General features: G+C 43.0%; 2 protein-coding genes across 2 annotated transcripts; one reads left to right on the forward strand and one right to left on the reverse strand.

Annotated features, from left to right (window-relative positions):
• Positions 1-23,249: 23,249 nt before the first annotated feature.
• Positions 23,250-93,272, forward strand: B4GALT6 (beta-1,4-galactosyltransferase 6). Its single transcript, XM_043889469.1, has 9 exons — positions 23,250-23,672; positions 44,920-45,036; positions 53,274-53,387; positions 71,095-71,219; positions 76,678-76,794; positions 85,333-85,520; positions 88,221-88,343; positions 88,625-88,726; positions 89,587-93,272. Exons 1-9 carry the CDS (start codon positions 23,558-23,560, stop codon positions 89,732-89,734), a joined length of 1,149 nt encoding a protein of 382 aa, XP_043745404.1. The 5' UTR covers positions 23,250-23,557; the 3' UTR covers positions 89,735-93,272.
• Positions 93,273-106,848: 13,576 nt separating this feature from the next.
• Positions 106,849-115,672, reverse strand: TTR (transthyretin). The gene is made up of 4 exons (XM_043889526.1): positions 115,430-115,672; positions 113,996-114,126; positions 110,593-110,728; positions 106,849-107,099 (listed from the first exon to the last, which is right to left on the reverse strand). The coding sequence occupies exons 1-4, from the start codon at positions 115,496-115,498 to the stop codon at positions 106,992-106,994; spliced, it is 444 nt and encodes a 147-aa protein (XP_043745461.1). The 5' UTR covers positions 115,499-115,672; the 3' UTR covers positions 106,849-106,991.
• Between the last annotated feature and the right edge of the window lie 28,507 nt (positions 115,673-144,179).

A 144,179-nucleotide genomic window follows, 5' to 3' on the forward strand; every position in this document is an offset into this window, starting at 1 on the left:
GATGCAATCCATCATCACTCTTAGAAAATTAAGTCCAAATACTTGATTTTATCCAATTTTATATATTTGGGAAAAGGCATGTAAAAAACTTCAGTAAGGAAGGATGCAGGCCTTTTTTGATATGAAAAAGCTCTTTTATGCCCCTTTATAAGATATCTTGATTTTGCTCACCCAGTTCTATTTTTTCTATGTATCTTAAAGTCCTCTAAGTTCTACAGATTATTAATTAATTATAAAATTATTATTAATGTTTTGTATTTGTATTTGATGTTCTGATTTATCATTTACTGCAAAACTTGTAGGGCTAGTTTTTCACATTCAGTTTTTGTTGTTGTCATTAACATCATCATTTTGGTGGAAAATAGAGATAACAGAGGATTAAAGTCCTAGGGCCTGGGTACATGATTTATTATGACAGAAAAGTTTTGGTAGTTAGTTATCTTGAGTCATGAGGCACTGACTCTCAACTCCCAGAATAATATTTAAACCTCTTAACCCCACTGCTACGCAAAAAAAAAAAAGTGTGTTAGTCACTCGGTTGTGTCTGACTCTTTGTGACCCCATGGACTGTAGCCCAGCAGGCTCCACTGTCTGTGGAATTCTCTAGGCAAGAATACTGGAGTGGGGTGGCCATTCCCTTCTCCAGGGGACTCTTCCCAACCCAGGGATCAAACTCAGGTCTCCTGCATTGCAAGTGGATTCTTTACAGTCTGAGCCACCAGGGAAGCCCGATATGAAAAAGAGCCAGTGCAAATTAGCTGCTCAGAGCTTTACATATTTCTCCATATGGATTCTTAGACATTTACGGAATATACCCGAGTCAGGTCTGTCCTTGAATACACTTATTTGGCTCTCATCTGATTCTATTTATATCATACAGCTTCCCCAGGTGTTCTCAGAGCTCCAGCTATGGCTCCCTCTTTTCTCAATACTGGTGTGATCTCTGACCTTAAATGTGATACTGATGAAAACTTTATAGGGGCTTATGCTTTTCAAAGTCTCGCCCTATATCTGGTTTAGGATGAAATTTGTTTTTAATGTCTGGCCATCTGTAACTCTTTTTCACTCTTATCCTAAAGCAGCTGGAACAACAAACAGAATTACCATTCCTTTACCCTCCCATCTACCCTATCCACATAGCATAAACACAAGGTTTTTCTGAAGGATTGGGGTAACACAAAATGGCGTGTACAGATCCCGTTCTTCAATTCTGGTTCATCCTGGTCTTCCTTCTCCTCGGGCTCAGCCACCCAGCATTTTCTGGACCCCTGTATTTCTCCTCAATTTTTTCACTTCTCCCTATTGTCTACCTATTCTTGGATTCCCTTGCCCTCTCCAAATGATTCTTATTTTGTTATGCAAATAATTTTTCTTTTATTTTTAGTTCTTTGTCTTTCTTTTTTGCTTTCCTGATACCCTTTTCTTCAACCAGGATAACCTACACATTTATATTATCAAGGGTGAAACAGATCACCATACATGTACACATGTATGTGTATATATACACATATGTATATATGTATATACACATGTGTACATTTACATATACATGTATACATGTTCTCTAGTTGTGGAGCGAGGATTTCTCATTGCAGTGGCTTCTCTTGTTTCGGAGAACAGGTTCTAGGATGTGCAGGCTTAGTTGCTCCTTGGCATGTGGGATCTTCCCTGACCAGGGATCAAACCTGTTCTCCTGCATTGGCAGGTGCATTCTTAACCACTGGACCTCCAAGGAAGTCCAAAGACTCTTATTTTTACATGATTCTCTTTCTCAAAGGCCCCTCATGCCAGATTTTTGGGTGCTTAAGTATGTGTATAACTCTGCTTTCCATAAAACAGAGCTCTGTGTATCTCCCATTTCCCCCTCCAGATCTACTCTGTACTTTTCATGCCCTCATTAGAGCTCTGTGATGGATTCATCTTCAGACTTCCTCACCTCTGGCTTCAGGCTGAAAGATCTAAGTGGGAGAAGAGAGAGATGGGGCTTTGGCCTGGCTTCCTAAGGTCCCCTGGTGGCTCTCTCCAACCACTCTCTCCTTCCAGTTCCCATAACTGGGTCTTTCCTTCCCTCTTCAGGCCTATTTTGTGGTTATACTGTGCCTTATAGTACTATCTCTAGGGATTTCTAGAGAAACCCCCATCCAGAATGTATAAGCAGTTTCCTTTGAAAACTCCTTAGATATTGAGTGTTGCCTGCTAGAATCCTAAAGTTGTAAATGGGAGCGCCAGATGCATGAGTTTTAGGAGCTTTGATGTCAGGCTGTACTGACTCATACAAAATTGATCTTAGGCCTTTACAAGGATGATTTTCAATTGCATTGATATAATTTGTCCACCCTATCTGTTATTGATGGCAGTTAGGTTATTTCCAGTCTTCCTGTGCTTATAACATAGCTGCAAACATATATTCTTTGCACGTAGGAACAAGTAGGATTGGAGAATACTTATAGTTGCTGTACCAAAAACTATATGCATTTCAGACATTAATATAATGCTGACATTTGCCCCTGTAGAGGTTCGTACTAGTTTATACTGCCACTTGCTAATACGGTTGATTCTTTCTCAAACCAGTAAGTGGAATATGATATCTCATTGCCATTTTAATTTGCATTTTTAAAATTTTGAGTAGAAGACAACAACTTTCTGGTTATTTAAAACTTTTTTTTCCCGTGAGAACTTCCTTTCCTTATATCTCTTATTGATATGTAAGTGATTTTTTTAACATACTAATTAATACTTTGTCTCTTTTATGTGTTTCAAATATTTATTTTCAGATTGTCCTTGATTTTTAAAAATTCTTTATTTCATTTATTTCTTTTTGGCTGTGCCAGGTCTTCGTTATTACTGTGAGCAAGGGCTACTCTCTAGTTGCGGTGTGCGGGCTTCTCCTTGCAGTGGCTTCTCTTGTTGCAGAGCACAGGCTCTGGGGCTCGTGGGCTTCAATAGTTGCGGCACATGAGCTCAGTCATTGCAGCTCCAGGGCTCCACAGCACACAGGCTCAATAGTTGTGGTACACAGGCTCAGTTGCTCTGAGGCATGTGGGATCTTCTCAGATTGGGGATCAAACCCATGTCTCCTGAATTGGCAGGTGAGTTCTTTACCACTGAGCCACCAGGAAAGCCCTGTCCTTGATTTTTATCTTTGCTTAAGGGACATTTGAAATTTTGTTGAGTAACATTTCTTAATCATTTCTTTTAATGTCTTAGAAAGACCTTGCTCATTCTATAACAAAAGATTCACCTTTCTTTCTTCCAGTATTTTTTACCATTTCACTTTTTATATTTTTGTGTTTAAAACTTTAAACTCTCTGGGTATAAAATTAGTGCATGGTATTTTCTTTCCCTGGTGACTTCTGAAAATTATTGAAGAAGTCAGTGTCCCTGTGGAGAAGCCTGGAGTCATTCTTTGAGCCCTTATATCTTTCTCTATTTATATTCCAGATGTGTGTATGAACATGCTTTTTAATTTAAAAAAAATCTATACTGATCTCATTCATCGTATAATCTTTGATGATATAATCTTTCACACTCCTGTTTTTTTTTCCCCTCCTGTTTTTCTTGTGTTTTCTGCTGGCCACTTCTTGATCAATCCTCTTTTGTCTGGAGTTACTCCCAGTCTGCGGAAAGCATGGCAACGCATTCTAGTAGTCTTTCCTGGAGAGTCCCATGGACAGAGGAGCCTCGTGGGTTACAGTCCATAGGGCTGCAGAGAGCAGGACATGACTGAAGTGACTTAACAGGCACACACGCACTCCCAGCCTAGTGGGGGTGAGGGTCAAGGAGTGCACTTGATGAGGATCTACGTGACCAGGTGTTCCCTACAAAAACTTTCATGAGGCATTTTGCCCTATGGCATGATTATAACCCAGATTAGGAGATGTTGCACTGCTTTTTCATGAATTTCCATATAATCTAAGTTCCCAGTATGCTAATGTGTGGCTTAGCTTTCACCACTCTTCAGATTGCCTTTGACTTTGACTGTGTGGATCACAAAAAACTGTGGAAAATTCTTCAAGAAATGAGAATACCAGACCACCTTACCTGCCTCCTGAGAAATCTGTATGCAGGTCAAGAAGCAACAGATAGAACTGGATATGGAACAACAGACTGGTTCCAAATCGGGAAAGGAGTATGTCAAGGTTGTATATTGTCACTCTGCTTATTTAACTTATATGTAGACTGTATCATGTGAAATGCTGGGCTGGATGAAGCACAAGCTGGAATCAAGATTGCCAGGAGAAATATCAATAACCTCAGATATGCAGATGACACCACCCTAATGGCAGAAAGTGAAGAAGAACTAAAGAGCCTCTTGATGAAAGTGAAAGAGGAGAGTGAAAAAGTTGGCTTAAAACTCAGCATTCAGAAAATGAAGATCATGGCATCTGGTCCCATCACTTCATGGCAAATAGATGGGGAAACAATGGAAACAGTGACAGATTTTATTTTTTTGGGCTCCAAAATCACTGCAGATGGTGACTGCAGCCATGAAATTAAAAGAGGCTTGCGCCTTGGAAGAAAAGCTATGACCAACCGAGACAGCATATTAAAAAGCAGAGACATTACTTTGCCAACAAATGTCCATCTAGTCAAAGCTATGGTTTTTCCAGTAGTCATGTATGGATGTAAGAGTTGAGCTATAAAGAAAGCTGAACGCCGAAGAATTGATGCTTTTGAACTGTGGTGTTGGAGAAGACTCTTGAGAGTCCCGTGGACTGCAAGGTGATCAAACCAGTGAATCCTAAAGGAAATCAGTCCTGAATATTCATTGGAAGGACTGATGCTGAAGCTGAAGCTCCAATACTTTGGCCACCTGATGTGAAGAACTGACTCATTAGAAAAGACCCTGATGCTGGGAAAGATTGAAGGCAGGAAGAGAAGGGAATGACAGAGGATGAGATGGTTGGATGGTATCACCGATTTGATGGACATGAGTTTGAGTAGGCTCTGGGAGTTGGTGATGGACAGGGAAGCCTGGCGTGCTGCAGTCCATGGGGTCACAAAGAGTCGGACACGACTGAGCAACTGAACTGAACTGAACTGAACTCTTCAGGTTATAAAATATTAGCAGCTTAGGACGACGAGTCATCCAAGGTTTTGTCTCGGCAAAACATACCGACAGCCTGCTTCTTAGAGAAATGGTGTGGCTGTACTTTGCTGTTGAATGCTTCCCCTGCCATGTTGTAAGAGGAGGTCAGAGAGGCTGTCTCTGCATCCTGGCACCACTTTGCCCTCCACGGACGCAGTGTTGGTTTTGCCTCTCAGGGCTCCAAGCCTCAGAGAACTTGGAGCTCTGACACCTCTATCTCAAATGTTCCGAGCAGGAAGCCTTTGCCAGCATTCTCTCTGATGGGGGATCGTCTTCCCAGACTTTCTTCCTATAGGCTTGTTCAGAGTTTTAGGTGTTTTCCAGCATCATTGAAGATTTTTCTTGTACTCCTTGTTATTTTTGGTTGATTTCAGGCAGGAGAGGTGGCAGACTGTTTTCATTTTATTGGTTTACACTGGAAACTTCTTTCTGCCAGCCTGGCCTTTAATAACAAGCTTTCTTTCGGCTACATGTATAATATTTTTATTGCTTCAGCCCCTTTTCTCTGTGGCAGTGGAGGAGAGTTGACCAGAATTTTTTCTTAAAGATAGGAAAAAAGTCAAGGCCATCTCATTTTAATGAAATTTAAATTTCATGGTATTACTATTCCCCCTCCATATATTGCACGGTTCTTGAGACTTGCCATACATGATAAAGGCTCCTAGGGGATTTTAATGTTATTTTAAATAGGATTGAGTCAGGAATTCAATGAGAGTGTTTAAATTAAATGTCTATTTATTAGCGGCCATGAAATTCATATTGATAAAATTCTTCTACCATTTACAATTTAAAGATACATGAGGTGTGGGGATGCCTGGGTGTGAAATGTGGACAGGTACATTTCAGTTGTTTCATTTCATACTATCAGTTTCACAGTTCTGCATATTATTGTGGTAATGTGGGATTTGGGGTTAAGCCAAAAGAGGGAGTTTTTCTTTCCACTGAAATAAGTTATTCTAAAAAAAAGTTGTATCAGGACCAGAACCTAAATCAACAATAACTCAGTAATAATGGCCGGTTGTTGTGAATATCCATGTGAACAAAAACCCTACAGATGGTGACTTCCCTGGCAGTCCAACGGTTAAGACTTTGCCTTCCAATGCAGGGGGTGCAGGTTTGATCCCTGGTCAGGGAACTAAGATCCCACATGCCTCATGGCTGAAAAAACAAAACATAAAACAGAAGCTACATGGCAACAAATTCAATAAAGACTTTAAAAATGGGTCCACATCAAAAATATCTTAAAAAACAAACAAACAAAAAACCAACCCTATGGATGCTTATCACTTGACTAGGGAAGATCTTACAGTAAAGAACTCTGAACTCACTTAGGTTCACTCCTTGGTACTTTGTCTCTTTTAACCCACTGGAAATGAGAAATCATTCTCTATCCTCTAGCCTCCTGAAGAGGTCGATGTGTTTTAAAGATGTCAAGTCTTACTGGGGATGTATCTGTGCTCTGGGTAATGAGCAAAGGGGTATTATGTTTAGTGTAAGCAATAATGCTTCCACCTAGGAAGGCAAAGTGTTTACAAGTGCTGACCTTCTCCATCTCAGACACCTAAGTTGATTAACTGGGAAGTGCTCCCTCTTCACCTTACATCTTCCTGAAGGAGTGACTCCACTTATTTAGAGATATATCAATTATCTTTCTCACCCTCACAATAACCATATCTTTCCTGTCTTGTCAGATGAACAATACAAGAAACATAATTGGTAGTGATTATGAATATTGTTGGGCTTCCCGGGTGGCGCTAGTGGTAAAAAACCCACCTACCAATGTAGGAGACAGAAGAGATGTGGGTTCAATCCCTGGGTCAGGAAGATCCCATGGAGGAGGGCATAGCAACCCACTCCAGTATTCTTGCCTGGAGAATCCCATGGACAGAGGATTCTGGTGGGCTGCAGTCCATGGGATTGCAAATAGTCGGACATGACTGAAGCAGTTTAGCACACACGCATGCATGCATGAATACTGTTACATTACATCTTGAGAGTTGTCTCTTGATTTGGAGGCCTGCTTATTTCTGTGTGTCCTGTTTTAAAGCATCTATTTTGGGAGAAGTGACTGTAACTCTCTAACCTGGTCATTCTCTAACATTCATCATTGCATTTAAGGAGAATCCATATCTTTATCATATTGAATTTCCCACCCTTTCCTTTTTCAAGCCTTCTATTTGATCTTCATTTGGGGGTAAGTGGCAACCCACTCCAGTATTCTTGCCTGGAAAATCCCATGGACAGAGGAGTCCGGTAGACTACAGTCCATGGGGTCGCAAAGAGTTGGACACGACTGAGTGACTTCACTTCAAATTAACTTTTTAAAAAACCTGATTTTCAACATGAATTAAATTTATTTTTACTTCTTTGGCTGTGTCGCTTTTTAGCTGTAGCACGTGGGATCTTTGACCTTCGTTGCAGCATGTGGGATCTAGTTCCCTGATCAGGGATCCCCTGCATTAGAAGTTCAAAGTCTCAGCCACGGGACCACCAGGGAAGTCCCTAAACTGATTTTTAAATTGGTCCTTTATTTTAAGAGATTGGCTTTTTAAAAATTGTTTTTTAAGTGCAGATTCAGGATTGCAGACAAATTGAGAGGAAGATACAGAGATTTCTCCATGTACTCTCAGCTTTCACTTATTCATATCCCCCAAACCCCTCCCATCATCAACATCCTTCACCAGAAGTGGTGCATTTGCTACAATCAATGAACCTCTAATGACACATCATTATCACCCAAAGTCCATCGTTTATATTAGGGTTTACTCTTGGTGTTGTATAGTCTACTGGTTTGAACAAATGTATAATGACATGTGGGCTTCCCAGATGGCGCTAGTAGTAAAGAACCCACTTGCCAATGCAGCAGACATAAAGAGACCTGGGTTCAATTCCTGGGTTGGGAAGATCCCCTGGAGAAGGGCATGGCAACCCACTCCAGTATCTTGCCTGAAGAATCCCATGGATGGAGGAGACTGGTGGGCTACAGTCCTTAGGGTTGCAAAGAGTGGGACACGACTGAAGTAACTTAGCATGCACGTGTAGTAACATGTAATCATAGTTACTGGAGAAGGAAATGGCAACCCAGTCCAGTATTCTTGTCTGGGAAATCCCATGGACAGAGGATTTGAGTGGGCTGCAGTCCACAGGGTTCCAAGGAGTTGGGCATGACTGAGCGAGCATGCGCACACACACTCATTCATCACTGCAGTATAATAGAGTATTTTTCACTGCCCTAAAAACTGTCAGTGCTCTGCCTATTCATTCTTTCATCTCTCTTCAACCCTGGCAAGCACTGGGCTTTTCACTGTCTTCACAGTTTTGGAATTATACAGTATGTAGCTTTTTCAGATTGACTTCTTTCATCTAGTAATATGCACTTAAGCTTCTACCATGCCTTTTCATGGTCTGATAACTCACTTCCTTTTAGCCTAGAATAATATTCTATTTTCTGGATGGATCACAGCTTATGTATCCATTCACCTACCGAAGGATATCTTGGTTGCCTCTAAGTTTTGACAGTTACAAATATAAAGCTGCTGTAAATAGCTGTGTGCTCATTTTTGTGTTGACATAAGTTTTCAGCTTTGGGTAAATATTGAGGAGTATGATTGCTAGGTCATATGGTTAAAGTGTGTTTAGTTTTGCAAGAAACTGCCCAACTGTCTTCCAAAGTGGCTGTACCATTTTGCATTCTCGCCAACAGTGAATTTGAGTTCTGGTTGCTCCATATCTTCATCAGCTTTTGGCATTGTCAGTGTTTGGAAATTCTTATAGGTTTGTAGTAGTATCTCGTTACTTTTTTTTTTTCAATTTGCATTTCCTAATGATACATGACGTGAAGCATCTTTGCATATCCTTATTTACTATCTATAATCTTTGGAAAGATGTCCATTAAGTTCTTTGCCCTATTTTTAATTGAGTTGTTTGTTTTCTTAATATTGAGTTTCAAGAGGCCCTTGTATATTCTGTTTTGTTTTCTTGGCTGCACTGTGTCTTTGTTGCCCTGAGGCATGTGGGATCTTAGTTCCCTGACTAGGGATCAAACCTGTGTCCTCTGCATTGGAAATTGGATTCTCAGTCAATGGACCACCAGGTAAGCGCCAAGTGTTCCTTGCATATTTTGTATAACAGTCATTATACATCTGATAGATGTATTTTTGCCAAATATTTCCTCACAGACTGTGGCTTGTTTCCTCATCTTCTTAACATTATCTTTTGCAGAGAAGATTTTTTTTTTAAGTCTAGCTTATTATATCTCTTATGGATCATACTTTTGTTGTTGTATCTAAAAAGTCATCACCAAATTCAAGGGATTCTAGTTTTTCTCATATGTTATCTTCTATGAGTTTCATAGTTTTGCATATTACATTTAGGTCTCTGGTCCATTTTGAGTTAATTTTTGTGAAGAGTATAAGCTTAATTTTTTTTTTCATGTGGATGTCTAGTTATCCCAGAATCATTTGTTGAAAAGACTATCTTTGCTTTATTTTATTGCTTTGCTCCTTTGTCAAATATCAGTTGATTAACTTTATGTGAGCCTACTTGTCTGTTCTTTGGCAATTTCAAACTAGCTTGATTATGACAGCTTTATAATAAGTCTTGAAGTTGGGAAGTATCAGTTCTCCAACTTTGTTCTTCTCCTTCCATATTGTGTTGGCGATTCTGGGTCTTTTGCCTTTTCATTGAAGTCAGTTTGTTGATATCTACAAAAAAACTTGCTGGGATTTTAGTTGGTGTTACGTTGAGTCTGTATGTCAATTTGGGAATAACTGACATCTTAACGATATTGAGTTTTCCAATCCATGAAGAAGAAATATCACTCCATTTAGCTTTTATATTTCATTCATCAGTGTTTTGTAGTTTTCCTCATATAGACCTTGTACATTGTTTGTTAAATTTTATACCTAAATATTTAAATTTTTGAGATTCTAATGTAAATGGTATTAGGTATGTAATTGCAAATCGCACTTGTTCATTGTTGATAAACAGGAAAGTAATTGATTTTTAAAAAGAATTTATTTTTATTTTTGGTTGTGTGAGTCTGTTGCTGTGCATGGACTTTCTCTAGTTGCGGTGAGTGAGGGTTATTCTTCGCTGTGGTGCATGGGCTTTTCATTGTGGTGGCTTCTCTTGTAGCAGAGCACAGGCCCTTGGCACACGGGCTCAGTAGTTGTGGCTCACAGGTTTTAGTTGCTCCATGGCAAGTGGAATCTTCCCGGAGCAGGGATCTAACCTGTGTCCTTCATTGGCAGGCAGATTTACCACCAGGGAAGTCCAGTAATTGGCTTTTTTATATGAACCCTGTATCCCACAAAGGTGTTATAATTGCTGATTAGTTTCAAATTTTTGTTTTGTTTGCTTTTTGTAGATTCATTTGGAATTTTTTCCATTGATCATGTCATCTGTAAAAGACTGTTGTATTTCTTCCTTCCCAATCTGTATACCATTTAAATCCCACCCCCCCCCCCCTTTTTTTTTGCCTTGTTGCATTAGTTAGAACTTCCAGTATGATGTTGAAAATGGGTGGTAAGAGGGAACACCTTTGCCTTGTTCCTGATCTTAGTGGGAAAGCTTTGAGTTTCTCACCATTAAATGTGATGATGAATGTAGGGTTTTTTGGGTTTTTTTTTTTTTCATAGCTAGCCTTTATCAAGTTGAGGAAGTTTTCCTCTATTCTTAGTTTACTGAGAAGTTTTTTTTTTTTAATTTTTATCATTAGTGGGTTTTAGTGTTGGATTTTGTCAAATGTTTTTCTGTATCTATTGGTATAATCTGTAATTTTTATTTTTTAGCCTGTTGATGTGATGGATTACATTAGTTTTAAATATTGAACTAGTTTTGCATACCTGGGATAAATCCATCTTGGTCATAGCACATGTTTCTTTTTAGACATTGTTAGATTTGATTTGGTAATACTTTGTTGAGGATTTTTGCATCTATGGACATGAAAGATATTGGTCTGTAATATTCTTGTCTTGTAATGTCTTTGGTTTTTGTGTTAGTAAAATGCTGGCCACATTGTATGGATTAAGAAGTATTTCCTCTGCTTCTACCTCTTGGAAGAAAATGTATAAAATTGGAGCAATTTCTCCCTTGAAAGTTTGGTATAATTCACCAGTGAACCTATCTGGGCCTCATACTTTTTGTTTTGGAAGGTTATTAATTATTGATTTAATTAGATATAAGCTTATTCAGATGCTCTATTTCTTCTTGTGTGCATTTTGGTAGCTAGTATCTTTCCAGAAATACATCACTCCACTCTCTTCTTGATTTCTGAGCAGAAATCAAACATGATTCTTATCTTTGTTCATCTATAGGTAAGGTATTTTTTCCCTCTGGCTTTTTAAAGAATTTTTTTCTTTGATTTTCTGCAGTTTGAAAATGATATCTCTAGGTGTAGTTTCCTTTGGCGTTTATCTTGCTTGGTGTTCTCGGAGCTTCCTGGATCTGTGGTTTGATGTCTGGCATTAATTTGGGAGAAATTCTCAGGCATTATTGTTTCAAATATTTCTTCTTCTTTTCCTGGTTTTCTCCTTATGTGTATGCTGCCCCACAGTCCTTGGATATTCTGTTTTTGTTTTGTTTTTTTCTCAGTCTTAGTTTTCTTCACTTTTCAGTTTGGGGGGAAGGGTTTCTATTGATATATTTTCAAGACTATAGATTCTTTCCTCAGCTGTGTCCATTGTAGCAAAAAGCCCATGAGAGACTTTCTTCATTTTTCTCAAAGTATTTTTTGTCACTAGCATTTCCTTTTGCTTACTTCTTAGGATTTGCATTTCCTGTTTGTTCATGCATGTTGTCTACTTTATTAATTAGAGCCCTTAGCATATTAATTATAGTTATTTTAAATTCCCTCTCTGATTATTCCAATATCCTGCCATGTCTGGTTGTGATGCTTGTTCTCTCTCTTCAAGTTACATTTTTTACTTTTTAATATGCCTAGTGATTTTTTCTTGATAGTTAGACATGATATATTACATAAAAGGAACTACGATAAACAGGTCTGTAATAATGCAGTGGTGTGGGGGAAGGGAAAGTGTTCTGTAGCCCTATGGTTAGGTCTCCGTCTTTTAGGGAGTCTACGCCTCTGGGCTGTGAACTTCACAAGTGTTTCTCAGCGTTTTTCCTCCCCCTTAGGTGGGACCAGATGACTAGAGCTGATTGGAGTTGGACAGTTCCCTTCCCCAGGACAGTTAGGCTCTGATAATGCCTCAATCAGTCAGACTCTGGTTAGCTAGTTTCTCCTAGGGGCATACTTTGTTAAGAACATAATGCTCTCCTGGAATCGTGAGGAGATTTTTTTGCCGATATCTATTATGGGAACATGTTTGAGCCCCTGGAGACAACAGTCACAAAAGTGTGGGGTCCTCCATGACTGGGTCCCCTAGAGGTTTTAACCCTCAGGTTTGTTCACACTGAGCCTGTGTTTCTGTGTGTGTGTGAGCTAGTTGCTCAGTCCTGTCTGACTCTTTGCGACCCCATGGATTGTAGCCCATTGTCAGGCTCCTCTGTCCATGGAATTCTCCAGGCAAGAATCCTGGAGTTAGTAGCCTTTCCCTTCTCCAGAGGATCTTCCTGACCCAGGGATTGAACCCAGGTCTCCTGCATTGCAGGCAGATTCTTTACCATCTGAGCCACCAGGCAAGCCCACAGAGCTGCTTGCAATTTGTTATTAATAGTTACTGGTCAGGTTTTCTACACCAGCACTGATTCCCTAGGTGGTTTCTGCTTATCACTTTCTGCCCCCGGAAGTCCTAACTCCCTGTATTTGCTTGTTTCTCCCAACTTGTGGATAGCAGCTTGGCGTGTATCCTCATCTCTCTTAAGAATCCAAGAAAAGTTGTTGATTTTTTTTCAGTGTGTTCAGTGTTTTGCTCGTTGATGGGACAGAATAGTGATTTCCAAGCTCCTTAAGTCTAGGCTCCATTTTTTTTCCCTTCATGTTACTTTTATGCATTTCCTTTCCAGTTTATTCATAAGTATTGTGTGTGTATGTGTGTTAGTTGCTCAGTCATGTCTGACTCTTTGCAACCCCATGGACTGTAGCCCGCCAGGCTCCTCTGTCCATGGAATATTCCAGGCAAGAATACTGGAGTGGGTTGCCAGTTCCTTCTTCAGGGGATCTTCCTGACCCAGGGGTCAAACCCAGGTCTCCTGCATTACAGGTGGATTCTTTACCACCTGAGCCACCAGGGAAGTCCATTTATAAATATTACTTACATGTATTTGCTGCTGTTCATGAGTTCTTTTTGTTGTGGTGTGTTTATTATATAATTTCAAAGGTTAATGTTTGTGCCAGGTAATTTGATTCAATTTTATCTAGTTTTGTAATATAATCAGGTACTTTATAGCTTCCATTTGCTATTCATCTTTAAAAGCATGTTATACATATGCTATATATATATATACATAAACAATGCATTTAGATATAGAATAATCTATCATATCATCCTGTTACTAAGGCTTTCTCTATGCTCTGAGTGCCATCATATGTTAGCCCTATGAGGTACCAGTGGAATACACTGCTCCTAAACAGAAACAGTGAGGAATGTCCTAGCCATCTTGAGATGAATAATTCTATCATATATGTTGTTTTCTCTGCTCTGTCTTCTCCAGGGATTTATTTTGAGTTCTGGTAAATAATTCTGACACAGATTGACTTCCAAAGTTATGGGACCGCAGTACTCTACCTACTAAAAAGGAAAAGGGTGAAGGACTAGGCACCAGGTTAGAAACATAAATTTTGTGGCAACTTGTGATGATTTAAGGAAATGCTACAGGAAGCAGAGGATAAAGAGAATTAGGAGATTGGTAGAAATCTTTTGACATTTTGAAGGACATCCTAAACAAGCAAAGCTGAGGTGACTGGGCAATTGCTTAAATATAATGCTTAAAATACTTCTCCATAGGAACTACGGGACTCTGTATAATCAAGCCCAGTTAGAGCTCTAATTGTTAGGGATGTATCCCCATGCTGAACTATGTGTGTGTGTATATATATATTTGAGTCGCTGTTTATTTTTTCCACTGTATTTATTTTTTTTTAATTTTTAAAGTTTATCTTTAAACGGAGGATAATTGTTTTACAATATTGTGTGGGTTTCTGTTGCACAACAGTGGGAATCAGCCATAGGTATACACATATATCCTCTCCCTCTTGAGCCCCCTCCTACCCCGCCATGTCGCCCCTCTAAGCCACCACGAAGCGCCAAGCTGGGCTCCGTGTTATATGGCAGCTTCCCCCTAGCTCCCTGTTTCACACATGGCAGTGTACATATGTCAGTCCTACTCTCCCCATTTGTCCCACCCTCTCCCTCCCCTGCCATGTCCAAAGTCTGTTCTCTATGTCTGTATCGCTATTCTAGCCCTGCAAATGGGTTTATCAGTACCATTTTTCTAGATTCCATACATATGCATTAATATATGATATTTGTTTTTCTCCTTCTGACTTACTTCTTGAGTGGCTCTTTAATTAATCTCTAATAGATCTAATATATTTTCTAGTTAATGCTTTTTATGGTAATCATAAACCTATAAATAATTTTTCTTATCACATCCTATTTTTAGCACTTAATTTTATTATCCAAGCGTACTGGCTAGTTCTTTCCAATCCAAATCTTTTTGTGACTTGAATGAGTATGAGTCTACATTAATCATACTGATGCAATTGGTTTGCAATTGCTCTTTACAAAATAGAACATACCTTCATCCTTATTTTATGAAGAGTTTCAACATCAGAAATTGTTTCATTGTATCAAATGCTTTTCAAGCCTCAGGAGACACTGTACGTCAATAAATTTATGAAAAATTGTTCAATCCCACTAACCCTCAGGAAAAGTGCAAATTAAAACCAAAATGAGACACTCATCACATTCTACCTGAAATGCTAATGTTAGTAGGGTTGACTATACTAAGTGTTGATGAGGTGAGAAACTTGAACTCAAATGCTGCTGATGAGATTGTGAACTGGTGTAATCATCTTGGGAAACTGTCTGCCATTGTCTCTGAAATCTGATCATTCACATATCGAAAAATCTATAATTTTGACTACTAGGTATATAACCAAAATGAAATGCATAGTATGTGTATATGTTAATATATTTTTATTCATAATTGAGTCAAACTGAAAAGCCACGTCCTTTAACAAGTAATAGCTTTCCCTGGTAGCTCAGATGGTAAAGAATCTGCAATGCAGGAAACCCAGGTTTTATCCCTGGGTCAGAAAGATCCCCTGGAGAAGGAAATGGCAACCCACTCCAGTATTCTTGCCTGGAGAATTCCATGGACAGAAGAGACTGGCAGGCTACAGTCCACGGGGTCACAAAGAGTTGGACACAACTAAGTGACTAACACACAGAGGTAGGTAAATAAATTGTGCTATATTTATACATTCACCTATTGAAAAAAGACACTGTATTTTTTTTCCTCTAACCTGTCAATAATTTGCTTAATGTTGCCAGGTTGTTGCGTTTCGGACACTTTCCTTATTGGTCATGGTAAGTAGGTATTATTCATACTTTTTAGGATGAATATATTTTGGTTTCTTTCTTTTAGTTAGCTCTGGTGTATCTGAAGTTCTTAATTTTTTACATGTCTTGTTACAATAACTTACATCAAGCTTGTGAATATGAACTCAGGGATTTCAGCATGCCAGGACCTCAGTTTTCCAAAATTCCCTTTCCAGACACAGGCATTGAAACCCTTTATTGAATTTACCTGAGACCTATTTCTCACTTCAACATTTACCCAGTTAAGCTCTGAAACCAGTATTTTTCCCAGAATGATTTAGTCACAGACTGAGAAAATCCTGTGAGGCATATGTTAAACATGAAAATAAATGGATAGAAAGTGGCCTATCACTGTCCTTCATTAAAAGCTATTCTGTATCATAATTTCATTTCTTAAAAAGCTTTTGTCTCCCACAGCTATTAAGATTCTTGATGTGATAGAACACTTTCATACCATGCATCTTTCACCTATTTTATCCTCTACTTTTCTGAGTCATTCACCTATAAAGATGGCTCTTTTGATAAAAAACCTCTGGAAGAGCCAAGGTGAACTAACTTGTATTCCTTGTTATAACTGAAAAGAATATACATAACTGTGTAAAAGTTAAGACTGTGTTAATTAATTCATTCACTAATTATCTACTGCCTTGCTTTTGTACTGAGTCCTGGGAAATAACTATAAATCATCAAAATAGAATCGTGTTCAGGAAATGACTTCTTAAAAAAATCAAGTGACTGAGAGTAGGCTCTTTTGACTCTAAGGAGCAGATTCTTTTAACTGCATCAAGCAATGGGCACTGTTTTTTCCTTCTTTATATTATGAAGTGAAGTGAAAGTCACATAGCTGTGTCCGACTCTTTGCGACCCCATGGACTATACAGTCCATGGAATTCTCCAGGCCAGAATACTGGAGTGGGCAGCTGTTCCCTTCTCCAAGGGATCTTCCCAGCCCAGGGACTGAACCCAGGTCTCCTGCATTGCAGGCAGATTTTTTTTGTTTGTTTGTTTTCATTTATTTTTATTAGTTGGAGGCTAATTACTTTACAATATTGTAGTGGTTTTTGCCATACATTGACATGAATCAGCCATGGATTTACATGTGTTCCCCATCCCGATCCCCCCTCCCGCTCCATCCCATCCCTTTGGGTCTTCCCAGCGCACCAGCCCTGAGCACTTGTCTCATGCATCCAACCTGGGCTGGTGATCTGTTTTCCAGGCAGATTCTTTACCAGCTGAGCCACCAGGGAAGCCTTTATATTATGGATATGTATATTCACAAGAAAGGTCTTTCTCAGAGTTACCCGGGACTAAGTGCTGCCTCTTGAGAAACCTGCATGCAGGTCAGGAAGCAACAGTTAGAACTGGACATGGAACAACAGGCTGGTTCCAAATAGGAAAAGGAGTACGTCAAGGCTGTATATTGTCACCCTGCTGATTTAACTTATATGCAGAGTACATCATGAGAAACGTTGGGCTGGAAGAAGCATAAGCTGGAATCAAGATTTCGGGAGAAATATCAATAACCTCAGATATGCAGATAACACCACCCTTATGGCAGAGAGTGAAGAGGAACTAAAAAGCCTCTTGATGAAAGTGAAAGAGGAGAGTGAAAAAGTTGGCTTAAAGCTCAACATTCAGAAAACTAAGATCATGGTATCTGGTCCCATCACCTCCCATCCACTCAGTGGAAACAGTGTCAGACTTTATTTTTGGGGGCTCCAAAATCACTGCAGATGGTGACTGCAGCCATGAAATTAAAAGATGCTTACTCCTTGGAAGGAAAGTTATGACCAACCTAGATAGCATATTAAAAAGCAGAGACATTACTTTGCCAACAAAGGTCCATATGGTCAAGGCTATGGTTTTTCCACTGGTCACGTATGGATGTGAGAGTTGGACTGTGAAGAAAGCTGAGCACCAAAGAATTGATGCTTTTGAACTGTGGTGTTGGAGAAGACTCTTGAGAGTCCCTTGGACTGCAAGGAGATCCAACCAGTCCATTCTAAAGGAGATCAGTCCTGGGTGTTCATTGGAAGGACTGATGCTGAGGCTGAAACTCCAATACTTTGGCTATCTCATGCGAAGAGCTGACTCATTGGAAAAGACCGTGATGCTGGGAGGGATTGGGGGCAGGAGGAGAAGGGGACACAGGATGAGATGGTTGGATGGCATCACCGACTCGATGGGCATGAATTTGAGCAAACTCCGGGAGTTTGTGATGGACAGGGAGGCCTGGTGTGCTGCGATTCATGGGGTTGCAAAGAGTCGGACACGACTGAGCGACTGAACTGAAGTGCTGTTCAGAATTCTAGGCTGCCCAAGGAATGTGTATATTTGTTTGTCTGTTTGGTAGCCAAGTTTATGGGTCTTCTCTCTAGGGCTGAGTTGCCCAGCTGGTGTACACAGCACTGGAGGTGCCTGTGTATCTGGGTTACACATATGCTAGGACTCTGATTTTCCTCAGCTTTCAGAGGAAGCCTCAAGCAGGTCCGGAGACAGCCTCTGTGTTTACCCTGGAAGAAGCCAGAATAGTGCCCTCTCCACGTAAGGCACAGGGCACTACCTGGTATGTGACTTGCCTACTTTTTCAATCTCCTATCTTTGCTTTTTGTTGTCTGTAGTCTGTCTCTATCCTCCAAGTTTTCCAAACAGATTCTAATTCCATCGCCATTGGTAGGCTTCTTTTTCAGGGGCAAATAAGTGGCTGCTCAGATTCCCTTTGAGGCAAAACAAGCCATCTGTGGACTAAACCTAGCATTAAACTAAGAAGAAGAATGGATGGAGCAAACATGATCAATTCATTTTCCCATTCTGACTTAATAACTGATGATAGGCAAGAACTAAACAATTGGGCCCTAACTTTATGCACCATTCTGTTGTGCTCAGACGCTCAGCTGTGTCTGACTCTTTGAGACCCCATGGACAGTAGCCCCCCAGACTGCTCTGTCCATGGATTCTCTTGGCAAGAATACTACAGTGGGTTCCAATCCAACGAATGCTGCTGCTGCGTCGCTTCAGTTGTGTCTGACTCTGTGGGACCCCATAGATGGCAGCCCACAGACTCCCCCGTCCCTGGGATTCTCCAGGCAAGAGTACTGGAGTGGGTTGCCATTGCCTTCTCCGAAAATCCAATGAATATAGTTCCTGAAACAGATGTCTGAGACAAAATTGGTAGAGAAAGTTTGAAAAAAATGGATTGCATATATTCATTTCTAGAAGAATTGAAAATATACACCAAATCAAACATTTGCCCAGATAGGCAAAGAAATATGTGTGAAAATAAAAGCTAGTGTAGTTTGTGGAAAGGGCACTGAATGAAGCTGTTAACATTCTGGCTCTCTCCTCAGTTCGGTTACTACTGATCACCATGTGACCCAAGGCCAGACATTGTACCTCACTGAGCTTTAGTTTTTGCACGCCCAAATGACATACTAACAGTACCCCAAAGGGATGTTATGAAAATGATAGGAAAGTGATTTGATACTTGAAAATGCTACAGGGCATTTTTATGATGTGGAAGAATGATCTTGGATTCAGGATGAAAAGATTAAGGCAATGTAAGATGAGTATGAAATTTGGGTCAACTGCTGAATTAGGGATTGTTGCCACCATGGTGGTTTTCTTTTTCAAATTTAAGTATAATATAGTAATATAATTATATATACAACTTTAAAATTTTGGCTTTAAGGGGATTATGTTTGATCTCAGATGTAAGATAACTTAAAGGTAGGGACTAATTTTTTTTTTTTTCTCAGCAGAACTCTGACTATATTTATAATGGAAATCAGTGGGAAGATGGACTTTATTTAAGGGAAGTTTCTGTAATAATATTTTGGACCATGTACTCCATTTTATAAATCAAGCCAATATCTAACTCATACAATCTACATTCCAATTATGTAAGTAAAAAAATTCAACTATCTAAGCACAATTTATCAACCTAACAATTTTCTTGAACTGAATCTCAGATGCTGAGACCATGTACTTAAACATATAAAATTACTATATTTAATCAGTGATTGTAATATGGAGGTCTAAACCGTAAGCAATCATAGAAGTGAGATTCTATGTGCTCTTTCATTCTCTTTTTCCCCCCAATTCACAAGGAAAAAAACTTACTGATTTTTATTTAACCAAGGTTATGAGCAAGGCCAAAACACTCAATGGGTATTATTAATCCTAGCACAAACCAAGTGAAATGTCATCCATCTCATTAAACAAGTACATTTTTCCTTTTTTCATGGTAATTACAATCTCAATAATATAGTTTTGATTAATATAAATAGAAAACCATTAGTTGTAACTTAATTAAGTTGGTTCTCCTCAGCTCCATGGCTCAGCTGGTAAAGAATCTGCCTGCAATGCAGGAGACCCCAGTTCAATTTCTGGGTCAGGAAGATCTGCTGGAGAAGGGACAGGCTACGCACTCCAATATTCTTGGGCTTCCCTGGTGGCTCAGCTGGTAAAGAAGCCGCCTGCAATGCAGGAGACCTGGGTTTGATCCCTGGGTTGGGAAGATCTACTGGAGAAGGGAACAGCTACCCACTCCAGAATTCTGGCCTGGAGAATTTCAAGGACTGTATAGTCCATGGGGTTGCAAAGAGTCAGACATGACTGAGTGACTTGCACTTCACTTCAGCTCAAAACAGCTAACATGAAATGTACTGGGTCTTGCTACTATGTCTTACCACCTTAAGTTTAAGGTCTTTTTGGTATCATAAAATGAACCTGAGTAGGTCACCCTTCTGCTGTGGGCCTTACCGGGCTCCTGAGAAAGGATCAGGTGATAATCTGGGCTGAAAATATTTGGTTCCGAGTATTTCATTGCGTTTTGCTTTATATATAAGCTGAGACCTTGAGGCATACTTCAGACTATTAGACTGAGACTTCAAGGCTGACTCAGTAGGTGTTTTTAAACAGGAATAGACCAGCACAACTTGTTACTGTTGGCAGAGAGTGATCTAAAGGAAAGATTTTAAAACAATTTTTAAAACAAATATTCAAATAGTGCTTACTAGGTACCAGGTTCTCCCAAGCTTTTTAAAGCACTGACTCACTCAATTTAATCCTCACGATGATCCTAACAGGTACTATGGTTATTTTCTTTAGCTGATGAGAAAGTGGAAGCACAGGGAGTTTTAATTAACCTTTGAGGTCATTTGACCAGAATGCCTGAGATTCAACCCCAGGCTGCTTGGCAAGAGGCATGGTTACCTCTCTGTGTGGCTGGTGACCAATGGTGCTAAAGAGCACACCGACTAAACTGGTTTTTTAGTACTTGCTCAAATCCGGGGAAGAACTAATCAGTTCTAACAAGTACTGTGGTGAACCTGGGAGAGAGAGCAATGACAGTCGTCTATGCCAGCCAAGCCCATCTATACAGAGACTTCAGAGTTCTTAAAATAAGATTAATCATTAATTTCTAAGATGTTAATCTTCTCATTCAGTTTTATGGTAAACTTTCCTTTCAAAAACCCAGTCTTCCCTGAGAGTTATCCATTACCAAGCCAGCAATGGTATTAGTGGTATTAAGCACTGTAAACAATAGTTGATCTGGTGAAAATAAAGACAGATAAAAGTCAGCAGGGTGAGAGAAGGAAACAAGACAATTTTGCTTTCTCACCATTCATGGATTTCTTCACTTGTATAGGTTATTTTTTTTTACAAGAGATTTTTTATCTCTTATTTTATATATTGCTCAATTTTGTATTTCAGATGTTACAAAATGTTACAAAACTGTCACAAAACTGTCATTTACTTTTACATTAAATATCAAATTAGCCAAAGAGGTCGAGTAACTTGTAACTACTCCAAAAAGCAAAATGAAGATGAATTTGCTGATTCTACCCAGTCGACCCTCTAAAGAGATGTAAGGAAACCCCTTAGGTGCCAGAACTCATGTTTAGCTTTTTGCACAGTTATCAGGTTTAATCCCATATCCTGCAAGGTATCACACCCACCATTTGAAGACTGAGAAGAGAGGCTTGGAGAGGGTAGTGGCTTGGCATAAGTTTCACAGTTAATAAAAGGCCTTGGCAGAATTATAAACTCAGGTGTTTCGGGCTCCACAGAGCATAGTGCTATATCAGAGTCGATGGAAGGCATGGGTCTCTTGCTAAGAAGGTACTAAATCTGCCGGCAATCAAGTGGTAATTCAATACCACTGCATCTAGAAATACTGAGCAAGCAATGGCAGCGGGGGGGCATCCAGCCACCTCCTACGTGACTAGTTGCAAAAGAAACACCCACAAACACACTTTGGAAAAATGTGATATAGCTAAGGACGAGCTAGGAGGAAAAAAGTAGCTTTTGAACAAAGGGTAGACCACGACCTTGGAGGTGCAGTAAAGCAATTTGCCCATTGAAACCGGCTGGTGCTGCAGCATTTAAGGGCCCATTGGTTGCACTGAAGTCTTTTCTGTGCCGCCTGTACGGATACAGCTAAAGCCGGGTTACCCAGGGCTCACCTTCAGAGCTGAAGGCAAGTTCTATTATGAGATATACGTAGATTGTTATCACATCCCGATGGAAATATTTCTATAGTTAGTGCGGGATGGGAGGTTTCATTAATCCAGGATCAGAAAACACCTTGTTTCCGGAGAGTATATTTCGGGAGGAACGCACATCACTGAAGCCTCCTCGTTGAGATACAAGCACAGCATCGTTCATTATCGATCCCCAGGGTGGAACGTATCCGAAGCTCAAGAGCGGTCCCTCAGCCCCCCGGAGCGCAGCGAGCGCCCGGGTCCCCGCGCGGGCGGGGGCCGCGGTGACGCAGGACGCGGTCGGGGCGCGGGTCCTCGCGCGGGGAGCGGGGGTGGCGGCGCGGGCCAATCAGGAGGCGCGGTGTTTCGGGCGAGGGGAGGGGAACGGTGGGCGGGGGCCGCCAGGTTTCCTCGCGGCCGGCGCAGCGCCGCCTGCAGTTCCGAGCGAGCGCGCGGAGCCCTCGGGGGTCTCCGGCCGCGTCGCCGGCCCGTGTTCTTCCGCGGCTCCCCCCGCCCTCTGGAGTTCGCCTCTTCAGCGACCCGGACGCGGCTCCGACGGCTCCGGGCCGCCCCCTCTTTGGGCTCCTCGGCCCTGCCCGCAGCGCTAGGCGCCCCGCGGCTCTCCGCCTGGTGTCCGCGGGCCGTGCGGGGGCGGCGCCGGCGGGGGCGCTTCACCCCGGGCCGGCGGCGGTAATGCTGCTGCGGTTGCCGCCCTTGCGGCCGGGCGGACAGCGGGCGGAGGCAGGAGCCGGAGCCGGAGCGCGCTCGCCGCTGGCCGGGACGCCGCCCTCGCCTGCGTTCGGCTCCCGCGGCCGCCGGGGGACGCCGGGGCCCCGCGCGGCATGAGGAGGAGGCTGTGCGCCGGCGAGCGCCCAACTCCTCGGCCCCCAGGGCCCCTGCGGGCCCCCGCGCCTCGCGCGCGCCGGCTGCGGCCCCGGCGCCCACGCTAGCCCCGCGCAGGCACGAGACGCCGCGGCCCCGAGGAGGAGGAGGAGGCGGCGCAGGCCTGCCTGGCGCTGGCGGCCCGGACCCCGAGCGCGGGGGTTTCGCGACCTGGACCCCGGCGGGCGTGGGCAGCCGGAGCCGCGCGTGCTGCAGTCGGCCGCCCTCTCCGCAGGGGCGCCGCGGCGCGCAGCCGGCGCCTCTCCCCACCTGCAGCCCCTCCTCCCGCCGCCACCGGGCGCGTCGAACGCCGCTCCTCGCCCTTCCACGGCCTCCTCGAGTCCTTTGGTCCTCGGACCCGGGCCCCGCGTCCGCTCTCCCCGCCCCGCATCCTCCCGGCCTCTCATTCATTCCGTCCGCTCCTTCCTCTCTCCTCCTTCCCGCTTCCCCAGAGCCTCCCCGCGCGGCCCCGCTGCAGTCTCGGGGTGGTGGTGTTTTTTTTTTTTAGCACATTCATGGAAGTTTAGGGCCTGGACGGTGCCCCCAAGTCCGGCCTGAGAGCGCAGCCCGAGCTGCCGGCCGGGAAGAGGAAGATGTCTGTGCTTAAGCGGATGATGCGGGTCTCCAATCGCTCGCTCCTCGCCTTCATCTTCTTCTTCTCCCTGTCCTCGTCTTGCCTCTACTTCATCTATGTGGCTCCGGGCATCGGTAAGCACCGAGGCACACCCTCCCTTCCCACCGTAGCGTGAAGGAAGTGTAGCATGTTACTTAGGGGATTGGGAAGCTGCATGGTATGTACCGGGGCCCGGCAGAAAGCATTTTATTTCAAATGAGACGCGTCACATAACCCGCTTCGGGGCATGGTTTTGGCACGTGAGTTTTGTTAATGAACGTTTAACTTAAAAGACTGCGTTAACTGGACAGAACAAAATGAGGTATGATGGACCTGAGGTACCCCTGGACACTTTCATGAGTATTCCTGAAACTTTTATCCATTTAATATTAAGTTTTTAAGCTTAAACTTAGTGCTTAATTGTAATTTTATTCAAATACCCTCAGCTGTGTTAACTGGTTGTAAAAAATATGAAGAAACCCACAGTAAGGAATGTGATTGAGTTCAAGAATGTACTAGTGTAGTGTTCCAGGTCACTTTTTTAGAATGGGGTCAATTAACATTTGTGCCTCACTTCAGGAATTTTTAGGCGATGAGTTGTCTTTTAAAAACAATGGTCCTAAACAACAACAACAACAACAACAATGCTCCTTTATTTCGTCTGCTTGGGTTGTTTTTCAAGCGTAGGTAACTTCTGCTACCTGTCAGGATGAATTCTGAAATACAGTAATAAAAGAACAATTATGCAAAATAGCTTAAAATGTTAACTATTTAGTTTTTTGTTTTTGTTTGTTTCTGGTCGAAAACACACTTTCGTATAATCTGCTTGAATTAGCCTCTTTATTAAATATCCTAGTTTCTCAGCACCTTTGATTGAAAAGGTACCAGTGTGGCATTCTCATGATGGAAAAACTGGAACTTCATAGGGATGTTAGGAAGTTGTTTTTACAGAACACGTTGTTGTTACAGAACTTCTCTGAGTTTTTCCTGGTTAGTATGTATTTAATGTTAAATTAGTAACATTGTGCATCGCCTATCATTTCTTTTTAGACACTAGTAATATTTTGAGGCAGTACCATTTCTCCCCTGAGTGAGCTAAAAATGTTCACTCTTACAGAGTGAAAACACCTGCAGAATTTTAAGGTGGAATTATTACCAGGACATTGTCTCACACGGTAATAGATTATTGTAATGAATTGCAGGGGGAAAGGAAGAAACAGAAACAGATCATCACCAGACCTCATCAGGACTGTTGAATTTCCTAAAAATCTCTGTGACATTTCTTGATTAAATTTTCAGGTTCAAGTAAGATGTATAGGCTCAGAATGACACTTGAGAAGGCATAAATTGTTGAAACCTTGATAACCCAAAGCAGAAGTTTGAGGTTAAAACTTTGGGGAAAAAAATGTGAATATTTTAACACAGTATTTTCTTCTAATGCATTTTTTTTTTTCTTTAGGCTAAATCAGACACCTCCTGAAGCCTGTAGCAGAAATGACAGTGGTAGCTCAGTGGATTCCAGAGTTGTTAGCCAAAATACTCAGCAGGCTTTTTCTTAAGACCCTCTGCCATTTTGGAAATCTTATCAGTTAACTACTCATATTCTACAGCAGTTTTTTACTTGTAGCTCTTTAAAGATTGGACATCATTGGGGGATGTTAGTTTATCTGGTACTTCAACTTTGAGAGATTTTGGAGAAAAAGGCTTTTTTTGCACTGAGCTAACAGTTTGGTTACTTTCTTGGTATTTTGAGTAACATTACAATTACGTTACTCAGAAAGCTAACCAAAGGAACTCAGAATTCCATTTTTCACTTTATAATCAGCCTGTTCTTGTTATTGTATTACTGTACTGTGTATATATTCTTAAAGTTCTGTTGGTGTGAAATACTTAGACATTTTCCTTATTTGCATACTTAATGTTTACCATAGAACAGCCACTGATATGTCATAAAAATTTTGGCAGTTGTCTTCTACTAGGCAACTAGATTGCCATGAGTAAAATTATTCTTGTGGGTCTTCTAATTTATACTTAGAAAAATTGATTGAAACCAGTAAGAAGAATGAAAACCAAAACTTAGTGTTAAGGATTTGTTAAACTGAATCTGTTTCCCAAACCAGTATTAATTACTTAGCAGCAAAAAAAAAAAAAGCCTGCTTATCTTTTAATTAATTGAGAAGCAGTTTTCCAAAATTCAAATTTTTGTTTGAAAGCTCGGGTTTTGTCATTGGTAACACATACTGTCAGTTTTTCTGACAGAATGTCAAGCTCATTTTGCTTGCTTTTTGGGAAAGTGTAGGTCAAATACAGAAATCTAAATAACCATAGTTTTGCAGTTGTACCTTTTTTTTTTTTAAGTAATGTCACGTTAAATTTTTAAAAAAGATTTATTTTTGGATGTGTTGGATCTTCATTGCTCTTCTGGCTTTTCTCTATTTTTGAGGTGATTGGAGGCTGCTTTTCACTGTGATGCATGAGCTTCTGTTTGCGGTGGCTTCTCTTGTTTTGGAACACGGCTTCTAGGGTGTGTGGGTTTCGGTAATTGCGGTTCCTGGGCTCTAGAACACAGGTTCAATGGTTGTGACCCATGGGCTTAGTTGCTCCAAGACATGTGGGATCTTACTGAATGAGGGATCAAGCCCATGTCTCCTGCATTGAGAAGTGGATTCTTTACCACTGAGCCATCAGGGAAACTCTTCAGTTGTACCTTTAAGTAAAAATGATGTTCCATGAGAAAAATGTGGCTAGTTCAGCTCACAGTGCAGTGATCTATTACACGGTTTGATTTTCAAGATAACCATGGTCCTTTGGTATGCTGCTGAAATGCCTTACGCATGCCTCCCATTTCATCACAGATTTCTTTGTTTTTAATTAATTTTTATTAGAGTATAGTTGATTTACAATGTTGTGTTTCTGCTGTCCAGCAAAGTGCGTCAGTTACACGTATACATATATCCACTCTTTCTTAGATTCTTTTCCCATACAGATCATTACAGAGTATTGAGTTGAGTTTGCTGTGCTTCACAGTAGGTCCTTATTAGTTACCTATTTGATACTGGGTTGGCCAAAAAGTTCGTTCGGGAAAACCTGAAGGCAGTTTTTGGCCAATCCAACATATAGTCGTGTCTGTGTGTCAATCCCGATCTCCCAGTGTATCCCTCCCCCTTCGCTCTTGATAACCATAAGTTTGATTTCCTGCTTCTGCATCACAGATACCTTATTAATGAGATACACCCTAAACTAAGTAGTTTCTTATAGTTCGTTTACATTAGATGTCCATAGACTCTTTTGGAAATAATTCATATTTTAGCCTGGATTAACATCTTGGAGCAGAGTTTTCTTACCGCTAAAATACATGTTGTATAAGAGAGCATTTTCTAATTGGTCTCAAATGTTTCAAATCTCCTTTGTTAAAAAAAAAAAAAATCTGTATGAGCCCTATCCACATCACCCTATTTAGTAGCCATCAGTTGTATTTTCCTAACTTGTCTGCCCAGAGACCTATTTTTGTTGTGTGTCTTCCCCCAGACAGTCCTGTCAGTTTAGTGACTTGTTAGTCTCCATCCCCCGTGTTCCTCCCTCCCTCTCTAGTACCAGATAGTAGTACATGTGTGCTCATTTGCTCAGTCCTGTCCGACCCTTTGTGACTCCATGGACTGGAGCCCACCAGGCTACATAGTTCTGTCCATAGGATTTCCCAGGCAAAAATACTGGAGTGGGTTGCCATTTCCTTCTCCAGGGGATCTTCCTGTTCCAGGGATCTAACCCACATCTGCTGTGTTGACAGCGGATTCTTGACCACTGAGCCGCCTGGAAAGCGCCTTCTTCCTTTGTGATTGTGAAATGATGAGCACAGTTTCCCTCTAAGGTCTTGCCTTGGCTGAATTGAAACTGGAATTCCGTTTAGCATGGAACTGTTTCCAATATAACATAGTATTGTCATTTTTTTGCCGTCATATCAGAGGAGTAGGTGAAATGACTTACATTCATTCACCTAACACGAATAGAGCACCTTGGATGGGCTAGACTTTGTCTGAGGAAGACAGGTGACTAAGACAGGCCTCCTTCCCTCTCGTGATGGGGTGAGCACCATGCAAGGGCTGCAGCCAGTCCTCGGAAAGCACACAGTGGAGCGTGCGGGCTGGTGAAGGATTTCCCGAGGAGGTAACGGATGGGATGTATCTGGACTGAGCAGAGAGATTCTAGTCGGAGGGAACAGCAGGAACAAAGGTAGGTTCCAGAAAGTAGGAGTATTTACGTCTGGTACCACTTAGGGTTGTGGGGTGGTGGATGGGCCAGACTGGGAAGATGCGTGGGTCTCCCCTGCCCAGCCTGGTGTTCTGGCTCTTAGGTCCCTAAACTTCCTGGCCGAGAGTGACTGGCCTTGGTTCACACAGCTCTATGAAAGTGGTCTGTGATAAACAAAGAAGTTGATGTGCCTTGACTCAGTGGAGCAGTATCGTGGGGAAGATCGTGCAGCTGCCCTGGGAGTGGGGATTTCGCTGCCCATTTGACTCATCAGCCATCCTGACCTTTGCTTGACTTGCTGATAGGCTCTTTCATTCTCTGAGCAGAGGAAGAATATGGTTGGATCACTTTGGTGTGAATTCCTCTGGGCCCTTCTAGGAATTACCGGGCTGTGTGCCTCACTTTTTGGGTCTCAAGTGGGTGGATGCCTGGCTGGGACAGGTGGCGTTGCTGATGGGTGGGCCGGGCATGGAGGGGGTGTTGTGGGAGGGTGTGGCTTAGTAGGGCCTTGCTCATAGCCTCCTTGACATTTCTGACTGGTTCCTGTCACTTTGCTCAGAGAGTAGCTTGTTTGTTGCCCTGTAGCTTTCTCATCACAGCCTTTCACCCTTCTAGGGGTGAGCCTGATGGTGTTTTTTTTTCTTTTTTCTTTTTGAGCTGTTAAACTTTGCTTTGTATTTCAAAGTTCCTCTTAGTTATTTTCCTCGCCAAGTTCTGTGGTCACCGTGACCCCTTTTGAGGGTTCTTTTGGTTGGGCCACGTGTTGGGCATTTCTTTTTTGTGGACCTCTCTTAACAGTCAGGCTTCCCAGGCTAATGTTTTGGTCCTGTCAGTAGCAGGAGACATCAGACATTCTGAAACTAGGAATGCTGGAATCCTTTTGTTTTAGAGCAGTTCTTCTAGCCTGGAGTACAGGTTATACAGTACAGAGGTACCAGGTGGGAAGTTATTTCAGTGGCTCAGGCAATAGAAGATTTGAACCTGATCAAGGCAGACTTGAAGAATGTGGACAGCAGAACTGAAGGAAAGGGAGATGCTTTAAGACAATGCTTGTATTCTGGCCAAGCACTTGTATTCTAGTGGGAAAGGGGCTATAGAACAGCAACTGCCTTGAGGGGGCCATTTTGCTTTTAGAGAAATTGAGTTGGGATGCTTGTAGGATAGTGAGGAAGAACTTGTCAGCAGATGGACCTATGGAAAAAAAGGGCTTAGAGCCCACAGCAGAGGTCTAACAGGAGAGAGATGTCATCAACATACAAGTGAATGATATGTACCTGTTTTCCCCCTACACACCTGAGTTAATAAAACTAACTCACGCAAGTGACTCACTAAGTTAGTTACTCGTGAGTATGGAATGATAGGTGTTAAATGGGAGTATGATGGAGGCCCAAGTGTAGTTTGAGGGCTTCTCTGGTGGCTCAGCAGTAAAGAATCTGCCTGCGAAGCAGGAGACACAGGTCATCTGGAGGAGGAAGTGTCAACCACTCTAGTAGTCTTTCCTGGAAACTTACCTGGATAGAGGAGCCTGGCAGGCTACAGTCCATGGGGTCTTGAAAGAGTCGGACACAACTGAGTGATTAAACAAGTGTAGTTAGGGGGATTTCCCATGAGGCTTTGTTACCTTTTTCACTCCCCAGCCCCAAAAGGGGGCGGTGTGATCGACCCTGGAGAAGTTCAGGCGGCCACCCAAGGAGAGCTTGTGGAGGCTGAAGACAAGGTAGCCCCGGATGACATCCATCAGCCTAGGGCGAGTGAAGAAATAGAAACAGGAAAATGAAGGGAGAGAGGTACCATGAACGTGAAGAGAGTTGGAGGCCTTTGCAAAAATGAATCTGTCAGTAAGTAAAAATGATGATCAGCAAGACAGGCATTGCAGTGGGCTATAGTTCAGTAGGGTAAAGTCTGGAAGGAGAATCATGGATTTGGTAAGTAGGAACTCTGTGGTGGCTGCTAGGGGACCTGTTTCTGTGGTGTTAGAGGGCACCAGTAAGACTGCCTGAGGTTGGATAGTATTAATAAAGTCAGATGAAAATGGCTGATTTCCAGGAAAGTAGGATCAAAGGGATCTTAGAAGATGGGAAGACCTGAGCTTATGTGGATGTTCAGGGAGTGAGGACATGCTTTGAAGATTTGAAGAAGGGAACAAATTATGACGTGATCTTGTTCAGTCGCTCAGTTGTGTCTGACTCTTTGCTACCCCATGGACTGCAGCACACCAGAATTTCCTGTCTTTCAGTATCTCCTGGAGTTTGCTCAAAGTAATGGCCAGTAAGTTGGTGATACCATCCAATCCTCTCATTCTCTGTCATTGCCTTCTCCTGCCTTCAATCTTTCCCAGCCTCAGAGTCTTTTTTTCAGTGAGTTGGCTCTTTGCATCAGGTGGCTGAAGTATTGGAACTTCTGCTTCAGCATCAGTCCTTGGAGTGAATAGTCAGGGTTGGTTTCCTTTAGCATTGACTGATTTGATCTCCTTGCTGTCCAAGGGACTCTCAAGAGACTTCTCCAGCACCACAGTTTGAAGGCATCAATTTACTCTTCCATACATGTTTGTCTGGTTCTGCATTGAACAGGATCCACATGGTCCCTATTTTCATAGAGCTGAAGCATGCATGCTAAGTCGCTTCAGTCGTATCTGACTCTTTGCGACCCCATGGACTGTAGCCCGCCAAGCTCCTCTGTCCTTGGGATTCTCCAGGCAGGAGTACTGGAGTGGGTTGCCGTGCCTTTCTCCAGGGGATCTTCCCGACCCAAAAATCTAACCCGAGGCTCTTATGTCTCCTGCATTGGCAGGCAGTTCTTTACCATTAGTGCCACCTGGAAAGCCCCTCATAGAGCTCAAGGCCAGTGGGAAATTCACACAGTTGACAGAGTAACTATTCTAGGTGATCGTGTGAGTTTGCTGTGGAGGCACTGGTTGGGTGGATGAGTAGGGCACTAAACTAGTCTAGGCATCAGGGAGAACCTAAGGCCAGAAGCTTAGGTTAGGTAATTAAAGACTGGGGAAAAGTGCTTCAGGTAGGAATAGAATAGTTGAAGGTTAAGAGGTGGGAGAGAAATGAAAAGTTAAAAAAAATAACCAAAAAAGTAGAGGCTAAGGCATAAAAATTGGAGGGGAGCGTGGGCCAAAGCCAGAGACATAAATACAGATGCCTGTAAGCTCGATTTGAGAACTTGGGCTTTAGCCTGAGAACAATGTCAAACCATCGAGTTTAGATTTTCAGTAGGAGAGTGACATGATCAGGTTTGCATTTTATAGGAATACTAGTGCTTTATTGGTGTGGATGGATTAAGACAGCAGTTCTGGAATGAGGGAGGCCAGGTAGAGGGAGTAGGGTCAAGTGTATAAGGGGATTAATTTTAGAGGTGGGGAGTAGATAAAGATGCTTTTGATAATAAAAATTGGATGCATATGGAGAGGGAGGTTGAGGACATTCATATCTGATAAGGTGGGTGTCTGAGCTGCTTCGAGGGGCTCTGTTCTTGTGAACAGATCTTAGTATAGAGTAACGTGTTTGCTTGACCAGCTTCAGAGATTTGGTTTCTGCCTTGGCACATACTAGAGGCTTAGTGAAGAGCTGTTGAGTGACTGAGTCTTTCCAATTAATCACTTCTCCTGGTGTGGCTGCTCTAGTTCCTTCTCTCCCCAGCCCACCTATCAGTATCATCCTGGTGTTGGATATTAGACCCCTCGGGAGAATATGGAGGGGCTGGCAGGAGATGAGAAACAGTGAAGATGCCAGGGTCCTTCAGTGTGTTGTCTGTTGTCTGGTCGCTGTAAGTCATGTCTGACTCTTCTGTGACTCTGTGGAGGCTCATCTGTCCATGGGATTCTCCAGGAAAGAATACTGGAGTGAGTTTCCATTTCCTTCTCCCAGGAGATCTTCCCAACCCAGGGACTGAACCCACATCTCCTGAATTGGCAGGCGGATTCTTTACCACTGAGCCACCAGGGAATTACCTCCAAATTTAGGGGCTTAAAATAACAAACACGTGTTATCTCCTAGTTTCTGTGGCCAGGAATCTGGACATGATTTGGCTGGATGGCTCTGGTTCAAGGTCTCTTACTTGGCTACAGAGTGTAGGACAAGGCTGTGGTTGGAGGCTCCACTGGGGAAGAGTCCACTTCCAAGTTCAGCTGTGTGCATTCGGGCAGGATTCTGCCCCCTGAGGATTGTTGCACTGAGGACCTCAGTTCTTTGCAGGTAGCTGCTGGAGGCCTCACTCAGTTCCTTGCCCCAGAGCCTCTCCACTGGGTAGTTTACAACCCCATCACTTTCGCCATATTGTCTTTGTCAGAAAAGAGTCATCTTGGGCCAGTGCACAGTCATCGGCTAGGGAGCCATCTCAGAAATTGCTTACCTCCATCAGGTTGCCATTCTTTTATTTGTATTATTTTATTTTTACTTTATTTTCTGGCCAGCATTCTTGAGCCTATATGTTAATTCAGCTGTATTGTTCCAGCAGAAGTGAACCTCAATTCTATGACCTTGTGAGGAATCAGGTAGTTTTAAAGGGAAAATGAATTCATTGAAGTCTGACATGTTACTGTTTTATGAGTAAATTTCCTTTTGTAACTGGCGGATAATTGCTTTACAGTGTTGTGTTGGTTTCTGCCCTACAGCAGTGTGAATCAGCCATACGTGTACATACGGCCCCTCCGTCCTGAACCTCCCTCCCACCCCATCCCACCCGTCTTGGTTGTCACAGAGCCCCAGGCTGAGCTCCCGGTGTTACATAGCAGCTTTCCACTGCTGTCTGTTTCACATGTGGCAATGTGTTTGTTTCAGTGCTTCTCTTTCAATTCATCTCCTTCTTCTCTCCTTCCCCTGCTGTGTCCTTTTCTGAGAGATTATTCTAGAACTTGAATGTCGTAGGTCCTGTTTGGGCATTCCTGGCCAATGGAGAGCCCCGCAGACCTTGTCTATTTCCAGTGTTCTCCTTCTGGTCCGTTTTCCTCGCCACCTGAGACGAAACTGAGTGTCATCGCCACTGCTTGGGCTGCACCTGACCAGTTTCATCAGAGCAGCCTGCCCCCAGCTCTTTCTCCCTCTTCTTTTTCTTCTGAATCATTTTTTCCTTAATTCCCGAAAGACCGAGTGATTGAGTTTATAAAAGATCTTTCTGTTTCTGCCTTTTGTCAGGGTAATAACAGAGAGGATAATATATGGGTAATATTGTGATTAGAGTTGAAGATTGGGTCAGTTGAAGGTTAAAAGTAGGTTTTCTGAGAATACCTACAAGGCCATTAACGTGCCACTGGGGAATCAAGAGTTTTACTTCAGTTATTATTAGGTATTTTTTCCTCATGTCTTGGACCCATTGGAGAATTTCAGGTAGCATTCTAATTTTATTTTTCTCCAGCATGTATATCCTACATTGGGCTGACTTGATTTGTTGTATCATGGGCATACTTGTTTTTGGTTGTAGCAGAACTTGATGGTGTTTGGTTTAAGCCACAGCAAAAACCCTCCTCCGTTAAAGTAGGCAAGAAAGGACGTTTATCCTTGTTTGTTGGTTTGAAAGTATGCTTTGGCTGTGGAAATCTTTGAAATTCATTTTCCGTGCTGTGTCCCCTTCTCTCCTTGTTTTAGAGTCATTTTCCTCTCATGAATAGGTAAGTTGAAATTATGAGATGTTTTATTTTTGGCTGTGTAGCATGGCAAAATGTTTAGGAAAACATAACTTAGTGCTTTTAAATCTTGAAATTGTAATTAATTTTTTTTTCTCCAGAGGGGTAATAGATGTGACTTTTTGCTTGCATCTTGGTTTTCATGATTAAATAGTCAAGTTAGTAAAAGTCTTTGGCTCTTAACCCAGTCTTTATGTTGTATGTTCTTTAAGGATGAAACAGATTCTTCATTGTCTCAATGAATTGTGCATAAATTAGAAAGCTGTATAAAAGAGGATGTATTTATACAAGTTAAACTGTGAAAGGAGACTTCTATTTTTTTGCCTGTTACAAATGTTAGTGATGTTTAGAGAATTACTACAAGCAGTGGTTTTCAAACATGAAGGTGCTCAAGCCTTATTTAAGGCAACCCAGGTCTTATCATTAGAGAATCTAATTAGGATCCTGATTGATTTTTTAAAAAATTATTTATTTATTTATTTGACTGCATTAGGTCTTAATTGTGTGCAGTATCTTTTTTTTTGCATTAAAATTTTATTTTTAATTGGAGGATAATTACTTCACAATATTGTGTTGGTTTCTGCCATACATCAACATGAATCAGCCATAGGTATACGCATGTCCCTCCCTCCCTCCCACCTGAGTTTGATCCCTGGTCCAGGAACTAGGTCCCACATGCCATAACTAAGAGTTCACATGTGGCAAGTAAACAATCCTGCATGCTGGGAATAAAACTACCATGCAGAATCTTTAGTTATGGCATGTGCACTCTTAGTTATGGCGTGTGAAATCTAGTTCCTGGATCAGGGATCAAACCCTGGCCCACCCCCCACCCCTGCCTCTGTATAGGGAATATGGAGTGTTGGTCACTGGACCACCAGGGAAGTCCCTGATTGATTTTTTAATTAATCCTTCACTCTGGGAACTTTATTTCTGACACACACCCCAAACAGTTGGGAAATCCTTTAGTGTGAAATAGTTTTACATTTGAAATTGGTTATCTGATTTGATCTTTCATCTAACTAATCTTACCTGTTAAAAACCAGATTAATTTGTTTATAGCATTGTGTTTTACTGGAGAAAGAGCTTTCATGGTGAAGAATTTCTTTCCTCCAGAATAACAATGGCAGGATGTACAGATAACTTAAGGCAACCAGGATCATGTGTTTCTTTATGAACCCACTATGTGATTGAGTTATGGATTGATCCTGAATTTGTTATTTAATGTTTTTCATTATTAGATACATTGTAATTCACTTAATAGGATCAATATAAATAGTACATCATGAGAAACACTGGGCTGGATAAAGCACAAGCTGGAATAAAGATTGCTGGGAGAAATATCAATAACCTCAGATATGCAGATGACACCACCCTTATGGCAGAAAGTGAAGAAGAACTAAAGAGCCTCTTGATGAAAGTGAAAGAGGAGAGTGAAAAAGTTGGCTTAAAACTCAGCATTCAGAAAACTAAGATCATGGCATCTGGTCCCATCACTTCATGGCAAGTAGATGGGGAAACAGTGGAAACAGTGTCAGACTTTATTTTTGGGGGCTCCAAAATCACTTGCAGATGGTGGCTGCAGCCATGAAATTAAGACACTTGCTCCTTGGAAGAAAAGCTATGACCAACCTAGACAGCATATTAAAAAGCAGAGACAGTACTTTGCCAACAAATGTCCGTCTAGTCAAGGCTATGGTTTTTCCACTAGTCATGTATGAATGTGAGAGTTGGACTGTAAAGAAAGCTGAGTGCTGAAGAATTGATGCTTTTGAACTGTGGTGTTGGAGAAGACTCTTGGGGATCCCTTGGACTCATTGGAAAAGACCCTGATGCTGGGAAAGATTGAAGGTGGTAGGAGAAGGGGATGACAGGGTGAGATGGTTGGATGGCATCACCAACTCAATGGACATGAGTTTGAGTAGACTCCGTGAGTTGGTGATGGACGGGGAAGCCTGGCCTACTGCAGTCCATGGGGGTCACAAAGAGTTGGACACAACTGAGTGACTGAACTGAACTGATGGCCCTACATGTTAGCTAGCAGAAATAATTTCAAAACAAAAGACTTCTAAAAATCTCTTTATAACATGTTCATAGTTAAGCAACTCTGTGAAGCTTGTTATTGTACCATCACACCTTGATTGAAATATTATCTCTTTTTTTAAGTATTTGAGGCTTGCTAGTGTTAATAATTCTTAACTGAAATCATGTTTTATGTATTGCCTTCTTGGTAATTAAGTTAATGGCTCAGATATTATGACTTCTAATCATAGTGCAGTGTCCAGCTTGACTTGGAGGAAGAGAACTCTGACTCCATTTTCATTTGACTCAAGAGGACCAGTGGTAGAGAATTAAAAGATGTCTTGTTTTTTGATTTGAAAGTATACTCTGGCTTTGGAAATCATTGAAATTCATTTTCTATGCTGTGTCCCCTCTCTCCTGCTTGTTTTAGAGTCATTCTCTTTTCATGAATAAGTAAGTTGAAATTATGAATGGTATTTTAATTGTGAAAACACAGGGAAATCGGGGATAATTATAAAGCATATAGTTCACATAGGTCTCCCTTTTATGTCCTCTTATCATGGATAGCATTCTCAAGTGGGTAGAGGTTCATTTCATTCACTTGAAGTGCATTCTGAAGTCATTTATTTTCAGCAGATTTCCAGTGTTTCCTGAGTGTGTTTATTTATGACTTCATCCTTTATAATTTCATTAGGAAAGTTTCCTTACTGATTAGATTAAAAATGTAATTGCCTGCATTTTTCCTTTCCTGGTTCCCTCATTTCCTCCTGATTCTACTTTTCTCCAGTGTGGTTTATAACTCTTGACTCTTTAGGCTCCTGTCACGCTTTAAAGAAGCCGTATGTTTAAGTGAGTAACCATGAATTAACAAAGGACAGTGCTGCAAGCTGTCATGTGTTAGATCATGTGTTCAGAGTCTAGTTTTTAAATTTTCAGCTAAGTTTAAACCAGGCTGAGCTGGTCATCTGGTGGTTGTAGAAGTGATTCCAATGTTTCAGGCAGTTTACCCTTTCTTAGAATTCTGGTTTTTGCAGAGGAGACCCCCATGGCTCCTTAGTCGCTGATAACTGCTTGGCGGTTGGTGGTTATTTAACACATATTTATTGTGAATAAACACATGTCTCCACCTTGAACATCTTTAATAAGACTGTTAGAAAAGTCGTCCTCAAATAACTTAAAGCTGTTAAACTGCAGAGTGAAAGTGGTAAAAAACACCTGTCAGAAAGAATTTCTAGTTAATTTTTGGTGCCTACATCAGCAAAGCTTGAGATGTTGGCTAAGATCTGAAATAGATTTGTGCTGTATGTGATCAGTGTATTCATAATTGCTTGATAAAATGGGATTCTGAGCACAGAATTCTTTCATTCTACTTATTAGTCAGTCTGTGATTTACTGGAAGGATGGGGAGGAGGATATTATAGGCTAGCAATCACTTGCTCTGCAGATTTTCTTGAGCCCATACTTGACTTTGAATTATCATCACCATGGTAAAATAGTCTATTTAAATAGTGTTTTGACATAAAGGGAATCATTTGTTTTGTAGCCTGGCACAGCCTAGAAGTCTGTTATGTTTTGTTTTTAACTTAAGCAATGCTTTGGTTCTAGGCAGAGTATGAACTCTTTTTCATATGTCATATGGCCGCATCCTGGGGTTTATGGCATTATTATTAGAGATGATACATTTAGCTCTTACAGAATCAGATGAGTAATTTCTGGGAACTTGTTGAACAAGGGGCTAGATGTGGAAAGAAGAAAACTTACAGCCATGTGAAATAGATGTTTAAAAGGTTATTGTGAGTTCTTAGAAGTTCATAAAATACGTGATTCAAGTGTCTGTGGTTACTATCAAGGGATGTGTATATGCAGCTGGGCTCTAAAGGCTGAGCGCCAGAGAATTGATGCTTTCAAATTGTGGTGCTGGAGAAGACTCTTGAGAGTCTCTTGGACAACAAGGAGATCAAACCAATCAATCCTAAGGGAAATCAACCCTGAATATTCATTGGAAGGACTGATGCTTAAGTTCCAATGCTTTGGCTACTTGATGTGAAGAGTCGACTCACCAGAAGAAACCTTGATGCTGGGAAAGATCGAAGGCAAAAGGAGAGGAGGGTAGTAGAGGATGAGATGGTTAGACAGCATCTTCGACTCAACAGACATGAATTTGAGCAAACATGGGGAGATAGTGAAGAATGGGGAGTGTGGTGGGCTGCAGTCCATGGGTTCCCCAAGAGTTGAACACCACTTAGCGACTGAACAACAGCAAAGATATGAAGTGGTTTGCTTTTTTCCATGTTGTTTATTTCATTACATGTTCTGTAGATTATATGGGAAAGCATTTTCTCTCCTGTGACTTTGAAGTACTACTTCTGATATCCTCCTCTCATTGGCTGCAATCTGTTAATCCCCTCTGTTGTCACTTCCCTCATAACTTTTTGCATTGAAGAGTTTTCTTTTTCTTAGTCTCTCTCTCCTGTAGGACTTCCAGTCATTGCTTATCCCAGATTGCTGCCTCTCAGAGTCATTTAGAGCAGTCCTTGAATCTTGAGTTTTTAAAATTCTACCTGTGTAACTTCTGAGTTTGTTTTTTGATCTCAATATTTATTTGCTTGCATCAGGTCTTAGTTCAATATGTGGGATCTTTGCATCATGTGAGATCTTTCATTGCAGCGCACCAATTCTCTGATTGTGCTGAAAGTGAAGTCGCTTAGTCCTCTCCAACTCTCTGCGACCCCGTGGACTGTAGCCCACCAGGTTCCTCCGTCCATGGAATTTTCCAGGCAAGAGTACTGGAGTGGGTTGCCATTTCCTTCTCCAGGTATCTTCCCAGCCCAGGGATCGAGCCCGGGTCTCCCACATTGCAGGCAGACGCTTTACTGTCTGAGCCGCTTGTGGTGCAATTCAGTAGTCGCGGGATGCGGGCTCAGTGGTCCTGGTGCCCGGGCTTAGTTACTCTGAGGCATGTGGGATCTTCCCAGACCAGGGATTGAACCCATGTCCCTGCATTGAAAGGTGAATTCTTAACCACTTGACCACCAGGGAAGTCAGTTTTCTGGTCTTACAATGAGGAAAGTTGTGCCTGTATCCTGAGATGGTATATTTGTTTCCTAGGGCTGCTATACAAATTACCGCAGTCTGAGAGGCTTAAAGCAGGAACGCATTCCTTCACAGTTGCATTGGCCAGAAGTTCAAAATCAAGGACTCGGCAGTGCTGTGAAGCCTCTGAAGGCTCTGAAAGACCCTCCCTTGTCTCTAGCTTTGGGTCCCTGCTGGCATTCCTTGGCTTCCTAGGCTGGTGACCAGTCACTCTAATCTGCCTTCATCCTCACTGTACTTTTTGTGCGTGCGTGTGTGTGTATGGAAGTCTCACTCTGCTTTTCTCTTGTCTGTGCACTTTCATTGGATTTAGGGCCAACACAGATAATCCAGGATGATCTCCTCATCTCGAGATCCTTAACTTAATTACATCTACAAAGACTCCTTTTTCAAATAAGATAACATTTGCAGGTTCTGGGAATTAGAATGTGCACACATCTTTTGGGTGGTCTCCGTTCAACCTGCTCCAGAAGAATTAAATGAAATGTAACACGTGGCATTTAGCTCATTGCCTGATGAATGGAGGTACTCAATTCATGTTAATTCATTTCCCTTCTCTTTAGAAACCCACGCCCTCCAACATTCCACATCCTGGGATGATTTCTGAGTTATGCTCAATTCAGAGCCTTCCTGCTGCACCCTGTCCCCCTTCTCTCCAGACCATAATCTTCCTAACCGTCTACATCTGGCACTTTTCTCACCTTCATTAATGTTACTACTACTACTTGTTTTAATGTTGAGAATGACCTAGTTAACTGGTCATAGGGAAGTACTTTAAAAACATTATTTTAGTTGTTGCATGTGAACTCTTGGTTGTGGCATGTAGGAATTAGTTCCCTGACCGGGGATCGAACCCAGGTCCTCTGCGTTGGAAATGTAGTCTTAGCCACTGGCCCACCAGGGAAATCCCCATTAATGTTACTTATCATCTTCACAGTGGCCCCCAAGTCCTCTCCTCGCCTTTCTGTTTCTTGACACCATTTACCTACTGGGACTGTTAGAACTTACTGTCCATTGCTGCCGGTGCTCCTCAGGTTGGATGGCTCCTCCCCGAGTGTCCTCCGCAGCTATGCCGTCCCATTGGTGGAGATGTTCTTCTCCCTCTTTCCTCCTACTCACTTAGAGCCTTCACTTGAGACTTCTTTCCTTGCTCTCCTCAGGTCATGCTGAGGCCCCTCCTGCCCAAGAACACTTCCCTTGACCTGGCTCTCACTTACCTGTTCCGACACCAGACTGCTTTCACTTGTCCACTCAACTCTCTACTAATTTCTTTTTTCCCCCATTATTTGGGTGAAACTGCTCTCTTGAAGGTTGACCGGGATCTAATAGCACTTTTATTTATTTGTTATAAAAAAAATATTTGTTTATTTGGCTGCATCAGGTCTTAGTTGCGGCATTTGGGATCTTCGATCTTTGTTGTAGCCTGTAGGAGCTAGTTCCTTAACCAGGGATTGAATACAGGTGCCCCTGCATTGGGAGAGCAGAATCTTAGTACTGGACCACCAGGGAAGTCCCTCTAATATTATTTTAAAAGGCTGATTGGGATGGTGATGAAGAGTTGGGTTGCTGAAGCTGACTGCTGGGGGTGAATCGTAGCTCCACCACTTGCTAATAAATTACTGTGTGGCCTTGAGCAAATCACTTAATTCCACTTTCCTTATCTGTAAAATGGGAATGTTCGTACCTACCTTATAGAGTTGTCGATTAGTTTATATAAAGAACTTCTAAGGATGCCCAGTAGAGTAAGTGCTAGGTATTAGCTTTTCATTTTTTAAGCTTTTTTCTTTTTTCCTTATTGTCTGTCCATCTTCTCCTCTGTATTGACATTTGTCATGGTTGACCATTTTCTCTTTCTTCTGTCCAATGGTGGCTTCACCATGTTTCAGCTCAGATTAATTCATCTTGAGGTCTTTTAGTTTTATATCTTCTATTTGCGGTCTGAACTCCACCTTCTTATCTCCTTTCTAGATAATTTTTCCTGTGGTAATTCATCACCATGGTTTCCACTTTTACTTTTGTATGAATGTTTCTCCCATTTGTATTTGTACCCCACTCTTCTTAGCTCCACCACTGTGTTTATAATTGCATGTGAGAATGTCTAACAACACCATCTCCCCCTCAGAATCAGCTGTGCAGTTGACTTCTGGTTTGTTAAAGGACCTGGAGATTGTGGCAGTCAGGAACAAGGATGTTGAGATCAGAGGGATGTTGTGTTTGAAAGTCCTTCAAAGCCTAGGAAGCCTTTGCCAGATCACTGCAGACTACAGAGCTCCTTGACTTGAATCTTTTCTGTGCTTTGAAGGAGCAAAGCTGCGTATGCAAAGGGGTGTGGAGACACAGCTTTACAGCAAACACATTCTCTAGTTTTCTCAAGTGGAGAATGAAGCACGTTCATAAATCTCTTTCCTCATAAACCTAGGGTAACATGCCTACGAGCTATTGTAAACTGTTGATATTTGAAGTTTTTTCCCCTTAGGTTATAGTTTCCCCCCCAACCCCTGGAAAACAGACTAGGTAAATAAGTGAAATTTATGTCTCACAATGCAGAAGCAAATTGCAAATGAACTAAATTAGAGAACGTAGCATCATCTTAATGAAGCAGTGCTGGTTTTTAGTGTTCTTCTGAGTCGTCTTGAGACCAGTGGGAAAGATTTCCCTATTTTCTGAAATGTAGTCACTTGTAAGAAGGAATAGAAATCTCTCTCTCTTTTTTTTTTTTAACTATTTTTTGCAGCATTTGGGCTTCTTAATTCCCCTACTGGGGATCCAACCCATAGTTCCCTGAAGTGGAAGCATGGAGTCTTCACTACTGGACCACCAGGGTAGTCCCTGGAATAGAAATTTTAGACAAGGATTTCTTGGCTTGCTAATAAAACATTCTATTTTACAATAATGATGATTAGCAGGCATGTAGAATTACCTGAGTGTGGGTTACTGTAGTTTTATGATGTTTGGTGGTCAGTCTGGATTATTCCATGCTGGTTTCTTATGCCTTGGAAACACTTTGACACATGGCCTTTCTTCTGTTAACAGTGCCTCTATTTAAATACAGCTTCATTCCTTAATGGGTTTTGATCTTTAGGGATTAAACCCATGAGGACCATTAACCTAAGGAATGTAACTCAATTAGCTGTGAATGATTTAAAATAAACTAATAGATTTTCCGTTTGGAGAGCTTGGCATCTCACCTTTTTCTCCATCTGTCTAATGCATAGTAAATACTTGCTTTTGGTAAATAATTCACCCTTGTCACAGGTGCCATCAGTAATCATTTTTTTTCTTAACAGTTTGGTTACCTTCTATTTTGAAAGTTTTTAGGAAAATTTGACTTTGTCCTTTTCTATGCTGGTTATTGTCCTTGTTTCTTAAATTTGACTTGGTTTCAAGATTTGGATTTGATTCCTGGGTGGGGAAGATCCCCTGGAGGAAGGCATGGCAACCCACTCCAGTATTCTTGCCTGGAGAATCCCATGGACAGAGGAGCCTGGTGGGCTACAGTCCATGGGGTTGCAAAGAGTTGGACACAAATGAGCGACTAAGCGCACAAGATTCAAGCAGTTTTCTCTATTAGAGTAGGTATGTTAATTAAAAGAAAAAGCTGTGTAGTTTGTGAAAATTCTGTTTCCAGGACACACGTGTTCTTACCTTGTGTGTCCTTGTTTGGGGCAGTATTGTTTCTCCCAGTACTGGTCTTGGCCTAATAACTCTTGACTCAGTCCTCCTTCTCCAGGTCTTCCCCCCCTCCCCAGCTTGGTGCATAACAAATATAGGCTATTTACACCACTGATGACAAATTTCATATATAATTTTAGGATTAAATGATCCAAGATAATTTTAAATCAGTAGGTACTCGTAATCCACTTCATTTTTTTTCTCTGCGTCATTTCAGTTGAAATCTTGGTTTAGGTAGAATTGCTAATGTTACTTTGGCTTTTCTTGAACATTTTCCCACATTTTTGGTTGGCTGTTGTCTTTACTTTCATTTTTCACTTTGTCTCACCTGTCTTTGAAAGTCCACTGAAGAAACAAAAATGTACTAAAAACGTGTGGGGTTTGTAAGCCTGGCTTAATAAATTCAAGCCTAAACAAGTTAGATCTAATTATAGGACTGATTTCCAGAGAGGATGTGGTGAGTGCGTGCTAAGTTGCTCAGTCATGTCCGACTCTTTGCAACCCTATGAACTGTCTGTCCATGGGATTCTCCAGGCAAGAAAACTGCAGTGGGTTGCCATGACCTTCTCCATGAGATCTTCCTGACCCAGGGATTGAACCCATGTCTCTTACATTTCCTGCATTGGCAGGTGGGTTCCGGACAGGTGCCTAAAAATGATTGAGCTGGAGCTTATGTAAAACCTGCGTTTCTCTTTTATGAGTTAAAGGTGAAAAAAAAAAAGTGTTATTTTACTCCACTTCTCTGTTCTATTTATTCTGTCCTCACTGGTACTTCGAGCAAGTTCAGATTTCAGTAAAAGGAGAAAGGAGGTGGCAAACATTTTGCTCACCTCCCTGTACCATCTCAAAGAAGCAGAACTGGGCCCAGAAAATGAGTTGGCATTTTTGATCTTTTCATTCAGCATTCATTTTTCAAGAGTGCCATTAGTGTGTTGAGAGACAGCTTATCTTAAAATTGAGTCATTAACCAGGCCTTGCAGTTTCTTGGTTTTTCTGTGAAAATGAGCCTCCTCCTCTTGTCTGAATGGAGCTTATGATTTTTAGCTTTATGCCTGGAGCATTTAGCGTAGAAGGGGCTTCCGAGAAACCTGGTGTAGTACTGCTATTTTTAGGCGAGAGAACTGAGATCTGGTGAGCTGTCCAAAGTTATGCCCAGCACTAGCAGAATCAGGACCAAGAAAGAAAGGGTCTTCTTTCGACTTCTGTGCTTTTCTGAGGAGGCTTGGCATCTCAAAAGGCAATGACTTTTGTAATCTTTGTCCAATTACCAGTTTCTCCCAGAGGAAAAAAATACAAATTATTCTTGAAGCACTTACCTTGGAGATTGAAATTAACAACTTGAAAATGCCACGTTGATTTTTTTAAATTCAAATGAGACCACTAATGATGTATTTACAAAAATTTTTTTTCTATTGAAAGACAGTTGCTTTAGTGTTGTGGAGGTCTCTGCTGTACATGACTGTGAATCAGTCATGATTATGTATGTATCATCCCACCCCTCTCCGTCATCACAGAGCACCAGGCTTTTTATCTGTTTTACACATGATGATGTATACATGTCAATGCTACTTTCTCCATTTGTCTCACCTCTCCTTCTCCCACTGTGTCCACAGTCCATTCTCTACGTCTGTGTCTCCATTTTTTCTCTGTAAATAGGTTCATCAGTACTATTTCTAGATTCCATGCTGATGTGCTCAATTGTGGCCAGCTCTTTGTGACCCCATGGATTGTAGCCCTCCAGGTTCCTCTGTCCATGGAATTTTCCAGACAAGAATACTGGAGTGGGTTGCCATTTCCTTCTCCACTAGAGTCCATATGTATGCTTTAATAGATGATATTATAGATGATAATAGATGATTTGTTTCTCTGACTTCACTGTGTAGTGAGGTTCATCCACCTCACTACAGCTGACTCACATTTGTTCCTTTTGATGGTTGAGTTATTGTATACAGGTACCATATCTGCTTTACCATTCCTCTGTCATCGGACATCTAGGTTGCTTCCGTGTTCTGGCTATTGCAAGTAGTGATGCCATGTCGATTTTGATTTTGTCTGCTTTTACAATCCTGGCAGGTAGACTTGTGATTGAGAGTGTAAAATTTCAAGTAATCAAGAGAAATTGCCAAAAGAGATTGTGATTCTAGATCATCCTACGTGTGCCTCCCCCAACACTGAGAATATGAAAGATCTGTATCCAGATTAGACATGGTGATTTGTGACATATGTTTGATTCATGAGGGAATTCTTACCTCTGTGGAGTCCTTGGTTTGAGGGAATTAATATAGAATTAGAGAAAGTGAATTTTAGGATTATGTGGTTGAATGTGGTAAAGAATTATGTGGTAAAGAATGCCTTCCTGAAATTCCTGAGTATATTTTATAGTAGAAAATCATATGTGGATAAAGGAATTATGATTTTTGGATAGTTCATTTAGTCTCATTCTAGTTGATGAATGGATATTACTACTATAATTTTTCATTTTATTGTTTTTTAAAAGGAGTTTGTTTTTGTGAGTTTTCGATAATGGGAAATAGTAATTTTATATTTGTTTTCCCATTTGATGTACTAATTGAATCAGTTCTGGTCTATTGAGCAGTTCCTCAATTCTGAATATTATTTTTTAATGTAAAAAACCTAATTGAGTCATGTCATTCTCTCTTTTTTTTTTTCTTTTATAGCCAACACATATCTCTTTATGGTTCAAGCTCGAGGAATAATGTTAAGAGAAAATGTGAAAACAATAGGACACATGATCAGGCTGTACACAAATAAAAACACTACTCTCAATGGCACAGGTAAGACAGCTTCCTGTTTTAATTTTGCTTTACTTCTGCTTCTTAGCCTTGTCATCATAAGTTAGTAAAGCAGATCTCTTCATCTTTGTCCTGCCTGCAAGTAACTTCCTGTTAAAGAGGAAGGTCTACTAAGTGCACCGGGAGGGTCTTTCACTGTCAGGACTGTCATGTATTCTAGGACGTAAAAGGTGTGATCACCGAGGTGATGGGGTTTTGTATAAAGATACTTATCTTAATTCTTGAAAGCATAAGCAAAATATGAAAAATAACTTGTATTTTTCAATTTGCCTTCCATATTAAAGACAAATTAACCACAAAGAGTCATTTATGCATCTTAGCTGTGCTGCCATCTTTCTTCATGCCCATTTTAATTTCAAGATGATTTGCCAACTTTGTCTAGAAAATACTTGTTTCAGTTACAGAGGAGTGTTAATAATTGTATGGCCTTTTTAGGAGAGAAAGGAAGAAATCATGTAACATTGGAAATCAGTAGCTGCTCTTACCTTCTTAAAATATAACTTAGAAGAAGAATCTCCATCAGAATCACAGGAAGTTAAAGCCTAAGTAATAGGCCCAACTCATGATTTAATGATGGTAGAGCTAGTGTGAGTAGATTCAACTGTTGTGGAAGAATGCATGTGTTCCTTTGTAGCAGTGTTTTCCACATTGTCTCTGGAAGCTGTATTAGATGTTATTTTAAGGGTTCAGCGGCTGATTGTCAGTTGTTGCATCCACTGTATTCTTATTTTAAGCCTTAAATTTGAAGATTTAACTTACATCACCAGTTCTTCATACATTGTGTCACTATAAATCACACATATACACACCCAACTTGCTAATAGGAAGTTCCTGTCCCCCCCCAGTCATAGGTGCATTTTCTTAAAATGTATGTTAAGGTGGGTAATAGTTTTAGACCCTTCTCCCATCTCAAGACTTTTGCATATTGATTCTTAATTTCAGTGTCACACATGCTTCTACAAAATCTGTTCTAGTCATTTGCCTAATTTGTGTTATGATGCCACCAATCAATGTTTTTTAATCACTCATAATTTTCTTCTTCCTTTTAACTTTAAAGAAATTTCCTCCAGAAGGATGGTCTCATCTGAGTTGGTATTTTAATAGTACAGTAAAAGTCTCATGAACTGGTCTTCTGCCTGAATTAGTCTTCTGAATAATAGGTCAATTTGAGAGAAGTTGAAACATTTTAAAAGCTTCACTGGGACTTGTCCTGGTTGAATAGGTTGGTTGTGAAAGTGTTCATTAAAAGTTCATTCAACTGAACAGAAGTATTAAGCATCTTCAGGTTACTGTATTTGTGTAAGTGAGTGCTTATAAAATCTGTGTATAATCAGGTTCTTTTCCCAGGGTGTGAATAAGTTATATGTGTGAATATTGTGCTTTACTAGGAGAATTAGTTATTTGGGCAAGATCAACCCCACCTCCAACCCCAACCGGAGTACTTCACAACTGAAAAGAAATTCCCTCCTCCCCTCACTAAGTCACAGTTTCAGTGAAGACCAAACAACCAATGCATCCTTTGATTAGTTTGCTTTTTATGAACCTTTGGAAGCCTTTCAGTTGGTTCCTTTACTGATGGTGCAGCTCTTCTCAGGAGATTGTCGTTGTCAGTTAGGAACTGGGTTTGGTTGTAAGAGAAAGCTGACTGCAGTGGCTTAAACACATGAGGCTTATGTTCTTGTATAAATGAAGTCTGGAGGTTGGATAACTTCCTTTTGTTGAGAAACTCTTCACACACTTTCCCGCTTCTGCTCTGTCTTATAGTTTCACAGGCTAAGACACTGTGGGTCTCCAGGCTTCCTGTTTGCTCTTGGGTCATTAGAAGGAGCAGTGGAAGAAAGGGAAAAGAACCAGAGTTCCCCCTTTGTAAAGGTCCTTCCCAGAAGTCCCGCATGGTAATTCCTCGTCTCGTTGTTGTTGTTCAGTTGCTAAGTTGTGTCTGACTCTTTCTGACCCCATGGACTGCAGCATGCCAGGCTTCCCTGTCCTCCACCGTCTCCTGGAATTTGCTCAGATTCATGTCCATTGAGTCAGTGATGCTATCTAACCGTATCATCCTCTGCCTCCCTCTTCTCCTCTTGCCTTCAGTCTTTCCCAGCATTAGAGTCTTTTCCAGTGAATTGGCTCTTCGAATCAGGTAGCCTAAGTATTAGAGCACCGGCATCAGTCCTTCCAGTGAATATTCAGGGTTGATTTCCTTTAGGATTGACTGGTCTGATCTTCTTGCAGTCCAAGCAAGAGACTCTCAAGAATCTTCTCCAACACCACAATTCAAAAGCATCGAGTCTTCAGCGCCAGCCTTCTTGATGGTCCAGCTCTCACATCCGTACCTGACTACTGGAATAAACCATAGTTTTGACTATACAGACCTTTGTCAGCAAAGTGACATACTTAATTGTGTGGGCAACCAGGAATGATAGTCTTTGAGCTGGGCTCCTGGTGCTCTGAATGAAATTGGGATTCTGTCCCTCATGGCTCAGACGGTAAAGAATCTACCTGCAATGCAGGAGACGTGGGTTGGGAAGATCCCTTGGAGAAGGGAATGGCAACCCAGTCTAGTATACTTACCTGGAGAATTCCATGGACAGAGGAGCCTGGCGGTCTACAGTCCATGGAATTACAAAGATTCAGACATAACTAAGTAACTAACCCTTTCACTTTACCTAGGAAGAAAGGGAAAATGGAGTTTGTATAGGTAACTATGAAGCACTGCCGTGTTCATTTATATTGAGCAGCTAGTATAGTTAATACTCAGCTAGATATTAGAGATACAACATGAAGAAAAACATCCTCTCAAAACTGTTTTCCAATAGCATGGTCTTTCTCCCACATTGCCACAGTACCTTTTTTAGGGAAAATAATCTTGAAACTTTAGAGCCATAAGGATCATTAGCGATTACTTGATTCAATCCCATTATTATTCATCTGGGACAACGGGCCCCAGACAAAGTGACTGACCCAGGGATGCACAGCTTGTAACAGGTCAACCAGGGCGAGAGCTTGTCTTCCCGATTGCTGATGTTCTCTGCTTTAAGGATCAAAAGATTCTGGATCTGGTACTTGTTCTTATACCAACTAGCTGGTGAATATTTAAAAGATTGTCTAAGTTTTTTGTGCCCAGCTTTTTCATTTACCTTGTTTCATAGAATTATTAGAATAAAATGAAAATTTGGCAGGTAGCATTCATTGTAAAAGGCAGATATTATTGTAAGTCACGTCCAACTCTTTTGCAACCCTGTGGACTGTAGCCTGCTAGGTTCCTCTGTCCTTGGGATCCTGGGCAAGATTCATGGATTGGGTTGCCGTTTCCTTCTCCCAGGGGTCTTCCTGACTCAGAGATTGAATCCAGATCTTTCTGAATTGGCATGGGGATTCTTTACCACTGAGCCACCAGGAAAGCCCAAAAGGCAGATAGCACAATTCAAAAATAAAGGATTCCTACCTCCTCCCACCCCCAAAAAAGAATAAAAGATCTTCCCTTTATGGAAGATCTCTAGGCTTTTGGGAGAGATGGAACCTGTAAATAGCTACTTATAATACAGTGATTTATTTCTGAACAGATGTGTACAGATAAAGTCTGCCCAAAAGGAGACAGTGGTCAGTAAGGTGTACAAAGGACTAATTGGGCTCCAGGGAAGAGTTGAGAAATATGTATTGACTCATTGAAAATTTATCACTTAGATCTTTAAAATTCTCATCACAAGAAAGAAATATGTAACCATGTGATGGATGTTAATTAATTAGCCTGGTGGTAATCATTTCACAATATATCCAAGTATCAAATCATTATGTGATACACCTTAAACTAATACAGTGTCATATGCCAATAAAACTAGTTAGTAAAAAGCAAAATTTTTAACACCTAGTGGCAAATTGTGATATTTCTAAGTACATTTCATTCCAAATAAGATTTTTTAACCACGTGTCTGACATTCTGAAGCATCCAGTGTAAAGAGATTTATATAAAATTTTTGTAAAGAAATCATATACTTTTATAATCATATGGTACCTTGCCTTGTAGCCCATGGAGTCAGTCAAATTAAGAAAACAAAATGTATTCAGTGGGCAGTTATCAAAACAGATGACAAAGGTCACGTGCTGTTAGAGCCAGTCGGCTTGTTAGAAATAACCCAGCACACTTCCTCATTCGGTGGGTGCGTGGTTGGAGGCCCTCGGACTTGGCCAGCCTGACACGGCAAGTGGTAAATAGACCAGAACACTGCCTGGGTTTCTGTTACCTGCTTTAAGCTGCAGGGGAGACAAAGCCCTGGAGAGGATTCATTTGGCCTGGTCTCCTCAGGTCCAGTGAGAGCCAAAGACGGGCTTGTCTAGCAGTTTTCATTCTGGGTTCCTTTTTTTTTCTGGTGTAGCTTTGAAAGAGAGGAAGAAGGCAGGGGCCCAGGTCTCACTGTGTTTTCATCCTTTCATTAGATGAAATAATGTCTACATTTTACAGTGGTTGTGGTAGATCGGCCTCTGGAGCATCTGTCATGCATCACCTTTTAAAGCTCCTGGGTTTTGAAGCTGGGGTTATGCTACATGGGCCTCAGCACTTTGGTAGGAATAACAATTTTGTGGGTTTATTACATCATAGTCTCCCAAAGTTTGAATCATTGTTGGCCGCATTATCAGTTGTGAAGTATTCACTTGTAGTAAGTGTCTTCTGTGTCGTAGGTGCTGTATTAGATGCTAGAAATCAAAGGCAATTTGATTTCAATTAAAAGAGATTTACAGACATATGAGCAAGGGGGTACATAGTTCTTATATACACAATACACTGGGATGATGTAACTACCTCTGGATGCATTACTGAAGGGTACAGACATTTTTAGTAGTCTTGACAATGAGTTGAGATCTTGTGATCATTTATAAGGATGTTGTCAAGAGTCACATGTTTTAGCTAAAAAACTTTGTATTTAAAGGATAAAATGTAATGATACTGCATGTCTCTGAGGGTTTTTTTAAATTGATTCTTTATAAACTGATAAAAGTGATCCGTGGTTTCTTTCATGACAAAGTGAGTCATTTTAGCATGAAAATAAAAAGTGAAAACAGTCTTCCAGCCCTCCTGTTGACACGAGACTCCCCAAAGGGAGCCCAGTTAACAGTCTGTTTTGCAGAGATGTCTGGAGAGCTTTACACCTCTGTGACTTGGATGTGGATTTTAGAGTCAGAGTCTGCGGCTAAGAGAAGGGGCCGGGGCTTTAATGACAAGAATTAATAAATTATGTATAGTAAGAAAATGCTCTTATTTAAATTTATATGGCATTAAGAAATTACTTTGGGATTGTGTGTTAATATTTATCTTCTTCGGGATTATAAGAAAATGGGCCTTTGGAACACAGAAAGGCAGTGGACTCCCAGGGACAAGCTTATTTATCTTCTATTTTCAGCTCCTACAAATGCACAGTATAGAGTAGATGCTTGGCAGGCGTAGTTTGAGTCCCCATAAAAGGAGAAAAGTTTTTTTTTTTTTTTTTAATTAGAAATTTGATACATATATCTAGATATATAGTTTTTAAAGGATTTTTAAAAAAAGAGCCTTATTGGACTTCCTGACACTTATTTCAGAACTTCCCAGGTGATGCTAGTGGTAGAGAACCCACCTGCCATTGCAGGAGATGAGGATTTGTTTGGGTTGGGAAGATCTACTGGAGAAGGAAATGGCAATCCACTCTTGTATTCTTGCCTGGAGAATCCCATGAACAGAGGGGGCTGGTAGGCTACAGTCCATGGGGTCACAAAAAGACACAGGATTGAAGTGCCTTGGCACGCACACTTATGTCATGTTTAGTATCTTTAAATCTTTCGGTATCTATGGATGAGATACAAGTGTGGCCTCCTAGAGGGGTTTGTTTCTGTGGTTTTTGTCTGTCCTTGCATGTATTGGCATAAAACTGCTAATGTCTGCTGAACCCCTCTGCCCTCTGTCTTGGAGGGCCTTCCTTACCAAACACACTACAGGCTTCCCTGGAGAAAGGCATGAGCTTGGGAGGACTTTGTTACTGGGACTTTCTCACTTTCCGATGGAAAAGGTCTTAGCCATTGTACCACCACTGGGCCCTATTTGTCATGTTGAGGTTTTCTGGTAACACACTTACCTTCAAACCTGACTGACAACTTGCCAAATTCATGAGGAGTTTCCACTTATTCATAAGGGGTTCTGGTCTGCAGGGCCCTTCCAGCAGGTAGGCCTGAAGGTGGGGTGTGTGTCTTTGCTCCAGAGTGTCTTCCTGGCTGCATTTCCATCTACTGTGTTTGTGTGTTTTTTAATGTCTTCAGTTTACTTTGTTATTTATTTATTGGTCACACCTGTGGCTTGCAGGATCTTTGTTCCCTTACCAGGGATTGAACCTGGGCCCCTGGCAGTGAAAGCAAGAAATCTTAACCACTGATCACCAGGTCATTCCCTTCATCTGTTGTATTTTGATGATGCATGAATGTTTATGTTAGGTCATGATATGGACCAGAGATGTTTAGGTTTCTTTGATTCTTCTCATGTGCTTCATATTTAATTTCCAGGAGTCTGCGGTGAGAAGGTTTAACTTTTGCAGTTCAGTAAGCCTGTGATTTTGACCCTCAGTCTTGTGCTTGCTGGTTACTGGCAGGCAGACCTCCCTTTTAAGTCATACGTCCATTTTCCCCTTTCCTAACTCTCTTCTTGCTGGCCAGTTCTTATAGGAATGCCTTTTTCATTAGAGCAGATTACTGAGGACTGAAATAAAGTCTTCACATTTTCCAAAGTGGCTGCTGGAACTTCATTTCCTGTGGGTACAGAGTTTGTGATCCAGAAGATAGACAGTGGTGTAATCAGCCGTTTCCATTTCTCGTCTCTTACTCACTGCTTGCTGGTCTCATCCTCTTAGACCAGCTTCCTCTTGCATAGCAGGAAGCTAGCAGGTCATGGTTCCCAGATTTGCTTCTCAGAACTTCTCAGAACTTTGTTCCAGAAAGGGACTGAGATAGAAAGGGACTGAGATGTCATCTCCTTGGTTCTAAGTTAAAAAATTCCTAAGGCTCTTGATTGTTCCAGGTTGAGGGGCTCATTTCTAAAGCAGTCACTCATAGCTGAAGTTCCTGGATATGCATATGGACTTGGGGTTGTTCTGAGCACTTTGTACGCTTATGTTTCTGAAATCTGAAAATGACAACACGAGGCAGGTGCAGAAGAGAAGCTTTTCTTCTCTTGCTTTGTACCACCAAGCTAGTGCTTGTTGGCGCAGGATTTGAACTCAGTACTTGATTTTGGCACTCTAAACCAGTACCTCTGTGTTCCATAATTTGCTGACTCTAAAAATAATAGACCTAATGCAATAATAGTTCCAGGGTGCTCCAGAAACTGCAGCCCACGGGTTGGGTATGACTAATTTAAGGCTTTTAATTGGGCTGTATTGCAGAAGTCAGTTGAGTGGGTAAATCTCAGTTTCTTAAGTGTGAGGCGGTGAGAAAACATTACTCCCACCGTCTGCTCCCTGTGGCTGCACATGCAGCGTGCTGTGGCCATGTGGGTGTCCAGAGCACCCTGGGCTGCCTGAGAGAGGAGATGATCCTCCTGCAGCACTTTCTTTATATATATATTAATATATATATATTACTGTATTTTATTTTTGGCCGTGCTGGGTCTTCATTGCTGCACGTGGGCTTTCTCTAGTTGTGGCAAGCAGGGGCTGCTCTTCGTGGCGGTGCTCGGGCTTCTCATTGTGGTGGCTCCTTTGGCCAGGGGGTTAAGAGTCTCCCTGCCAGTGCAGGGGACACCGGTTCGATGCCTGGTCGGGGAAGATCCCACATGCCGCAGGGCAGTAAGCCCATGCGCCACAACTGCTGAGCCCACGCTCTCAGACCCCTGCTATACTTTCACTCCCCCTTTGCATCTAGCTCGGCTGGGGGAGGGATGGGAGCAGGTGTTTTCTGCTGGTCGCAGATGAGTCTGCTGTGTGTGTGTGTACACGCACGGATCCGGCCGCTCCTCTCCCAGACGCGTCCCAGGGTCCCTGGGGAAATCATGCTGAGAGGTCCCTTCTGGCAGCCGTGAAGGGTGAACGGGAGAGCAGTCCCGGCAGGTGTACTTTGCTTTTCCATCGTTCTTTCTAGATAATCACCTCTTAAGTGCTGCTGCGGATCGCAGTGTAGTCTTTACACAGTGACGGCGACATATTTCATACTAGGAGCAAAGCAAAAGGCAATTTTTTGGTCGTAACTTTTTTCTCTCTCTCTCTAAGATTATCCTGAAGGCAATAATTCAAGTGATTATCTCGTTCAAACAACAACATATCTTCCGGAAAACTTCACATATTCACCATACCTCCCCTGCCCAGAAAAACTGCCTTACATGCGTAAGTTTCATCTCGTTTTCACTTCAACTGTGTGCTTGTATTATAATAACATAACAGAATTCACATGGTTTGAGCACACCACACTCAGGTCATTATCAGGGTGCTCATGTTCATATCGTGTAGCATGTCATTATATTTGACTTTTGGGGGGTGCAGAGCAATTTTTTGTAGGGGGGAGGAAGATTGAAAAACTGAAGAAAAGCTTTTCACTTGCGCAGAAATAACCTCTGTTGTGAGTTTCATGTGTATTCTTAAAATTACTCTTAGAGTGATTTTAATATCTTTTATATAGATAGAAAATGAGAGTATTTCAGAGGCTTTAAGAATTTATATAAATGGCTTTAAAATTGCATTTTTTTCCTCTAACTTGCTTTCTTAGTTATTTTTTGAGAACTGTCCATGTTGATACATAGAGATCTATTCATTGTCATTAACTATTGTACAGTATAAAAAAGTGAACTGTGTGTGTGTGTGTGCTCAGTCGTGTCCGACCGTTTGGACTGTAGCCCTTCAGGCTCCTCTGTCCATGGGATCTTTCAGGCAAGAGTACTGCAGTGGGTGGCCATGTCCTCCTCCAGTGGATCTTCCCGACCCCGGGATCAAACCTGCATCTCCTTGTGTCTTCTGCATTGCAGGTGGATTATTTACCACCGAGCCATTGGGGAAGCCCACGATATAGTTTATTTTTGAATAAATGTATGATATTTCATTTACCTTTCTCTCTGATAAAAATTTAGTTTGTTTCTAATATTTTGCTATCACAAAGCAGTGCTGTAAGGACATCAGGCATTTCTTTGTGCCTAGAAGCGTAATTGCTGGGCTGACTGGCGAGGTTGCACTCCACAGCAGTGATACCCGTTAATATCCCCAGGAGCAAACCACGAATGCATCACTCTGATACTGATGGACTTTTAAGATTTTTGCCTTTCTTTTTTTTTTTGAAATAATTATACGTTTATTATATGATTACAATGAATATAGTTACATAAATTCCCTATGGGGTCCTATTGAATTACATAGAATTTTTTTAACCAAAGCACTAAAAACATTAGAAGAGAATGATGGCTGTTTTATACACATAAATTCTGCTGAAGAAAACACTTTTTTTTTTTTTTTTAGATTTTAAGATTTTTGCCTTTTTTTTTTAAAGTTTTTTTTTTTAAATTTTTTTATTTTTGCCTTTCTTATGGATGAAACACTTTTTGCTATTATGGTAAATTTAAAAAGGTATCTTGTCTGAATTACTTTTCTTTATTACTAGTGGCCTTGAGTGAGTCTTCCTGTGTTTGTGAATAGTTTTGAATTTTCTCTCCTGTGACTCAGTCACTGCTTTATTGGTTGCTTATTGTTTAGTTAGGTTTTTGTATGGATCAGTGGGAGTTCTTTATGTATATTCTAGCAGTGTCCTACTGTCTGCTATTTGTATTGTAATTGGCTCATCTTTTCATTTTGTTTATGGAGTCATTTTATTTTAAAATTCTGTTTCTAAGTGTATCAATCACATTAAGGCTTTCACTTTTCTTGGTCTCAAGAAAGCTTTCCTTGTTACCCAAAAGCCATACAAATACTCTTATTTACTTCTAATAATTTTGTTTTATATTTTTGTGTATAATATGAGATAACGTCAAGATACTGTATTTTAAATATGTCTTTTTTTCAAAATTATGAAGATAATACATTATCAATTAGGAAAAAAAAAAGGCTCTATAATCACTCAGAAGCCACAGAGCTGTTAGTTGCAATTTTTCATTGTTTGTGTCTGCACGCCCCGCCCGCCCCCCCCGCCCCGATTTTAAGCATACTTCATACATATAAGTTAGTATCGTGATCTCTATATAGTTAAAATTTAAATAAACATTATTTTGAACAATATAAATAATCATTATTTTGAATTGCTTATTTTTAATGTCCTAAGTAAGTGTGTTTTTTATCTTTATATAACTTTTCTTTATTGAGGAAGTTGGCCTGTCTTCAGTGTATTTTTAATAGATGCTACATAACTATAAAAGTAAGATTCACCTTTTATTATCATCTAAGGCCATGGTTCTCACACTTTAGGGTGCATTAGAGTCTCTGGACTGTCTTGTAAACTGCATATTTCTGTGCCCAACCCTCAGTGTTTTGGTCGGTAGATGTGGAGTGGGGTCTGAGAAGTTTCATTTCTAGCAAGCTCCCAGGTCACATTGATGTTGATGATCCTTGGGCCACAGACCCACTGATCTGTAGCCTGGGGAGCTTTTATAATTCTTGGGCCCAACCCCTGAGTTTCTGATTTTTATTAATTGGCTATGGGGCCTCCGTTTTTTTTTTATTAACTTATTTATCTTTGGCTGTGCTGGGTTTTTGTCGCTGTGAGGGCTTTTCTCTGGTTGTGGTGAGCGGGGGCTGTCCTTGCTGCAGTGCTTGGGCTTCTCATTGCAGCGGCTTCTCTCACTGCAGAGCACAGACAGGCCCTGGGGTGCTGCGTGTGCGCTCAGTCACTGGGGCTCCTGGGCTCCAGAGCGCAGGCTCTGGGGTGCTGCGTGTGCACTCAGTCGTTGGGGCCCCTGGGCTCCAGAGCACAGGCTCTGGGGTCTGCGTGTATGCTCAGTCGTTGGGGCTCCTCTCACTGCAGAGCACAGACAGGCTCTGGGGTGCTGCGTGTGCGCTCAGTCACTGGGGCCCCTGGGCTCCAGAGCGCAGGCTCTGGGGTGCTGCGTGTGCGCTCAGTCACTGGGGCCCCTGGGCTCCAGAGCGCAGGTTCTGGGGTGCTGCGTGTGCACTCAGTCGTTGGGGCCCCGGGCTCCAGAGCACAGGCTCTGGGGTGCTGCGTGTGTGCTCAGTCATTGGGGCCCCTGGGCTCCAGAGCACAGGCTCTGGGGTGCTGCGTGTGTGCTCAGTCATTGGGGCTCCTCTCACTGCAGAGCACAGACAGGCTCTGGGGTGCTGCGTGTGCACTCAGTCACTGGGGCTCCTGGGCTCCAGAGCGCAGGCCCTGGGGTGCTGTGTGTGCACTCAGTCACTGGGGCTCCTGGGCTCCAGAGCGCAGGCCCTGGGATGCTGCGTGTGCACTCAGTCGTTGGGGCCCCTGGGCTCCAGAGCGCAGGCCCTGGGATGCTGCGTGTGCGCTCAGTCACTGGGGCCCCTGGGCTCCAGAGCGCAGGCTCTGGGGTGCTGCGTGTGCGCTCAGTCACTGGGGCTCCTGGGCTCCAGAGCGCAGGTTCTGGGGTGCTGCGTGTGCACTCAGTCATTGGGGCCCCTGGGCTCCAGAGCACAGGCTCTGGGGTGCTGCGTGTGCGCTCAGTCGTTGGGGCCCCTGGGCTCCAGAGCGCAGGCTCTGGGGTGCTGCGTGTGCACTCAGTCGTTGGGGCCCCGGGCTCCAGAGCACAGGCTCTGGGGTGCTGCATGTGCACTCAGTCACTGGGGCTCCTGGGCTCCAGAGCGCAGGTTCTGGGGTGCTGCGTGTGCACTCAGTCACTGGGGCCCCTGGGCTCCAGAGCACAGGCTCTGGGGTGCTGCGTGTGTGCTCAGTCGTTGGGGCTCCTCTCACTGCAGAGCACAGACAGGCTCTGGGGTGCTGCGTGTGCGCTCAGTTGTTGGGGCCCCTGGGCTCCAGAGCACGGGCTCTGGGGTGCTGCGTGTGCACTCAGTCATTGGGGCCCCTGGGCTCCAGAGCACAGGCTCTGGGGTGCTGCGTGTGCGCTCAGTCGTTGGGGCCCCTGGGCTCCAGAGCACAGGCTCTGGGGTGCTGCGTGTGCGCTCAGTCGTTGGGGCTCCTGGGCTCCAGAGCGCAGGCCCTGGGGTGCTGTGTGTGCGCTCAGTCACTGGGGCTCCTGGGCTCCAGAGCACAGGCCCTGGGGTGCTGCGTGTGCGCTCAGTCACTGGGGCTCCTGGGCTCCAGAGCGCAGGCTCTGGGGTGCTGCGTGTGCACTCAGTCGTTGGGGCCCCTGGGCTCCAGAGCGCAGGCTCTGGGGTGCTGCATGTGCGCTCAGTCGCTGGGGCTCCTGGGCTCCAGAGCGCAGGCTCTGGGGTGCTGCGTGTGCGCTCAGTCACTGGGGCCCCTGGGCTCCAGAGCACAGGCTCTGGGGTGCTGCGTGTGTGCTCAGTCGTTGGGGCTCCTCTCACTGCAGAGCACAGACAGGCCCTGGGGTGCTGCGTGTGCGCTCAGTCACTGGGGCCCCTGGGCTCCAGAGCACAGGCTCTGGGGTGCTGCGTGTGCGCTCAGTCACTGGGGCTCCTGGGCTCCAGAGCACAGGCTCTGGGGTGCTGCGTGTGCGCTCAGTCGTTGGGGCTCCTCTCACTGCAGAGCACAGACAGGCTCTGGGGTGCTGCGTGTGTGCTCAGTCGCTGGGGCTCCTCTCACTGCAGAGCACAGACAGGCTCTGGGGTGCTGCGTGTGCACTCAGTCACTGGGGCTCCTCTCACTGCAGAGCACAGACAGGCTCTGGGGTGCTGCGTGTGCACTCAGTCACTGGGGCTCCTCTCACTGCAGAGCACAGACAGGCTCTGGGGTGCTCCGTGTGCACTCAGTAGCTGGGGCTCCTCTCACTGCAGAGCACAGACAGGCTCTGGGGTGCTGCGTGTGCACTCAGTCACTGGGGCTCCTCTCACTGCAGAGCACAGACAGGCTCTGGGGTGCTCCGTGTGCACTCAGTAGCTGGGGCTCGGGGCCTCCAGAGCGCAGGCTCAGTCGTTGCGGCACACGGGCTTAGTTGCCTTCGACATGCAGGGTCTTCCTGGACCAGGGATCGAACTGGTGTCTCGTGCACTGGCAAGTGGATTCTTTACTGCCGAGCCATCAGGGAAGCCTGGGGCCTCAGTATTGGTTTTTTTCCTTAAATCTCAGTTGATTCTAGTATTGTAACCTCCTTTACTGTCCCATAATAGGGACTGAAGCTGTGGGTTTTGTCCCTGTATATTGTTCACTTTGTCATTGCAGTTTAGGCCTTCTAAAAATGAATGTTTCTGTCTGTGCAGTGCTGAAACTACTGGGTGATACTCTGTTGAAATATTGATTACAATAATTTCATTTTCATAATTTGCATATTCAGGACTTGACAGTTTGAGGAAGTCTTTCTGTTCTTGGTTTAGCTGCCACTTTCTTAATTAGTGCTTTGTGGGTGCTAATTCAAGTCCCATTTTGGAGTGCCTGCCGGCAAGGCCGTCCTGTCCCCCGTCCTCTCCCCTCCCCGTCCCCCAGCCCCGTAACTCGTGAACGCTCCTGTCACTGGCTTGAAAGATGGTGTCACGGCTGCACCTCCCTGCCTTTCGCGGAATGTCTTGGTGCACCTGCTCATTCCCTCTGCTTCCATCAGTCTTGCATTCTTTTGCAGAGGAGGATTCACATCAATTTATCCAGCCACCTTTTCACAGAAGAACTCCTCAGGGCTCTGCTGGCTTTGGGTCCAGCTCCAATCCCTTGTCCAGTTAGCTGTGGCCAGCATGATGGGACGTTTAATAGAAGATCTGGTCACATGCAGAAACTCTTGGGGAGGGGGCCATGGGCACAGCCACCACACATTGAGGCTTCTGCCAAGAGGGCTGGCGTGAGCCGCCCCGGAGACCCCCTTACGAGCCATGTGACCACTGCACAGCGGAGCCTCAGTTTGCCTGTCTGTAAAATCTGGAATCATATGTCAACTTCGTGAGGATAAAGAGAAGCACAGCACCTGAAGCTTGGCTATTGTAATTTGCTATTCCCTCTCCTTTTCCTCATTTCTTTGAATGATGGAGCCAGATTTTACAGTGATCAGGGGAGTAAGAAATGTGTAGAGAGAAATGTAGGAGAAATGTGTAGGAGAAATGTGTAGAGTGAAGGCATTTATTTTTACTTACCTATGCATCCTTAAATTTTTTTTTTAATTAGCAGAATTTTTTCCCATCAATGACAGAGAAAAGCATAATAAAATACCTAATTATAAATATCTTGTCATAATGTCACACAAAGTGATTGAATCCCATACCTCCCCAAATAATAGTTAAGGCAAGGCTATGTAAAAAGATGAGCTACTTAGATGAAAACCATTCAGGTAGGAATGATACTGAATTTCCCTGTAATCACTGAAAATAAGGTTAGAGCTTAAAATTGGAGTTTGATTATCTGGCTGTCTTTTTTGATTTTTACTGGCACTTGATTACCATAAAGATAAAGAGTGAACTTCTCCAGTTGGAATTCACGTACAGTTGACTGCATGGGTTTCAGCATTTATTTCACATTCAGTCAATTACATTATAAAATCTATTTTAGATGTTATTTATACAATATGAGTGAATACTTCTTTATTGTTAGGGTTTATAGATTCTCCAGAGGGCAAATCCACTTCCAGCTTTATTAAATTTGCGGGAGACTCTCCATACTAACCTGGAGAGGGAAATGGCAACACACTCCAGTGTTCTTGCCTGGAGAATTCAATGGAAAGGAGGGAGCCTGGCAGGCTCTAGTCCATGGGGTCGCATAGAGTCAGACACGACTGAGCGCCTGAGCAAGCACTCCGTACTAATAATATTCACTTTATCTGGAGCTGTAAAATAATGCTTAGTATGGATGTTTTGATTTTTCTGTGTGAGGTTAGTGATGGAAAATGTCAGCTGTGCACTCTGCATTAAAATGCAGACAGACTTACCTGTAGATTTCCTGTCATTCAATTTCTATTCAAGGAGAGTGCCTCTGTAGTGACCCCTTAATGCATTTTGTCCGTAGCATTTGTGGGATAGTTGCCTTTGTGGTTTAACATTGGTAGTTTCTATGGTTGCTAGCCTTAGGACCACAACAAAAGCCACAAGCACTTTTTGAGATGAGTTTAAATAGTTCAAATGAAAAATCAGCAGAGAGGGAAAAGATAAGCGAATAAACTTCAGACAAGCTCGAGTAATGCTTACGGTAACAAACCGTCGTGCCTGTGTTTATCGTGGACAGAAGCCCTGGGAGCCGCTGCAGTCGTGAGCCGCCTGCAGCAGGGCCTCTGTTGTTGAGCGGGGCTGGTGGGAGAAACACGGCTGAGTGCGCGCCTGCCAGCGGAGCAGGCGGCACCCAGAGAAGGGCTTCTGTAAGGAAAGAGACTTCAGAGAGAGGGGGCACGCTGCAAGTGGGGCTCGCAGGGTGGTTTAGCAGGTAGCTGAGGGGGCAGTTTGCGGGCACAGGAGGCTGTGTGTGCTGAGAGCGGGGAGTTGTCGGCTGTGACTGGGGTGGGTGTGTAGTGGGGCGTGTGAGAGGCGAGGCTGCCCGGCAAGGTGTAGTGGTCTCAGTAGTGTCAGGCGCTCAGCCGTGTCTGACTCTGCGACCCATGGACTGTGGCCCTCCAGGCTTCTCTGTCCATGGAATTCTCCAGGCAAGAATACTGGAGTGGGTTGCCATTCCCTTCTCCAGGGGATCTTCCCAACCCAGGGTCTTCTGCATTGCAGGCAGATTCTTTACCGTCTGAGCCACTGTGTAGAGGACTCACCAGTCCGAGGGCTGCCTGGGTCCCGTGAATCACGGGGCATCCACGAGGTGGGCGTCGGGGAAGCAGAGCCCTGAGCGTGTGTGCAGAGGGTTGACTTCCAGCCAGGAGTGCATCTCTAAGCGTGTGGGGTTTTCCAAGAGTCCAGGGACAGAAAAGGGTAAAACAAAGCAGAAAACAGTTCTTTTGGAAATGTAACCTTTACCTGCTTTCAGTCGATACATGGTGGGACTAGGACGGGACTTCGGAAAGATGCTTCTGATGAGCAGTTGAGAATGAATAAAGAGTGGGGAGGTGGCAGGGTCTGGAAGAGCCGCACGGAGCTCCCCGCATGGCCTGGAGGAGCGCCTGGGGTACGTGCTGGGTGGTGGTGCTGAAGAAAAGAGAGATACTTTTGGTCCGATACGGTGACCAGCTGAGGGATCAGGGTCGATTTCCAGGTTTTGGCTCAGTGGTGGTTAACTGAAAGGCGAATTGCAGGAGAAACCGCACACTTGGAGAACGGGGAAGTGAATGAGTTCGGTGTTGGGCTTGTTCTGTTGAAAGCTCAGGAGACTTTGTTTGGGCTCTGAGTTTTTTCAGAGATATCTGGGCTGGAGGTGGTAGCAAGTGAGCCTGGAAGAAGGCTCCATATGAGTGGGCCCTTGGAGAACATCAGAGTCCGAGGGTCAGCAAAGAAGGAAAAGAAGCCAGGGGCGGTGGCGGTGGGAGGGGGGCGGTCAGGGGACATGTCCCAAAGGACAAGGAGAGGGCTCCGCCTTGTCCCATACCTCGGAGCAGTAGAGGAGGGGTCTGTGAGAGGCTGGGCACATCTCACACTCACAGGACCACAGTCAGCATGATTTCAGTGGGGTGGTGACGTGAGAAGCCAGGTATCCTGTCCTGAGAAGGCCAGGTATCCTGACCCAGAAGTGTGTAAAAACTAGTTGGTTTAAAACAAGTTCAGGACTTCCCTGGCGGTCCAGTAGTTAGGACTCAGTGCTTCCATGCAGCGGGGTGCAAGTTCAACCCTTGGTCAGGGAACTAAGATCCTTACACGCCTCCGGTCACGACCAAAAAGAGCGAAGCAAACAAAGCAAAGCAGTTTTGTGGGAAGGGGAAGGAGACTCGGGGGAAGGAGTCTGTGGATGAGGTGGTGTTAAGGGAAGAAGGATTTAGGAAGAGATGGACTTAAGTGAGTTTTAAGCGCCGTGGGGGAGGACACTGTGGACAGACAGAGATGCGGAGTGCAGGGAGGAGAAGGGAGGTGTCCAGGGAGCCCGGATCCTGGAGAAAGTGACAGGAGACAGAGTGTGCTCCTGTGGAAGGACAGGGAGGGAGGTAGCAGGGACACCGCCTCCTGCAAGCAGGAGTGAGACCCACTTGGAGATGAGGGGAGAAATGTGGAGGGGGCTCAGCCCTGTTGCTTCTATGTTCCCAGCAGAGCAGAGACCGCATGCATATTGGGCGGGGGGGGGGGGGGGGGTGGGCACGAAGGACAGGCAGCTTGAACCGTGAGAAGTAAATATTTAAAAAGTAGTTGTAGGGAATGCAAAGTGCAGTCAATAAATCATACATTAAAAGATGCTGAACTTACCTGTTAACCAAGAGAGCCCTCCCCCCACAGGGGTGGTCAGAAGCTACAGATAATGTGACTCTTGTTTCTCTTGGAAGCTTATTCTGTTTAAGGCCGTCTGTTGGATACTGTCACCTCAATGATGAGTTTAATCTGTGTGCTTACTTGATTTTCTAGGGGGAAGAATTTGAGCATGGAAAATTGTTGATCAGGTGTGGCAGGTCAGGAAGGGAGGGAAAATAACAGTATCTGTGAGTGTCTGGGTGTGTCTTAGTCTGTTCGGGCTGCTAAAACCAAAATACCATAGACTGGGTGGCTTAAACAACAGATATTATTTCTCAAAGTTTTGGTGGGTGGACATCTGAGTTCAGGGTGTCAGCAGGTTTGATATCTGGTGAGAGCCTGATTGCGGGTTCATCGATGGCTGTCTTCTTGCTTGTTATCATGTGGTGGAAGGGCTGAGGGGTCTCTCTGGGGTCTGTTCTATAAGGGCACTAATCCCATTCATGAGGACCTCATCCTCATGATGTAATCACTCCCCAAAGGCCCCGCCTCCTAGTACCATCACATTTGGGGTTAGGATTTTGCCATGTGAATTTGAGGACAGGGGGACCACAAACATTCAGCCCATTTCTCTCAGGTGTGCCATGATCGGGTGAAACTCATGGAGCTGTGTTGCTCCGAGTGTGGTCCAGAGATGATCAGTGTGTGCCAGAAGCAGTGAGGAGGAGGGTTAAAAATGCAGGCCTCTAAGCCAGCAGTCCCCAACCTTTTTGGCACCAGGGGCCAGTTTTATGGAAGACAGTTTTTCCATGGAATGGTGGGGGGATGGTTTCAGCATGATTCAGGCACGTTACATTTATTGTGCACTTATTTCCATTATTACGTCTGCTCCACCTCAGATCATCAGGCATCAGATCCCAGAGGTTGGGGACCCCTGCTCTAAGCCAAAGCCCAGAGCCATAAAGAAAGGTTTCTGGGTTGCCAACCACAGGATGTAACTTGATTTGGTTTAAGAGGAAAGGGAATCCATAAAGAGGTATCAGGCAGCCCCGGAAAACCTGGGTGGCTGTGGAGTTCGGTTCAGAGGCTGAGCATCCAGAGCAAGGCCCAGGCCACTCTGGGAAGCATCTTCTACCGCCACTTAGCCGGGATCACAGTTCCTACCAGCCCTGCACAGGTCTGGGGACCAGAGGTACCACTCCTGGGGCCGTTGACACCAGAAGCTTCTGCCGTCACTGTGATGTCTGCTTCAGCATCACCATCAGGTACATCTCATCACTTGACTGCTTCTCTCTGCTGAGAGGTTGGGAGAGAGGTTCTAGCTTCTAATGGGAGGCGAGACTCAACAGTGGGCAGTTGTGCAAGCCCTGGAATGTGTGGAGGTGAAGCTGGATGCCCACAAACGTGGTCCACTTACTGACACAGGAGCTCTGAGGATGGGCCTGAGACCTTCATTCTCAACAGGCAGGCCTGGTGATCTTTAGCCACTCCACCAAAATTAGCAACTGCTTTTCTAGGAGACTGGGGAGACAGAAGAAATGGGGAGACAGCAGAGAGAATTAAAGCCAGGACTGGCTGCCTTTCAGCTCTGACGCTGCCAGTCATTCTAGGTGACAGTGGGGCTCAGGGTGTGAATTCAGAGCTGGGTATTACCAGGAGGATGTCCAGGGAAGGAAGTGAATGTCAGTGAATGTGGCTGCATTTTGGAAGGTAGTTTGGCTAAAAGCCAGAAACTTCAAAGGAGGTAAATTTATGAAAAAAAGAAAGTAATGATTTTTTTATGAAGTGTAGGTATAAATCTGCGGTGTACCTTCTTATTTGCCTCACCCCAACCTTGTGGATCTCAGACAGTAAGCAATGAGCACGGTTTGAGAAGAATAGTGTTTCACTTAAGATGAAGAGTAGGGGTGATGTTCTCAAAAAGACATTGAAGTACAGTATATGGGAAACTTCTCGGCCAGTGTAGGAAATGTGGGTTTAATCCCTGGGTCGGGAAGATCCCCTGGAGGAAGAAATGGCTCCCCACTCCAGTGTTCTTGCCTGGGAAAGCCCATGGACAGAGGAGCCTGGGGGACTGCCGTCCATGGGGTCTCAGAGTGGGACATGACTGAGGGGCTGACACCTCCGCTATGCTGTTCTCCGTAGTGATTATACCAGTTTACCTTCCCGCCAGTAGTGTCGGAGGGTGGAACACTCCTTGAGTGAAACCTGGAGGGGACACCTAGTAGGTAAGGAGATAAGAGTAGCCTTGGTGGGTGCCGAGGGAGGAAGGACGTGGGGTCCCGACCACAGCCTCCCCTCTCAGGTTCTTTCCCCCGAGGGTGGTTTGGAAACCCTGTCACCACTCGCTCACCTGCGCTGTGCTTCTTCCTGGCCACTCTCTCTGATATGTCCCTTTTCCTTTATTTTCTATGCACAGAAATAAGTATCTTTCTGATAGCACGTGTTGAGTAGGTGGGGCTGGTGTATGAAGTTAATAAGAGGCAGGTTATGACCTGTTTGAATAAAGGGTGGTTGGCAGGGAGCTCCCTCAGCATCTGAGCTTCTGCTCTGGGGAAGTGGCACCCACACGACTGTTGTGATTCAGGGTGCCGTTTCAGTACACCTCACATGGGCAGAAGAGTCACGGGGTTTATTACTCATGGATGCCAGAAACTGGCAGGGGCACGGAGAGCTGGTGGAAGGGTGGTCTGCCGTCCCAGGAGGGTAGAGAGCAGGTACCAGGGATCTGTTGCTTAAAAGGTGGTTGGGGCAGAGGTCACTGAGTCTTCTTGGCCTTAGTTCTAAGTGGTTGTTATTAAAGGGGCCTCTGGAAAAGCAAAGTGGGAGCTTTTTGGCAGGAATCCCAAACTCAACCCCTTATCTGAACGTCCAGACTCAGGATGTGAGCAGGGTTATCACACTGTGAAATGCTGAGGCAGCAGCTCGGGAAAACAAAGGTTGTTTTTCTCATCACAGTTGATCCCGTGATGCCTCAGCATTATTAATCTTCAGGGCAGATCACAGACACTGTGTGGACGGTGGAGATGTTAAAGGCCATTGGCAGGGTGTTGGTCACCCAGCACACGAAACATTTGAGCAAAGCAGAAATGCCATCGGCAGTATCAATAGACAGATGCCAATTTGCAGTCCCATCTGTAGCCACCCACTCCATTATTTGGGGTCCAGCCAAAAAAATAAAAGCCCTTGGATAACGTTAGGGTAGGTATTTGATTTAAAAACTCAGGCAAGACTGTGGAATACTAGTACCTGTTGGGCCATCTCTTGAACATTTGTCTGAAGTTTGTGTGGAATTATTGACATACACACAGAGGGGGTGCCCCTTGCAGCACGCACACACCTTCTTCCCGGGCCAGTGAGGACGCCGTTGGTGCTGAAGACTCTCGCCGCCGCCGCTGCCACCTGGAGGCTGGGCTTTGTGCCGTGTGCTCGGCCGGGGCGGCTCCCAGGTTGGGTTTTGCTGTAATGACGTGCTGTTTTGTGCCCAGAGCGGTGGCTCCTTGAGCCCCTGAGGGAGGTAGCTGACCTACTCCCAGTGTAATGGCATGAATGTCTCAGGCTTTGAGGTGAGGGGGCAGAAAAGGAATTGGGGATTTCTGTTCAGTGATGTGGGTGTTCCCAGGGAGACTGAAGGGCCCTGGTGTGAAAACAGGGGTGCAGGGAAGTGGAGGGAAGGAGGAGAAGTCAGGGGTCCTCCCCAGATGGCTGTACTGTGAGACCCAAGATGGCGGGGATTATACTCCTTGGGACCAGGTCTCGGTCCTAGGACTCCATGAGTGTGGTCAGGGCATCCATACCTGTGCCAGGAAAGGGCCACCACCAGGAGGTTGTTAAGAAGGATGGTTTCAGTAGTGACCTCTGTTGTCCTACTTGTTATGCCTCATAACAGGGAGCCGTTCACTTCTGTTTGGAGCGGTTCCAGGGAAGCAAAGCAATTTGGCCTCCAGTGTCAATGAGAACACCCCCCTGGATAATTAGAGAAAGGGTGATTGTCCCCCAGAGGAAGGGACAAGTTCAGGGACCTGCAGGGTCCCTAAGGCAGGGTCTTGGCGGCTGTCACTCTCAGAGATCAGGCGTGGGATCCTGGGTTCTGCTTCTGGGGGGTAGCACCGCAAGAGGTGACAGCAGCATTCTCTGGGATGGGACCAGCATCTCCTGAAGAGCACCTGGACAGAGGCATCTAACTTGTGTTCAGCTGTCCCGAGGTTAAGTCACCAGGGACCCCGACCTCCGGAGCTGCAGTACGGAGCCTGTCGCTCATCTCAAGAGGGAGGCTGAGCTTCTTGCTTCTGTCTCTATTGGCTTGGAAGGGTCTCTTTCTCTGTAAGTAGAGCTCAGAATCAGTTCCGAAGACTTCTGAGAGCCAATAGGTGCCCTTCTCCCTCTCCCTTTGAATAAATTTTCCTTAAAAAAAAAACAAAAACAAAAAAAAACTCTTGGCATTTCTATCATGATATAGCTTCTATCATGATATAGGTAGGTGTCTCCGTTCCTCGCTCACACTGGCCATTGCTGGACATTTTGGTATATGCTGCATGGTAGCAAGGAACGCCTGGGGCAGAGGTCGCCTCTTCCCCAACTTCTGTGCTGCCGCCTCCCATTCCAGGGGGTCCCAATCGACCACCAAGGGGTCGGGGCCCACCTCCACCAGTGCAGCATTAATAGACACATTTGGGAAAGCTCCAGGCACTGAGAATGTAGCCTTCACAACTTGGTATGTGCATACGCCACCAGTAATGCCCAGACCATGAGGATTTTACATGCTTCCAGTAGTTTTTTCTTTTTTTTTTTTTTAAATATTTATTTATTTGACTGTGCCAGGTGTTAGTTCTAGCATGTGGGATCTAGTTCCCTGACCAGGGATTGAACCCAGATCCTCTACATTGGGAGTGTGGAGTCTTAGCCTCTTGACCACCAGGGAAGTCCCTCTAGTGGTTTTTTCACCTCCTCTGGGGGCTTGGGAGGAGCTGGTACCCAGGGCTTGGGGCCCCACTTTCAGCAACACATGCCATGAAGGCCCTGGTAGAACTGCCCCCCTCAAGGGTTAGAGCAGCTCTCCAAGCTCAGCATCCAGTCCTGACCCAGCACCGGGGGCCCCGTAGCTGGCCTCCCGCTCTGGCTCCAGGGCGCTCTCCTTGGCTCCTAGAGCCTCAGAGCCCATGCCTCCGCCCCTGCCCAGGAGAGAGAGAGAGGCAGAGGCCTACATCCAGCGCCCAGACCTCCACAGGTGGTTGTAGCCGATCACCTCCACACCCGACGCCAGGTGGGGTCTCGTTCAGAGAGTAGGGGGATGAAGAGGTGCTTCAGCCTGGGGGCTGCTGGCCGGCTCTGCGGGGGAATCGGACCCGGCACGGCACCAGCGGTTCGGCAGGGGTGGGGGGCCTTCTCTGCCAAGCCTGGCAGCAGCGACACACGGCGACCCAGAGCTCCGGAGCCGACCTCCGGCCAGCAGTGGTTCCTTCCCCGAGAGGCTGAGCAACCTGGAGGAGGAAGTTAGCCGTTTGCAGCTCCTGGGCATCTAGGAGTATGGGGCCCCAACCGTACCCACCATCCCATCCTCCTTTTCAGGTGTATTGAGCAGCTGGAGCTGGTGTATTAAGAACATGCAGATGATGACCTGCTGAATGAGGGGGCACCTGCCACCCATACTGGTTGGCAGGTGGCTCCCTTAGCATCCAAGCTCCCACTTGGGGGAAGTGGAGCCCGGGGGTCATTTTGATGGAAGGTGCAGTTTCAGTATACCACAAGAAGGAAGTAGTCTCTCAAGATTTACTCACGGTTTCCAGAGGGGGCCAGGGCCCAGGGAACCGGGAGGGGGTCGGGGAGGACCACCCTCCATCCCAGGTCACCAGCCAGCAGATGGAGAGCAGGACAATACGCACCTCAGGAAGCTTCCCCAGGAAAAGCAGAGTAGGCACTTGAGTGATGGACATCCTGCACTCAAGTTCTTACCTCAATGTCCAGACTCTGGGTGTGAGCGGGGTTATCACACTGTGAAACGCATAGGCAGCAACTCAAAGAAATGGTTGTGTTTTCAGAGAAACAGAAGTTGGTTTTTCTCGTCAACCCACCCCACCGCCACCTCCACTAATGAGTGTTCATTTTTCCTTCTCTTTCTGATCACACTCTTGCTGTTCCAAGTGGTGAGGTGTCTGTCCTGGAGCCTGTCCCCCACCCCTTCATACCCACCCCCCAGTAGTGAGGTTGCTATTACTCCTGGCATGACAGCCTCATGCCACTGGGTCATGTTTAGCCTTCAGCCAATAAGATATTAAGATTCCAGAGCAAAGAGCAATATGCACATAGAAAAGATGCAGAGGGTCTCTGAGGAACTGTGAATGGGGGGCTGCTGTGGGGGGAGAGGAAGGTGAACTTCGGGTGCCTCAGGCATCAGAGACTAAGTGATGGGCACTGCAGCCCCCTCCTCCACTGGGGAGAGAGATATAAGGCCCAACTCTTAATTTGTTGGCACATGCGTGTTCAAAATGAAAATTAAACTACAAATGATGCTGGAGCAAACTGCTGACAATAATGATGATTGCAGCTGTTGAAGCTATAAAGCTGGGCAAAAGGCAAAAAAATTGGTTTAACAGTGCATAAAGAATACCAACTTTGGTTCCTTATATGAACTGCTTATTTAGTCTAATTACTGTCATTTGGGGAATCATGCATACCAAGAAATGCATCAGATTTACTTGTGTGAATTTTATCTGATTACAGTTATAGATTCTGTCAGCTGAGTCATGATATTCTGTGCTCATATCGACTGATGGATCTTACGTTTGATCTGTCCTTTCTCTGCAAGTTCATAGGTTAGGTAAACCTGACCTTTCTAAGATTAGCTACTTTGCATATCTTGTCACAGTTAAGGGTGGGTAGTTGGTTATAAAAGACAGCACACGTTAGAGGAATAGACACGAGAAGATTTTTTCCTAGCTTACTCTATGTAGGAAAGTCATTTGCATTTTGAAGTACTTCTCTCTAGCATGCCTGCCAATGCAGGAGATGCAAGAGATGCTGGTTCAGTCCTTGGGTGGGGAAGATCCCCTGGAGTAGGAAATAGCAACCCACTCCCGTATCTTGCCTGGAAAATCCCGTGGACAGAGGAGCCTGGCGGACTATAGTCCACGGGGTCGCATAGAGTCAGACATGACTGAGAATGCACACAACAAATGAGACAAGTAATGCCTAAGTGCTTAATGGTAGTGACTCTGTTCCTGCCTAGTTAGGTTGAGGAGGGAGATGGGAAGATGGGCGGCTGTGAAATCTTATAGAATAGAAAGTAGCAGGAGGAAAGGAACGGGGCTCTCTTGAAGAGCTACTGAGTGTTTTTCAGTTGTCCCTCGGTATCTGAGGAGCATTGGATCAAGGGTCAAAATATGAGGATGCTCAAGTACTTCCCTTACTCTGTCGGCCCTCCATATGTAGGCTCTGCATTCACAGATTTCAGCCAACCTCATGGATACAGAGGGCTGGCGGACTGCATGTGTGGAGTCATGGCCACTGAGCTCGGACACCTTGAAATAGGAAGCCTCGATATCTGTGTTTTTTGAGATGAGGCGGTGAAAGAAGTTAGTCGTTAGTCCTTAGTTCTTGTTTGTTTGGTTTTTTAAGTTTATTTTTTGTAACGTTTTGTTTTGTATTGGGGTATAGCTGATTAACAGTGTCGTGATAATTTCAGGCGAACAGCAAAGGGACTCAGCCATTCATGCATGGTTGCCAGGGGAAGGATGGAGGGAAAGGACAGTTAGGGAGTTTGGGATGGACATGTGCACACTGCTGTACTTAAAATGGATAACCAGCAAGGACCTACCGTATAGCACAGGCAACTCTGTTCAGTATTATGTGGCAGCTTGGATGGGAGGGAAGTTTGCGGAAGAATAGATACATGTATACGTCCTTAGTTCTCGGTTGGTTTTGATTGAGTTAATGGAAATGGTTTTCCATGCAAGAGTCATTCCTGTTTCCATAATATATGTTAGAAAAACTGTTAGTAAAAACAGCTCCAAGAATATCATATGTTTGTTCATTTGGAGAGAGAGTGCCTAGTAGACTAGGAACATCTTAGAAGTTTATAGTGTTTACTTTGCGTGTCAAGGTGATACATGGTAGGTGCTCAGAATAAATTTGTTGACTTGTGTTTGCAGATTCTCTCTTAAGAAATGTCAGTAAACTGGATAACAGTAGTAACAGCTACATTTCCTGATTGTACCTTTGTGCCCAGCATCTAATGGATGTGACCACAGTGGGAGGCAGATCTCTTCTTAGAAATAAGGAAACTGAGGCACAGAGAAGTTAGGTAATTTTCCTAAGACACAGAAGTTAGGATTCAGCTCCCAAACTGTGTAATTAACTTATATACAGGGCATTCATGTCTTCTGTGTTGATTATGTTGAAACTAAAAATGGTTTTTTAATAGTTGATTAAATTGAAATGATAAGCTACACTGTCATGACTGCAAACATTTACTAAAGAATATTATAATATTCATCATATTACTCAAAAGTAAAAAGCTTAGGTGCTTTGCTTTTCTTTGACTCATGTGCCAAAGATAGTAGGGTAACCATATAATTTATCATCCAAAGTAACACTGAAAGGTGGTATTAGCAATTATATGGTAAAAACAAGACCAAATGGTACTACGGCAGCAAATACGTTATGCCAACACGCTAGTGATTGTTGTTTGCCTGACTTCATACTAAAGCAGTTCTTCACATTTTTGACCTTCTAGGGGGATTCCTCAATGTCAATGTAAGTGAAGTCAGTTTTGATGAAATTCATCAGCTCTTTTCCAAGGATTTAGATATTGAGCCAGGAGGTCACTGGAGGCCTAAAGACTGTAAACCCAGGTGGAAGGTAAGGTCCATTTTTCATAAATCATGTGACTGTTACTATGTATTCGAGAAAAGTGTTTTCAATTCAGAATATGTAGTGAAATCCCTTTGTCTTGATAAATTAAGACAATTTTGTGTTTAATGTGTAAGTATTCACAGGTCACGTGTGGGTTAATTGTGTCACCTGTGAAGATGCCTGTGCTTACACACATGCCAGGCTGCTGGGTTCGGTCTCTCAGAGCCTGGTGATTCGTTCCTCACTTGAGACTGGCCTGGGAAACAAATGTCTTTTCTGTTCTGTTTGGAAGAGAGGCCGTGATTTCTCTGCCTCCTCCTGCTGCTCCTGATGGTTACTGACACCTGCAGGCATATCCCCACCGAGGCCTGGAGCCACTGGTTTCCAGTTGGGTCTAGCATTGGGGTTCCTAAGTCCCAGGATTCTAAAGAGGCTGCTAGGCGGTCACTGCAGGACACACAAAACTACTTTGGGCCCTTTTTCACCTCTGTTTCAGAAAGCTGAGTGTAAGCTTTTCATCTTTTTGATATGTCAGAATCCTGCTTTTAATGTTTTGTTTGAAAAACTGTAAGGGAGTCGGCATGCCCCTGCTGCTTAAAAAAAAAAAAAAAAAGAAAATCGTGGTTTAAGTCAGAGTTGCTCTCAACACTGTGAAACTGGTTAATAAGTGCATGCCCATGTAATGTTATGTTTGAATAGGAAGTAGCATTTATGCAATTCAAGTGAAAACTGCATATGATTAAATCAAATGTATGATTAAATCGGATGTTATATCCTGAAGGGCTGTGATGTATGTAGCCTTAATCTGGGAACATTTTTCAGTTCTTCTTTTAAATATTAGTATTTTGTTAAAATATTTCTCCTTTGGTGCCAAAAAGCAATAATCACTCCTGGGAAGGAGAATTGTATGCTGTTAAGCTTTTGATGAAAGCTGTCTGACTTAACTGGCCTTGAATCCTTTGTGTTTGGGGGTGTTGGGGATCTGTATTATTTATGTTGGCATCTCTAATGTAGACGCCAGTCTCTTGTGGAAGGTAAGCACTAAGCCAGCTTTGCTGAGTTGAGTTTATGAGACAGATAAATGCCTTGTTATAATTTATTAAATCATTTTTTTTCCCTCAAAAAACGTTGTAAAACTGCTGAAATGGATTCCAGTACAAATGTTGGCAATACATTCTGTTTTACAGTTGCCTTATGCTGTTTTGCAGATCAGATTCAGATAATAAATTAATTTCATGATTGATTTTATCATGTTTGTGTATAAAATATGGCCCAATTTACATAATAACTACTTTTTAAAATGTCCTGAGCAAAATAAATTGTTTTTCTTATTTGGGTGATGAGTATGTATGTTGAATGCTAATGCAAAAAGTGTCCTCAATCACAGAGGCTGTGGGAAAGCGTGGAGGTTGATCCTCGGATGTGTTAATACATGTAATATATACCCCTCAGGTGTGCGTTGTGTGGTATCACAGGATGACCTGGGGTCAGAATAATTGAGTATTTTGTCCTTTCTCTAGTGGTCTATGTCAGATGTTGCATTTTAAAGTGCTTTAGGGTTTGTTTTCTTCTCATTCTCCGGGAGAGAGGTATGTACCCCACACAGGTAGCTCCTGCTTACAGATTTTAGTAGACTGTTAACTCCAGTGGATGGGTAAGTGACACTGTTGAAAGTGGAGTTTCAGGAGCCAGCTAATTCAGGGTTCTAAAAATCAGCTTATTTTTATTCAAGAACTGTATGGTACTGTTGCTCTTATTAGAGTTATATCTGGTCTCAGCTTCTGAGCTATGCAGCTCAAGGTATGGGAGGGGATTTAGAGATAGCTCAGAGATGACTTGTACTTGCTACGTTTAATCAGATAATCTTCCTCCTGACCCAACCCCCTGTTGACATTCTGATAGTGTCCCATTTTAATCTTGGAACTGAGGTGAGAGAGAAGACTCAACTAGATTCATGTGAAACATCTGCTGCCAAATTGATTCTTAATATTTGAAGATTTTTTTTTTTTAAGAAAACTAAGTTGTCTTTAAAAAAAAAACAAAACAACTCAGTTTGTTGATGGCCAGTTAATTGGAACTGAGATCTGCTAAAACTAGTGATTTCAGCAATTCCTAGGTATTCTGAACACCACAGGTCCCCATTGAAGGTTTAGCACAGGACAGATGCCTTATAGAGGCAAGGTGGTTTCTAAAAGGGAGGTTGAAAGAGGAGGAAGGTAATGCTTTTCAGATCATTAAAGTGCTTACCTATGATGTTACCTGTGTTCCATTCAGGGTCCAGGTGGAGACCCGAACCACTCTGGTCTAAAACCTGAAGGCTTTAAAGAAGCAGGCAGCTGCTTGTTGGGCTTATCTGGTCAGAGGCCTAGAATTGTGTTTCTAGTCCGAGGTTCCTTGAAGATGGGTCTTGACCCACCTGTTCCAGAGCTCTCTGGGGTGTTTGGTCGAGATGAAAATCGTTGAGCTCCTTCCTCAGACATTCTGAGTGAAGGCTTCTCAGCTTCTGCTCTGTTCTGTCTTAGTTGGTCGCAGACAGCTGGTGCTCCCTTCAGATAGGCAAATCGGAAGCCAAGTCATTTAGGGACCCTGTAGCGGGAGGTGTGCTTAAAGTCTGAAAGCAGAACAAAATCTTGGTGGGGACAATGTATGTAGTCAACATTTTTCTTACTAATCTCTTCATGGTGAATGTAAGAGAAAATGAGCAGGGAAGAAAAATAGGTGCATAAATTCAGTAATAAGTTTAGTGATTTTAAAGAGGTGTGGAGAGATTCATGAAGATGACTTTATTTTTCCGAAGATAATGATCAGATGTTCTCCATCTCCAGTGGAGATGCGTCAACAGAAAAATGGCTCCAGCAGCAAATTAGGGCACATGTAAGGAAGAAACTTCTGAAACAAAGGCTATCAAACCTTGAAATAAATTACCGCCACATACTGAGAGCTTCTTTTTCTAGAAAGTAAGCTGTAAACTATTAAGAGTCATTCCAAGCCACAGGAAGGGACATACCAAATGAATCTTTAGATGCTGTTTAGCTGTTTTAATAAAAACTTCAGGCATATTCAAAATCTTTAACATCTGCCTCATTAAAATGTGGGCATGTATTTGTTATTAAAATGTCAGTCTAACTTTGAACTTGCCATGACAGTGGGGCATTTTTTCCTCTTATAAACTCTCAGTTTCCACATAATATTAAGAAAGGAAAAAACTCAGTATTTTAAATGTTCTGTTGGAGAAATTACTGTGTTAGGGGCCATGACTACCTTTGTCTATTCTTATGTTCAATTGATAACTCGGCCTGATTGTACTTAATTAATACGAGCTGTCTTTAATTTGACTCTACACTTTTTTAATAATTTCTTTCCTTAAATGTAGGACTTCCCTATATCTCAGATGGTGAAGAATTTGCCTGCAACACAGGAGACCCAGGTTCGATCCTGGGTTTGAAAGGTCCTCAGGAGAAGGGAATGGCAGCCCACTCCAGTATTCTTGCCTGGAGAATTCCTCCTCCTGGACAGAGGAGCCTGGCGGGCTATAGTCTGTGGGGTCACAGAGTCAGACACGACTGAGTGACTAACACCACTACTACTGCCTTAATTATCTGTTCAGTTCAGTTGTTCAGTTGTGTCTGACTCTGCGACCTCATGGACTGCAGCCATATCTGTAATTTACCTTAACTGCTTTTATAGCCCATTTATATCATAGGCTGCCAACTTGTGCCAAAATCAAAGCCAAGAAGGGCAAGCTCAAGCCTAATTTGCTAGAATTGGGTCTCCTGCATTGCAGGCAGATTCTTTACCATCTGAGCCACCAGGGAAGCCCGAAGAAGTTACCCCACTGACACATATCAGATAAGGTCAGTGGTAGAGGTCAGTACTCAACCATCCACTTCCTTTTTCTCCTTTTACCTTTCATAACAGTTTCCTGTCCTGAGACTAAACTTAGGGGCTCCTGAACTGCTCTGTGAGTTGTGTAGATTTGGGAATTCTGTAAATATGTTAGCAGTTGATCCTGAGGCCCATCAGCAAGTCCTCGGTCAGTACGGAGCACCCCGCACCAGCAGTGACCATTGTGTGTGGAACGAAGGGACCCCCTAGCTCTGGGTTCTGAGTTGCTCTGACAGCCTTGTGGTCCTTAGGCTGATAAGCCAAGAGGGAGCAAACCAAAGGAGAATGGGGCCCAAAGTGCAGCTGGCAGATACGCCAGAACCTCTTTAGTTCCTGCCACGTACCAAGCCTGGCACAGTGTGGACATGAAAATGTCAGCCTCCAGCAGACATAGGTCTCTTTGTTTTTCCACTGTCTTTGTCATCATTAAGGAAAAATTAGTGGTGGAGTTTTTAGTTCAGATGTCTTCAATTTTCTGAAACCATCTTTTGTTCTCTTTTAAAATAAAACTATTTTAATAATCTGAAATTTTCTCTCATGTATGATCCTGGTAATGTAAAATACACAGGTAAACATTACTGTTCTCTATGACTCTAATGTTATGTCCTGATTCTGCAAGTAAGATTAGATCCTAAACCTTTGCTCTGTCAATTATTTGCATCTGTTCATTCATTAGTAAAATGTGTTTGGTATAGTTGAAGTTTTAATAAATCCCAGATTTTCTCTTTAACCAGTTTATTAGGCTTTATTAAAAACCCAGAATATAGAATGACACATAAGCATTGTTATTAGGCATATTTTGACTCATACTCTTTGAAAATCTCATGATTTTGGAATTTATTATTTGTTTAGCATCCTTTTATTGAACTCTAGTTGATTTGCAATATCTTGTGCCTTTTTATTAAATGAAAAATATTAATATAATTATCAGACTTCATTTATTTCCATGCTATGTCTGTTAGTAATATCTCTAGGCCAGATAAGCCATATTAGATACTAGATGTTCAAGTGGAATCTCTTCTAAATTCAACTTGAAATCCATAAAGTTACTATTTATGATCTAATTAAAAACCTAGAATTAGTCTTGACACATCCGTCTCACTCACTCCTTACATATCCAATCCATGAACAAATCCTGGTACTTTGCCTCTTAAATGTTTAAAAAATCCATGTGCTACTATCCTGCTTGTCCTTCTCAAGCTACCGTTACCTCTTGTCTTGACTTTGCATTTATTTTCTAACCAGCTCCCTGAGTCCGCTTTTGGTTTTCTCCAGTCTGCTCTCTCCAGTAGTGCTTGCTGTCACCAAAGGTGGTTATATCTCTCCTTTCAAATCTTCCCATGACTTCTGTGGTTTTCATGGGATAAAGACCACTGTCCTTAGGACGGCCCGTTTATACCACCGCAGGTTCACAGGAGCGTAAGTGGTGCAAAAGCAGAGGCCATGTTTGTTTCTGTTCACTGTTGGATCGCTGGTGAGAAAATGCATAAGTAAGAGGATTTCAAGGGTCAGTTTTTATCTTTTACCTCTAGGGCTTGCTGCTGTATATATTTATATATGTGACTATTTTGTTTTAAAGGTGGCAGTCCTCATTCCTTTCCGCAATCGCCATGAACATCTTCCAATTTTTTTCTTGCATCTGATCCCGATGCTCCAAAAACAGCGGCTGGAATTTGCCTTTTATGTCATTGAACAGGTGAGACTAGTTTTCAAAATGGTAACTAGGTATACTAGAACTTAATAAACTCTTAGATATTGTGTGATTAGAGGTGTTTAGTATCTTGGTTTTATATTTGGGTACAGTTCCATTTTGGATTGAGCCTGTTAATTGCGTATACCACGTTTGGTTAATCCATTATATCAGTTGATATGCTCCTGTCATTTTTAATAATCTAATGTTTTACCTATTAAAGTGAAATATACATGTAATTATTCTTCATGCTACCAGCTCGTTTTTTTCTCTGTAAATATTTTTGTCTTGGGATTCAATGTATACAGTTTCTTTTGGTCTTAAACCTTTTGGAAATATTCTCTATACGTCTGTGTTTTTCTTCTTCTGTCATCACCTAGTTTTGTACTTAAGGTGTCATCTTGGATTTCTTCCTTGGTCTTTCCCTCTTCTCACTTCCCAAACACTAGAGTCCTTGGTGAATTTTATCACTGATTTCTATATACTGTTTCTAAAACGGTGCGTTTTGTTCATGTTTTGAATACATTGTAATTTGGATACTTTCAGTTTTAACATTGTTGACCTTGTTTTATCCTGATTGTTCCTTCTTTTTACTAAATCTGACTAAAAGCATATTTCCTATTCATCAGTAGACAGAAAGTGACCTAGTTTATATTAGATGCTTCTGATTTTTTTGTTTTTGAAATGTTAGAAAATATCCAAATTCTCTTCCTAAGATTGTTCCATTTAGTGTTTTTTTCCCCAGCTCCTTTATGGTTGATTCTCCATCTTTTTTTATTTTATTTTTTCACTCTTAGCTTTTTTGCCTACATTTCCCACCCTGGAAATACTTGGTATTTAATATAACTTAAACTTGGTCTGTATGTAAATCACCCTTTTAAGGTCTGTTTCCTGTTCATGTGATAATGTATTAACATATAGTGCATATGTGCTTTTTAATGCAACTATCTATATTATGAAAATTAACTTTTTAAACCTGATAGTAAATTAAAAATTTTAGCCACTTTCATGGTACCCAAGGGACTTCCCAGGTGGCACAGTGGTAAAGAATCTGCCTACCAATGCAGAACATGTAGGAGACACAGGTTCAGTTCTTGGGTCAGAAAGATCCCCTGGAGAAAGAAATGGCAACCTACTCTAGTATTCTTGCATGGAAAATCCCATGGACAGAGGAGCCTGGTGGCTGCAATCCATGGGGTTGCAAAGAGTTTGACACAACTGAGCACACGTACATAGTAGCCAAACTTCTAGATCTGTTTTACCAACTGCTAGTTTCCTTTTTTGAATCAGTCTTCATAATGTGGACGATGAGATACCTATACCTACCTGTGTCTTTAAAGGCTTTTCGTCTGGGAGTCTGACACAATTGAATCACTTTGTGTATGTGATGAAAAAATCTGCAAAGCAGCTAAGATCCTTATTTTCTAAACCTCTTAAGTCTGAATATCAGCCTTGATCAATATTAATTCAGGCTTGTAGATTTGATAGGGTGGGGCTTTGAGCTAGTAACATCTTTACCACGCAGGAAATGTGAAGAGTTATTTTCCTGCTGGACCGGTGCCTAGAAGAGCCAATCCATTGACAAGCAGCTCGGAACCCCCAGTTATATATGAAGGATAGTACACATATTTCTGTCTCTTCCTTCTTTGGCTATTGAATCAGATGTACATTTTGAGTGATGGAGAATGGTCAACCAGGATGCAATGTTTTTGTCTTGAACAAGGGTGTTGCCATCTTCTGAGCTGTGGGCACACAGAATAGCAGTGAGGAGAAATGGGGCTTCTGCTTTTGTTTCAGTTTGGTTTAGGGATTTGCTCAAGCATATGCGTGTGTGTGTGTGTGTCTGTGTGTGTGAGTGTGAGCGCTGTGCCACAATCTCATGTACCTATGTGGAGGTTCCCCTCAGCTCTTTAGTGCCTTCCTCTCAACCACGATGGATAGCCAGGCCATCCCACAAGAGGAGACAAAGTCAATCTAACAAAAAGGATTATAGAAAATAGACACAGGGGCAGGAACAGTGAACATTTTTGAAAAAAAGAATAGTAATACAAATTCATAATCACTATCCACAGAGGGTAAAGATAATGAACCTGTGAAATGAAAACAGGACTTCATTTAAAAAAAAAAAATCAGAAAAAGTTAGAAAAGGAAATGGGATAAGTGAAACAAAGCTTTCAGTAGGCAAACTTAAGATAACTCTTGAACTAGAATCACAGCAGGAGAAGTTAAGAGTTAATCAGAAAGTACCAGTACAGCTCAGAGGTGACCATCTCCAAGATGGTCCCCGAGGATCCCTGCCTGCTCGTACGGCCTCCTGCCCCAGTGAATATGGGAAGCACTCTGAGGAGTGACTGTGTGATTTTTGAAGCGGGGTCATAAAGGACATTGCTGCTTCTGCTTTGGTCTCTTGGATCTCTTGCTCTTGAGGAAGCCACCTGCCATGTCATGAAGACATTCAGGCAACCCCATGGAGAAAATTGACTTGCTAGCATATCTTGCTGACCATGTGACTTAGCTATTTTGGAAGTGGATCTGCCAGCTGAAGTCCAGACATCACAGAGCAGTGATCAGGGATCTTTGTCAGAATATCCTATCACAGTGCTTTGAGCATCGTAAATGCTATGGTGTGATTAACCACCAGTTTTGCTGTGATTTGTTACACATCAGTTGATGAAGAATGTGTTTCCTAATCAGAGTTCTGGAAAAATATAGCAAAAAAAAAAGAAAATGGGGATGGGGAGGGGTAAAACAACCAAAGGAATAATGTAAGACTGTTTCCCAGAAGCAAAGACATGAGTCTTTAGATTAAAAGGGTCCACATGTACCCATGAATAAAATACAGATCTATAAAGCCGTATTACTTTGAAAATTTTTAATACAAATTAAAAAGAAAAGATAACAAAAACATTCTGTAGGAACAGTTGCTCATGATTATGTGTCAGAATCACATGAACCTTCTCAGCAGTGCTGAAACCTAGTTGATTGTGGAGCCACATGCCTTTAAAATTCTAGGGGAAAGTAATTTTTACCTAGAATTGTTTTACGCAGTCAGTATATAAGCCAAGTGTGCAAGTAGACTGATGGCGTTTTCATTCATTCATTAGCTAAATACACACACACACACACACACACACACACACACACGATGGTGTTTTCATTCATTCATTAGCTAAATACACACACACACACACACACACACACACACACACACACACACACACACACACACACACACACACACACACACACACACACACACATGTATGTGTGTGCTCAGTCACTTAGTCCTGTCTGACTCTTTACAACCCAGTGGACTGTAGCCTGCCCATGGCTCCTCTGTCCATGGGATTTCCCAGGCAAGAACACTAGAGTGGGTTGCATTTCCTTCTCCAGGATATCTTCCTAACCCAGGGATGGAATCACCATCTCTTGCATTTGCAGGTGGATTCCTTACCACTGAGCCACCTGGGAAACCCTCTCTCTCTCTCTCTCTCTCGTGTGTGTGTGTGTGTGTGTGTGCGTGCTGCTGCTAAGTCGCTTCAGTCATGTGCGAATCTGTGCGACCCCATAGACAGCAGCCCTCAGGCTCCTCTGTCCATGGGATTCTCCAGGCAAGAATACTGGAGTGGGTTGTCCTGCCCCCTCCAGGGAATCAAACCCCTGTGTTTTAGTCTTTTATGTCTCCTGCATTGGCAGGTGGGTTCTTTACCTCTAGAGCTACTTCAGAAACCTATATATATGTATGTATGTATATGTGTATACATATGCTATATAAATACATATATGTATATATTAATTTTCCCCCATGGATCCTGACATAGGAAGCTGCTGAAGGAAGATCCTCAACAAATTGACCTAGCCAGGAGAAGGGCACAGCTGATGTAGGGGGAGCAGGAGGCGGCCCAGGATGATGGCCACAGCCGCTCAGACTAGGCCAGACAGGAGCAAGATGTGAGGGCAGTGGGAGCTAGAGCCGAGCTTGGAGGGTGGAGGAGTAAGTGAATGATGGTTTGAGGTATTTGAATGATTGCATCAGTTATTAATAAATACAGCATACCTCTTGGGGCTTTTGTACAAAATAATAACAGTTGTATATTAAACTAAGAAAACTGAAGACAGTTATTAATCCCAGTTTGAGGAAGAAAACAGAATCGTAATTTATTCAACACAAATATTTACATAGTTGTAGTAATGCAAACATCATTGATTTAACAAAAAATTGTGACATAACTCTGTTGGGAGAGTGGCTGGAAGGGCAGTGAGTGTAGAGGTGTAAATCCTCAGTAACCATGGTAAGAAATCAATAGTGTCTAAAAAGTGAATGAGGCAAGGGGATATCGGAACTTTCATTACCTTGAAATATAGAGGTGAGTCTAGAATAAACTTCTAGAGGTTTATAAATGTATTGCTTTTGGAAGATGAAGGGGGGTTAGATATAGAGCTTATTTTTATTATAAGCCATTAAGTATTAGGTCCACATTTAATAAAAACAATTTTTTATAATCCTAAAGGAAAGTCATTTGTTCAAACCGATGATGTACCAGTAACAACATTATAATTTAACTGCCTTTTGTTTTTATCTTCTCCATCTCACTGGTGAGGAAAAGCTTTAAAAAATAAAGTGATTTCTGTTATCTCAAGTTAGTGCAGGACTCAGGACTAAAACTTAGTAATTTTGCACTCTTGAGGGAGCACTCTGGTGATGACTACATTGTGTATCTCATTTGCTTCTGTCATAATCCTTTTTTTGTTTTAAGTTTTGGAAATGATTTTGAGAAATATTGCTAAGGCATAAAGTGATTTCACTCTGATTTTCTTTAGCTGTAGAATGAAAGTTTTTATTGCTAGTGTACCTTTATATAATTTCCCTCATAAGTAAAAGGAAGTAGTAATAATATAGGAAGTTGGATTCTGTGTAGTAAGTTCCCACTTTGTCTCTTAAAACGTTCTTGTCCAAAGAAGACATACAGATGGCTAACAAACACGTGAAAAGATGCTCAACATCACATATTATCAGAGAAATGCAAATCAAAACCACAATGAGGTACCATTACACGCCAGTCAGGATGGCTGCTATCCAGAAGTCTACAAGCAATAAATGCTGGAGAGGGTGTGGAGAAAAGGGAACCCTCTTACACTGTTGGTGGGAATGCAAACTAGTACAGCCGCTATGGAGAACAGTGTGGAGGTTTCTTAAAAAACTGGAAATAGAACTGCCATGTGACCCAGCAATCTCACTGCTGGGCATACACACTGAGGAAACCAGATCTGAAAGAGACACGTGCACCCCAATGTTCATCGCAGCACTGTTAATAATAGCCAGGACATGGAAGCAACCTAGATGCCCATCAGCAGATGAATGGATAAGGAAGCTGTGGTACATACACACCATGGAATATTACTCAGCCATTAAAAAGAATTCATTTGAGTCAGTTCTAATGAGATGGATGAAACTGGAGCCCATTATACAAAGTGAAGTAAGCCAGAAAGATAAAGACCAATACAGTATACTAACATATATATAAAATTTAGAAAGATGGTAGCGATAACCCTATATGCAAAACAGAAAAAGAGACACAGATGTACAGAACAGACTTTTGGACTCTGTGGGAGAAGGCGAGGGTGGGATGTTTAGAGAGAACAGCATCGAAATATGTATATTATCTATGGTGAAACAGATCACCAGCCCAGGTTGGATGCATGAGACAAGTGCTTGGGGCTGGTGCACTGGAAAGATCCAGAGGGATCGGGTGGAGAGGGAGGTGGGAGGGGGGATCGGGATGGGGAATACATGTAAATCCATGGCTGATTCATGTCAATGTATGGCAAAAACCACTACAATATTGTAAAGTAATTAGCCTCCAACTAATAAAAATAAATGGAAAAAAAATGTTCTTGGTCTGTATCATAAACAAGAATAATAAAAATAGAAACTCTTACCTGGGTCCTATACAGTGGAAGTGACAAATTCACGGGATTAGATCTGATAGAGTGCCTGAAAACTATGGACAGAGGATTGTGACATTGTAAAGGAGGCAGTGATCAAAATCATCCCCAAGAAAAAGAAATGCAAAAAGGCAAAATGGTTGTCTGAGGAGGCCTTACAAATAGCTGTGAAAAGAAGAGAAGCAAAAGGCAAAGGAGAAAAGGAAAGATATATCCATCTGAATGCAGAGTTCCAAAGAATAGCAAGGAGAGATAAGAAAGCCTTCTTAAGTGATCAGTGCAAAGAAATAGAGGAAAACAATAGAATGGGAAAGACTAGAGATCTCTTCAAGAAAATTAGAAATACCAAAGGAATATTTCATTCAAGGATGAGTACAATAAAGGACAGAAGTGATACAAACCTAACAGAAGCAGAAGCTATTAAGAAGAGGTGGCAACAATACACAGAAGAACTATACAAAAAAGATCTTCATGACCCAGATAACCACAGTGGTGTGATCACTCACCTAGAGCCAGACATCCTGGAATGCAAAGTTAAGTGGGCCCTAGGAAGCATTACTATCAACAAAGCTAGTGGAGGTGATGGAATTCCAGTTGAGCTATTTCAAATCCTAGAAGATGATGCTGTGAAAGTGCTGTATTCAGTATGCCAGCAAATTTGGAAAACTCAACAATGGCCACAGGACTGGAAAGGTCAGTTTGCATTCAAATCCCAAGGAAGGGCAATGCCAAAGAATGCTCAAACTACCGCACAATTGAACTCATCTCACATGCTAGCAAAGTAATGCTCAAAATTTTCCAAGCTAGGCTTCAACAGTATGTGAACTGTGAACTTCCAGATGTTCAAGCTGAATTTAGAAAAGGCAGAGGAACCAGATCAAATTGCCAACATCCACTGGATCATCGAAAAAGCGTGAAAGTTCCAGAAGAACATCAACTTCTGCTTTGTTGACTACACTAAAGCCTTTGACTGTGTGGATCATGACAAACTGTGGAAAATTCTTCAAGAGATGGGAATACCAGACCACCTTCACTGCTTCCTGAGAAATCTGTATGCAGGTCAAGCAGCAACAATTAGAACTGGACATGGAACAACAGACTGGCTCCAAATTGGGAAAGGAGTACTTCAAGGCTGTATATTGTCAGCCTGCTTATTTAACTTATCTATTCAGAGTACATCATGCGAAATGCTGGGCTGGATGAAGCTCAAGCTGGAACCAGGATTGCCAGGAGAAGTATCAATAACCTCAGATACGCAGATGACACCACCCTTATGGTAGAAAGTGAAGAGAAACTAAAGAGCCTTTTGATGAAAGTGAAAGAGGAGAGTGAAAAAGCTGGCTTAAAACTCAACATTAAAAAAACTAAGATCATGGTATCCAGTCCCATCACTTCATGGCAAAGAGATGGGGAAACAGTGGAAACAATGATAGACTTTATTTTCTTGGGCTCCAAAATCACTGCAGATAGTGACTGCAGCCATGAAATTAAAAGATGCTTCTTGAAAGAAAAGCTGTGACCATCCTAGACAGCATATTAAAAAGCAGAGACATTGCTTTGCCGACAGAGGTCCATATAGTCAAAGCTGTGGTTTTTCTAGTAGTCATGTATGGATGTGCCAGTCAGACCATAAGGAAAGCTGAGCGCCGAAGAATTTGATGCCTTTGAACTGTGGTGTTGGAGAAGACTCTTAAGAGTCCCTTGGACTGCAAGGAGATCCAACTAGTCCATCCTAAAGGAAATGAGTCCTGAGCATTCATTGGAAGGACTGAGGTTGAAGCTGAAGCTCCATTAAATACTTTGGTCACCTGATGTGAAGAACTGACTCATTAGAAAAGACCCTGATGCTGGGAAAGAGTGAGGGCAGGAGGAGAAGGGGACGACAGAGGATGAGATGGCTGGATGGCATCACCCATTCAAAAGATATGAGTTTGAGCAAGCTCTGGGAGTTGGTGATGGACATGGAGGCCTGGCATGCTACAGTTCATGGGGTTGCAAAGAGTTGGACACAACTGAGCAACTGAACTGAAAGGAAAATGGTTGTAAGAAAGGTAGTTGAATTTTATATAATAAGTTCCAATTGTTTTTGTCTCTAAAAATGCCTTTGTGTCTATTATAAGCATTTAGTAATACAAAGTTAGCCCTCTCTGGCCTTATTATATAAGAGAAGGGTCACTGCTTCTTGATTCACTTTATTTCCTGCTTCTTTTAGTGTTGACACCATATAGAGAGCATCACTAAAACATGCAACCTGTATTATTTTCAGTGGCTTTGTTTTTTTTTTTTTTTCCTGGTCATAAATAACCTATATCCTGATGCATTTGAAGTAAAACAGAAACCTGAATTACATCATTATATAAATGTGATGATCTCCCAATGGACTTGATGATAATAGTGTTTTTGCATGTGTTACCAAAGTATAAAATAAGGTAATAATTCAAACAGTATATTTTATAATCCTAAAGCATGTTTACTATTTTATCTATTTGATTTGGATGTATTTGTTTTTGCTATTTGACCATGATTCAACGAGTTAGAAAGCTACAGAAAAAAGTCATGGCAGAGCCTGAGTACATTTCTCTTTTTCTCTCTGTGTAGACCGGCACACAGCCTTTTAACCGAGCAATGCTCTTCAACGTGGGCTTTAAAGAGGCCATGAAAGACAGCGTCTGGGACTGTGTCATCTTCCACGATGTGGATCATCTACCTGAAAATGACCGAAACTATTATGGATGTGGAGAGATGCCACGTCACTTTGCAGCCAAGCTGGATAAATACATGTATATGTAAGTGATGGCAGTCTTCCTGATACGGTGCAACATGTTCGCGCTCAGTCACGTCCAGCTCTGTGCAGCCCCATGGGCTGTAGCCCGCCAGGCTCTTCTGTCCATGAAATTCTCCAGGCAAGAATACTGGAGTGGGTTGCCAGGCCCTCCTCCAGGGGATCTTCCTGATCCAGGGGCTGAACCTGCCGTCTCCTGCCTTCACAGGCAGCTTCTTTACCATCTGAGCTACCTGGGAAGCCAGATATGGTGCAACATACCTGCAGAGTTATATCATTAAAATGGAAGCAGCATTATGTGCCTGGATCTGAGGGGGCCCAAGAGCCTAGAAAATACCTGTCACTCCAGCCCACCTTCACAGGGAGCTGCTCCATAGAGTCACTTGTTATCCCGGTGCTTCCTCACACACAGGTTTCAGTGTGGGGTGGTAGGAAAGAAAGCCTGGTTTCTACGGTCAAGGAAATGTGGGCCCAGGTTCTGGCTTTTACGTTTAGCAGTTAGAGGGCTTGGTTGTCCCAGGACGTGCATTTCTGAAGGCTGGTTTCCTTGTTCAGGAAGCTCTGCGCGTTCCCAGGCTCTGGGCTGCCCCAGGTAAGAGAGGGCACCGCTTGGCTCCTCTGTGTTCCCCTCCTCCGGGGATGTTCCAGTGCAGGGAAGGCCCTCTCCCGCAACCCATTTTCTCTTCTTCCGAAGCTGTGTTTTCTTGACCAGCCTTTAATATTAAGAAACATTTTTTTCATTTTGTGATGGGAGATATGTTGAAATGATACCATCATTGGAGCTGTGACAGTAAACTTGACATTAAAGCAAGCAGGCCTGCTCTGGGAAAGAGATCTCAGTTTTTATTGACTAACAAGTGGAGAGGAGAGAAAATAGCTTGAAGCAGGGAGATGTTGGCTCCGTCATCCTTTCTCCTGCGGCCTGACCTGCAGTCGAGCAGGGTGGTGTTGGCTCCGTCACTGTTTGACCTGCTGCCCAACCTGCAGAGCTCGAGAAGCAGGAAGTCTCTGTGATAGGACCTGGCGAATCAGCTCAGAAATGAGAAAAGAGTGCTTTTTGTTTTTAAAACTGGTCATTGTCATCATTAGAAAATATCCTTTTTACCGTGGTATCAGAAATCCAAGTCTGGCATTACCTTGGGAAGATCACCCTGATTCAGGATTTGATTCTTTGTACTTCTAGAAACTCAATTTTGGTCAATCTGCTAGAGTCACATTAAATTCAGGGGAATTGATTTTTACTAGGGCTTTCCTGATAGTTCAGTTGGTAAAGAATCCTCCTGCAATGCAGGAGACCCTGGTTCAATTCCTGGGTCAGGAAGATCCACTGGAGAAGGGATAGGCTACCCACTACAGTATTCTTGGGCTTCCTTTGTGGCTTAGCTGGTAAAAAATCCGTTTTGTTTTCTTTTTTTTTTTACTAAATTTTACTAAAGATTTTTATTTAATCTTATAAATTAAAATTTAATAAATTTTAATTAAGATTTTTGCTAAAAGATAATCATGAGTGTCATAGAAATGAAGAGTTCTCAATTTTTGTTTGAAAATATTAATTTCTAATGAATAAAGTCATCTCATCTACCTAGACTAATCCTAGGACTTCCCAGGTGGTGCTAGTGGATGAAAACAATGACCCTATATGCGAGACAGCAAAAGAGAAACAGATAAAAGAACAGACTTTTGGACTCTGTGGGAGAAGCTTAGGGTGGGATGATTTGAGAGAATAGCATTGAAACATGTATATTACCATATGTAAAGTAGATCGCCAGGCCAGGTTCAATGCATGAGACAGGGCACGCAAAGCTGGTGCACTGGGGTCACCCTGAGGGATGGGGTGGGGAGGGAGGGAGGTGGGAGGGGGGCTCAGGATGGGGGACACATGTACACCCATGGCTGATTCATGTCAGTGTATGGCAGAAACCACTACAATAGTGCAATGTAATTAGCCTCCAATTAAAATAAATAATTAAAAAAAAAAAAAGCGCCCGCCAGCCAGTGCAGGAGACAGAAGATATGTGGGTTCAATCCCTGGTTGGGGAGATCCCCTGGAGCAGGGCATGGCAGCCGACTCTAGTATTCTTGACTGGAGGGTCCCATGGACAGAGGAGCCTGGTGGGCTACAGTCCATAGGGCTTCAAAGGGTCAGACACAACTGAAGCAACTTAGCATACAGACTAATCCCAGGGTTCATAGGGTATCTTAGAAGGGCATTGCAGGAATAGGCAGCTAGTTTTTTCAAAATTAAATGCTAGACTTGCTTTTTACTAGTTTATATTTATCCTCATCTATCTAATATTGTATTTAATAAATTAAGATCAGTTAATTTAGAAAATTAGCTTGGTAAAATCTAACATTGCATTAGCAGCTATTGATGTATTTGATCAAGTTTACTTTTGGTGTGAAAATAGGCCATTTTTTGAACACTAGGTTTTGAGTCTTACAAAGTAATAATACTAAATAGTGGTTTCAGTTACCACAAGTATTTTATGTAATACAGTTAGGTAAACCTATTTCACTAGAATATGAAGATGCTTTGTTTCTTGGTATGTTTTATACTTCCAAAAATATAATTTAATCAATATGATTGTTTATATGGAAATAGAGGTATATTTTGCAAAGCACATAAAAGATCTAAAAGTCGACTTCATATAGCAAACTGTCTTGATTTTATTTTTAGAATGCTGTTTTCTGCTTTCTTTTGTAGTCTTCCTTATAAAGAGTTTTTTGGCGGTGTAAGTGGACTAACAGTGGAACAGTTCAGAAAGATCAATGGTTTTCCTAACGCCTTCTGGGGCTGGGGAGGGGAAGACGATGACCTTTGGAATAGGTATGTTGAGGTACAAATTACTTAAAATTGGAATTTCTAGTAATTTCCTTTCTATTAAATAAACTGCACTTTCTATCCCAGGAAAGGATTCTTTGGGATGGAAAATCTTTGTGGTCCTAAATCCTGTGTTGTGTTTTTCCTTTTTTTTCATTGAATGCCCTTTTGAAATTACTGACAGCACGTGCATTCAAGCATTCTCTTGTATTTTAAATAGAACTCAATCATTCTTATGTCATATTTTATTTCTTAATGTATTTTCATTTCCGTATATTGTATCTTAGGGTTCACTATGCTGGATATAATGTAACAAGACCAGAGGGGGACCTGGGAAAATACAAGTCTATTCCTCATCACCATCGAGGTGAAGTCCAGTTCTTAGGACGGTAAGTTTAATATCACCTTTAGATAGCGAGGTTTCAAAGTTATTTAATATATGAAAGATCTTTTATAAAATGCATCGTGCTCCCCACACAAAAAAAAAGCTTTCGAAGGGAATTTTCTGTCGATACCATTTTTCTTCATAAAAGTAAAGCATTCTTGTGCTTGTTTTTTAAAAATAATTTTTAAAATTTATTATTTTTGGCTGTGCTGAGTCTCTGTTGCTGTGTGGGCTTTTTTCTAGTTGTGGTGAGTGGGGCTCCTCTCTAGGTGCAGTGTGCAGGCCTCTCATTGCAGTGGCTTCTCTTGTTGTGGGGCACGGGCTCTGAGGCCTGCCGGCGTCGGTACGTGTGGCAGGTGGCATCAGTAGGTGTGGCATGTGGCCTCATTTGCTCTGCGACAGGTGGCATCTTCCCAAATCAGGGGTCAAACCCATGTCTCCTGCATTGGCAGGGTGGATTCTCCACCACTGAGCTACCAGGGAAGTCCTTGTGCTTGTTTTGAAAAGATACACATGTATGTATACTTAAACACACACACACATACACACACCCTTATATATTAAAGAGCCTGGTTAATTGTGCATATAAAAAATTTTTCCTTAGCATAAAGCCTAATGTATTTCATTTCTTAAGGATATGTAAGTTGTAAGAGTACAAGATAATTATTTTTCAGGTAGCATTTTAAGACTAGTAAAAATGCTGATTTAGAACGTGGTGTAGAAGGGTTTTTAATTATGTGTAAGAACCCAGAATTGTAAAGAGCTTTAAGTGCTTTACTGATGAGAATGACCTTGAGCATATTCTCATGTTTTTCTTTTGAAACCTGTTTCTGTTACTTTTAATTTTTTTCTCTAATGCTGTAGGTATAAATTACTCAGATACTCAAAAGAGCGCCAGTACATCGATGGGTTGAACAATTTAGTATACACGCCAAAAATACTGGTTGATAGGTTGTATACAAATATATCTGTAAACCTCATGCCAGAGTTAGCTCCAATCGAAGACTATTAAAGGAAGTAGCTCACGTGGCAAGACCGCAGTGCTGGATCGGAACCTGGGAGTGCGCCCCTAGTGGAGGTCAGTGAATGGATGCGTCACAGCGCTCTGGGTGGTGAGAAGAGCTGTGTTCTCCGTGTTTATTTGTGGGATTGTACAGTCAGCCTTCTTCCACCCGCCCATCTTCTACCCTGAGACACACCCCCTGGCGAGCACTGCAGAGACCAGATGCAGTTAAGTCCGGCAGTTACAGGAGCTCCCTACGAAGAGAAAATTTTTATACTAAAATCTATAATTTAAGAGAATGCTTTATTTCCATTTAAACATATTTTGTACATATGTGATGTAAATTAATGTGTTCAAATTGTTGAAAAATAAGATGTGTTACAGTTTTGCATGTAACGGGTGATGCCTTTATGGGACTTTTATAAACATTTTTTATTTGCATGGAATAAAACCCTGTAAATTTATGTCACTAAACAAAGGTTAACCTTGTGTGAAATGAAGGAACTGTCAATAATTGACAGCCAACTAATACAGTACACTGTTATACTAGTTTTGAGCTTTAGACCCTCAGCTTTTTGTGTGGAAGAAGTCACAGCTTCTGTACGGTTTTTAAGGGTAAGAAGAAAGGACTTAAATAGCTTTTCTTCCTACCAGAATTACCAATTTTTTTTTCCTTGCTTGCAATCTCATCAGATTTTGCTAAATCACAACCATATTATTTATGCATATTGCATGAGTATTACTAAGAAAATCTTAAAAGTTGTGATGTGACATGATATAAAGGACCTCTTTGTTAAACGTCTCTCATGTACCTCTGGTGTAAGTGTCAGGGATTTTGTGCCTCAAAAAATGTTCCCAAGGTTGCGTGTGGTTGTACACTGTATTTTTTTAATTCACAGTGAATAGCACTTTTATTATTTCCAGTTCAGAAGAACCAAAAAAAATTTTCATTTAAGAAAAAAGCAAAACAATTTTTTAAAAGATTGAGTTATGGAAAACCCAGTAGTACTTAAAACATACAAATGAATTATACTATTAGATAAAAAATTAAATGTTCTATTTTTATGAAGGTAAATGCTTAGTAGATAAAAGCAGATTTTAAGTTTAATTATCAGACTCACAGAACTTCAAGTTTGGAAGGGACCCTTTCTAATGTTGGCTGGTTTCATTCAAACTGCATGTATTTTTTTCACTTTTAAGATATTACATCGCTGGTGTTAAAATTTCCTCACTAAAACCATAAATTAATAGAATTATATTAAAATACATTACCAATTATTTAAATGCATTGGCTTTATTAAGACACTTCTCTAAAAACAGGTCTCTCTACCTGTTATCAAGTGTATTACTTAATCTTGAATTTGGATGGCATTTTCATAACAAAACCAAACAGTATCCTTACTTGAAAATTAACAGTTACGATTGACCAAAGATTCTTTAAAATGTCTTAAGCTATTTTCACAAATTTAAAAGAAAAAATTACATGTCTATCAAATGAACCTTCAGTATTGAGGAACAAAATGGATTATTCACCTGACATGGATATACTTATTTATCTCTCAGGTTGTAAGTTTAATTTTAAAATCGTCATTTTCTATGGCAAATATTGATAACACAAATGACTGCAAATGAAACCATAAAATAATTGAAATTCTTACACTTTGAGAAAACTGATAGCTCTCTATTATAACAAATTTTCTACATTTGTTTCTTAGAATTCCAAAATATTTGTTTTTCATTTTTTGATGAAAATTTAAACCTTCTGGAAAGCAAGATATTTGTTCTTAAATTGTGTATCTATCTCTCAAAGCCAATGTAGTTTTTTAATTTGATGGAAGAAAGTAGATTGAAAAAGTTAACATTTGTTGATCACTAACAAGATAGTAGGGGCATCGGAGCATAATTAACCCAATAATACTTAAATATTTTAGTCATGGGGGAAATTGGGGCTGTTTCTGAGTCTTAGTAGGAAAACATATTTTTCTCTTTAATATGGAGCTGCCCACATTTTGGAATATTCTCATTTTGATACACATTTTTATAGTTTCAAGAGAATTCCGTTCAACTAGTATTTGCCTTATTTTCTTGGATTAGGTCTACTAATAATTTTGCTTTAAGTGAGGGCCGTGACTATTTTGGTTTTTTCAGTTTTGGATGCAGTGTGGCATCCTGAGAAAGCCATCTCATTAGTTTGCTTTTTGTGTTTTGCTTTTTAAGTGCAGACCTCAAATTGATTTTTGCATATAAGTAGTAACTTCTATGTTTGCGTATATGTGATAGAGCTTTGCCAGTTATCTGTATGAAAAGAGCTCTGTCCCATGATGGTGGTGGTGGTTTAGTACCTAAGTTGTGTCCAACTCTTTGCAGCCCCATGAATTGTAGCCCTTCAGGCTCCTCTGTCCATGGGATTTCCAGGCAGCAATACTGGAATAGATTGGTTGACATTTCCTTCCCCAGGGGTTCTTCCCAACCCAGGGATTGAACCCTCGTCTCTTGCATCTCCTGCCTTACAGACAGTATCTTTACCAACTGAGCCACCAGGGAAACCTGTAACTCTGTCCCATAAAAATTAACAAATACATTACAGATGCAAGCTACCTTTATAAGTTCAGTGGATTTATTAGCATGCGTGTATTGATTACCTACTCGATTAGGTGCAGTGCTAGGTATGTCCACAGAAAACATCTTATTTCAGTTCTAAACAAATCAAGTTAAGCAAGTTAAAACCTTTCTAAAATTATGAAAACGTCTTCTGTTAACTTATGCATTATATTTTTTAGTCTCAAAGGCAAGAAATGTATATAGATAGACATAATTCTGAGCTCCCTATAGCACTACTGGGAAAGTTACACAGTGCCTTTCGACTAGAGAAAGTAGTAATGATTAATGGGCCTGTTTGTAGAAAAGAAAAGGAAAAAGTGTACACATTTGCTGTAACATTATGTCTCATTCACAGTGGGGATTGTCATTTAAGTCTTTGCCAAAACTGGGGTTTAATGAATATTTTTTTAGTCTAAATAAAAATTTCTGTTTGTAGTTTGTGAAAAGGTATTCCATTAAAAAAAACCCTTATTTGCAATATTATGTAAATACAAAATTATGTGTTACAACTTGCTTATTCTTCTTTCCTAGCCAAGGTATTGATATCCATTTTAAAACAAAATGGAAAAATATCCAGTTCAATATTCTCCTTCATTTTGGAGGTTCTGTGCAAGTAAAAGCAGATCGTGTGTCGTTTTATTTGGCCTTTGTTTGCCTGCGTCATATTTCTTTGTGTTCTTTTCAGACAAATACTGGTACTCTAGATTTATTATCTTGTATTTGCAAATATGCCAATGAGAGAACTGAAAAGGTCATAGTGTTTATCAGAAAAAGGAAGTGTACTTAAGATTATTTTATTTATTAAGCTCTAAAAGGCTTCTATATAAATGCACTGAAATAAATGCTAGTAATTTCTTGTACTCTCATTTTTTTTTTTTTTTTGCTTCTCATGGAAATGTTTGTACTTTTTTATCATTGTCTTTTATGAAATATAATGTTCTAAAGACCTTGTGTGATGATGTAATTATTTTCTCAGGACCTGTTTTTGGGTTGTCTGGGGTTTTGTTGTGTTTGTGTTCCTGATTTTCAGGTGGATTATTGCTGAGTACTGCGGTTGTACTAGGATTTACACTGTAAGCAGGTGATCACATCTGCCTTTGTAGCAGTGTCAGTTAAATACATTTAGACATGACCTCATAGCTTGAACCTCAGAGGACACACAGTGACATTTAAATACTGTTCATCAATACAATTAGTAATCTGCTGTATCAAAATGAATAGTTAAGAAGTCATTTTTGGCGTAACTTTCTTCTCCCTGCACAACTTCAGTAAGCTGGTGTGTTGTAGGCAGGAATCTGAAGATCTTTAAGGCAGTCAAATCTCAGAAATACCTTGAGACTGGATTTGCATTTGGGACTAGATCATGAGATCATGACTTCTCTCAGTTTGAATTATTTGTATGAATTCTCAGTGTTATTAATTTTTATGCATAGTATGACTTACCGGGATATTGTCACTATACATCACAAATAAAGCCAGTCATTAAATCATAATCATTTAGGTATTCACATCCTGCTAAGCCAGAAAATGGAGCTTGCTTAGTCTGCCCCAGGTTCCCGCCTATAGTATTAGTGTGTCCTCTGATGAATAATGCAGCGTAATTCAATGGTTTTATATTTTTTATTGTCTTTATTATTTTTTTCCAAGTTTATTGAGATATAATTGACATACAACACTGTCTGAATAATGGTGTACAGCATAATGAAATAATGACCACAGTAAGTTTAGTTGAACACCCATCATCTCATATAGATGCAAAAGAGAAGGGAAAAAAAAAAGGGTTTTCCTTGTATGGATTTAAGGTTGTGGAGATATTCTGGACCAAGTAATTTTTTTTTTTAGAAAAAGTGCTTCTTAAGGAGCATGTACTCTATTGCTCTTGATTTAAGTGACTTCAGAAAAGATAGTCCTGTATCACCAACAGAATATTACAAGAACAAATATGTGGGTTGAAAAGTAATACTTGTGTCTTTCTCAACGCATTTCTAAGATACATTTTGGTGGACCTGAATTCCATATCTAATTTAATCAGACATTAACTACTTTCAAGGAGTGTCCTGTCCTCTATGTAAAACTGGCAGAGTGGGACACTTGAAAACCTGTGTGTGCTCACTCAATGAGTCATGGCTGACTCTTTGCGACCCCATGGACTGTAGCCCGCCAGCTCCTCTGTCCATGTGCTTCTCCAGGCAAGAATACTGGAGTGGGTTGCCATGCCCTCCTCCAGGGGATCTTCCTGTCACGTGAGGTGCTCTATTGCGCCCTCTGCAGACATTAGTTGTATGGTTCGCTCATGCAATATTTGAGAGCCAACGGGGCGGCTTGAAGGAGCAACTGTTTTCCAGGTGCAGAATATTTCTCAGCCAATGAATAACCAACACGGACCTACTGTAGAGCTCAGGGCACTCTCCTTGATGTTATGCGGCAGCCTGGATAGGAAGAGGGCTTGGGGGAGAATGGATACATGCTGCACATATGGCTGAGTCTCTCTACCTTGCACCCGAAACGGTCACGACGTTGTTAATTGGCTATACTTAAATACAAAATAAGTTTTTTTTAAAAAAGCCAAAAATAGAGTATATCTCTGCTGGAAACACTACATGTCAGAAGGATAGTTGAAATAATTGCTTTTCTGCAACTGTGGACCTTGATTTGCAGTTACCTCTTAGTAGAACTTTGTTGAAAGGTGGTAGTTATAAGTGAAGACTCTGGAATAAGACTCGAGTTTGAGTTCACTCATTCACTGTTATTAGCTGTGTGTGCTCAGTCGCTAAGTCATATCTTGACTCTTGTGACCCCATGGATTGTAGCCCGCCAGGCACCTCTGTCCATGGGATTTCCCAGGCAAGAATACTGGAGGGGGTTGTCATTTCCTCCTCCAGGGGATCTTTCCAGCCTAGGGATCCAACTCATGTCTCCCACTTGTCCTGCATTAGCAGGCAGACTCTCTACCACTGAGCCACCTGGGAAATTTTACCAAAATTTTAAACCACTCTGGCCCTCGATTTCTTGGTCTCTCTATGGAGGGTGAGGGAAATACCTGAGCGTCATTCAAATGATTAAAGTAACTAATTCTAATAGAGCACTTAGCACAGTGCTGGACTCCGAGTACAAACTTGGCTTATATTAAGTCAATTTCCAGTTTTAGAGTGAATTTCTTTTCATACAAATTGGCTTGGATCATATTTTAAGAATGATACCACGCTCCTTAATTCTGCAAGGAAATGTAGTCAGTGATTACCCTATTCATGAGAATGTATGTAAACAGTAAACTGATGAAAGTACACAGTTATAACTTGGCGATAATAGTCATGAGAAGAAATGTATGGCAAATGAGAATCTGGCTTTGTTGTTGATCTTAAGTGGATGACGTGGCAAGCACCTGTTACAATACTGAACTCATGGAAAGGATTCTGTAGTTCTCTCTCTCAACAGCTGAAGTTCAGCGTCCCCCCGGGCCTGAACTCCTGCTATTTCTCTCCTACCTTTTGGGTGTGGCGTCTTCACTTATTCTCTTTGCAGTTTCTTGGAAGATCCTTCTTTTTCTGCCTTCCACTCTTCGTCCCCTCTCTTTCCTCTGATCAGTAATTCACTTTCTAGGACACTTCCCAGCACTGTCCAGTAGACTATCCTGTGATGATGGAGGTGTTCTGTGATATTACTGTATGATAGTCACGACCCATGCATGGCGGTTCAGCACTTGAAATGTGGCAGATAGGAGTAAGGAGCTGGATTTTTAATTTTGTCAGTTGTAAATAAATAGCCACACATACCAGATGATCTCTTGTATTTGCAGAACTGAGCACGTGGTCCCCCAGGTGACTGCAGGAGTCGCAGGTAGTCTGTGTCCGTTCATTTCTGTACTCCCAGCATCTAGTTCAGTGCTCAGTGAATGAGTGATGCTGTCAGGGGAGACCGTTTAGCATCTAACAGAGCAGAACCCACCACAGCGTTACCAATGACTGCTTTATGAATGCACACCCATCATACCCTCTTACTGAGCCGTGTTAAGTAGGATCGGTGCCTTATTATTAAAGGTCATTGTCAGAATGTGTTTTGTCCCACCTACAGATTTACCTGAATAGAGAGGCTCATCTTTTTATCCAATATATTTGTAAATTAAAATATTTACTAAGTTTTAAAAATTTTAAATGGATTAGTTTATAAAGCAAAAAAACCAGAATAGCAATTCACTGCCAAGATAATTTTTGCTTGCTAAATTAAAAAATCTAACAAGGAAAGTGACAGTCATCCCTACTGTGAAATAAATGTCTCAAGGCACAAATATGGTGATGAAAGAGTTTGAGGGCAGATGCTGTAAACACCTGCTTGATGTATCAAAGAGAAGGTGTTTGTTTATGTCTGGAATATTATTTCCAGTTTACTTAGTTCATTTCCAAGGATTTGCTTCATTTACACAGTCTTTCCTCCCCTTCTTCCCTTCCTTTATCTGCTCTTCTCTCTTTTTCCACCATCACCATCGTTGTTAGAATCAGGAAACATCATGGTGGATGGCGGATGGCGGCTGTTAGTTTCCCTGAAGTCTTAAGGAAATCCCCTGAGTACTTTAGTTCAGGCAGAACAGGGTTGCTATGGTAACCAGACCTCCCCTTTATTCCTGTATCCCTTGACCTTGTATAAATGTCATTTTGCATAGGGTAACTGCAGTCTTTCAGTCTGTAGCAGCTTCTGGCAGCCTAGTCTCTAGTCTCTCAGATCTCAATATTTTAGGCCATTTATTAAGCACCTGCTCTGTCCCAGGCTCTGCTGGTGAATAAGACTTCCTTCCCCCGAGGGGACTACAGCCAAGTAAGGGTGATGCTTGCCAAGGGCTTCTCATAGGGTCCAACCCCTTATCCCTTTATCTTATTTTTTATAGAATTTTATTTATTTTTGGCTGTGCTGGGTCTTTGTTGCTATGCAGGGTTTTTCTCTAGTTGAGGCGAGTGGAGGCCACTCTCTGGTTGTGGCGCATGGGCTTCTCCTTGCGATGGCTTCTGTTTTTGCAGAGCGGGAGTTCTAGGGTGCGTAGACTTGAGTAGCTTCCGTGCAAAGGCTCAGTTGTCGGGCTCCCAGGTTCTAGAGCACAGGCTCAGTAGTTGGAGCACACAGGCTTAGTTGCTTCTTCACATGTGGCATCTTCCTTGGACCGGGGATTGAACCCATGTCTCCTGCATTGGCAGGCGAATTCCTTACCACTGAGCCACCAGGGAAGCCTTGTGCATTTTATAACCTGGAAACCCAACAGAAAAGGGGGCAGAAGTCTTAGGCTGCATAAAGGAGGGGAGTCCCCAGAGTTCCTTCCCACAGGCTCCTCACCACAGAGGGCATGGGGGTGGGTGCTGGTGGGGAGCAGGTTTGGCCACCACTGCTCCCCAGTGGGGGTGGGGACGCCCTGGCTATTCTTGGGGTGCTCTTCTGAAGAATAGACAGTGTGGTTGAATGGTGCCTGCTGGTCTGCAACCTTCTAGGTTCTCAGGCTGAGGACACCAGGCTTTTCTTGTGGGGCTTTTTCTACTTGGGTCAGTTATGTTGCTGACCTTTTTAACACCCAGGCTGGAATATCTAATGAAGAGGCAAGTGAAGAACTCCCAGAATTCATGGCTGAGGTGTTACTTGAGTCTCTGGGTCCCTGGGGAGCTGGTCTTCCTTACCCCACCTTTCAGAATCTTCCGATAGGCTTTCTTGGTTGTTGTTTGGTCATTGGTGGGAGAAGTGAATGGGATGCATTTACCCCAATTTGTCCAACTCACAAAAAAAAAGGTCTCATAAAAAGGAAGATTGGGAACTCTTATGTAATTGATGGTGTGGATGTCAGTTTGGTGGCTGTGTCATTGCACTAATAATTTTGTACCATGTGAGCCCAGGGAGGAGAGCTGGGTGATGGGTCCAGGAATCTCTCTGTATTATTTCTTAGAACTGCATGAGAGTCTACAATGACGTCAAAATTTTTAAATTATCATGTTTTTTGGCAGAAACCAACAAAATATTGTAAAGCAATTATCCTTCAATTAAAAATTAATTTAATTTTTTTTTTAAATGGCAACCCACTCCAGTATTCTTGCCTGGAGAATTCCATGGACAGAGGAGCCTGGCGGGCTACAGTCCATGGTGTCACAAAGAGTCGGACACAACTGAGCGACTAACACTACCTATATGAAAGATAATCAACTCCACTCACAATAAGAGAGATGCAGATTCAGGCCACATCAAAGTATCAATTCCAACCTATCAGACTGGCAAAAATCCAGAAGTTTCACCAACACTATCAGTGAGACTAGAGAATCAAGGACTCTTACACATAACATACAAAATGTCACAACCTCTGGAGGGGAATTTAGCCATAACCAGCAAAATGATGAAAGAATTTGCCCTTTGTCCCAGAAATACTTCTTTAGGCATCTTGGCTAAAGACACACCTCTCCAGATATGAAACAACAGACGTATAAGTTTATTCACAGAGGCATGAGAGTAGCAAAGGCTTGGGAGCACCCGAATGTCTGCAGGGGGACAGCTGGTTGAACGGCACCGGTTACCCACTCCGTGGGCCCCTCTCCAGCCATGTGAGAGGAGGCACAAATTCTACATTCTGATATCTACTGATTTTCAGACTAGTAGTGTCCTTTGGGAAAAAATAAAGCTCACACGCTATCTAAAATGCTACTTTGTATGTATAAAGAAGGAAACAAAAATATATGCATTCTTGTTTGTGTTGTTTTTTTCCTACAAAACCTAGCAGAAAAAACCAGAAACTAATAAAAATGGCCTGTGGGGAGAGAGTGGCAGGGGGCCGAGGGCACAGGACTGGCAGTGAGACTGAGCCTTTAATACATTTTTAAATAGTTAGGAACTGGAACTGTGTCCGGGTTTTTTATATAATCACAAAATCCAATTTAAAAAGCAAACCCTAAAATAGATCTTAAACAGAAACAAATTTTAAAAATGATTAGAACAAAGCAGAACAAATGTTTCATGAGTTTGTCTTTCCTTAGCTGGTGATCAACCTTAACAAGTAGAAAGATGATGATTCCTATTCGATCACTGTTCTTGCTGCATTATATAAATGTCCCTAATGCATTTTGCAGGGTCTTGTTTTCTTCCTATTTTTTACTGAGCGTTTTTCTTTTTTTGTACAATTTACTTTGTGCTGTTAAGGTTATATAAAAACCTTTCTAGAAATGAATGCCTGACTATAGACGTTTAACTTCAAAGTCCAATAATTTATTAAAGTTAAAAAAACTGAACAGCAAGCATTGCTTGTTTTTCTAAGTCTGCAGTCTGAGTTTTGCTGCTTCTGGGTTACAAAAAAATATGGCATTGCTTTATAGTGTGCTTTTGTAAGGGAAAAAACTAGGCTTATTAGTATATGTTGGAGGAAATAGGAGTAATAAAAATTTTAGTAGCTATTTATCTAAATACTTCTTTTATGAGTCATTTATTGTAAGTAAGTGTTAGTTGCTCAGTCGAGTCCAACTCTTTGCCATCCCGTGGACTGTAGCCGGCCCGGCTCCTCTGCCCATGAAATTCTCCAGGCAAGAATACTGGAGTAGGTTGCCATTTCCTTCTCCGGGACTCCTGTAGGGGAAATTAGAATTTAGTCATTTACTGGGGGTGCAGCAAATACAATTTTTTATTCTAGGCCTAGTAGCTAAAGTATAATTCCCAATCCCTTTGGGAGAACAAATGGAATCATGAAACCACAGAACTTTAAATCAGGAAGGTAACTTTGAAATCACCTAGTTTATTTCTTTTGTTCCCATTTCTTTTATTACATATCAGTTTAAAATATGTATAAATGGAATTTACTGCCGTCCCCTGGACAGTTGTGACAGCCTTCAGGCATCCCTGTCAGTCCACCCTAGACTCAATACTGGGATCTCGAAAACCCGGGTCAAATCAGCTCATTTATTTACCTTCACTAACTTCCCTGTTTCCCACAGGACTTCACCTTAGCACAGCCCTTCAGTCTTTTGCTACTTTGATCCGAAATCTCCTAGCCTCTAACTAACTAAACCAAATTGCTTGCCTTTCTTTGCATATTTAATGTACTCTCAAATCTTTGTCCCTCTGCAACTCAGCCTCCTCTCCAGAAATGGCTTTTTCCTACTCAGGTGCCTGCCTCCTACTTGGGAGGACAAGCTTAGTTGTCCTTTCCTCTGTTGAGGCCTCTAGGATCCCAGGAATGAAAACAAGTTTTTCTGCTCTGTTACTATAGCATCTTACTCTTTTTGTGGCAATGCCGACTTCCCTTCCTTGTTTCCTTTCCTGCCTTTTCTCCTCCCTCCCTCCCTCTCTCCCTCTCTCTTTCCCTTTCATGTCTGTCTCCATTGCTAAGAACAGACATGAATTCCTTGCAGGCAAACCCTCTGTCTTAATGCATCCTTACAGCTCCAGCACCAGGTCTCAGTCAGTGTGTGTTGGATGAATCAATGCCTGTACGATGTCAGACAGAATAACGGCCACCCGCATGCTAATTCCCAGAACCTGTGCCAGGAACTTTGCAGGTGTGACGATTTTTTTTTTCATTTATTTTTATTAATTGGAGGCTAATTACAATATTGTAGTGGTTTTTGTCATACAGTGACATGAATCAGCCATGGGTTTACATGTGTTCCCCATCCCGGTCCCCCCCTCCCACCTCCCTCTCTACCTTATTGTGACGCTTTATTTATTTGGCTGCACAGGTCTTAGTTGCAAGGCGCAGGATCTTCCATCTTTGTTGTGGCATGCAGGATCTTTAGTTACAGCATGTGGGATCTAATTCCCCCACCAGGGATTGAACCTGGGCCCCCTGCATTGGGAGCTCGGAGTCTTAGTCACTGGACTACCAGAGAAGTCCCTGGATTATTTGAGAGATCCAGTGTAATTGCAAGTGTCCTTATAAGGAAGGGTGATGAGTCAAGGAGGCAAATGACCTCCGGAAATTTTAAAAAGCCAGGAGAACTACTTTTTGAGGCCAAGTATTCAGAGGGAACACACCTCTGCTAACACCTTGATTTTGGGCTTCTGACCTCTGGACGTGTAAGAGAATAAATTGGGGTTGTTTTAAGCCACTGAATTTGTGGTATTTGTTAAATCATCAAGAGGAAACTGATGTACATATTCTGTGAATTAATGAGTCACATACATTTTAGACTGATAGACATACTTGAAAAATGTGTCTAGTAAAGGGAATAAACAATACAGGAAAAATAAATCGAGGAGAAATGTTTATCTTTAGTTATCAAAAAGTAAAGCAATCGTGAGCTATAATTATATATCTATCAAAGTGGCAAAAAACTTAAATAAGAACTAGTAAGTCTTCAGTGTCATAGAATTTATGACATTAATGTGTTCATGTTCTAATATTTTTCCAAATAATAATACTTTTAGTTACAGTTCTTGAGAACTTAATGTATCCAGTGCATATTTTGGGCTTTCCGGGTGGTGCTAGTGGTAAAGAACCTGCCTACCAATGCAGAAGATGTAAGAGACTCGGGTTTGATCCCTGGGTCAGGAAGATCCCCTGGAGGAGGGCATGGCAACCCACTCCAGTATTCTTACCTGGAGAATCCCATGGACAGAGGAACCTGGTGGGCTATAGTCCATGGGGTCGCAAAGAGTTGGACACGATTGAACCGACTTAGCACACACGTGCATTGTTTTAAACCCCTTTATGTGTCTTATGACAATTGGTTTTAAATAACTCTCTGGAGGTGGTGCTATGATTATTCCTATTTTACAAATGAAACCAAGGCAAAGTAAGTTTATGTAATCTGTCCAAAATCAAAGAGCTTGTAATGGTGGAGACAAGACTGTTTTTCAGGCAGCTTGATGTCCAAGGCATCAGCCTGAGTTAAAAACTTTAGAAATGTTACGTCATTCACTTAATTCGACAGAAGCAAAAATCTATATGCTTCCTGGAAATGTTCATTACAGCATTAGCTACAAGTGCAAGAAGTTGAGACTGAGTATATCACATTATGAGCAGGGTGTAATTAAACTGTAATACATAAAATAAATTTTTCAAAAATTAAAAGTTATAAAGATCACATAGAAATATTAGTAATTGTTCATGGGAAATTAGAGCATGAAAATTTATTTTAAGTTATGGTTGCAACTTTAAATATGTTTATCATGTTCTATTAACATTCTATGGTGGTACATTTTATGGTGGTCTATTCTATTAATAACATTCTATGGTGGTATAACTAGGGGTTACCATAATTTTAGTTTATTGGACATTATTATAGTATCTTTGAGAAAACTGCCAATTTTATTCTTAAATCATAGGATAAATTCTTTCAATTTAATAATATACATGCAAAAGCCTATTTTCAAACCTTTCCTGATTTTTTTTGTACTTTTTTTTTTATCAAGAGGAGATGAATATCAACTGAGATGTTTCGGTCACAAGTAACAAAATAACTAAATTAGTAAATCTAAAGCTGTTCTAAATTACCTTAAAAACTTTTTAAAAAGCATAAAACATTTTAAAAAGTCATGGTTTTAAATAAAGTTGATTTACAGAAACTGAATCAAATGCTCTTGAAAAGAGAGGATATTATCGGTTAACGCCACTGAAAATTTGAGAAATATTCAGTGCTTCAGCTGCTCTGCCTTGTCAAGACTGACTGGCCACCTTTCTGGAACGCTCTCTCCTGAGGATCGCCCCCTTCGTGGTCATAAGATGGCAGCCAGTACCTCCCAGAGCTGTGTTCTTCCAGGGAATGTGTCATTTGATCTCATCAGGAAAGAGAAGCCCTGGGTTTCCTTCTGATTGGGCCATTTTAGACCTCAAGTGCCCCTAAGTTAAACACCAGGACAGAGATTTCACTGGTTGACTTAGATGGAGAAGCTTGCATTCCCCATCTCTGGGAGCTAAGAGTAAGAGCATTTTTTTTGCTACTCAGTGGAAAAGAGATGGATGGAACGGATGCTGGCAATAGAGCCATAGTGTTCATTATAGAATTGAATTGATGCTTTCAAACTGTGGTGCTGGAGAAGACTCTTGAGAGTCCCTTTAACTGCAAGGAGATCAAACCAGTCAATTCTAAAGGAAATCAACCCTGAATATGCATTGGAAGGACTGATGCTGAAACTGATACTCCAATAGTTTGGCCACCTGATGGGAAGAGCTGACTTATTGGAAAAGACCCTATTGCTGGGAAATACTGAAGACAGGAAGAGAAGGGGACAATAGGGGATGAGATGGTTGGATGGCATCATCGACTCAATAGACATAAGTTTCAGCAAACTCCAGGAAATGGTGAAGGACAAGGAAGCTGGGTGTGCTGCAGTCCATGGGATCACAAAGAGTCAGACATGACTGAACGACTGAACAACAAATTCATTATAGAGCATTTGCAAAATTTGCTGGGTATTTGCCTTTACACAGAGTATGCCCAGACAGGCAGGGTCTTGCCTCTGGCAAAGCTGCATCTTCCCTGCAGGGCTCAGGCCCTCTGCAGTGCCCCAGGCAGGCCCCCCATCCAGTCTTGCTTCTCTATGGGGAGACCTGGAATGGCAGAGGGTCTCCGCCTTTCAAGACAATGAGGAAAAACCCACTCAGTGGGCTTTAGTTGTGGTTTTGAATGTGGTTCCTTTTTCTTTTGGTCCTGGGCCTAGGCAATGGAACATTTTAGAGTCTCATACTGTATTGACTGAGCTAGCCGGGCACCCAATGGGACATTTTAAATCAACTGATTTTACAGTAGACATTCTCAGTGACTTACATTCTTGAAGTCAGTCCAAGGATGTGGAACTTGGCACTGAGTACTTGAGATTACTCCCAGGAGCTGATAGCCTTTTAATGTTTCCCAACAAACTGGTCCATTTCATGGCGCTGTTTCTCACACGTCTGTGTGAGAGGGGAACATGCCCTGGTAAAACCCAAGGGACTTGTAAAGGCTCAGAGGAGAACTATTTGCCTACCTGGAGCCAACTTTCTGTTCATTCCTTCAGCAGATAATCATTGAGCCCTGACTGTGTACCCGGAACTGTCTTCCGTGTGCTTGGAAATGCACTCCCGTGTATTTTCCAAATACACTTTCCCGAGGAAGGCAGTTGAGGCGTGTGCTTTCAGCTCAGTCGGGTCTTCATCTGGGCAGCTGCCAGGACTTACACAACAGCCCAGTGCCCTCTCCCAAGCCCACCGCTGCATTCCTGCCTTACACCAGTCTCCCAGCCCTCAGCCTCCCCAGGAGCGACGTCAGTGACAGCTGCAGAAAGTGGGTGACTGCCGAGCCCCCGAAGAAGCTCCACATCTCAGGGCTTATTTAAGCAGCTACGTGTAACTCCGCTCTCCCCGCTGACGACAGTGGTTCCGGAACAGACCTCAGCGTTTGCCTTGATTGCCAGAGATGAATTACCATCTGCCTCGGCTTTAAATTAACTGGGGCAGTTCTAACCCACAGAGAATGGGGCGCGAGGAAAATGGAATTGATTCTGAGCTCATTTCCATTTTGAAAGGCAGGAAGAAGTAGTCATGGGGTTAAGGGGGGGCGGAGTGTTCTGTGAACCGAGACATAAAGGAATGGTTATAATACTGAGGGTTTGGGTGAGAAATAAAAGTTCTTAGAAGGGTCACCTTTGTGAACAAAATACAGGTTATAAAGCATAAGTATCCTGAATTTCCTTGTTCAGCAGGGGCTATCCAAATGTTTCAGGAGGTATTTTAATACTAGTGAGTTTTGTTTTCTGGCTGTATGTGTGTACCCAGTTCTGATTTCCAAGGTGTGAGACTGAAAACTGGCTTGATCACTTCAAGCTCGGTGTGGCTAAAATTGAGCTCACCATTGCTGACTACAAATCTGCCCTTTGCCCGTGTTTCCAAGCTCACTTACGGGCTGGTCCATTCAATCCGCGGGCCAGCACTGATGCCTAAGTTTTCATGTGTACATGCATGCTCAGTGGCTTTGGTCGTGTCCAGCTCTTTACAACCTCACTGACTGTAGGCCACCAGGCTCCTCTATCCAGGGGATTCTCCAGGCAAGAAACTAGAGTGGGTTGCCATGCTCTCCTCCAGGGGATCTTCCCAACCCAATGATCAAACCCGCATTTCTTAAGTCTTCTGCATTGACAGGTGGGTTCTCTACCACTGGCACCAAGACTTAATGGATTTTTCTAATTCTCTCCCCCTTTCACAACAAAGCTATCTCAGCTATTTGCTGATATTTTGCAGATCAGCAGCTCTATAGACATTGAGGAAGAGGGTGGGGAGGCAGCTCCTGACTTCTGGGAACTGGCCTCAAGGTTATTACAAGCTGGTTGGGGCTGTTGGTGCTCTGTTGGGTGTGACAATCTCACCAAACATCAGACAGTGTCGGTCTAAGACCATGATAAAGCCAGAAAAAAAAAAAATCACTGTGGAACTCACAAGATCTCAAACCTCCCTTCTCACTAAAAGAAGTAACTGTGTCTGCTTTTCCAAGTAACAGCTTTGTATCTGCACTGGTCTGTCTGCCCTGCAGATAAACAGAGACAGTCACAGAATTGCCCCCACTTCCTGATGACATCCAATCTAGAGTGAAGTTCCACTTTCTTAGACTCCCCTGAGTCACCCAGCCAAAGCATAAAATCCTTCTGTAGGATCTAATACTTTCTTAGTGAGACTATTGTCTGTTCTCTCTTGCTGAGATGAGTAGTAAGTCCAGCGGGTTCAACCACACAGATGTGTTCCTCTCCGTGGATTTGGGCTGGAGAGAATGGATACACTGTCTTCTCTCCATTTTTGAATCTTGTTATCATCCTGCATGTGTGCTAAGTGGCTTCAGTTGTGTCCAGCTCTTCGCGATGCTGTGGACTATAGGCTGCCGAACTCCTCTGTCCATGGGATTCTCCAGGCAAGAATACTGGAGTGGGCTGCCATTTCCTTCTCCAGGGGAATCTTTCCGACCCAGAGATTGAACACAGGTCTGTTCCACTGGCAGGTGGATTCTTTACTGAGCCATCCGGGAAGCCTGCCTTGGACCATAGCCCTTGTCAAATCATGTTGGCACAGTTATCTTCTTAAAAGGCTGTGAGCTCTTTATTTGCAGGCACTCTGTCTTTCCTTAGGTTCACAGCATCTAAAGTAATGCTTGGCATACAGCAGTCTTTCACTACCTGAAGTTTGGGTTAATCTAGGTGAATTAAGGGTGCGAGGGTCCACTGATCACATCTCCTAGTCTGAGTTGGATTACAGGGCTCGAGTCACTCTAAGTCTGTCCCACTGGAGCTGGGCTACTCTTGAGATCAGTAAAGCCCTTAAAGGAAATGCACAGAATAAAGAAGAGGACTTTAGCATTTGCCTTTTGCTATTCACCAAAGGTGAGAGGCAAAGATAGCTTTCTCATTTTCAGAATGTGTGTTTTGAATAGCCACCAACCAGAATGAATATGTGCTTAGCTTGAAAAACAGTGGAAATTTGGAGTTCCCCAGAGTGCGTCCGGAGACGTTTCTTTTAGTTCTTTTGCATCTCTGTCAAGTTTAGATTCTTTTTTTTTTTTTTTTTGAGAGGATGACAAGGGAATCAAAAAAAGCAAGTACAAATGAAATGGAAGTGCTTTAATAGGCATGTTTTATTATTTCTGCCCAGTTTCTAACATAGCTTATAAAGTGAAAACACTGCTTTAATAAAAATGGAATACTCTTGGTGACACAAAATCCTGTCCTTCGTCCTTCAAGTCCACCGAGGCAGGCGCCCTCACTCCTTGGGACTGCTGACCAGGGCGGTGGTGGAGTATGAGTAGGGGCTGAGCAGGGCGGCGATGGTGTAGTGGCGGAGGCCAGAGTCGTTGGCTGTGAACACCACCTGCAGGGAACACAGACAGGATCGCTTTGCAGCAGAGCACCCAACCGTGAATCATTCAGAGATCACAGGAAGGACAGTGCCAAAGACATTGTTTTTATTTTCTTGTTTTCTGGAACAGTGGGTGCAAAAGGCAAAATTCCAAATATACTGGCCAGCTAAGCTGTCGGAACCTTGCACAGCCCTTTCAGTAAGATTCTTCACTCCCCACCACCCACCCATATAGTCAGATCTCTCTTTGAGGGGGCAAAATTCACACTGATAAGCAGGGTGGTTCTAACCTGACTGAGGGAAATCACAGAGCTCCTAATTGCTTGTGTCTCATGTTCTTGGTTTTGGAAAAAGGAAGAGAAAATGTAGAAGCTGGCATTAGTGACCCAAAAGTCTGAGAATGATGGTTGCCAAGCCCACCGCAGACTTAGAGACCCTAGAATTTTGATGCCGGAAGGGAGCATTCTTCCCATTTCACAGACAAGTGAACCAGACCTCTGAGTTAGGGTGTTTGGCCCATGTTCATGAAGTGACAGAGCCAGGCTAGGAATTAAGCCACCTGTCTCCAAACTCGAGACACTTTTTTCCCCCCATTCCTTTGCATCTCCCAACATGCAGAAGAATTAGTGTATTTTGTGTATATAACATGCAATGCAATATGGAGTCAAAGCATTGGAGGGTTCTATTTACAGTGCAAGCAGAGTATGGAAGATAATGTTGGAATTCTGCAATGCACACATTTTGGGGCTCTTTTAAGCTTTGGAACTGGGCAAATTGTCTATGAGAGCATGGTTCCCTTTAGTTATATACTTCAGGCAAATTTCATAGAGCTGAGACTCCAAGTGCTGGAATAGTCTAGGTGCCCAGAGTGAGGCAAGTTGAGATAACTTGGTTCAGAAGGGAGATGGAAGGCAGCAAGCAGGTATGTAGTTTTACTTATTTTATACAGAGGTCCTGGGTTGAAATTTGAATACACCCTGTATAAACACCTTTTATTTTAAATATGGACAAAGGAAACCTTGATGACTTGGGGATGGGAGAAAAAAAGATCCAATTAAACTGTACTGAAAACAAAAATATCATCAGAGCAGGAGGAGGTGAGAATCACTTAAGAGTCTCTGCAAGAAGGAGAAATATTGTATGACATCCCTTAAATGTGGACTCTAAAAAGAAATGATACAAATGAACTGACGTACAAAACAGAAAGGGACCCACAGAATTAGAAAACAAACTTGGTTGCCGGGGTGGGAGGAATAGTTGGGGAGTTTGGGAAGGTCATGTACACACTGCTATATTGAAAATGGGTAACCAACAAGGACCTATTGTATAGCACACGGAACTCTATTCAATGTCATGTGCCAGCCTGGATGGGAAAGGGGTTGGGGGAGAATGGATACATGTATATGTGTGGCTGAGTCCCTTCTCTGTTACCTGAAACTATCACAACATTGTTAATTGGCTATACCCCAATACAAAATAGAAAGTTTAAAATCTGAAACAAAAAAAAAGGATCTATCTGCAGGAGAAAGAGCATTCCTTAAAGGCCAAGTCTCTGGAAGCAGGTCAGGAGAATTTCTCATCTCTTGTAATAACATTGGCCTCCAGACTCATTTGATTCTTCTTAAAAATTGTAAATGGCATGATCTGCATTCAGAAATCCATGAGGTCGAGAGGACTAATAGTTCCTCTCGGAACAAAGGAAATTTCTTGTTTTGTTAAGTCTAATATGGCTGCCTGGGTCATTGGCCAAGGCGGAGGTGACTAGTGCTGAAGGATGGCAGTGTTCTGGAAGGTCCTCCTCAGAAGCTGACAGAAGAGGAACCTATAGTTGAACCCACCATGCACCGCAGTTATCCAAGTGGGGCACCGGGACTTAGGTATGACTCCTCACGCTCTCCCTCCTTCCCCGTACCCCTTCAGGCTCCAAGTTGGGCTCATGGTCCTGCCTACAGTGTCTTACATCAGTCACTTTCCCTCCATCCCAAGGGCAGGGATGTGTTTTCACTTCTGAATCTCTAGCTTCTAGCAGACTTCTCAACAATAGCAGGTTTTCATTTTTCAAATGTTTGTTGAATGAAAACTGAAAGTGAAGAGCAGGCTAAGAAGCTAGCATCTGCTAGACAGGAATAGCACATTATGGGCAGGACAGCATGAAGTCGTCTCAGATGGTCTCATCAGGCTGAGACCAGGGGGGATAAGGATTACAAGGGGTTGGTCTGGTGCTCCAGGGTGGGGCCTACAACTCTAGGGGCAAATGTCTTGTGCTGGGCAACATCTAAACCCTGAAACCCACCCAAGACAGGAGCTCTGCATCTTGTTGCCTGGCTGAGAAGTAGCCAGAGACAAAACCCACCCAAGACAGGTGCTCTGCATCTTGTTGCCTGGCTGAGAAGTAGCCAGAGACATGTGTCTGGGTACATAGGGCTCCCTCGGTGACCTGTGGGCCCCAGGAATCAAACAACCCTAAAGTTTCCCTGGCAACGCTGTCTACTAAAAGAACCGTTTTATGTCAACGAAAAGTCTCATCCATGACTAAGCCAGAGAGAATGGTTCCCTTTCATGCCGAGCTATTTTTGATGCAATTAGTTGATCTTTAACTCTGACCAGCATGTCTGGATTCTATTTCCATGGCAGCCATCTGTTTTACATGACTTGAGGAATTACAGACAAGGAAGACATAGGGATAACTTTGAGGTTCCCACTGCCTCATCGGCAGAGGAATAGAATATGAACCAGGGGTTTCGATTGTGTCTTTATTATTATTGTTATTAGCTCAACTTCTCACAGGAAGAAAGCTGAAGCACACCCGAGGCTAAACTCAGCCTGGCCCTGGTGGCAAATATTACTGTTCCTCCTGTTACTGGCCCCGTGACCTCGACAAGTTACTTAACTTCCCTGTGCCTCACTTTCTTCACCTGTAAAATGGGGATAATAATAGGACTGCAAGGGGTTGTTTACAAAGATCAAATAGGTTAAATATAGAAAATGGTAGTAGTCTATGCTTGATAAGTTTCGTCTGTTGTGTTGCTATTATTATTTTGAATTTACTGTTTCCGTATATACTGTCCAAATTCAATTATCTAAACCTCTGGAAGCCAGATGAGTTCTGGAATGAAAAAGTTGTCAGATTTTAGAGAAGTAAAATGATGCATCTAATTTTTGTTGTGAACACCCTAAATTGGGGTCTGGAGCATTGCCTAATAATCCAATCTATTACTATTTTTTCAGCAGACAAATAATCACATTCAGGGGAAGGAATGAAATCTCTCAGGAACATCTCGTAAGTTCAGGTCCTGTTATTGAATGAATTATCGTCAAACAGAGAAGAAGTTTGCTTTTCAGAGTTTTGTGGATTTCTGATTGGAGAAATGGGAAAAGCACTGTACTAATCTGATATTTTCTTTCTGACTTTTCTGTGGTATGCAAAGCTCAAGCGGCGCATTTCCTGGGATTGCAAACAAACAGAAAAAAAATAAAAAAACAATGTTAGCATCCTTACACTCACCTCTGCATATTCATGGAATGGGGTAATGCCAAGTGACTTCCAGTAGGATTTGGTGTCTAATTCCACTTTGTATAGTCCTTCTACAAATTTGTCCTCTGTGGTGAGCCTGTGGAGCTCTCCAGATTCACTGGTTTTCCTAAAAGGTGCAAAAGTCCAGGTTAAGTTAGGCATTGAGGGAATAAATGCCATGGCAAGGTGACACCACACACAGACACACAAACACAGACAAACATGCACACACACTCACATATATAGTTTGTGTATGGGCGTCTGTGTGTTAGTCACTTAGCTGTGTCTGAGTCTTTGTGACCCCATGGATTGTAGCCCACGTAGGCTCCTCTGTTCATGCAATTCTCCAGGCCAGAATACTGGAGTGTGTAACCATTTCCTTCTCCAGGGGATCTTCCTGACCTAGGGATTGATCCTGCATCTCCTGCCTTATAGGCAGATTCTTGACCATCTGAGCCACCAGGGAAGTCCAAGAATACGGCAGAGGGTAACCATTCCCTTCTCCAGGGGATCTTACCAACCCATGTGAAGATATATATATATATATTTTTTTTTCCCCCCTCAATTAGGTCAGGATAGGGGAAATTCTAGTGACTGTCCAAAATTAACTAACAGAAAACTTGTTGGGAATGTTTCCAAAAGCTCATTGTAGATTTTTTTTTCTCTTATGAGCTTTCACTTCAAAAAGAGACTTTGCAACTAACCGTTGGTGTCTGGGTGAAGTTTCGTGAGTGCCCTGGAAGTGGCCGTGAGCTGCTCTGACTGCGGTGCCTTCGACCCCAGGGCCTCGCTTCTCTCCCCTGTGGTGTGAGAGTGTCTTCCAGAGGTGGTATCACCTGTGCACACAGTGGGAACCCCAGAGTACAAGGAGAAACCTGCATCTGACTCTTTCGTTGTTTACATAATTAAGCTCCTTGGCAGCTCTGAGCCATCAACAAATACTAGGCAATTCATTTTTCTTTTTAAACTAAGCAACTTCTATTTCCGTGTAAGTACTCACTTGATAGGCTTCCCTGATGGCTCAGTGGTAAAGAATCCACCTGCCAATGCAGGAGGCGTGGGTTCTACCCCTGGGTTGGAAAGATCCCCTGGAGAAGAAAATACTCCAGTATTCTTGCCTCGGAAATCCCGTGGACAGAAGAGCCTGGTGGGCTACACAGTCCAGGGGGTCGCGAAGAGTCAGACCCGACCTAGCAACTAAAATGACAACCTGCTTGATGGCTGTGTTAGAAATCATTCTCAGTTAGACAGCAAGAACTAAGACAGACTAAAACAGAATGGCTTGGTTCATTACTCTCCCACCTTTTTTCTTTGCCAGGAAGAAAACATTGATTTTCCCTTTTTTGTCATCAGAAAAAAAAAATTCCCACAAACGTCTGAATGCTTATGGCATCCATTTTATCTCATGCTTAGAATATTCTCCTAACTACTTTCCATGGTGTGCTTGGCATTTTATAGAAACATAAATGAATTAACAAATAGAAACTCAGTTGAAACCACACCAAAGAAAATGGTCTTTCCAGTGATGGATGAAGAGTCATCATGTGATTCTTGGGGTTCAATTAAAACCCACAGAAAATCTCTTCCTGGGAAACATAAACACTTAGAAGTATTGCTTGGTGCTGAGGATTTCTTGGTTGTTCATTCTTTTAGTTAGTTGGTGGAAAAGAATCAGCCTGCCAATACAGAAGACATAAGAGACATACGTTCGATCCCTGGGTTGGAAGATCCCCTGGAGGAGGGCATGGCAACCCACTCCAGTATTCTTGCCTGGAGAATCCCATGAACTGAGAAGCCTGGTGGGCTATGGTCCATAGGGTCATGAAGAGTCAGACACGACTGAAGTGACTTAGCATGCAGTGATGGATGAAGCGTCATTGTGTGATTCTTGGGATTCAATTAGAATCCACAGACACTCTCTTACTGGGAGACATAAACACTTAGCAGTATCGCTTGGTACTGAGGGTTTCTTAATTGTTCATTCTTTTAGTTAGTTGGTTTAGATTTACTAATATGTATTTTCTTTGAAACTGTTACTAGTAGAGGTGGAGAAACGCTATGAAAGTTCTAAAGCAGCCAGCGAAGGGGAGAAATCATTTGGGCTCCTGGTGGGGCGGATGCCAGGCTGGTCTGGGTCTGTACTTGATGTCATGTACTTTTCTCTTCTGTGTCCTTTCTTATGGAGATTGACAATCCCAGCCTCACAGAGCAGATGCTCCACTAGGCTTTGCTGGACCACAGCCCTGGACTCGGGATGATCCAGATAAACTACGGACAGCTGCCTAGTCCATGCTATCCCTCAATTTCTTTTCTTTCATTAATATATGAACATAAATTCTACATCTTTCCTAATAGCACAAATCAAGGACTCTCAGCTTGAGTGATATGTGAAGGCATCTAGGAACCTGGAGCTCCTGAAATTAAATACACATTTTTGTAGGTGTGTGTATATGTGCATTTTTCTTGGCATGAAATTCACAGTTTTCATCACCCTTTTCGAGTGGTTTGTGACCTCAGAAGGTGGTGAACTGGAGTGGGGGGATGGGAAGCTGTTCAGGGTTCTGGTCCCTCCCAGCTGGGCCAGGCAAGAGGGCATCCTTCTCAGGGCCCACGTTCCCTTTGCCCACATTTTCAATCTACTTGCTGGTCCCCTTAGTGAATGATGTTATGAGAGACACTTTGGCTGAACCCACCTGCATTGGCCAGGGCACAGTAATAACTGCTTGCCTGAGTCGTCTCACAACAAGAGGTCCTGATAAGTAACCCGGAGCTGCTGCCAAAAACTAACCAGGAGAATTCAGGAGGGGTCAAAAGGAGGGAGGAGAAGCCAGACCATGTGTCCTGTCAACCTCCCAGAAACCCTTGGGCTGGAATCCATCTTGGCTGAGAGGTGTGCTTGCCACCAGGTGGGACCCTGAGTCAGACCAAATATGGGCACAAGCAAAATGATTGGCCAGAGACAACCGAGAAAGCCCAGCCCACCTTCATAAACCCTGAGGCTGCAAGCCAGGAGTAAGAGCGGTCCTTCTGGGCTCTTCCCCCTGCCGCTCTCCACTCGGGTGTCCCTTCCCAATAAACTCTTTTGCTTTGTCAGCACATGTTATCTCCTCTGACAATTCATTTCCAAGGGTTAGACAGGAGCCCACTCTCGGGCCCTAGATGGGGTCCCCCTTTAGGTAACAGTGTGATCCAGATAAACTACAGCCATCTGCCTAGTCTGTGCTGCCCCTCAATTCCTTTCCTTCCATTAATATATTAACACAAATTCTACATGTTTCCTAACATCGCAAGACAAGGACTCAGCTTGAGTGGTTATGTGAAGGCATATCAACAAGTGATGGGGGAACGGAAAGATATAACCAAGCCCCACGTCTGGGAGCCCCAGGCAGCTCACCCCGAGGCAAATGGCTCCCAGGTCTCATCAGCAGCCTTCTTGAACACCTTCACACCCACATCCGCAGCAGGACTGCCCCGGACGGCATCCAGGACCTTGACCATCAGAGGACACTTGGGTTCACCAGCGCCCTGGGTGGAGAGAAGACAAGTGGCAAGTCAACAAAGTTGGTCAGAGCCACAGGTTGCATCTTTGTGGTGTGAGACCAGGAACAAGGCAGGAAGGATGAAGAACCCCATTTTCAGCAACAGATGGATGGACGGTTAATTAACTTCCCTTACTCAGTGTAACACAGACAAAATTGTCTCCAAAGAAAGAATAGTTTCTGCCTCCGGACACGCTGTGCTCCAGTGGGGGTGTGTATTATGAACTTGAAGGGAGATAATGGTCCCTCTGAGAAGAGTGGCTTTATTAAGCCTCCTCATCTGAGTGGAGTTACTGCAAAGATATAATATGCCACAGAACCAAATAGGGGCTTCCCTGGTGGCTCAGATGGTAAAGAATCTAGCTGCAGTGCAGGAGACCTGGGTTCAATCCCTGAGTTGGGAAGATCCCCTGGAGGAGGGCATGGCAACCCACTCCAGTATTCTTGCCTGGAGAATCCCATGGACAGAGGAGTCTGGTGGGCTATGGTCCGTGGGGTCACACAGAATCAGACAAGACTGAGTGACTAAGTATAGCACAGGACCAAATAGCTTTTCCTAAGAACATTTTACTCAGCTGTTGGTGTAGCATTTCCTTCTTACTAGTTGCTGTAAAATAAATGATTTTTTGATCAGATGATTTTATGATCCTTTTAATAGTTTTATTCTTCTAAGCCAAGCACCCCCAACTTCTGGGATCTAATGCCTGATGATCTGAGGTGGAGCTGATGTCATAATGATAGAAATAAAGTGCACGATAAATATAATACTCTGAAATCATCCCCCAACCACCCCCCACCCCCCACCTTCCAGTCTGTAGAAAAATTGTTTTCCATGAAACCAGTCCCTGGTGCCAAAAATGTTGGGGACCACTATGCTAGGGGATTTAAGAATTAGATATTGGACTAGAAGTTTGTGCACCAAGCCTTTGAAGAATTAATTGGTACATACTTTTTGATTAGCTAAAGGAAAATCAGCTTTATCAAAGGTCAAGCTTCTGAAAACTCAGTAGTCACAGCTTCTAGAATATCAGATCTTTATTTCTACCATTTATGTGAGGGAACCGAGGCACCACTGCAAAGTCATAGAGGAGGGCGCCCAGGATCCGAGCCCCAGTTTAGTAAGCTCTGCAGAACTTCATTCTTTTTGAAGTTTGGATCAATGACATTTAAAAATAGATGCCGTCTGCCCTGGCCCCAGTAACAAAAGCTGGTTTGCAAAGCAGGAAGAAGTCACTTGTACTTCATCCATAGGAGACAGATGAAAGAACATCAGAGAGTCAGACACTCACCGGAGGGCCAGCCTCAGACACAAACACCAGTCCAGAGAGGCAAAGGAGGAACAGACGGAAGGAAGCCATCCTGCCAAAAACTGCTGGGTCCCTGAGCAGACTGCCCCCAGCTCCAGGCTTTTATACTCACTTCACCCCAGCCAAGCTGCTGATCCCTGCCAACCGGACTCCAAACCTGCTGATTCTGATTATTGACTTAGTCAACAAAGGGAGAATAAGTAACCCACACAAATATGAACCTTGCCTAGAGAGATTAGAGCATCAGAACATTAGCTCTATGAAATATTCCTTTAAAAAAAAAAAAAAAGCCTTTATGGAAATATTCTTAACAGGTCATTTGACCAGCTAAATCACCAAAACAAAACCATCAAAACAAAACAAAAATATTCTTCTCTGTGCTCGGCTGGATGCAGTAACATTCTTGGAATGTTTTTTCTCCCATAATATTTCTATGCATGTTTTTCCACTTTCTACACATTTTATCATTTATTTTAAATGATCAATGCAAGTTGTGATAATTTATTTCACATGGAATGACATTTGGCTGTGCTCAGTTGTGTCTGACTCCTTGTGACCCCATGGACTGTAGCCCACCAGCCTCCTCTGTCCATGGAATTTTCCAGGCAAGAATACTGGAGCAGGTTGCCATTTCCTCCTCCAGGGGATCTTTCCCACCCAGGAATCGAACCCGCGCCTCCTGCATTGGCAGGCGGATTCTTTACCACTGAGCCACCTAGGAAGCCCAATGACATTTGGCTGCACAGACTTAAATACAGTGCACCAGAAAACATCATTACACTTGATCTATGTCTATGAGTCAACAAGGAGAAACCTTTGGCAGTGCTTACATTTTAAAAACCCATGTTTCAGCCGAACTGAAAGTCATTTGGAACTTTGGCTTAGTCAGCAATTTCTCCACAATTTTTGTATTCTTTTGAGAAAAGATTCTCGACCCAAGGAATAATGACACATTTAAAACTGTCATCCAAGAGCCTGAAATACAGAGAGCCAGAGATTTTTTTTATGGCCTCTCCTGTACTGTATGTGCGGAAACAAGTTTCCCCACCTGACTTTTGTCAGAATCAAAATTTCTGGATGGAAATAGAAATGACCATGAGAGATAGAAACCATCATTGACAACAGAATTTCTTTCTCTTGACTGACTTCCAAGTCCAGCATTTATACTCATTTGATGATTCATTGATCAAGTACTGGCTCTTGTGTGCATGTGTGTGCACCTATATGGATGTGGCTTTGTTCATGGATTGAGACAGGTTTTGTCCTGATAGAGACATATATGGATAAGATGCAGAGAAGATGGACAACCATTTTGGACAACCACATGTCAAGGGCTACTTCAGTTTCAAGCTTGAGAGCTGGGGGAGGATTCCCCTAGTTGACAGCTTGGAAGAAACTACACAAAAGATCATGAAGAGCTTTTAGAAAGTGGTAGAGGTACAGGAAGGCATTCCAGGAATATGGAAATGTGCGGGGGAGTTGGTTGACCCCAGGAAAGCAACAAGCAAATCCAGTTTAGAGCATAGCTAGAAATGGAATCTCACGGGCTTAGAGTCTGAATCTGAAATAGCAAAGGAGTTTGAATTTGAAGAGTTTTGAATTTGAAGTTCAATGACCTGAGTCCTAAATCTCAGTCCAGTTTCTAGGATTACCCTCTCTGAATTATTTAATATCTCAGATACTCAGATACTTACGCATTTGTAAAACAGAAATACCTACTTTTTTTTGGCCACTCCTCACAACTTGTGGAATCTTAGTTCCCTGTTCAGTTCAGTTCAGTCATTCAGTCATGTCCAACTCTTTGGAGATGAGATGGTTGGATGGCATCATCGACTTGATGGACATGGGTTTGGGTAGACTCCAGGAGTTGGTGATGGACAGCGAGGCCTGGTGTGCTGCGGTTCATGGGGTCACAAAGAGTCAGATACGACGTCCACAACAACAACTACTGTGAATGATGCATCCCCATCCTAACACTACTCATTTTGACCGCTTGGTCACAATGGTCTAAAATCACCATGTATCATCCATCATCTGTGCTTTTGTTATTTATGAATCTTATTTGGTTTTTACCTTTATTGCGGTGTAATGGACAAATCAAGTTGGAAGATATTTAAAGTGTATGTTGTGGTGATTTAGTCTATGGGTACATTGTGAAAGGATTCCCACCATCACCTCACGTATTTATGTATTTTTTGTTTTTTAGTGAGAGCATTTATGTACTACTCTCTTAGCAAATTTCAATTATATAATACAGTGCTATCAACTTGGCCCTGTGTGCTCAGTACTCAGTCCTGTCTGACTTTGTGACCCCATGGACTGTAGCCGGCCAGGCTTCTCTGTCTATGGAATTTTCCAGGCAAGAATACTGGAGCGGTTTGCCATTCCCTACTCCAAGGGGTCTTCCCAGCCCAGGGATCAAACCCCGGTCTGCTGCATCTCTTGAATTGGTGGGCAGATTCTTTACTGCTAGTGCCACCTGGGAAGCTCATTATAAACTTTAGTCACTGTGTTTTACATTAGGTCTTCAGACCTTATTTATCTTATAGCTGGAAGCTTGTACCCTTTTACCAAACACTTTCTATTTCCTCCACCCCTCCAGCTCCTGGCAATCACTTTTCTACTCTCTGTTTCTGAGTTCAACTTTTTTATACTCTACACGTGGGTCAGATCAGACAATGTTTGTCTTTCTCTGTTTGGCTTATCTCAGTTAACATAATGCCCTCAAGGTCTACTATGCATGTTGTCGTAAATGGCATTTTTTCCCTTCCTTCTCATGGCTGGATTACATGTCATTGTATATACACATACCACACCTTATTTATCCATCCATTCATAGACAGATATCAAGTTGTTTCCATATCTTGGCTGTTGTGAATAATGCTGAAATGAACACGGGAGTATACATACCTCAAGATCCATTTTTTCATGTCCTTTGGATATATACTGAGAAGTGAGGTTTCTGGATTGTATGCTAGTTCTATTTTTAGTTTTTTGAGGAACCTCCATGCTGTTTTCAATAGTTGCTGTACCAATTTACATTCCATCAGCGGCACCCAGAGTTATCCTTTTCTTTACATCCTGGCCAGCTATTTATCTCCTGTCTTCCTTATGCGGCTTCTCAGGTGGCTCAGGGGTAAAGAATCCACCTGCCAGTGCAAGTGATGCAGGAGACATGGGTTTGATTCCTGGGAAGATCCCCTGGAGGAGGAAATGACAACACACTCCAGTATTTTCATTTAAAAATTCCATGGACAGAAGAGCCTGACAGGCTACAGTCCATGGGGTCTCAAAGAGTCAAACATCACTGAATGACTGAGCACGCACCCACATCTTCTTTATGATAGCCATTCTATCAGGTATGAGGCAATATCTTACTGTGGTTACCATTGATGAATTTTAACCTAAATACAGGAACCTATATTCATGTCTGATCTATCTCCTCGTGTTAGTTCCACCCCCCACAGCATCCATTTACATCACCTGCTAGTTGATTCTATAATTTGTTGCAGCAGCACACCCTCCAAGTCTCATGCTCTTGGCTGCTTTGACTTGCTTGCCTTCTAAACTACCGTTGAAACCATTAATAAATTTTGAATTTGAGCAACACAAGGAGGTAGAGGGAACTGAAACCACAGGGAGCATCTTGAATCTGCTTGTAGAATCACCCATAAACGTACAGAGATGAAGATGATTTTTAACACAAAAAGAGGAGAAAATTCTGGCAGAGACCTAAAGAGCAAATGTACATAATGTGAATTAAAAGTAACAGAGTCCCGGGAGAAGAAGCTAACAGCATTTTGGTGAGAGAAGAGCAAGGCTGAGGAGGAAGGAGGAAAGGAAGTGAGTGGAAGTGCGTTCTTGCTCGAGTTTGTACGGAGCAAATGGTGATGCCAAATAAAAGAGAACTCCAGCGTTTCTTGCCTAAGAGGCAATTTGTGATGAAAGAGGGTTATAAGGATAAACACAAACTCCCAAAGATAAGAGGGCCTGCCTTTCCGTGTTTATTTGAGTTTGTGAAAGCTCTTTTAGAAAGATAGTTACGTGGGGTCCATCAGGAGAGAAGAATTAAGGTCAAGGGTCACCATGTTCCTGGAGTCCTAAGTGGTTGCTGTGGCAACTGTGCTTTCTAGAGGGAATATTAGCAGCCGTAGGAGCCAGTGCCAGAAAACAAAAGTGCATTAGTAAAACACTTCCACCATAAATGTATGTCTTGTGTTAGCCATGTACTGTTTTTCTTCACATTCTGAGCATGGGGCTGATGCCTAGATGTTTGTTGTTCAGTCACTAAATCATGTCCAACCCTTCACGACCCCATGGACTGCAGCATACCAGGCTTGCCTGTCCTTTCCTATCTCCTGGAGTTTGCTCAAACTCATGTCCATTGAGTCAGTGATGCCATCTAACCATCTCATCTTCTGTTGCTTCCTTCTCCTCTTGCCCCCAACTTTCCCAGCATCAGGGTCTTTTCCAATGAGTCAGCTCTTCACCTAGATGTTTAGTTGAGGTAGAAAAGACCAATTTGATGACCCTATTCCTGCTTTTACTACAGACATATGTGATAGTTAATGAACAACTCGGGACTGCTCTCTGTTTACGATTCTTCTGTCCTCTCCCTTCTAATGGACAAGCTTATTTATTAATTTTTTAAAAATCACAAATTCTTTCTTCTTCATTTATTTTCTGAGGGTGCCTAGCAACTGCATTTCAGTGATCTGTGGACCGGAAATGGTTGGTCACTAATATTCTTGTGAGTAAGCTGTTTAGCTCGAGTAGAGAGTTGGTTGGCCAGGTATTTGGACTAGGTCTCACAGGGGAAGGGAGCTAGAAGGGAATGACATGAGGCCCTGGATCACTGCAGGCTAAAGAATTCAATTTTGTCAGCTCCCCTTGAGGTGACTAAACCCTGAGGATTTTGTTAATGGTAAGAAAATCATAAAAGACTCATTTTAAAACCATAATACCAATTTAATTAATAGTCAGATGGTTACTGAGTAAACAAGGAATTTGAGCAAAGGGACTTGACTAATTTTTTTGAGACTGTTTCATCCAGCTAATGGGAGAGCCTAGAAATTTCCTTACTTCAGGACAGAGTACACTTTCCTTGTGCTTGGAATGCTTCTGTCCTGTCTACTGTGTCTTTCCTCTGGAAATTTCTGAATAAACAAAGAAAAAGTCTTTTCCTTTGTCTTTTCTTTTGCCATTGCCCATAAAGGCAACCATATAAATGGGATCATACAGTATGTAGCCTTTTGATTCTGGCTTATTTCTATTAATAAAATTCTTTGGATATTCACCCTTGTTGTTGCATGTTTCATTAATTTTCCTGTTAATTTATAAGTAGTAGTCATTTGAATGGATATACCACAATGTGTTTGTCCATTCAACTCTTGTTGGATACTTCAGTTTCCAGTTTTTGATGATGATCTTGTACTTTTTACATGTAAAAAGCAATGTTCTTAAACAGATGGAGAACATATCTGTGGGTAGTATATATAGACTGAAATGAATCACCTGAAAAACTCAGAACTTGAGATATGAGAAATGTGTTATAAAATCAGCCTGTAATGGAAAAAAGCAGAGCCATGCTAAGTCATCTTAATAGAGATTCTTAACCTGGGGTCTGCAAACTGTTAGTGTCTGTGGGTAAAATTCGGAAAACCTGTGATGCATGCATGCTATGTCACTTCAATCATGTCCAACTCTTTGCAACCCTATGGACTGTAGACCGCCAGGCTCCTCTGTCCATGGGATTCTCCAGGCAAGAATACTGGAGTGGGTTGCCATGCCCTTCTCCAGGGGATCTTCCCAACCCAGGGACTGAACCCAGGTTTCTTGCATTGCAGGTGGATTCTTTACCATCTGAGCCACTAGGGAAGCCTTATAAATGTCGACAACAAACCAAAATAGTTATTAGCAGTATCTATGACTTTGTCCCAAATAAAAACCACAGATATTTTCATAATCATCTAGTAGGTGGATATATTTTAAAATGGTCTTTATGCTCATTACTTTGCCAACAAAGGTCCATCTAGTCAAGGCTATGATTTTTCCAGTAGTCATGTATGGATGTGAGAGTTGGACCATAAAGAAAGGTGAGCACGGAACAATTGATGCTTTTGAACTGTGGTGTTGGAGAAGACTCTTGAGAGTCCCTTGGACTGCAAGGAAATCCAACCAGTCCATCCTGAAGGAAATCAGTCCTGAATATTCATTGGAATATTGGAATATTTATTGGAATATTCATTGGAAGGACTGATGCTGAAGCTGAAACTCCAATACTTTGGCCACCTGATGCGAAGAACTGACTCATTTGATGTTTTGGTTTTTTGGCCGTGAGACATGTGGGGTCTTAGATCCCTGACCAGGAATTGAACCTGCGCCCTCTGCGCTGGAAGGTGAAGTCTTAACCCCTGGACCACCAGGAAAATCCCAAGAAACTGACTCATTTTAAAAGACCCTGATGCTGGGAAAGATTGAAGGTGGGAGGAGAAGGGGATGACAGAGGATGAGATGGTTGGATGGCATAACCAACTCGATGGACATGAGTTTGAGTAAACTCCAGGAGATAGGGAAGGACAGGGAAGCCTGGTATGCTGCAGTCCATGGGGTCGCAAAGAGTCGGACACAACTGAGTGACTGAATTGACTGACTGATGCTCATAACTACTTTGAAGTTATTGTAGTTGTTAGACCTAATGCTAGATTTTGTAGTTAATAAAGATACACATGTATCACAATTTGAAAAATATTTTAAAGTGTCATTTCAATGTCATTGATTTCCTTTGTAATCCTCTATATTTAACTTTATGAACAATGAGATTAAGAATCTGGGGGAAGAGATAGGATGGACCCGAGGCCAGCATGGCATGACTGTACTCTAATGGACTCTACTGGCATATGTAAAGTAAGAAAATGGGAGTTATCCTTAAGACTGGTTAGCAGTGGAAGGAAATAAAGAGAAAGTTGGATGTTGGTTGTTGGACTGAAGATTTACAGTTTTATGAATAGGATTTGCCCTGGATTAGGAAAGGGTGTCATAAAGAATTTCCCAAAAGGTAGAGAAATTATCTGTTGTTATGGCCTGTGTGGTGCTAAGTTTCTCATGGGATGTCACTACATCGAATTCTTATTGATACTTCAGTATTTGTGAGCGTGGTTGTGAGAGTCCATCTCTGAGATTGCAGATGAAACAGTGGTTCTGAGACTGCACAGTTGACTTTGAACGTTGATCAGCCCATGTAAATTGGCAAATTCACCCAGGAAATGCCCCCTAGGGAGAGGCCAGCTGGGCTCCACCAGGAGACACTCACTGATCTCAGCAAAAGCCCCTCTTACAAGGTCAATAACAGTAGGTGAGCTGGTGTGGTTTCACTGGTTTTGAAGGAAGGAGTGGATGCAACAGATAGTGCTGAGCAGATGGAGGCCAGAGGAACAGAGTGTTGAAAGTGGAGTGGGAGATGATTCTCCACTATTTAGAACCTGAGATGAAAGATGGGCTCTCTAACGGAAAGACAGAAGGCAGTGAATCAGAACAACAGCCAAGTTGTTCTCATTTTTGGAAAGGGCAGTCATCTGAATATTTAAAGGCAGAGGCCAGGGAGACCTTGCAAGTTCAATGTCCCCAAAACAACCATGCTTTCCCAAAACATGATCCGTAGACTTCCTTGATGATCCAGTGGTTAAGACCCTACCCTTCCACTCCAGGGGGCACGGGTTCAATCTCTGGTCCAGGAACTAAGATCCTGCATGCATCGGTGGGGCATGGCCAAAAAAACTCCAAAAAACACAAGGTTCTTAGTGTGCTAGAGGAGAACATTCTGACCACTGGACCAAGAGAATGTAACAGTGCAGGGATTCTTAGGTCGATCTACATCATCACTTAAAGATGCAAAAGTATGATTGATTTTTCCAGTTGACATGACCTTGAGACCTGCTGTGGGAAAGAAAAGGGGGTTAACCTACAAACCAGCTTGTTCTTCTATGTCCCTATGGGCGCAGACTCCCTCTTCTCTCCCTTTTCCGTTTTTCTGTTCACTTGTGCTCACTGCCACTTACATCACTCCCCTGCCCATTCCTTCCCCTAAGTTCCAGAAGACTTCGGTCCTCCTGTGCCCAGACTGCCCTGTTTCCTTAGCTGGTGTCCCCAGCGCTCTGTCTACCTCTTCATTGTAACTGAAATCTGGTTTCTCCCCAAAACTGCATTTCTTTTGAGCTTTTGAGCTTTCTTTCATGGTACCAACTTTCCCATCTGACCAAGAAACCCTGAGTCCTCATTACTCTGGTTAGGGATGTGCCTGCCCGTGTCCCACCGTCAGACTTCAGTGTCTCTCACCAGGCACCCTATATGCCTCTTATCCTCAATCTTCTGTCATTTCCCCATCCAGGTGTCCCCCCACCATCTGACTGGAGGAAGATGGCAATGAACTAAGCTTGCTTCAGGAAAAGTGACAGAATTACCTTGATCATGCCCTCAAAAAATTCATTTTAATTCTTGTGTAACCCTCATTTTAGCTTGCTTATTCTTATATCCGTACCTATGCCTCATTGATTCCTTGTTGCCCTTCCTATATATTCTTAGATTTGGGTTAAACACTCAACCTTCGTTTCTTTTGTGAACTATTCTGTGACCCTTCTGCTTCCATTTCCCCATTCAGAAGAGAGTTCATTATTTTTTTTTAATTACCCTCCTAGTTTTCACCTTTCTAGACTGATGTTCCCACTTTGACCTTGATCTTGATTTGTCTTCTTTTAAGATCATCCATGACCTACTCTTCATTGTATTTCACCCATTCTCCCCACCTCTTTCCTTCCTTTGTGCCTGAAAACTAACTCATGTCAGCCAAGGTGACACCTCCCTCCCATCCTTCCGTTCCCACCACCACTACGGGGTAGTCACTTCTCCCTTCTCGTCATGCGTGGTGGTGATGACAGTCTAGTTTCCCTGCCACTTCCCTCTTCCAAGACCGCCTTTATTACTGCAAGGGTTCTTGTCGTTACAAAACCCAGAGGTACCCTATCAGCTGTGTCTACCTTTATCCTTTACTCCACACCTGCTCTATCACCTCTTTGTAGAAACATCCAACTTGGTTCTTTCTGGCCTGTCTCATTGGTCCCCTAATTGCTTGTCTATCTGGGCATCCCAATCATGTTTCCAACAACATGTCTAAATGTGAACTTCGCAATCCCCATTGCCTCCCACCTTCTTCCTGCCCCCATTACTCTTTGTCCAAGTGACATTACTATATTCTCTGTTGGTCAGGATTAAACCTCTGGAGTTACATTTGAATTCTTCTCCTCCTTGGCACCAAAATTTAAAAGTAACAGCACTTCTGTGTCCAAAATATTTCCTCCACTTCTCACTTTCTGTTTCCACAGCTGCCAACTGAATTTCAACCTTCATTGCTAATCACATAGCCTTTTCTAAGTATGTCTAATTGGTCTCCTTCCTGCTAATCTATTTTCCATATAATCTTTTCTATAAGCTACTGCCAAGTTAATCTTCTTAATGCATACCTCTGATTACATCACATCTCTCTTCAAAAGCTTGCTCTCACTCCCCATGGTCAACTAAATAAAGTCAAATGTCCTTTGCCTGACATTCAGGAATGGCCAAGATTTGGTTCTATTCCATTGACTCCATTGACTGTGATGGTCCTCCAGCACTAGCTGGACTTTGGACAGGTCCCGTGACATGCTGCCCCTGGGTCCTCACCCCTTCCTCATCCTGGTGACTGCCCAAAGGAGCAAACAGTGTTGCACAGAGGCTTTTAGCATTTGAAAGGCAACCCACTAGGGATGGGTGAGACTTGAGGCCAAGGTCTCAGAGAGGAGGTGGTTTCAGTAAGCCAGAGAAGTGATGATGAAGGCAACAATAACAGAGAGAAAAGGCCAGGTGAGACGCAGTGTGTGTGTGCGTGCTCAGTCATGTCCTCCTCTTTGCGACTGCATGGACTGTAGCCTGCCCAGCTCCTCTGTCCATGGAATTTTCCAGGAGTGGATTGTCGTTTCCTTCTCTAGGACATCTTCCTGACCCAGAGATCTAACCCCCGTTTCCTGCTTGTCAGACCGATTCTTTACCACTGTGCCACCTGTGAAGCCTTGAGACACAATGATGGAGGTAGAAATAAGAGATCCTGGTGACATCAGGAACAGAAAATGAGTGAGAGGGAAGAACCAAGCTCCAATTGAGTATTTTAGCTTGGAAGCTAAAATTAGATGTTTAGATGATAAAATCATTGGCTTATACAGTTAGAAATAGAAAAGAAAGTGAACCTAGCTTTGGACATGAAGAGTTGATATCCAGGCGCCCAAGCTCAGATAACAGTTGGAAATGATAGCCTGGGAGACGGAGCTTGGGAGAAATCATACTGGAGATGGAGATTTAGGGTCATGAGCCTGTAGGATGGATCCAGCATTTGGAAGTCACCAATAGACATTAGCAGTAAGAAGTGTAAAGATAGAACCCTGGGGTAAAGTAACATTTAGTCAATGATAAGACCAAGGGAAGCCTGAAACCTAGGTTTTTCCTAGGCAGAAGTTACTTCTCTCCTTTAATATGTTTTATACATCCCTTAAGGGCTTCACAGGTGGTGCTAGTGGTAAAGAACCCACCTGCCAATGCAGGAAACATGAGAGACATGGGTTCTATCCCTGGGTTGGGAAGATCCCCTAGAGGAGGGCATGGCAACCCACTCCAGTATTCTCGCCTGGAGAATCCCATAGATAGAGGCGCCTGGTGGGCTATAAGTCCATGGGGTCACAGAGTCTGACACTACTTGAAGCAACTTAGCATATAGCATACATCCCTTAAGCATTTATGCTGTTCATCAGAGCTGTGTTTACTCACAGTTTGTTTTTCCTTGAGTGTACATGCCTTGAGAACAGAGACAACGCCTTCTGATATTTTGGGTCCTAGTCTCTAGTTAGTGCAGGGCCTGGCACACAGGAAACACCCCCAAAATGCTGACCAAATAATTCAATAAATGAAACTGCACCTCCAGTTGCAGCTAGGTTTCACTTACTCTCTCAATGAACCAACAATTGCATTGCCCTCCACACCCAATTTTTGGCATTTCTGATGGCAGATCAACAATCTAACTGACATTTTCCTATGTTCTCTTTTTAAAAAGTGTTTGTATTGAAGTATACTTGCTTTATAATATTATATAAGTTACAGGTATATAGTATAGTGGTTCACAACTCTTAAAGGTTAGACTATGTTTATAATTATTGTAAAATACTGACTATATCCCCCATATTGTATAATATATCCTTATAGCTTATTTTATACCTGGTAGTTTGTACCTCTTAACCCCATTCCCCTGTATTGCTCCTTCCCCTTCCCTCTCTCACTGGTAACCACTCGTCTGTTCTCTATATCTGTGAGTTTGCTTCTTTTTTGTTATATTCTCTAGTTTGTTGTATTTTTTTGAGTCCACATATAAGTGATGTCATACAGTTATTGTCTTTCTCTGTCTTATTTCACTTAGCATAATATCCTCCAAGTCCATCCATGTTGCTACACAGAATAAAATGTCATTCTTTCCTAAGGCTGAGTAGTACTCCATCGTATATGTGTATCACATCTTCTTTTATCTGTCCATCTGTTGATGGATGCTTAGATTGCTCCCATGTCTTTGCAACTGTAAATAACGCTGCTGTGAACATTGGGGTGCATGTATATTTTTGAGTGTTATTTTTTTTAATAAGTATGCAGGAGTCTAATTGCATGGTCATATGGTAGTTCTTCTTTCAATTTTTTGAGAAACCTCCATACTGTTCTCCACAGTGGCTGAGCCAGCATCGTTCTATGCTTTTGATTGCACGTGCCAGCAGGGCCAGACTGAGCATGAGTGCCAAAGTTCCTCGTTTCAGCCCTTGACCAGTACCTCTGTTTTCCTGCTCACTCACCTGCTGTTCATCTGCTGTCTTCACCCTGGTTAATCTTCTATGCACCTCTGTCTGGCTTCTGCATTTGTCTGAGGTTTCGTTTCTTCATTCATTGATTTCAGACTCAATTTCAAAACTCCTTTCCTGTGGTTCAGCAGGAGGGGTAGAAGACTTTTCCTCTGACATTTCATTGCCTCCAAAATGTGCGTTCTAGATGACAATTTCACCTAACTTACTTAGCCCGGAACAGATTTAGAAACTGGAACAAACTGCTTTATTCTGAGCTTGGGGATAAATCTATTGCGTCTTTGGATCCAAAGAGCAATTTCTCCTTCCTTATCATACATCCTAGATCAGTGGTTCTTCAAGTATTGGCTCCTGACGAACAGTATCATCATTCCCCAGGAACTTACCAAGAAGTGTAAATTCTAGAATCCCACTCTGGAAATGTGGAATCTGAAACTCTGGGAGTGGGGCCCCACAGTCTGCATTTTAACAAGGCCTCCAGTCTGAAAACCATTGTCTCAGATGCAACACAGATTCAGGAGTGAGGTTGGGCAGTGGGGTCCAGAGTCTGGTTTCTTTAACAGCTCTGCCACCTTCTAGCTAGGTCACCTTGGCCAAGTTATTTACTTACCTTGTTATTTATCAAGCTACTTACCAAGTTACTTATCTTACCTCTGGATCTTAGTTTTCTTTTTAATAAGATTCACATTTCTGAGTCAGTGATTACAAATTTGAGTCAGAATTCTTGGGCTCTGTGAACACCTATGAAGACAATATAAATCCCCACGGGTTCAAGTAATCCGAGCTTCAGGGCTGGCCAGACACATTAAAGGGTCTCGGCTGGTGGTGGCCAGGTATATGGCTATCTTTAGAGCCCCTCAGTCTTGCTCAGGAGCAAATCCATTTGGCCAGGTGTCTATGAGGCAAATTAGAACCTCCTGGCCTCTGTGTCAAAGTCCTGTGTTGAGAGCAGCTAAGTAGAGGATTGATGTCAAGTGGTTGTTATTGAATCAGTGTCTTTAACCTGTAAAGAAAGAACTATTTGCCGATATTAGTAGCTTAGGAGGGCTGATGCATGACCAATGATCAACCCAGATTTCAACAGGCAAAAGCTGTTGAAAAAAAGCTGTTGAAAAGCCTAGAAATTGGCTCAGGGCTGCTGGGTGTTTGTTACTTATGAATTCAGCCGAAGAGCTTGTTCATTGTATTCTCCATTTCAAGAGTTTAAACTACAAGGTCACTCTGAAAATGAGCGCTGATTCTTCTTGAGAAGTAAACCATGTCATTAGCTGCCTATAGAGTCAATACAACTCACTTGGAAGACACTCAATTTCTATTCTTTTAATGCATATTCATGCCAACACTGTAATTCTTCAGTTGGGACAAATGTTCGCATAAAAGACAAAATCAATTTATCCACAGCTTTATTTGAGTCATGTTTAACCCCACTTGGCCTTCTCCCAACTGCTTAGTTCTGATAACTGCTCCACAGTCATCATGAAGACAAGGGCTATTGCTGACTGACTTGGACAGAACTGTGTTTCTAGCAGCATAGTGGCAGTCAGCTCACAGCGTTCACAATCTCTTATCTCCATCCTTGAGGGTGCTGGGGGGTTCAAGACAGCTCCTGAAGCAGGTAAGCTGCCCCATCTTTCACCGTGCCCATCCCCTGGGTCCTCAGACTTGGTTTCCATCTAGAGACCTCAAGGGCTATTGAAACGCTACTCACACTTAGAACCCCAAATCGGTGACTCGGTGTCCATTTTTTAAAGAAGGTCACACATGTGAATAAGTGGGACGTCTCTGCTTATATTTGGTTGTTGTTCAGTCGCTAAGTGTGTCCAACCCTTGGCAACCCCATGGACTAGCACGCCAGGCTTCCCTGTCCTTCACTGTCTCCTGGAGTTTGCTCATGTTTGCTTATGTATTTATTTATTTGGCTGCATCAGGTCTTAGCTGTGGCACATGGGATCTTTGTTGTGACACACAGACTCTCCAGTGGTGGTGCTTGGGCTCAGTAGTTGAAGTACTTGGGCTGAGTTGCTCCACAGCATGTGGGATCTTAGTTCCCTGACCAGGGATCAAACACGTGTCGCCTGCATTGGAAGGCAGATTCTTAACCACTGGACCACCAGGGAAGTCGCTCATATTTGGTTTTTGAAATCTCTTGTTAGCAGGGCTAGTTGAGGGCATATTGATAATGTACTTAACTAAACAGGGGTAAGAATAGCATCCTCTACCTGTTGGGGAGGATTGAACGCAATAATGAATAAGAAGCTTGGCAGGTGATTGGGCACATAGTAATTCATAAATGGGCTTCCCAGGTGGCTCAGTGGTAAAGAATCCACCTGCCAATGCAGGAGACATGGGTTCTATTCCTGGGTCAGGAAGATCCCCTGGAGGAGCAAATGGCAACCCACCCCAGCATTCTTGCCTGGGAACTCCCATGGATGGAGGAGCCAGGAGGGCTGCAGTTCATGGGGTAGCAAGGAGTTGGACACAACTGGGTGACTGAGCACATATGCAATTCATAAATGCTGGTCTAGTTGGTAGAGGTGGGAGCGGGGAGGGGGGTTGGCTGGTCCTCCTTGACTTACTTAAGCTATTTATTTATTTTTAATTTTTATTGGAATATAATTGCTTTACAGTTTTATGTTAGTTTCTACTGTACAGCAAATTGAAAGCAGCGATTTGTATACACATATCCCCTCTCTTTTGAATTTCCTTCCCATTTAAGTCACCACAGAGAACTGAGTTGTTTAAGCAATGTAAACTTTGGCTCGGTTTGTTGTGGACACCCTATAGAGAAAGTTGCAAGCCTCTCGCTTCTCGTTTCTAGGTCCCAGCTTTCGGGATAGGAATCACTATCTCATATCTCAGTCGAACAGTCATTGCATTTTTGCCCAAATGCAAAGGTTGATATCATAAAATATGGGAGCCCTGTCAGAATTAGGGTATCTGTTAGTTAACTTGGCAGTTGCTTCTTGGATTATGAAGCATGTAGAAATGAAGTGGAAGTAATAATCATAACATTAGAGTGATGTCTGTTTATTTCAGTGAAATTCACTACGTCCAGGGGTCCCCAACCTCCAGGATCTAATGCCTGATAATCAGAGGTGGAGCTGAGGTAGAACTGATGTTATAATAATATTAGTAATAAAGTGCACAATAAATGTGATGTCCTTGAATTATCCCTTCCACGCCCCTGGTCCATTAAAAATTGTCAGTCCCTGGTGCCTAAAAGGTTGGGGACCACTGCCCTATTTGGTATGGCTGTCACACCAGTTTGTGAAAATAAAGGTAGTACATTAGGTCAAGGAGCGGGAGGACCTCTGCTGTCTCCATTACTGCTGGGAAATATGACGAAGTGTTGCAGTCTCTTCCTCCTGGCCATTCAAGGATGGGACTCTGAATAATCTGCCCTGGGGAGGGGGAAGGGTTGGAACTGGACCTTGTTGATTGTCAGCTGAACTAGAACTGCTCCAATCACACTTCTAGATTGCATCTGACTGCAGAGGTCAAGGGTGACGATTGCATCAGTAGTATCTACACTTTGCCCTGGGCTTTGAGCTTCTGTGCATTCAGAACGGCATCTTTGGCAGGTTCCAAAAAATATTCACTCGGAGGCACTGACTCTGCAGCAGGTTGAGGTCCTAAATGCGGACTTAAGGCCCTGGGCTCCGGTGAGCAGCATGTTGCCTACATTTGGTGTGTGGCTCAAGCGTTCCAACCCCTTCTAATATGATGTAGAAATTCTTTTTCTAAGGTGAAAAAATGTCTTGGACCCAAACTTCTAATATCTCCCTGAAAACACTATGACAAAAAGTTAATAAGAGGTAATCAGTGCCTTGAAATGACTCTGTGTTTTATAAATCGAGTGCGTGTGTGTTTGAAAAGCAGTCATCGATTTCTGGATGAAATGCCAACTTCAATCACCTCCCGTGGTTGGGCTGGCAGGCCCTATCTAGTGCCTTCATCTAGGAGGCCCCCCGAACCTGCAGTTGGTCCTGTAGGGGGAGCTCTCGAGTGTTCTTCTGCCAATGCCTGGCGGGAGGAAGTGCAATTAGAAAGTCAACACATGCGTTGTGCTGAAGGTCTTAACTGCTATACTAGGTCTTAGCTGCAAGGGACATTTCAAGCATAATCTTGTCCTCAAACAACTGAGACCTCTTGCTAGAAGAGGAACCAGGTTCATACACTTGAAACCAGAGGCATGTCATCAAGCACTTGGCTGGCAGTTCAGACTGAAATTGCCCAACAAGCTTGGGGGAAAGAGAGGTTGCCAGAGTCAGGTGACGGTGAAGAAGACTCAAGGGAGGGGAGTTTTGAAGAGGAGGGCAGGAATAGAGCAAAATATGAGATTCAAAGATCCAGAAAGGAAGGGGGAGAGGGAAGGGAGGTGGGTTTTGCATCCTGACATTTCCACAACTCTTTGCCCATCTTCATTTCCCCAGCTGTCCTGCCTCCCCCGCTCCTCACAGTCCCCTAGTCTCTCATACCCTCCTTTTGTTCATCCTGCTAGCGTGGTGTCTTTGTATTGTGGCCAGCTAGCACCTCTAGGGGCTTCCCTTGTGGCTTAGCTGGTAAAGAATCCGCCTGCAATGTGGGAGACCTGGGTTCAATCCCTGGGTTGGGAAGATCCCCTGGAGAAGGGAAAGGTTACCCACTCCAGTATACTGGTTTATGGACTTCCCTGATAGCTCAGTTGGTAAAGAATCTGCCTGCAGTGCAGGAGACCCTGGTTTGATTCCTGGGTCAGGAAGATCCCCTGGAGAAGGGAATGGCAACCCACTCCAGTATTCTTGCCTGGAGAATTCCATGGACTGTATAGTCCATGGGGTCACAAAGAGTTGGACATGACTAAGCGACTTTCATTCATCATAGCACCTCTAGAGGAGAGTCAGGAGAAGCACAAGGCAGGTAACTCTCCCACGGAAGGCTATATTGAGTCAGTGGTGAGGTACCTCCGGCTTTAACCTGGGCGACCAGGTAAAGATGGCATCCTGGGGAGAGGGTGGCGGTGGACCATCCTGGGACCAAGGTCCCCAGGCTCCCTGCTCAGTGTTAAGGACCCTTGGGCACAATTGCTCTGGAAACCACTCTGGCTTTCTTGTTAGTTATTTCCTGGTTTTGCCCACTGGAGGCTTTTAGAGCCAAATCAGAGTTTAAGATCCCAAACTCAGAGGCAGCCAGCCTGTGCTCTGACCTTGGCTGAGGGCAACAGGCTGCTCTGCACCTGCTTCCTCCAGCCTAGAAGTGGCCTCCTTGCTTCTTCTGAGGCTGTAAGCGCGGATCTGGGACTTTCTGAGAGGAATGGGCTTGAGAGCTGGAAGCTCCTTGGGGCCCTGGTGCCATGTTTGGTTGGATTCTTGGATTAGACTTGACATTCAAAGCCATCAACCCTTCCTTGCTTGTTTTTTCCATTTAGAGCTTGGGCTTTCTGGGAAAGCAGTATTAAAAAAAAACGGCACAAATGAGGTTGGGGGATTATCTGGGGATTTCAACAATGGTTGATTCCCTTTAAGAAGGATAATCTGGACTTGAATGTGTAAGGGCTGCAATTTCAAGTCTCACACAGCCTGTAGGGAGCCAGACTGGGTGAGTGAAAGCCGGTGAATAAGAGGGAAATGATGTCTCCACAAAGGACACATGTCTCGCCACTAGAACACAGGAAAATTGGTCATCTCATCACTGTTTCCTCTTTGCTCTAGGTCTGGAGCCACTGGATCAGCAGGAAATCAGGGCTGAGAGGCACTCAGAAAACACTCCTGTTCTTAAAAGAGACAGGACAGACTCATTCAATGCCGTCTTGCTGGGGCATCACTGTGACTGTGAACCTTCTGAGATATTCATCTCTGTTTCTCGCTGGGATTTCTCTCATTTGTTAGCAGGATTCAGTATGTTCTGTTCTTGCAGAGAAAAATCTCCCTAGGCAATTGCATTGCATTGCTTTTAAACTTAATTTATTTTTTTGTTTATTTTTGGTTGCCCTGGGTCTTCGCTGCTGCACATGGCTTTTCTCTAGTTGTGGCACATGGGCTTCTCATCACAGTGGCTTCTCTTGTGTGGAACACCGGCTTCAGAGCTCGGGCTCAGTAGTTGTTTTATTTTATTCATTTATTTGTTTTTGGCTGCGCCTTGCCGCAGGTGGGATCTTAGTTCCCTGACCTGGGGTTGAACCCATGCCCCCCTGGCAGTAGAGGGCTGGAGTCTTAACCACTGGACCACCAGGGAAGGCCATACTTTTTAAAAATCTACACTTTCTACAGGCAAATACATCATGACCAATTGGAATTTATCTTTTTTTAAATAATTTTATTTATTTTTGGCTGGTCTGGGTCTTCGTTGCTGCATGGGCTTTCCTCTAGTGGTGAGGAGGGGTTACTCTCTAGTTGCTGTGTGTGGACTTCTTCACTGCATTAGCTTCTCTCGTGGAACACAGGCTCTAGGGCTCCAGGGCTTCAGTAGGCGAGGCTCCTGGGCTCTAGAGCAATAGCTGTGATACATGGGCTTAGTTGCTCTGCAGCATGTGGGGTCTGTCCGGATCAGGGATCGAACCTGTGTCTCCTGTGCTGGCAGGCAGATTCTCTACCTTTGAGCCACCAGGGAAGCCCCAAACCTATGTTTTATAGACGAGAAACTGAGAAATATTTGGGCAAGGTTGACCTGTACCGGACCACTGAAGGCCATACACCTCTTTAGTGAGGAAACTAGAGCTGATACTAAAATAGGTTCCACCTTTTTCCTGCATGAGAATATCTTTCCAAGGCCCTGAATGGGACACTCTGCCTCAAGGATGCTATGTGTTCTTTGAGATAAAGAAAGGTCTTTAACAACATCTAAGAGAGCATTATCTATAGGGAAACACCTAGAAATGTTTTTTAAATAGAGAATATTCTTAGAGCAGTTTTAGGTTTACCAAAAATGAGTACAGAGTTCAGAGGGTCCCACACACCCCCTCAAACACGGCCCCCCCACCCCGCCTCTGCTACAATTTCACCTATTAGCAACATCTTGCATTAACCTGGCATATTTGTTACAATTGATGGGGAAAATTCAATACATTATTATTAACTAAACTTGGTAGTTTGATTAGGACTGACTCTTTGTGTTATACATTCTAGTTCAGTTCAGTTCAGTTCAGTTGCTCAGTTGTCTCCGACTCTTTGAGACTCCATGAATCGCAGCACGCCAGGCCTCCCTGTCCATCACCAACTCCCGGAGTTTACTCAAACTCATGTCCATCGAGTCGGTGATGCCATCCACCCATCTCATCCTCTGTCGTCCCCTTCTCTTCCTGCCCCCAATCCCTCCCAGCATCAGTGTCTTTTCCAATGAGTCAACTCTTCGCATGAGGTGGCCAAAGTGTTGGAGTTTCAGCTTTAGCATCAGTCCTTCCAATGAACACCCAGGACTGATCTCCTTCAGGATGGACTGGTTGGATCTCCTTGCAGTCCAAGGGACTCTCAAGAGTCTTCTCCAACACCACAGTTCAAAAGCATCAATTCTTCTGTGCTCAGATTTCTTCATAGTCCAACTCTCACATCCATACATGACCACTGGAAAAACCATAGCCTTGATTAGACGGACCTTTGTTGGCAAAGTAATGCCCCTGCTTTTTAATATGCTATCTGGGTTGGTCATAACTTTCCTTCCAAGGAGTAAGCGTCTTTTAATTTCACGGCTGCAATTACCATCTGCAGTGATTTTGATCCCCAAACCATACATTCCATGGTTTTAACAAATGCAGTGACATGTATTCACTGCTGTCCTGTTACACAGACTAGTTACATTGCCCTAAAAATCCTCTCTGCTTCTCCTATTTATCCCTTTTCCCTCTGTCTTGCATAATCACTGATCTTTTTACTCTCCACAGTTTTGTTTTTTCTGGAATGTCATCTAGTGGGAGCCATACAATATATCACTTCCCTGGTGGCTCAGATGGTAAAGAATCTGCCTGCCAGTTTGATCCCTGGGTCAGGAAGATCTGCTGGGGAAGGAAATGGCAACGCACTCAGTATCCTTGCCTTGGAGAATCCCATGGGCAGAGGAACCTGGCAGGCGATAGTCCATGGGGTCGCAAAGAGTCAGATACGACTGAGCAACTAAACATACATACAATACATAGCCTTTTGAATTGGCTTCTTTCACTTAGTAACATGTGTTTAAAGTTTCTCCATGTCTTTTCATGACTTCATAGTTCATTTTACTTTATGGCTGAATGACGTTTCATTGTATGGATGTACCACAGTTGGTTTATCCATTCACCACCTGGGGGACATCTTGGTTGCTTTCACATTTTGACAATTATGAGCAAAGCCACTATACACGTCCATGTGCAGGCTGTTGTGTAGTAGAAATGGTTTTTGATTGGCAGCTAAAATGATTGGCTGAGCTTTAGGAATACTCTCAACTTCTCCAGCTACACTTATTCTAGTCTGGTTTACTTCATCTAATACACATGGAGATTCCTTGGTTCCCCAAGCCCATGCTCTCTTCTTTAAAGAGGAACAGTCTATACCATATAACAGAACTCTGAAGCTTGGGAAGTTCTCAGACTGGTGTCCCCTTGGCCCCCAGATTTGATTAGACTTAAGGGAACTTCTCATTCTCAGAAACAATCAACAACCAAGGAGTCTTAACCCATGCCAATTTCACATGAAGGATTCTGGAACATTGCAGGCAATTTTTGACACCTTGGTCACAGGCAAGATTCTTCTTGAATTTCAGTCTCATTGTTCCTTCTAAAGTTGCCTCAGGAAAGAATGATTTCTCAATAGCTAATGTTCTCCAGAGCACCACTCAGGTTTAGGAGAGCGGATGTGAGAGCCATTAGACCACATGTAGACCAAGGGGGAAAGACCAAATTTTAATGTTGCCCTGTTACTATTTAGGCAAAGCGGTTGTCTCCACACATTTCCCAATCACCCTGCTGACTCAGCCCCATCCTTCCTTTTGCTTGTGGGCTGAGACTTGCAAAATTCTCATGTTAAGTTTGCTTCTGTTAACATTTTTACAAACGCATTTCTTTTCCTCTCACCTTTATTTACCTCCATGAAAAAGAACCCTGCTAGAGAGAACTCTTCTAGTGATAATGGTGTCATGTTTTAGTTCAAGCCATTAGGATTTTCATTTGATTTTTACTCCCTGTTCTTTTTGGTAACCTTGGTCAAAACTTGAAATGAAAATAAAAATATGTTCTTGCAGTCATTTGGGAATGATTTGTTGGGGTGATGGAATTTAAACATCCCCTTTTTAGTTGCTAATGTTGAAAAAAGGAAGGAACTGAGGTGAGAGAAGGCAAAAATAAAATGAGACAGACATCCTTTTTTTTCATGTCAGAGATGTCTTTATATTTTTCAAAAATTTTTGTTGGAGTATAGTTGAACTACAGTGTTGTGATAGTTTCGGGCGTACAGCAAAGTGAATCAGTTATATAAATATCTGATTACATATATATAATATGTATATTCTTTTTCAGATTCTTTTACCACATAGAATATTGAGTAGAGTTCCCTCTGCTATACAGTAGGTCCTTATTATAATAGTTATCTATTTTATATGTAGTAGTGTGTATATGTTAATCCTAATCTCCTAATTTTTCACTTCCCCCCATGTTTTGCCTTTGGTAACCATAAGTTTGATTTCGAGATCTGTGAGTCTCTTTCTGTTTTGCAAATAAATTCATTTGTATCATTTTTTAAGATTCCACATAGAAGTGATATCATATGATATTTGTCTTTGTCTGGCTTACTTTGCTTAGTTTGATAATCTCCAGGTCCATCCATGTTGCTGCAAATGGCATTATTTTGTTCTTTTTATGGCTGAGTAATATTCCATTGTATATATGTACCACATCTTCTTTATCCATGCCTCTGCTGATGGACATTTAGGTTGCTTCCATGTCTTGGCTATTGTAAACAGTACAGAAGCTGACTGTTATTAATGAAAGAGCCCTGGGGACACATATTCCAATAAACCACATGTGAAAGTACACTCATATTACGTTTATAAACCCGGTGTCCAGGTAGTTTGACACTTAGAAATAAATACACAAAGGACCCCAATTGAAGGTGGAGTAGAGGGAAGGGATAGAGTTAAGGGGAGTGGTAGGTGGGCCTGGGCAAACAGGCAACACTTTGAGCAGTTTAATATCGATTCGTGGGGCCAAGAGGCAGCATTTAACCTGTGGTAGACCTAGCTGCTGAAGTTGCCGCCCTATGTCAGGAACAGGCTCAGTACGTGTGATGGGAAAATGTTTGATGGCCTGGCCCTGTTCTCTGTCTAGATAAGGATGTCAGAATAATTGTGTCCAAATGTATTTAATGTTAGAGCTGAGCCAAGACTGAAGTCTTCGACCAAGAATGGTGATTAACAAAATTCATGCCTAAGATCCTGCTTACTTTTTATGATGAAGTATACGTGCTTTTATTATGAAGTATATGTGCTTTTATTATGAAGCAAGTCACTTCAGTGAGTCTGACTCTTTGCGACCCCATGGACTGTAGCCCGCCAGGCTCCTCTGTCCATGGGATTCTCCAGGCAAGAATACTGGAGTGGGTTGCCATACCCTTCTCCAGGGGATCTTCCTGGTGCAGGGATCAAACCCGTGTCTCCTGCATCTCCTTCATTGGCAGGAGAGTTCTTTACCACTAGTGCCATGTGGGAAGCCCATTATGAAGTATGCACAAACTCAAGGCCGATGGGATGCCTTGATTATAACATAAATAATTATTGAAATTAGTGTTTAACTTTGAAATAGATGGCAGTACAATTCTCACCTGTGCCTACAGTGAAAATTTGATTACATTCTTTATGTTAATAAAGACAGCCTCTTCCATGAAGTATGATAAGAATTATTTGTTCAATGAATTATCCATCAATAGTATCAGTATTGCTGCCTTTATTATTGCAGAAGACTGCCAAGCAAACAAATACTTGATTAGGGTTGATACAGGAGAATGTCTTAAGTCTCTAGTGAACTTGATATTATTCCTCCTCTAGGCATTATATCTGATTTTCACAGTTCCTTCTTTTGTGGTGGACATACATTCAACTCTAAGGAGCATATATTGTAAGTCTAGAAAAATCCCATGAGGCTGTCCTGCAGTCTTCTGGGCCAGACCTCATGGTCTCCATTTATCTTTCTGAGGCCTGTAGGGGGAGCAGTGGGACAGGTCTGGTGGGTGTGGGGTGGTCCTGGCTGACAGTATCAGGTTGGAGCATGAGGTTGGAGCACCAGGGATACAAAGATGCTCTGGGCAAGAACTGGAAGTCATATTCAGAAGGAGAGCAAAGGTCAACGTGTATTAATACCTCCAAAGCCTACAATGAATGAAAAAGACTACCTGGCCCGCAAATCTTTGACAAGAGAAAGTAGCAAAGCCAAGAGTCAGCAGAATCTGACCAGGAGAATGAAAGGAAAGCCTGGAGGTCCAGGGCAGACCGCTGGGGGCTTCAGTGGATTGAATGTCCTAGGGCAGTGGATTCCTTGCAAAACTGGGAATACTGAGATGGTATAAAGCTTGGAGGTGAGTCTGTGTGGAGGAAGAGTGCCTGGAACATGTGCTTCTCTGCTCAGCTATGAGTGGTCGAGACATAGATGGGTCAGGAGTCTCAACCTATGGTGTCACTGCTCTGAGCCCAGCTTCTCTGTGACTTGCTTGACTTTCCCGAGGGCTGTTGCCCAACCACCATGGTTGCCCCAAGTATCTTCATTATTAATTTTTTCCCTGCACCACATGTTATATGGGATCTTAGTTCCCTGACAAGGGATGGAACCATGTTCCCTGTAGTGGAAGCACTGAATCCTAACCACTGGACCACCAGGAAGTCCCCCGCATTGCGTCTTCAAACAACAACAACCTGAACAGAAGAAGGGCATTTCTGTTTATTAGAAAGAAAAGCCTTCCCACGACTTTCCCTCTGAGCCTGTTAGCCAGGATGAGGCCATAAACCCAGGACCTGGCACCAGGGTGGGCTGTAAAGCTGGTGTCTGGCATTTTCGACTTGAATCAGCCAGAAAGGAAGCCAGTCCAAGGAACGGCAACTGTGATTCTGCAGACAGTGCTGGCTGCAGTGTGTACATACGCTGGGGCTCTTTTAAGTCTTGCTCAGAACATATAAAGTTCAACCACGTTACTCTTTCACAACTCAGCCAGCTCATTTGACTGTGCTCCATCCTGGTTGAAAGAAGAGTTATAGATGTGCCAAGTGTTCTTGAGAAGCTAAGTCTGAGCCAAACAGGAAGTGGTATTTCCTACCCTCTTGTTTCCCATATCCTGCTGTTGTTTGTGGAGTCACTGGAGACGGAAGGACCTGGTCAAGAGCTCTCTGCTGAGGAGGAGTGAGCGTTTGGGCGGAAGTGCAAGTATCAAGGGATGGAACGTGTGCGGGTCATGAACTATGTTGTTCATCAGAGAATCTGTCCCATGCCAACTACCACGTGACAAACACTTCCTCTGTAACAAGGATTTTAGATCTGCTGTCAGAGTCAGCTTTTGTCCTGGCTTTCTCTGAATTCAACCGACTTTGACATTGCTCTGTGCCCGTGTGTCTAGTAAGCTTCGAGCTGTTCTGAGCAGGAGGGAAATGTAGACACTACGTGCTGTGTTGCTGTTGTTGTTTAATATATTTATTTGTTTATTTTTGGCTGTGCGGGGTTTTCATTGCTGCGTGGGCTTTCTCTATTTGTGGCGAGTGGGGGCTACTCTCTAGCTGTGGTTGAGGACTTCTCATTGTGGGGGCTTCTTTTGCCATGAAGCACAAGCTCTCGGCTCACGGGCTCAGTAGTTGTGATGCATGGGCTTAGTTGCCCCATGGCATGTGGAATCTTCCCAGACCAGGGACTGAACCCATGCCCCTTGCATTGGCAGACAGATTTTTAACCACTGGACCACCAGGGAAGTCCCTGGTGTGTTCTGTAGCCACTTTTAAGGAACAGAGGGTTAACGATCTAGGAATTCAGGAAACCAGGAGGGTCCACGTTGGGGACATGGAGATACTGAAAAGACAGGTGAGCTGGGGGAGACCTGGGGTCAGGAGGTGAGGGCAGAGAGGGCGGCTGCCTCAGCAGCCCATGCAAATGTCAAGGCCTTTAGGGGACTTCCCTGGTGGGCTAGTGATTGACTCCACGCTTTCAATGCAGGGGACACAGGTTCGATCCCTGGTTGGGGACTAGGATCCCACATACCACGCAGCACAGCCAGAATAAAAACAGTCAGAGATCTTGGTTCTGATGTGTTCCAGGGTCCCCTTCCCTCTATGTCTGAGTGAGAGTTGGCTATCAGAGACACCTGCATGAGATTTGAGAGGCAGATAGTGACCTGTAGTGAAGTAGTGACCTGTAGGCTCTAAAGCTCTTTGCAGGCAGATATGGTGGCAGCTGGAAGGAGGTGTCCAGTGGCTTCATCCTTGCTGCATCCCTCCGGTGTCCAGCTCTTTTTCCTGATTGTTGGCCCATCTGAATGACAATCTAGCACCAGCCACGTGGCTGTGGATCTGTAATGCACCCCCCGCCCCACCTCCACCCCATACAAGCGACTACTGCTGTTCTCCTAGTGACTAGCCAGCGCTTGGCCAGCTCTGATCAGCCCACCCAGCCACCACTTCAGGAGGTCTGGATAGTGAGTTTTCTCTGATTGTCTCGCTTCTCCGTCTAGATTTTTTGCTTCCCAAGCTCCTCCTACAGTTGGGCCAGGTCCACTTCCTAGACTAAATCTTACCCCATAACATACCTTTCCTGAGCTGGCTGAGGAAAGCAGGCAGCCTGCCTGAGACACATACTACTCCAATGTGCATAAACCTAGCCTCCTTTCATCTTCTCTACACCATGTTTGGAGCCCCCATCTCTGCTAAGGGTGGGGAGTGTGGGGTGCTATTAAACTTGCCAAATTAAGGAAATTCTGTCTCTTAGAGTTTAAAACACTGATTTCTGGGTTAACTTAAGCTGCTTTGCATCCCCCTCCCTCCTCTGTTCGCTGGGTGCCCTGTCCCTGGGAGGCAGGAGAAAGACCCATATTCCTGGTGGGACAACCCTCTCTTGGTGTGTGGATCTCCGCTTGGTCCAATCAAGCCACCCCCTGGAGGCCCTGGGCTGCTCTCCCTTGAGACAGGGCTAATTCCACATGGTCTTCCGGTAAAGGTGCTGGACCCTTCTACTGGATTCCAAGATCTCTGACTTTTTTTTTTGGCTGTGCTGCATGGCATGTGGGATCATAGTTCCCCAACCAGGGATCAAACCTGTGTCCCCTGCGTTGGAAGCGTGGAGTCAACCACTAGACCACCAGGGAAGTCCCCCAAAGGCTTTGATATTTGCTTGGGCAGCTGAGGCAGCCGCCCTCTCTGCCCTCATCTCCGACCCCAGGTCTCCCCCGACTCACCTGTCTTCTCAGTATCTCCATGTCCCCAACGTGGACATGGTTTCCTGAGTTCCTGAATGCCCAGGCTGTGTGGGAACTAGGGCATGGTCAGAACCATTTAGGGAGTGTCTAGAATCCATGAGGAGGGGAAAGGGTTTCCAGAAGTCTCCAGAAGATTGAAGAGTAGATGCAGTGGGAATGGAGACCCGCCTGGGAAAGTGGGACTTGAGACTGAAGTATTCGAGGTGGAGGAGTTTCCTGGAGCTGACAAATCCAAGGATATTCCTCAGAAGTGGGGATGGAGTGAAATGGGCCAGAAATGGAGCACATGGCCAAGTTACCTTCCTGAGTGGAAACTCACCCGTGAACGTGCTGGGGAGAGGCTCCAAGGAGAGCATCAGAATGCCTAAGAAGGAAGCTTAGGAGACTGGAATGATGGTGGACTTTGTAAGTCAACTTCCTGAGTTTAAATCCTGGGTCTAAGGTTGAGGTAAATCCTTTTGTAACCAAAGGTGGGGTCCAGCTGCTCACTGTTCAAAAGCCAATAAAGAGGCCAGGTTGGTGGAAAGGAAAGTTTGCTTTATTTTGGAAGCTGGCGAGGGGGAGGGGAGAGAGGGTGGGCTCCTGTCCAAAGGTCGACTCCCCCCACCCCGACAAGCAGTGGGCGAGAGCTTTTATAGACAGAGGGAGGGGGCTACACCCAGAAACAGCACAGTCAGCTCAGGTGCTCATCCTGAAACTGGTCATCGGGGGCCTGACTGATGTCATCTTGATTGTTTTAAGTACAGTTAATCTGGCGTGCTGTGATTCATGGGGTTGCAAAGAGTCAGACACGACTGAGAGACTGAACTGACTGACTGAACTGAATCTTCAGTTCTGGGGTTGGTTTGTTCCCATTTTCTGGAGGCCAGTTCTCAGAATTGTGGCAGTTTATGTCATGGCTATCCTGGTGGCTCAGAGGTTAAAGCGTCTGCCTGCAATGCGGGAGACCTGGGTTCGATCCCTGGGTCGGGAAGATCCCCTGGAGAAGGAAATGGCAACCCACTCCAGTATTCTTGCCTGGAGAATCCCAGGGATGGAGGAGCCTGGTGGGCTACAGTCCACGGGGTCGCAAAGAGTCGGACACGACTGAGCGACTTCACTTTCACTTTCATGTCATGGCTACAGTCATTGTGTAGTTACCTTCTTCCATCCGGTGGGCATTTCAGTATCTGTAAGACAGCTCACAGGGTATAGTGAAGTGAAGTCACTCAGTCGTATCCGACTCTTTGCAACCCCATGGACTGTAGGCCTACCAGGCTCCCCCGTCCATGGGATTTTCCAGGCAAGGGTACTGGAGTGGGTTGCCATTTCCTTCTCCAGGGAATCTTCCCAAGCCAGGGATCAAACCCAGGTCTACCCGCATTGTGGGCAAACGCTTTACCGTCTGAGCCATTAGGGAAGTCTTCACAGGGTATTGCTCAGAATATTGTCTATAGATCTTGAGAAGGAATTGAAGGTCCTTGACTTTGCCTACGCACTAAACTAGTCTTGTTTTGTCCTGTTTGACTGCTTTTATTTGCTTCTGCATTTTCTCATTTCTCTGATGAAACTTATTCTTTGGCTGAAGTTTTTCCACCAGCAGAAGGCAGGCAGAGAACATGGGCGGGGAAGGCCCCTAGGGTCCTGCTCTGTTTCACTATCTTTGAGCCTTGCTTTGCCCAGTGTTAAACAGGGGCCTTGATGGTCCTTCTACAGGATGACTGAAATAGTCAGTGGGTACTTGGCACTCTGCAATCCGTCATTAGTTGCATTCATCACTCATCATTAGCCGGCAACAGCCAGAAAGGAAAATAATAAAAACGCACTACCATATTTCCATGGACTGGCCCCTTGCACTTCCCTTGGATTTCTAGAATCCAGAGGGCATGGATGTTTGTTGTACTCACTCCCACTTCTGTCCTCTTAGTAAAGCAGTGGGTCCATCGTATAATTATGGACAAGACCAGGAAAGATAAGAATTTACTGCCACTCCATGTAATACCTGGGAACAGGACAGGATTTGATGTTCCTTTTATCCCATTTTGCAACTAGAGGGCGTCAGTCAGTTCAGTCGCTCAGTTGGTACTCTTTGCGGCCCCGTGGACTGCAGCACGCCAGGCCTCCCTGTCCATCACCAACTCCCGGAGCTTGCTCAAACTCATGTCCACTGAATCGGTGATGCCATCCAGCCATCTCATCCTTTGTCATCCCCTTCTCCTGCCTTCAATCTTTCCCAGCATCAGGGTCCTTTCCAAGGAGTCCGTTCTTTGCATCAGTAGAGGGTGTGCCCACCTGCTCTTTCTGCCCCAACCCTTCCTGGCTCTGCGCCTCTCTCTCCCAGAGGAAATTAAGAAATGATTGGATTTTAGTGTAAAAACAGAGTTGAAACTTTGAAATGGAAAATTTAAGGTAGTTTTGGTTGGTAGCTCATCAAAATGCAAAATTTCAAGAGAG

The sequence above is a fragment of the Cervus elaphus genome, chromosome 27, assembly GCF_910594005.1.
Source record: "Cervus elaphus chromosome 27, mCerEla1.1, whole genome shotgun sequence".
In the NCBI taxonomy this organism is placed as follows: domain Eukaryota; kingdom Metazoa; phylum Chordata; class Mammalia; order Artiodactyla; family Cervidae; genus Cervus; species Cervus elaphus.

What these genes read in the sequence shown, in the direction of transcription:
- B4GALT6 (XM_043889469.1), top strand. Translation starts at nt 23,558, where the DNA reads ATGTCTGTGCTTAAGCGGATGATGCGGGTCTCCAATCGCTCGCTCCTC. An exon ending in CTATGTGGCTCCGGGCATCG is followed by an intron (nt 23,673 to 44,919) that starts GTAAGCACCGAG and finishes TTTCTTTTATAG; the next exon opens with CCAACACATATCTCTTTATG. An exon ending in CCTTTTATGTCATTGAACAG is followed by an intron (nt 76,795 to 85,332) that starts GTGAGACTAGTT and finishes CTCTCTGTGTAG; the next exon opens with ACCGGCACACAGCCTTTTAA.
- TTR (XM_043889526.1), bottom strand. Translation starts at nt 115,498, where the DNA reads ATGGCTTCCTTCCGTCTGTTCCTCCTTTGCCTCTCTGGACTGGTGTTT. An exon ending in TGTCTGAGGCTGGCCCTCCG is followed by an intron (nt 114,127 to 115,429) that starts GTGAGTGTCTGA and finishes CTCTCCACCCAG; the next exon opens with GGCGCTGGTGAACCCAAGTG. An exon ending in TGGGAGCCATTTGCCTCGGG is followed by an intron (nt 110,729 to 113,995) that starts GTGAGCTGCCTG and finishes TGCACCTTTTAG; the next exon opens with GAAAACCAGTGAATCTGGAG.